Consider the following 123,747-nt stretch of genomic DNA (forward strand, 5'->3'; position numbering starts at 1 on the left):
TTTCTTCACTGGTATTTGGTGTTTAGTTGATATCATTGAACACGTTGTATTCATTGTTATCAGTGCACAGCGAATGGTCCACTAAACACAGACATAAAATAGCAATGGTTAGATTTTATTTCTTTATTGGTCGTAATTTAACAAAATGCTTTAGTGTTTCATTCCAGCAGATCGTGAATAGATGATAGTGATTAGATGTTCTGTTTTGTAATACTTGTTAATGATAAACTGCAATGAAAGGGTTTCCAAATAAAACTTGTACAAAATTGTTATGTTCTTGTAATGTTTTATTTCTTTGATTTATAAATGATATTGTTTAGTTGTGTTTTTCTCTTGCTCCCTCGGACCTTCAGAATTATGTTTATAGGTATTTTATTTGCATTTATTTCACAAAGACTTAAAAGTATTAAAATAAAAAGATAAAAAATATGTATACATATATAAAAATTAATACGTTTTATCCAAAGTTGTTTAATTTGGGGTGCGGATTGTGAAGTTGCGCATGCTAAAATAAACAGCAACGTTTTGCAACATTTAGTAACAAATCACGTTAACAAAAAATTTGTGATTTTTTTTCATGTTACTTTTGACTAAATTTACAGCACTAGTTGTAAATATTTGTATGTATTTATAAATCTAAATGTTACATTTTTAATCTAAATGCTAAATGTTAAATTTAAATCTAAATGTTAAATTTAAATCTAAATGTTAAATGCTAAATCTAAACTGTGAATTTGCATATCAGCTCAATATTTAATTTCTATTTTTAGATTTAACATTTAGATTAAACATTTAACATTTAGCAATTACATTTTAGATTTAGATTTAACATTTTGCATTTACTGCAGATTTAGATTAAACATTTGGATTTACCATTTAACATTAAGATTTAACATTTAGATTCAACATTGACAATATATTTTTACAAAAAACAACTTTTTAAAATGTGGTTTGTTGCTAAATGTTGCAAAAAAATTGCTGTTTATTTTTAGCATGCGCAGCTTTGCAATCGGCGTGCCATAGTTTAAAGATTCTATTGACACATTTTTGAGTTTTATTACACTATTTTGACTATTTTCTGTTGTTGTTATGTGTATGTTTCTCTTAATTTTTTTGTTTCAGTAACTGGTTTCAACCAGTCCTTGATGTTTAGATGTTCCTTACATTTTTCTTTTGTTCCCTTTATGTATTGTGCTGTGGTCAGGCTGTTGGGAAAAGTGAGAGGAAAGCATATTGTCAGACAGAGGATGTGATAACAAGAGGAAAAGGAAGAGCAGCAGCTGCAGAATTCATTCCTGGATGCATCATTAGACATATTTATGCTCAGGAAGTTTGTGCAGTTCTCCTAAAGATGAGATCGCAAATTTGACCTCAATCCTTAACATAGGAAAATGGAAAAAAAAAAGCTTAACACATTTGGACAGGAGAGTCACACAGTTAATACAGATGTATAAGAATTACTCATTAATCTATACAGTAAATCAATTTCCATAACAGATCAGATGGAAATCCTTAACATTTGAAGATAAGAGAATCGTCTATATTTGTCACTTGCGAGGCAGTGACAGATTCCACAGCACTCAGTGTGTCCGAGTCCTCAGTAGGTTTGAAGGCAACCATCATCATCACCTCATGGTGGAGAAAGCAGTGAACATCAACACACGGGTGACACAAAGCTTCAGCAGCAGATACAACAGTCAGTGAACGTGGATGAGGAATGACTCCTGCTTGTATGGAGCCCATATTAGGTTGTCACATAGACACTGAACTCTTTCTTCAAGCTAATCATTGGATTTGACTTTCAAAATCCTTGACTGCAGAATTTGTGTATTTAGGACGCTGGCTTGAATTTTTTAAAGTAGATTTCACCTTTTTTTTTTTACGTTTGTTTCTAAACCTTATTTGATTATATTTTGTGTTTTAGAATGAGCTTTTATGTTCAACCCAGTGTAAAAAAATAATACTTAACAAATAAACTTTTCATTAGAAAATGATGTCCAACATAAATATTTTGCCTACTAAAGGACTCATCGCCCAGAATATAGTTCAACTGTTTTGTCATGGTTTATGTATGTTAATGGTTGACATCAGGGATGGACTGGGATAAAAATTCAGCCCTTGTATATTCTGTCCAGACCCACCCTCTACATTATCAGCAGACACCAGGTAGAAGCCATTATTAAGTCAGTGTTGCTCAACATGTGGCTTTTTATGTCTTGATTTTAATTATTATTCCCCCAGAAAACTTTAAAACCCTGTTGGGTTTTATCTTACATGTGCTTCAGTCCGGTCCCTGGAGGATCTACACTGTCGACCGGAGCTGAAAACCCTCCTGGTTCTTTAATGCATGAGGAAGACTTACACTTATACTCTTACACTATAATGAAGCTGGAGTCAAGGAATAGAGTTGACACTATTTATTACAGACACATTTTACGAGTGAGAAAGAAACTATCCCAGGGTTCCTTCACATGTGTGTTTCAGAAGCTGAAAGAGGCCATCGTTCTGGCATCCCCTGGCTTTATCTTCTTCGCTCCTCCTCTTCCGCGGGCCCTCCGCCCCTCTGACCTGTATCAGTAATCTATGTGTGTGACTAATGTGACTTTATGCGCCGCTAAGTGTAATATGCAAATAATGTCCCTAAATATCTCTCATCCTCTTTTTTTGCTTGTATTCTTTAGCCATTATGCAACTTCCTTTGTCCCATTTTTGCCCCTTTTCGTGGTCGTGTATGGAGAGACTGTTCAGGGGGACTCAACAGATGTCTTCACCGACATCTTCAACAGCTCACTGAGTCAAGCTGTTGTTCCCATGTGCCTCAAAGCCAACACCATCATTTCCATCTCGACAAAGTCATCTCCCTTGTGCTTCACTTACACCCATCCTCTTGAAGTGCTTTGAGTGACTCGTCAAACAACACATCAGATCTGAAACCCCCCCCCCATAGACCCCTATCAGTTTGCATATCGTTCCAAACTCTCGACAGATGATGCCATCTCAACCGCCCTCCACTCAGCCCTCACATATCTGGACACTAAGGACTCTTATGTTAGAATGCTGCTCATAGACTTCAGCTCAGCATTCAACACAATCATCCCCCAACAGCTCATCACCAAACTGGGCCAACTGGGACTCAACACCTCTCTGTGTAACTGGCTTCTGGACTTCCTGACGGGGAGACCACAGGCAGTACAGGTCGGCAGCAACACATCTGGCACCATCATCCTGAACACAGGGGCCCCAAAGCACAACTCTAACCTCCACATTAATGACACAAGGGTCTCATCAACAATGGCGACGAGACCAACCATAGTAGCGAAGTGAGGCACCTGGCTGGGTGGTGTAGTGGCAACAATCTCCTTCTGAATGTGGAGAAGACCAAGGAGATTGTTGTGGACTTCAGGAGAGCACACACTCAGCATCAACAGTGCTGCTGTGGAGAGGGTGAGCAGCACCAAGTTCCTGGGTGTGCACATCACACAGGACCTCTCCTGGACCACCAACACCACCTCACTAGCCAAGAAGGCTCAACAGAGTCTTTACTTCCTCCACAAACTGAGAAGAGCCAGAGGCCCCGCCCCCATCATGTGCACCTTCTACGGAGGAACAATGGAGAGCATCCTTTCCAGCTGCATCACTGTGTGGTACGGTGCCAGTATCACGTCCTGCCGCAGGTCCTTCCAGCACCAGTGACGTGTCGTCAGGGTAGGCAAGGTAGGCAGTGCCTACCCAAGGGTGAATTGATATTTTGATTATTTGTTTTAATTATAATATAATTATAAATTCTTTATTTTTCCATTTCTAATAGCGTACAGTACCTATAAGTTTGTGCATTTTGTGCGTTTCATAGCCCAAATTACTAAACAGCGCTATTTCCTGGAACAGAGTCTCACTCTGCTGTACGGCAGAGGGAGGCCACGCCCCCTCCCAAAGGCACGTTGCTCCTCTGCCTCTGTTCCCATTGCGTGGTTTTACGTGTTTGCGCATGCGCAGTCAGGTCCCCAAGATGACAACCATTTACATCCAAAGGCAGCATAGAGAGCTGCCTTTAGACGTAACCTTGCTATGCTAAATGCTATACGTAAATTCACAGTACATTAGTGAATTGATACAATGTGACCGCAGCTGCTACGTTGTCTAGCGAGTGGGCGGGATAACACTACAGTCAGGCTAGAGATGAAAAATAAACTTTCTTTTGAGGAAAAACGACAGCTTTTAAAAGATGGGAGACCAACACCTGAGCTACCAGAGTTTCAGCAAAGGTAAGGTCAGAAAACTGTTGGTATTGTCTACAGTGAATGGTACAAAAGGAAGGATTGACTTTGTGGATGCTCTTCACTGAGGCTGTTCGGAGTTGTTGTTGTTGTCTTTTTCTCCATGTTTCTGTGTTTCCAACACAAACAACAGATGTGCCGCCGTGTCATGAGATACATCTTGTTGGGAGAGTATGGAGGCTATATTAATAATTATTTATGTTTCTTTAATGGTGTTTTACAGTGTTGATTTTGTTAGATGGCTAAATACTTGTTCATGTGGATCTTGTTGAGGTTTTTTCTTTCTTATTATGAATTTTATATTTTGATAAGCGCATTGAGATGACTTTGTTGGAGATTGTTTTATACAAATAAAATTGATTTGAATTGAATTAACACTTGCCAGCAGAAACATGAAATTGTCATTGGTGGTCTCGATTTGCAACGTGCCTACCCAACCCTAGTGGTCACGGCACGTCACTGTCCAGCACATAGTGAGAGCAGCTGAGAAGGTAGTTGGTTCCTCTCTCCCTTCCCTCCAGGACATTTACAGCACCCATCTCAGCCTTGTGGGTGACCCCACCCACCCACTACACAACCTTTTCAGTCTACTGCCATCTGGGAGGAGGTTGCAGAGTCTCCAGGCCAGGACCAGCAGACTGAGGGACAGCTTCATCCCCCAGGACACAATAACCCTGGAATAACCCTCTCCATATGAACTCACGTTTACATCAGCCACTTTATGCAACGTCAGACTGCTCTGCACTACTATAATATATCATAGTTGTTTTTATATTATATATTTATTTTCATATTTATATCTACATTCTCACTGTAAATGTTGTAAATACTTGTAGTGTTGTTGTTGTCCTGTCTTTATATTTTATATATTCTACATTGACGTGTTTTTGTGTTTATAAATGTGTGGGGCGGATAGAATAGTATTTTAGAATCTCTACATGTCTTGTACATGAAGTGGAATCATCAATAAAGATGACTTTGACTTCTGACACTTTTTTTCAGACTTTAGATACCTTTTACCAATAAATATCTCTTTTTTCCTATTTTTTTTGTCCATTTTTGCAAGTTCATTTTGACACTTTTATCCAATTTTTGTCATTTCTTGATTTTTCTTTTGCCACTTTTCATCCAAATAAGTTAACTTTTGCCCATTAAATACCACTTGTTTCATTTTTTCCCTACATTTGCCGCTTTTTGTTCCACGTTTGCCCTTTTTCACTTTCCCTTTGCATTACATACCTCCTGGTTCATCTTTATTTGTCCATTTTTTGGCCACTCTTGGCTGCTTTTGGCCCATTTTAGTCATTTTACACTCTTTTCATGCCACTTTTGGGCCATTTTTAGCCACCTGTTTCCATGTCTGCTTCCAGAAACCGATAGATAGCCTCTTTACTCTAAAGGCTAACCAGTTAAATATCCTTTTGGGCAATATTATGGATTAACGTGACATTTTTCCTTCTAGTTTTTTGAACAATAATTGTGTAATAAATGTGTACTACTTGTGCTACTTTTACTGTGTCTTTCTTGGTGTTTATGTTATGGAAAATATTCAAAAACTCTTCTTTTAATTAGAAAACCATTTGTAAAATCAAACAATTGCTATTAAATGGCAAATTTTCAACAATATGAAAGACTATTTAGGTGACAAGTACACCTTCTACAATGATACGCACATTTTACGACATGAACCTTTGTGCTTTAGAGTCTCTGTTCTTGTTGGACCGGTTGTCACAGGAGTGGCAGTTATTTACCACAACAGTAAAAATTGGAATGACGAGCAAGAACAAAGCTTCTGAAAGACACATGCGTAGTTGTAGCTCAACCTGGACACATGTTTAAAAGGATACTCAACCAAAAATACAAAAGCTCAAGCCCATCTGATAGATTATTATACTGTATGTACCCTTTACGAGTAGGAATGAGAGGTGATTTAGATCAGTGGTTCTCGATCTTTTGAGCCCGCAACCCCCAAAATAAAGGTGTACCTAAAGATGGCTGGACACAGACATGAACATTCAAAAACAGTCATGTGGAGATAGGGCCATCTATAAGGGGGAATAAAGGGGAGAGCTTTTTGTGTGTAATTTAAAAAGTAAGAACAATTAGTTTAAACTGGCAAATAATGGCCATGACGAATCGTAAATGTGGTTAAATTGGCAAAAATAAGTATGAATTATGGTGAAAAGAGGTTGAAAGTGACAATAATGGGTCAACATATGGGACATTAGGTGGGGAAAGTGGTGGAAAGGGTTTAAAATTGCCGAAAATGTCTTGAAAGTGGAAAGAATTTGCAGAAAAGGCATTTAAATTTGATGGAGAAGTGGCAAAAATGTATTTAAAGGAGCAAAAATATGGCAAGAAAAAGTGACGAAAATAGGCTAAAAATTGCAAGTTTGTTTAATGTAGTTGTAGAAAAGGGTTAAAAATAAGCAAAAGTAGGCTAAAATTGTTCAAAAAATATTCTTAGTTTCATGAAGGCATCTGGTGACCTCTCTCCTAGTGTCTTGTAACCACAAATGGGGTCCTGACCCCTAGGTTGAGAACCCCTGATTTAGATAACGGTCCATAAAAAGCACTTTAAACACACGCTTGTGGAGGTCGACATGTTTGACAAACTGTGATGTAGTGATTACTCAAGGAAGTGCTCTATTCACGTAAGTGTAACTGGTTTCATATGGTTAAAGGCATCTAATTGTTCTAGTATGTCTGATATTGGCCTTCAAATGCTGCACCTGCTGACATTTTCAAAGGCTGATCTAATATTTCCTGGTCAGATCCATCCACCGTAATATTCCTGATCTTTTTTTGAATAATGATCCAATAAACTGGATGACACATAGCTAAGCACTAAATTGTTGGATTCAAATGCTCTTTCACCATAGCCTTTCTATTGGAGTGGAAATAAAGAGTTATTCTGCAGTGAAAGCAACATGATACGTGATCGCTGATTGGCTGAAATCTCCAAAGTGGAGATTCCCACATTCAGAATAATTTTATGTGTATTTGAAGGCTAAAAGCTGAAATAAATAACTCTAAAGACATTAATAACACAGATTAGTAGCAATCTTTAGTATTCAGCTTTAGACTGATTATATAAAGTTTATTCATGTGATGGGGTGCGTATCACTTTAAATCATTTAATTGTTTATTGTTCAGTGTTTCATCCTTTGGAAGTTAACATAGAGAAAATGGAGCGTGGCTATTATTACCTGTACTCCCCTAAGAAAGACAAACACAAGTCTTTGCTTTACATGCTGTCTGACTTCACTGTCTGTTTTTAGAAAAGTTTCCAGCTCTATTGTATTGCATCCTATGGCACATCCTGCTGTGAAGGCCACAAACTGACCTGAAGTCAGTCTGGGAAACACATTTCACTGACATCATATCCTTATACTGCACTATGGATGTAAACACACACACACACACACACACACACACACACACACACACACACACACACACACACACACACACACACACACACACACACACACACACACACACACACACACACACACACACACACACAGGTAAAAGTAAGAAGTTGCAAGTACTCACGTTACTGTTATCGATTTGCATTTACTTTTTTGACTATAGTTATAAGTCAATAATTTAATTTAATTTACTTAAAGAAACGTTACTGAGTATTATTAATTATTATTTTTTGTTTTGAAACGATCATCCGACATTGTGACACTACAAAAAATGAAATGACCAGACAACAATCAAATGCATCACATCATAGCTGACCCACCAGATAATTAAATATAATGCACGACGCCAAAACAGCATTTAATGAACAGTTATTTCCCCAGTTTTAGAGTTAATAAATTTAGCTAAACTTAGAGTCTGATGTTTTTTTTTTTTTTTTAATTGAATTAATTGGTGTTTTTTTTTTTTTTTTTTTAAATCAAAAATAATTATAATTATTTGTATTTTACACAGATGCATTTGTGGGAAACAAATTGAGCTCCAATTGTGCAAGATTTCATCTCTTACGTTTTAAGTTTATACTGTATGCAAGGGACCTGTGGCACACGTAACTAGTAACTTTTACTTTGAGTACTATCTAATTGAGCTACTTTTTACTTGTAAGGGGGGTTTGGTGGTGCTGGTGGTGGTGGGGGTGAGATGAAGACAGATGCTCCCTGGTGTGTTACAATATAGCAAACATCTGGAGTCAATGGTAGTCCTGGTGATGTACGATTCTGAAGATAATGTCTGACGTCACACATCGGCTTCAGCTGCAAAAGAACAAGAACAAACACATCCCTGAGTAACGTGTGTGTCATAACCAAGCTGACTTCCATTCATACTTTTGGTGACCTTTCAGGTTGTGTTCCTTTGTGACATGTGTTTATATGTGTTGTCTCTCACTTAGTTGGTGGCTCTCTGCAGTGTATCGTTTAAAGAGTCAAGAAAAGCAGCACAAAAAGCTGCTAAACCTCTTACTGGGATATGCCAGCACTCTAAGCTTGTATGAAGCAAATATATGAGTTACACAGAAACATAAACTCACTGTTTGACAATGAAGGACAATGTGTCAAAAGCACAACATTAAACAGAGTTGACTTGGAACTCTGTTCTCACGTGGACTCAAAGCAACATTGTAACAAAGTTCAAATAAAAATGATTATGGTAATTTCAATTAATTTTTTAACTTTTTTTTAATTATTATTATTTTAGCTCATCTTACACGATATTTATCATCTAAATTCTAATTGCCCTATTGGGCAACCATAAAAGAGCTACATCTTAGAAAATAGCTGTAATGTGGAGATCTATCAAACAGCCTCCTAGAGTAATGGTCCTCAACCTTGGGTTTGGGACCCCATTTCTGGTCACGAAACACTAGTCTACAAAAACACTAGTGCCTTCAAGAAACTAAGATTTTTTTTTTTTAACACTTTGAGCCCATTTTTGCTTATGTTTTACTCTTTTTCTGTAACTACATCAAACTACACTATTTTCATCCCTTTTCTTGCCATACTTTTGCTCCTTTTAATGCATTTGTGCTACATTACTCCCATTTCTGCCACTTCTCCATCACATTTCAATGTCTTTTTTTCCACTTTTGAGACAATTTTGGTACTTATAAACCGTTTCCATCACTTTTCTACCTAATGTCACACATTTTGACCCATTATTGTAATTTTTAACCTATTTTCACTATATTTCATGCTTATTTTTTTGCCAATTTAACCACATTCACAATTTGCCATGCCCATTATTTGCGAGTTTAAACTAATTCTTCCTACTTTGTCTGCCAATATTGACACTTTGAACACTTTTTTTCTTAACACTTTTTTTTTTACCACTATTTCCGTCTGTTTTAATTTGCAACTTTTAAACAATTTCTGTGGTTTTTTAAATTTCATTTTACCACCTTTTCCACCATTTTTGGTCACATTTAACTCATTTTATTTCTGATTAAAACAATGATTTACATCTTTAAGATGACTATATACTATGGCCCAAATAACAATAAACGTCCTGGATAACAGTGGATATTATTCAGATAAATAAATAAATAAATGTGGTCACTACACAGGCTGAAAATGTTGAGAACCACTGTCCTAGAGGTACAGTAGATCTGTTTTTTTTATAGAGGACTTACTGTAGCTTCCTTTCTGGCACTGGTTTACTGGCGTTTGTAGATTTTGTTCAATGGTTGGTAATATTCCCAGTTTGGAATGCGTTAAAATGCTGTGCCTGAGCATTATGCAGCACCACTCCTACAAATGCCTGCTCCCAAACATGTTTATTCTGAGGTCATCCTCCCCGAGGCCAAAATTCTGCTGCCTAGCAATAACATAATTTTGGAGTTGAGCGCAAAAGCCACATGTTGTTGTGTCAGCACAGTTTTACAACAAAGTAAAACACAAAACAAAAATATTTTTTGTGGGGAGTCTTTGTTCAGATTTGTTCATAGACATCACTTACGCATTGAAACTGTAATTTTATTGAAGTACTTTGTTCACTAATGGTTCATTAATTTTAATCTAGTCGACTCCCTCCCTGTTTTTAAATGAAATTAACCAGTGTTGAAGGTGACTTTTACTGTTCCAATTGTATTTTGTGATGCCATTTTACTGTTGTTTTTTAATTGTATTTTTATATTGCCTTGTTGTACAGCACTTTAGTCAACTGAGTTCTTTTTAATAGTGATATAAAAATAAATTGGATTGGATTGGATCTTAATCACCCCCATTTTCAATGACCGATCACATGCTTGTTATTATGGGCTTCATCTTCTCCTTATTTGCTGTTGGTAGAGGCTGCTTACAAGCTTTTGACTTTATTTTCTCACTCTAGATTTTGTGAGCAGTATTGTCTATCAGACAAACAAACATGTTTTTTTTTTTTTTTGCACAGAATAGCCATTCCAGGGACAACAAAAACCACTTCAATCATTGTATTTACAGGACAAAAAGTGCAAGACAAATTGAACTTCTTGTAAGTGATTAAAATTATTCACCTGGCTTAAAGTGATTGACATTATTTGAAATTTTAAACCGTTTAACTCTTGTTTGCATTTAAGAAGAACATATTGTAAATTACATTCCACTGGCTGTTTGTTAAATTGTTTTACAAAAATGTCATGTTTTAGCCGTCGCGTGGCTCTGTGCTGCAAGGCTACTACATTTTTATTCAGCGAAGAAGAATTCAGCCAATGACGTTTGTCCCGCGCTGACACAAACAAAGATATTTAAACACGAAGAGCCATCACTTGGTGGGAAAAGTAGATACAAAAGCTTTTCCTTTAATCCACAGCTTCACATACACTCTATGTGAAATTATTATTTTTTAACCAAGTATAGAATTCATCCTTGATATTTCTTGACCATTAACAACTTAACATGTAGAAAATATATGCACTTTGACGATTCCTTGAATTTAAAAGTGAGAGTGAGAGGTCTGTTTGTATTTTACAGCTCTGCACGCTGTAGCACAGTTTAGCCTGCATACTTAAGGTCTTAAATATTCCTCGTTAATGTTGCTCTGTGTGATTTTATCCATGATAAACTGAGTCATTTGAACTGTAAACATGGCGGGAATCATTCGGAGGCTCGATGAAACCGTGGTTAACCGCATCGCTGCAGGAGAAATTATTCAACGACCTGCTAACGCTGTCAAAGAGTTGATGGAAAACTGGTATCAGAGCAGCTGCACCACACACTTTAATTAATGACACGGTCAGTTCATTTAAAGTTAAATGTTTTATATGGAGACCTATATTTGTTTTGTTTCAGCCTGGATGCAAAGTCCACCACCATTCAGGTGACGGTAAAAGACGGAGGACTGAAGCTGCTCCAGATCCAAGACAACGGCTCTGGAATCAGGGTGAGTTACAGGGGCGTTTGCAAAGGGTGGGGGTGGATGGGTGGGCCGCCCCCGGGTCCATCAGCACCTCTGAATGTACATTATATATATTTATATTTACTTTAATCTCTCAGAATATTATCATGGTAACAACAACAAAGCAGGAAATAAAAGACAATGGGTTTTTATTCCTGTGTTCAGATGCATTCTTGTGTTTGCATGTTCTCCTTTTGCTTCAGTAGGCTATCAAATAATGTAGAAAGTATCTAGCGATACGTTAAACGTAGCCATAGCCCCCAGGACTATGGGTACGTTTTCCTTCCTCTGCCGTGGGTTCGAATCTCACTTTTGACATATGTATTTTATTAATTTTAAAGTGTTTAACGTGGCAAGTTTCACCATTAAAAATACATATATTACAAAAATAAGCATTTTAGGGTATTTTGTGGGTTCGAGTTAGGGATAAAATAAAAGAGTTAGCAAGGTAGCTAAAAATGAATATGAGCTAAAATACAACTGACCGAACTTTAGGTCACGTGATAGATGCACCTATCACGTGACCTAAACTGGCCAATGAGGGGTGCTCCGTTTGCATGGAGTTGCAGTCAATGGATACGTTTAACGTATCCATAGCCACGGCCAATAATGTAAGGTTCGGAGTTTGACGTTAGATCAAATATCAGGCATTTATTTATTATTTATTAAGTGTCTATTTGTACGGTTACCAAAGTACAGGTACGTAGCGTTTTAGGGTTAGGATTAGGTTATAACGCAATTCCACAACAATTTTTAGGTTTAGGATGAGGTTTAATCTTAGTCACGTTACCTAAACTGGCCAAATAGGGGCACTGCGTACGGATAGAATGTTGATATATTGATAGTGGTTAAGGAAGCGGGCTTGTAATCAGAAAGTCACCGGTTCAAATCTCACCCAGGCTATCACTGTGGGATGTTGAGTCCCAATCCAACTGCTCCCCGGGCGCCTGCAATTGGCAGTCCACTGCTACCTCTCTGGGAAAATGGGTAAAATGCAGAGAAGAATTTCACTACGGTGATGAATAAAGGTTCCATTACATTTAGGGATGTCCCGATACAACTTTTTCATTTCCCATATGATACCGATTATGCAGCCTTGCATATCGGCTGATACCGATAATGATCTGATATCAGCATGAATCATACATACTTATACTGTATATTTTATTTTATTTTTCTTGTGATTTTTTTTTTTTTGCACTTTTCTTTAGAAAAAAAGTAATGACTTATTTTGTAGTGTGGAATGTTAGAAAAGACTTGATCTAGTGATGTCACTCAAACAGAGAACAATAGTCAGCAACAGTAGGTATGAGAAAAACTGACCCATTTATTATTAACCAATCGGTTACATACATTTTAACCTTCAACATAATATCTACAGTATTCTACAGTTGAATAAAAATAAAAAAAAAAATCTGGAAATTTGAATCCAATATTGGATCGGGACACCCCTAATTACATTACATTACGTCAAACAGATTTTGACAATATTTTAACCAAAGAAAGACCTTAGGTCATGGAAGATTCCATTGAATTTTGGAGGGGATTCGATCTACATACTGCGGATCAGTCCAAATAACTGAAAAATCTCAATTACTAACTTAATTTCATAATTCGTATATTAGTTTGTAATGACCGATCTTTTTGATGGGGATGCTCATACATCTGGACCTACTGCATCGTCATTAAATGGAGACAGAAAGTGTGAATGATTATGGTACCATGATCACTATCACTGATCCAGCCATAAAACATCTGGCAAACAGAAAATTTGGCGCTTGGTGGAGGTCTGTGCTCTCTGAGTGTTCTTTTTTGTTGTTGTTTTTATTAATGCTGCATATATAACAAACTGTGATGCAGTTTCCATAACTTACCAAGTTAAACTTAAGTGCTTAAGCTATTCTCTGTAATGCCAACACATTCTTCACATCTTCCAGAGTAGACACACTCATCTTTGACCCTCTGTTGGTGAACTTCTTGTCCTTTTCTTGGACAACCTTTAGATACTGACAACTGCAGACGTCTCTGCAGGTTTAGATGTTCACACTCAGTTGCACAGCTACGATAGTGTGAACCTTTGTTTTTGTTTTACCTTCTACTAATAGCACACATTTTTATTTCAAACAAAAATGTTACCTAACCCAGCGTCTGACGTGTTTCCCAGCATTTTGACTCAAACCACCTGCCTGTTGATTTCCAAACATTTCCTCATTATTTTCTCAATGTGTGCAGCACAGAGATGTAACACATTTGCCACATATCAAAGCCAGGACAATAATGCTTTTGCATGAGTTTCCTCGAGGATCAGCCTTAATAATATGAATAAAAAGAAATATGAATATTAATGATAGTCGTTTTCCATACTCTTCCTCTATTGCAGAAAGAAGACATGGAAATTGTGTGTGAGAGATTCACCACCAGCAAACTGCAGACTTTTGAGGACCTCTCGTCTATTTCCACATACGGTTTCAGAGGAGAGGTGAGCAAAGCTGCTCATCAGGACTTAAATTTGAACAATAACACTAAATAATGCATGGATCGGTGCTACAACTATTTAAATACATTCTGACTTTGATGATACCTACCTACCTTTATACTAGGGCTGAACAAAATTGCGATTTAATATGCAATTATTTTTCAAAGGCCTCTTGTCATGTCTTTTTCAATGAACACAAGCAATAAATCAGTCTGTTTCATAATAAACCATTTCAGATTTATTTAAACTTTGAATAAATATAAACTATACATTTTAAAGCACAGATTACAACAATAAAGCAAACAAATCTGTGGCTTTACCTCTTCAACATATCTAACTAACTTCACGTTTCATGAAACATGTAAACATGTGGGCTGCATTTCTTAAACACTCTCTGAACTAAACAGGACAGTACAAGACAGGACAAGAAAAAAATAAATAAAAATTGCAGCCTTTACAATTAGAAAATTGCATTTTATGATATTGCGATAATATCGCAAATGCAATTAATCGTTCCACCCTACTTTCTACCTCTCACTTCTCAGTTCAATCTTTAATCAATGATTGTCTTTTTGGTAAAGTGAGTATAAACTAAGTATTTCCATGTTTCTAATAGTGTTTTTTGTCATCAGGCTCTTGCCAGTATAAGCCACGTTGCCCATGTGACCATAACCACTAAGACAGCAGATGCTAAGTGTGCTTACAGGTATGATTAGTTATCAATAGTTCACATACATGCATTGAGCCCCCTGTGCTGCTGATGCTATTATTTTGTCACTAAACAGAGCCAACTACAGCGATGGCAAACTAAAAGGCCCCCCCAAACCATGTGCTGGCAACCAGGGAACACAGATTCTAGTGAGTAGATTGGAGTCGTGCTGTAGTTAGTGATGTTGATGAATGCTGAGAAGCTGCTCCTGCCTCCTCCCCCTCAGGTCGAGGATCTTTTCTACAATGTTTCCACGAGGAGAAAAGCGTTAAAAAGCCCCAGTGACGAGTACTCAAGGATCGTAGAAGTGGTCAGCAGGTCCGACATTGACCTTTTTTAGCGACTCACTTCTCATGTTGATGGTTTCTCATCCTGTTTTTGTTTTTTTCCTGTTCCTATTAAAGGTACGCCATTCATAATTCAGGAAGAAGTTTCTCGGTCAAAAAGGTATGATTTGCATCAGGGTTAGGGTTAATTACATTTTTAAATTACAATTATATCTTTAATGATCCATTAATTAGGATTACTATGACCGACATTATTCCAATTGCAATTGAAATTATAATTTTTCACTGATGGTCAATTACAATTACACTCTCAATTACTACAGTTCAATTACTGAGCCTTAAGCACATAAAATGTAACCTTCCTCTTGTGTTAGCTTTCTGTTAGCATCGCTTATGTTATCGGGTCGTTTGACCCATGTATTAAATCAGCTTTAAATTACACTAAAATCATTATCATCTAATTCACATGTCAAACTCATGGTTCAGGGGCCAAATCCGGCCTTTTAGAGCATCCAATTCGGCCTGCGGGAGAAAGCAAAACTTAAAAAGAAAACATGAATCATTGTGTAAATGAAACTTAACACTCCTGGTGCTTATATTGCAGTATTGCAATAGTCATTTTTAATGTTAAACAGTTGAAAAAACTCAAAATTTTTACGAAATCCTTAAATTTTCCTTAAAGGGGACATATCATGGTTTTAAATCCTTCCTTTTTAGATATAAATCATACAGTTGTGGTCTATATAAAGCGGAACTGCACTGCTTGGGTCTGAATTCTGAATTATAGCTCCCCAGACTCCTTTTCTACCCCTTTTCTGATGTGCTTCTAAGAGCAACTCGTTTTGGTGCGGTCTCTTTAAATGCAAATGAGACACTTCATATCCCGCCCCCTCTCCAGGTTCAACTCCACCCTGCTCGGCCATTTTTGTAGTTTGATAGAAGAGATATGGCTATGTAGCTGCGCAGAAAAATTTATTCACACGTTATTTACAAAATGTCAACAACAGAAGACTTGTCCATCCAGCCTTACATGTTCGAGCCAGAGTCTGACCCGGCGGAGCGAGATGAAAATGAAGATGATGAACCTGCAGAACCCTAACAAGTGAGCTAACACAAGCACCAAGCTAACGCTAGCGCCAAGCTAACGTCACAAAATGCATTTTAATACAGTCTTTTTGGAGACAAAAACGGCAAAATGAAATGACTAATGAAAACTTTAGACTTAAATTAAAGGCCATATCATCAAGGATCTAAAACGAGCACAAAGCGCTAACATATGAAGACGGTGCAACTGCTAATGCTAACAAAACAATGACAGGGACGTCTTATCATCACACTTTTTAGCGTTATTTACAGCTCATCGTCTCCAAAGATAGAAGGAATTGAACCCTCAATCAGACAAAGTCTTTCGGCAAATCCTTCTTTATACTGGCGGAGGTTGCTGAAGCAGTCATCCTTGAAGTGCTGCGCGCACACAAAAATGACCTTACCCACAGATGTGGGTACATTTCCGTGAAAAATAAAACTCAACCAGGCACTTTGAAAAGGTTCTGATGCTGGGAGACGTTGTAATGAAGCGTGTGGGTTACTACATCCAACAACCCAACATTTTGACTTATCCTCTCGTAACTTCTGCATCCTGGAGCTTGGACTACAAAATAAAAGCGAGAAATAAAAATGGCGAATTGCTCGAAGTGTTGGGCCTGGAGTCAATGTCCTAATTTGGCAGTTCCGCTGACGTAATTGTTCAAAAAACGTAATAGAGAATCGAAAAATTGAAACAGATTGAAAAATATGACCAAAACAGAATATAAAGATATCAACGGAGCACCTGAAGAGATTAATTTGAACTTTTCTGTGCTTCTAAATATACATCAAAATGCATTTAAGGGCTAAAAAGTGGATTTAGCATGATATGTCCCCTTTAAATTATTACAGAATATTTTCCTTAATAAAATAGAAATTAGTCTCAAAATCTACGAAATTTAAAGTGAAGATCCTGTTGGGGCTGATTTTTATCACTTATTGCTTGGATATTGTCGGTTTCTTGCATATTTTGTATTTATGGATATGTAGAAGTGCAAATTAGGGCACAATATTGTAACTCTTATACCTGTGGCCCACTTGAGATCAAACTACTCCATATTTGTGCCCCTGATCTGATTAGTTTCTCATCTTTTGGTTGCCTTATAGGCTTCCTTATCCATGAAAATATCCATGTATGAGAACTTTTTCCATCAGTATAGCCTCAATTTCAGTTTTTTTAAATGCTGTGTTGATCCTTAAGAGAACTGACAGGTAAACTTGATATGAAGCATATTTTAATAATTAACTACATATGTGTAAACCATAGAACTTTAACATAATTCCCCAGTTTTGTGTTTAATTAAATAGTAAATAACAGTTTTTATATCATTTCCATGCCAATTACAATTACAAAGTCAATTATCTGAACTCAATTATAATTAAATAAACAGATTTTTCCTGTTATACTTAGTTCATAATTGTAATCAATTATCAACTACGCAATTACAATTATAATTGACCCCAAATATGATTTGCATTACTTCTGTGGAAGGAAGTGGAGCGCTTAAGGTTAATTTGTACATATTTGAGGTTTTACAGCAGAACGACTCATTAGTGATCATCTGTGTTCTGTTGTAGCAAGGAGAGACTGTGGCAGATGTGAGGACGCTACCTAATGCGTCTGTGGTGGATAACATCAGAGGAGTTTTTGGCAACGCAGTCAGCAGGTATTCACCTAAACGTGCTTTGATTCTATGAGCTGCTATCAGCTTCAGCTTCAGCAGTGCCTGAATGAGCGACTGTGAGTCATGTTCTCAGGGAGCTGATCGAGGTCGGCTGTGAAGATCAGAAGCTGGCTTTCAAGATAAAAGGCTACATTTCCAACGCCAACTACTCCGTGAAGAGATGCATCCTGATCCTGTTCATTAACCGTACGTGCCACACAAAGCTCAGTGAATAATTCAGGGCTCATTATGTGGAGCTGAGGGTGTGACCCATCTTTGTGTCAGATCGTCTGGTGGAGTCAAGTGCTTTGAAGAAGGCGATTGAGACGGTTTATGCTGCGTACCTTCCAAAGAACACACACCCTTTCCTTTATCTCAGGTAACACACTCAGTGTTTCACTTCTATTGCTCTTAATATCAGCCATAAAATCATACAATGTTTGCTTTCGCAGCTTGGAAATCGCTCCACAAAACGTGGACGTCAACGTCCATCCAACCAAACACGAGGTGCATTTCCTGCATGAGGACAGCGTCATCGAGAGCATCCAGAAACACATCGAGAGCAAACTTCTGGGCTCCAACTCCTCACGTACATACTTCACTCAGGTATGCAGCACAAATAAATAAGATCTGTGTTTTCTTACTAAACATCCACTCCTCTAGGTAGGGCCAACATAAGGCTTTATACTAGTGCTTGGTTATAATCATCACCGTTCATAGAAGAATTCACAGTCTTCACCAACAGGGAAACCAATTCTATTGTGTTTGCATCTCTGGTAGCCCTGATTCCTCCCTCCCCTAACTTTTTGCTGAAAGACCTGATGTCATTACTACACCTAGAAAAATGTAAATATGGTATCGGGGGGGGGGGCTCTGATACATTTAATAAAACTTGGAATCTCATGTAATCCATTCCAATCTCTCCTAAGATGATTAAATTAGATCAATGGTTCCCAATCTTTTTTCTCCCGTGTACCCCCTTCACATTTTTTGTCAAAACATTTGTACCCCCTCTTCATATCATAAGTACCATCTCCATAAATTAACATGCTTTTTTATCGTTTTGTAGAACAGTTGGCTCTCTTAACCCCCTAAATGTGTCTCAAACATTGGTTCCCTATAAGGCTTAATCTACAAATTCAAAACATTTTGTGGAATTTAGTTCAACTTCAACTTTTACGTGACGACTTTAATAGTAAGAAAATACAGTATCCTTTGTAAATTGCAGCTAATTATTGTCTCCTATTGTCAGAAGTGTAATAAAATGGCTTCTACAGCATGAAATAATCCTATTTCAATACATTACAAGAACATTTAATATTTTATTGAGCAATAGTACTGTCAGTTTGGGGTGAATTTGTCCTAAAATTAGCCTAAAAAGAACTAAGAACATTTCCTGATTAATTGTTAAATCTTTCTGAGTACCCCCTGCAATGTGCTTCTGTACACGTACCCCTGTTTGGGAACCACTGATGGATCTATATAACTTTTTATTTATTTTTTTATTTTTTTAAATCCAGTCAAGAACTAGGCAAGTAACTAAAGCGGCGAGCCAGACTTATACACTTTATTATAGTATATTTTTTGTGTTTGTTTTTAAACATTTTGAACTCATCCACTAGATGTTTCTGTTGTTTTGGTTACTGTTTGTTCACCCCCTCCTGTGTTTTTTCTTTAGGGGAACAGAGTTGTTATATTATTATTATTATTATTATATATAACTTATTCTTTTTTGTTGCTTATATTATTTAAATAATAATGGGGTGTTTGTGTTCTAAAGAATAGGGGGAAAATAGGGGAATTGTATCTTAATTGTTTGAACATGTTTGTTGTCTTGATAACCCAATAAAGAGATACAGATGCTGGTCATAAAATTAGAATATCATGAAAAAGTTGATTCAGTAATTCCATTCAAAAAGTGAAACTACATTCATTTCACACAGACTGATATATTTCAAGTGTTTATTTTTTTAATGTTGATGATTATAACTGACAACTAATGAAAACCCCAAATTGAGTATCTCAGAAAATTAGAATATTGTGGAGAGGTTCAATATTGAAGACACCTGGTGCACCTGTAAAGGCCTTTAAATGGTCTCAGTCTAGTTCTGTAGGCTACACAATCATGGTGAAAAGACGACCATTGACACCTTGCACAAGGAGGTCAAGACACAAAAGGTCATCGCTAAAGAGTCTGGCTGTTCACAGAGCTCTGTGTCCAAGCACATTAATAGAGAGGTGAAGGGAAGGAAAAGATGTGGTAGAAAAAAGTGTACAATAGGGATAACCACGCACTGGAGAGGATTGTGAAACAAAACCCATTCAAAAATGTGGGGGAGATTCACACAGTAAACTGCAGCTGGAGTCAGTGCTTCAAGAACTACCACACACAGACGTATGCAAGACATGGGTTTCAGCTGTCGTGTTCCTTGTGTCAAGCCATTCTTGAACAAGAGACAGCGTCAGAAGCGTCTCACCTGGGCGAAAGACAAAGAGGACTGGAATGCTGCTGAGTGGTCCATAGTTATGTTCTCTGATGAAAGTACATGTTGCATGTTTCCACAGTCAGTGATGGTTTGGGGTGCCATGTCATGTGCTGGTATTGGTCCACTGTGTTTTCTTATGTCTAAGGTCAATACAGCCGTCTACCAGGAAGTTTTAGAACACTTCATGCTTCTTGCTGCTGAACAACTTTATCGAGATGCAGGACTTGGCACCTGCACACAGTGCCAAAGCTACCAGTACCTGGTTTAAGGACCATGGTATCCCTATAAATTTAAATTTTTGAATGGAATTACTGAAATAAATCAACTTTTTCATGATGTTCTAATATTATGACCAACAGCTGAACAGCCTGAAAAATTGGGCCCAAGACTGAAGGAAAATGGTGAAAAAACCGCAGGGAGGCCCTTCAGAACCCAATTCGGGTTTGTAAGAGGTCAAGGAGATGATTCGCGAGGGTCTACGAAACCTATCTGCCGAGATAAAGTCGTTGGAAAAGATGCTGGAAAACTCACTGGAAAACCTACAAAGCGAAGCAAAGGTACTGAAAGAAAAGAATGAAAGAAATGCTGAAGAGATAAAATGGTTGAACAGCTGGAACAAAAGGAAAGAGAGAAAGATGTCATCATCACAGGCCTAAAGATAAAACCCAGGAGTTACGCGAGTGACGAAGAAACAAAATCGATTGAACAACAGGTCATTGACTACCTGGAGTCGAAGGACATTGTCCTGAACCCTGACAACATCAACTCCTGCCATCTCCTACCAAAGAAAAATGATAACAGAGCTGTAAAAATAACCTTCACGAAGATGAAATTCAAAGGAGAACTACTGAAGCAAGGAAGAAAGCTGAAGGAAACAATGGTTTTTATTAATGAAAGCCTGACAAAAAAAAATGCAAGCATCGCATGGAAGGCACACCAAATTAAAAAAGGAGGAAAGATTCTAAAGACGTGGACAAGGAACTGCAGGATTTACATCACACCACTGGGAGAAGAGAACGGAAAACCAATCCTCATCAAAACGATGGAAGACTTGGGAAAATACGAAGGATCCATCTAAACAACAACATTACTGATGGTAATCATGGATATGGACCTAGATCTATATAAACACTGGAAACAAAACTCAGACTGTGATTATTTTACGGAGACTGAATTAAATGTGGAAACCAAGAGTAAAAAAGGTCTGTCATTTATTCATTTCAATTGCTAGGTGGTGGGGTGATTAAGGATTACATTAAATTTAAATTCAAAGTGTTTATTGTCATATGTGCAGTTAGAAACACATTTTCCTGTACAATGAAATTACTACCTTGCTTATGAACTAAGATATAATAATGTGTTTATACAAGTTAAATCTAACAGTGGAAAATACAACACTGCCAATAGAACTAACAACAGCTGGATTAACCTTGATGTAGAGACAAAACAAGCTGCAAACTTGTGTGTCCAAAAGAGACATTCCCGAGTGGTGACATTATGGATGAAAAGGGAAAAAAACTTCCAAACACCTTCGAAAGAGGAACTATTCTTGAACTGGAGGAATGCTAACAACGTCTGGCAGGGAACAAGGCCAACACGAACAACGATAGAGAGGAGGAGGAATAAAAAAAAAAAAATTAAAAAAAAAAGACAACACTGACTACAGATGAGAATACACAAAAAAGGACTGTTCAGAACAACTCAAGAATGTTTGACCAGAGAGACATGTAAATCCATGTAAATTTGCGATGGTAAAACGGGACGGGACCCAGATAAGCAAACTGCTTCTCTCGTCTCCTTTTTCGGCATGTACAAAAAAAAAAAAAAAGGTGAATGTAACCATGTCGGAAATAAACTGAATAAATAAATAAATGAAAGAAAGACAAACATGATGTAATAGTGATGTTATGAGTTACAGCTCTCAGTAGAACATGTTAATGGTTGAAATGGTAGCATGCTGGATTGACTAAGTTGCTCTACTTGTTGCTGGTAATCTGTATCTTTTTGCATGATGTTTTTTTGTGAAAGTTTGCAGTGATTGAATGGATGATGTTCTTTTTGTAGACGTTGCTCCCAGGGCTCTCAGTCACAGGCAGCTCTGAGGCCACCTCCTCAAAGACCTCCACAGACCCCACAGAAAGAATCTACGCACACCAGATGGTGAGGACGGACTGCCGCGCTCAGAAGCTGGACGCCTTCCTCCAGCCAAAGGAGAAAACGCTGACGTCTGCTGACCCAGAGCAGCCAGGATCCAGCTGTGGCAGGACAACAACTACTAGCAAACCCGTTGCCATGGATGATGTGATTGACGCTGACATGCTGGAGGCGTTGGCCGAGGAGGAAGCAGTCGTTCCAAAAAGCAAAGATAAAATCAGCATTGATGCCCACAGGTGAGTCAGACTCAGCATTGTGAGGCGTCAGAGGAGGATGTATGAGTGTGAGCGAACTTTGACCTGCAGAGAAGAAGAATGTAAAAGCAAACATGACCCTCCCTAAGAATGACGTCTTCTTCTCTTTGCCCGCTGGTTCAACCGCCTTCAGTCATTTATTAAATGCACCTGTTGGAAGAGCTCAGTGGCACAGGCTTTATTATAGCAGGGATGAGCAACTCTATCACAGTGGGGGCCACAAAAAATGTGATTGTGTCTGATCTGAGGGCCACATTATCGACGTTCATGTCAGCATTTAGAATAATAACCAATCTGAGCATTAATACAGGGGAAATATAGGGCTTTTGTCTCTGTGTTGGTGTTGTTTGTCAGTTCATAGCCATTTTGTGTATTTTTTGGAGTCATTGTGTGTTTTTTAGGGGGCCAAGCCCACGGGGCCAGGGAACCGCGTATGTAAGCATACGCAGTTCCTAGGACCAGCGGTGCAAGGAACCCTATTGTATTCGTAAGAATTATTGTTACCTTTTATTTTTCCCCTGGTAAAAGTAGTGCTGCAGGCTAAACCGTGCAAGGTAGGGCGATGCCCCTTGGTGGTTGGGTCCAGACCACCCCGTGTACCTTGGACGCAAAAATTCACATATGTTCGCCAGCAGGTGGTGCTATAACAAAGGTCAACGTGTTTTGCCAATAACTCCCACACCATTTGTTGCAATTTTAAAACCTTCATATCCACAGATTCCTTGAATAGCACTGAATCACCTGGGCTAGGCCACGCCCATTTCCACCTAAACTTTTCTTGGAGCAAAATCGCAAAAACTGGAAAACCTACTTTTTCGAACTCCTCCTTGGGGTTTTGTCCAATCAGCGTGAAACTTGGCACGTAGAGTCTTCAGTTGGACGTTATCTCCAGTTAACCCTCTGAGTTTGTTCGGGTAAATTGTGCGCAAATTATTAGCGAGTAAAGTTTTCTAGCTAGCTATAAAAATGCAAACTGGCGCATATCTCGGTCAAAATAAATGCTAACAACACCAAATCTGAGATCCTTAGTTGGCATGTGACTGTGAGGGTATGCGCCAAATTTGAATGATGTAGACCACTAGGGGGCGCTGCAAATAATGAATATTTATATCTCTTAATTGGCATGACCAATTCTTACCAAATTTGGAGGGTATGATCTTGGGTCCCTCCTGAGGCGATATCTCAAAGTTATTCACGATTGGTCAAAGTGGGCGTGGCTAATGACAGTAACACAAACATTTATTTTTGTTGAATTATTATGTTGAGGGCAGTGAAATTTACAGGGTAACTATATAAGAGCACACAGACCACCTATACCAAAAATTGCCCCACTAGGTGGCGCTATAATTGCAAAAACATTTTGGCCTTTAACTTTCACAATTTAATTCACATCTTCATAAAATTCATATCCACTTGTTTCATACATAGAGTCGCATTATCTGACATAGGCCACGCCCACTCCCACAGCACATTGCTCTTTGTAAGTCACTACATATCAAAAACCTACTTTTTCAACTTACTCTTTGGGGTTTTGTCCAATCGGCATGAAACTTGGCACCTAGTCTTCACTTGGACCTGATCTAGAGTTTAGCAAAAAAATTTGTTTGTGCAAAATATGCGCAAAATATTAACGAGTAAAGTTTTCTAGCGAGCAATAAAAACACAAACTGTTGCATATCTTGGTCAAAATATTTGCTTACACCACCAATTATGAGATCCTTGGTTGCCATGAGACTGTGGTTGTATGAGCCAAATTTTAAAAAATTACGCCTCTAGGGGGCACTGCAATTATGAGAAATAATAACCCCTAAATGGCACAACCGATTTTTATCAAATTTGGTGGGTATGACCTTGGTTCGCTCCTGGGACCGTATCTCAAAATTAGTCGCGATTGGTCAAAGTGGGTGTGGCTTATTACTACATAACATATAAATAAACAAACCTTTATTTCAGCTGAAGTATTATGTTGAGGGCTGTGAAATTTACAGGTTAACTATAGAAGAGCACACAGATCACCCATACCAAAAATTGCACCACTAGGTGGTGCTATAATGGGTGCAAATGCATTTTGGCCTGTAACTTTCACACTTTAAATCACATTTTTCAAAACTTCATATCCACCTGTTCACAGCAAATGGCACATTGGCCTGTGTCCTGACACTCGCCCCGAGCCCGTCTTCCTTCGTGGCGTACTTTCAGGGGCTCTGCAGAACCTGGGGTCTGAGTCGCGCGAGAAGGCTTGGCCCCCTTTCATAACTGCTTGCAGTTCTAGTTTTTTTTTGTGTTCTCGTAATTTTTTTTTTTTTGTCGTTTTCTGCATTTTTGCGGTCACTGTCTGCAACTTGTATTTGTGTCTTTACAGATATTCTGTAATGTGTTGTTTTTTTGTTTGTGTAATCATTTTTGTTTTATGTAGTTGTGTTTGTCTTTGTTGTCATTTAGTGTTGTGTAAGCCAGTTTTTGTGTACTTTGTGCATTTTGCTGTTGATTTGTGTGTTTTGGGAGTTATTTTTTTGTATTATGTTGGGCTTTATATTCTTTCCAACTTCTTGAAATACAAATTTTGGGGATTTGATTTGGTGACCGCACAAAATTGCACAGAGGGCCACATGTGGACCCTGGACCACCAGTTGTCTGTGGTGCTTAATAGGGTTGTGTTGGGGTTACACCCTGTTGTGAATTAACGTGTTACATCTTTAATGTCCTTTAATTCAAACAGATACAGACTTTTATAGTGTGTCCCACTGATATAAACTCCCAAAGTGGATTTGAAGATTTTGAAAATGAAGGTTTAGATTACATAAATCCAGTCAAAGTTTTCGTGCTATTTTTCTGACCTATGACCTTGTCTTGCAGAGTGTTTGGTTTACACCTTCAAATACCTCCACCAAACCTGTGTATATTTAGTTTCACCATATGAGGGACTTTGAGCTCATTAGAAAATCCAAGTTGGGAGTTAGTTGTTATTTATCGCCCCCATGTGGCCAGCAGAATCATTTCTGACCTTGTCTAATCCAGTGGTTCTCAACCTATTCAGACCACGACCCCCGTACCTGAAGGTGGTTGAACACAGACATGAACATTGAAGAACAGTCATGTGGAGACAGGGCCATCTATAAGGAAGAATAAAGGGGGGATATTTTTGGGGCCCATTCATAAAGTCAGGAAAATGATGGTCCATTGTTCTATGAATCTGTGATAACCACATTTATTTATTTATTTATCTGAATAATATCCACTGTTATCCAGGAAGTTTATTATTATTCAGGCCATAGTATATACTATATAGTCATCTTAAAGATGTAAATCATTATTTTAATCAGAAATAAAATGGGTTAAAAGTGACCAAAAATGGTGAAATTAAATTTTAAAAAACACAAAAATTGGTTAAAAGTTGCAAATTAGAGGGGGAAAAAATGGACAGAAAAAGTGGTAAAAAGTGTCAAAATAAGCATGAACTTTGGTGAAAAGAGATTAAAAGTGACCATAATGGGTAAATATATGCAACATTAGTTGGGAAAAGTGGTGGAAAAGGTGGAAAAGTGGGAAAAAAATGCTGAAAAGCCATTGAAATTTCATGGAGGAGTGGCAGGAATGCAACAAAAAAGCATTAAAATGAGCAAAAAAATGGCAGAAAAAGTGATGAAAATGGATTAAAATATGGCAAGTTTGGTGTAGTTGCAGAAAAAGGGTAAAAATAAGCAAAAAAAAAAAATGGGCTCAAAAATGTCTCACGACCTCAAATGGGATCCAAACCCCAAGGTTGAGAATACCTAGTCTAATCCACACTTTATACCATCCATGTCAAACTCAAGGCCGGGGGCCAAATCCGGCCCTTTAGAGCGTCCTCACATCTGCCACAGTCTCTCCAATTTAGAGAATCCAAAACATTAATTATTGTTTAAATTACCAAAAAACCCAGTTATAGATATCTCAAATTCACCAATTGAATGAAACTCTACAATATTTTTATGGCCTTTTATTTTTCCTTTGTTTATATCACATGAATGCAGTCATTTTAATTGCAAATTGTGGAATGAACTCAACTTTTCTCCAAGTTTTTTTCACAAAAATTGGTAAAAATCAAGTGAATTGAACCGTAATTGAAAACTAGGGCAAACTGTTCCATATTTGGCCCCTTAACTAAAATTAGTTTGACACCCCTGATAGAAAATATGAAAGATTTCATCCAAAAGAGTAAGAAAGACCTTTTAATTGTAGCTTACACATTGTTTTAAATTATATTTTCATTTTTTGTTTAATTAAGGTTTTCTTTTGTTATTATTTTATTTCCTCACTGGAGTTAAAAACAAATATTTACTGAAAATATTTAATCTGGAAAACACGGAATTTGGGGAAAAAAAAAAAATTGATACATAGGGTTCTATATGTTCCATAGGAGCTTTTGTCATCATTCTAAAAAGATGGTGCTGCAGGGTTCTAAAATATCAAAGTCATTTTAATGACATAAAGTCTTCACTGTGGCTTTGATATTCAGTCTGACCTGTGATATTCGTTGAGGACAGAAGTGTTTTCAGAGACAAAGTAATTTACAACAAACAGGTTCGTGGAAATCCAAAGTGGAAGATGGAAGTTTATGTGGGAAGTAATGAGAACAAGATCGACTCTTTGATAGAGTCCATCTCTCAGTACAGAGATGACTGTGAGGCTGAGGAGGAGAACCAGTCTGTATTGTCTGAGAAGATAAAGAACCTGGAGGAGGAGAACCGGAGGCTGATGGAGGAGAACAAAGAACTCATTTCTTTAAAGGCAGCTTTACACCAGGTCAACGGTGAAGTGGAGCGCCTGAAGAGTGAATGCTGTGAATTCGACACCATGAAAATGGAGATGACCACTGAGCTGGAGAGTATAGACGAGAACTTGGTAGCCCTAAATAAGGTGTACCAGAAGATGGCCGATGACTGCCAGGACGAACTGTGTCTGAAGGAGAGCAACCATAAAGACACTGTGGCTCAGATGGAAGCAGAATGGGAGGCGGTGAAGAAGACTCTGACCACGTCCCATGAGAGCGCGCTGAGCCACGTCTGCTCACAGGTACAGGCTCTACAAAAAGATGTGGAGCTCCATGAGAGGAACTCTGCTGAGGCTACCAAACAGCTCCAGGAAAAGGATGCTATCATCCACGCCATGGAGACCAAGTATGGAGATCTGCAGAAGCGATTTCACACTCTGAACATGACCCAGGAGAACCAGCAATGGCAAATTGATCTGCTGGTGATGGGGAATGCTGAACTGAAGGAGATCGCCCTCATGACAGACAAACAGAAGGCCAAGAAAAAGAAGGAGCAGGACAAAGCAAAGAAGAAGAACAGGAAGGAGGATGGAAAACTAAGTTTCCTGAAAAAGTTCTTTAGCTTTTTTCCTTGCTGCAAAGTGTGAGAAAAAATGGATCCTTCAAAGTGTGGAAGGTTCCATCTCTCAGTTTAATTTCATTCTCCTGGAATTCAATGTGATATACATGATTTAAAAAAAATAAAAAAGATTCTAATAATAATGCATTGGATTTTATATTGTGCTTTTTTCACAGACAGTCAAAGTGCTTTACATTGATGTGCATTATTCTTTCACTCCACACACAGTGGTGGTAAGCTACTATTGTAGCCACAGCTACCCTGAGGCAGACTGACAGATGTGAGGCTGCCATAGTGAACCATCGGTCTCTGCGACCACCACCAACACTCAATCACACACTACATTCATACTAGGCAATGTGGGTAAAGTGCCTTGCCCAAGGACACGACGACAATGACTTGGCTAGAGCAGGATTCAAACCCCCAACCCTTCAGTTATTGGATGATTATAATAATTACATACATTTACTTTTTAATTGTAGCTTACACATTATTTGAAATTACATTTTTATTTTTGACATACATTTTTGTTTGATTATAGTTTTCGTTTTAATTCATATTTATTTTGTTTCCTCACAGGAGTTAAAAACTTATATTTTCAGAATTTTTTTTTTTTAAACTGAATTTTAAAAACTGAATGTTGAAAACAGAATTTGGACAAAAATAAAATGTATTTTATAGGGCCCTATATGGTCCTTCCTATCCTCTAACCTTATCCCCCTGTTCCACATGAGCTTTCATGGCTTTCATCTAAAACAGGTGTCAAACACAAGGCCCAGGGGCCAAATCCAGCCCTTTAGAGCATCCAATTTGGCCTGCAAGAGAAAATAAAAAAGACAGAGAAAACATTATTTGTTGAGTACTAAGTAGGGATGTAACGATTCACTCAACTCCCGATACGATTCGATTCATGATACTGGGTTCACGATACGATTCTCTCACGATTTTTTCATTTACAAAATGGGACTGTAGACAAATTTTTTTTTTGGGAAAAAATTTGAAAATACTGTATTATTTTCCTTTTATTTTTCATTGTCAAAAGAATTCCTTGATAAACTATTCAAAATAATGCAATTTAACTAAAAATAAATCTTGAATTAAATAAATAAAGGAATAATACAAATGAAAATGAAGCCTATTAATTTAAATTCTGGTTCTATAATAAACAATGCAAAACTGCATAATAGATCTTTTTTCTTTTAAAAGTGCAACTGAAAATGTATTTTGTGCCTTAACAATTGGACTTAAAAAAAAAAAAACGTCATTGCACTGATTTACGTCATATTTGTTTGGACCAGCAGAGGGCGCTGGTAACACAGTGGTCGGTTGGCATGCAGATATTCTAGCAGTGAAGAAGAGAAGCTATGCTAGCAGACAGAGCTAATAGAAAAACGTGACTTTTGCAGATATTCAAGTAATATTACAGATATTCTTTCGGTGCTAAAGGGGTAATGAATCATTTATTAACATGTTTAAGAGTAGAAGGCAGCCAGAAAGAAAGTATTAGCAGACTCCGCCCGCCGCCAACACTTCCGGATAGCGCCCTCTGCTGGTTAAAAAAAGTACTGCGATTCAATTGTCAGAAAATCGATATCAACCGTGATACCTATGAATCGATTTTTAACTGCCTTACGATTAATCGTTACATCCCTAGTACTAAGGGTGTGCGATCTGACGATATGAAATCGTTAAGGATTACAATATGACGACGATCTCCCAAATCACGAAGATCGCAGAACCGTCTGTAGTTCACATTTTAACCCTCAGTGCCGTGTCTTCATCATGTCTGTGGTCTATACACAGAACATCCAATGGTTTTTTTTTTCTTTCTGCCAAATCACACCATTTGCTAGTCAGCATGTCAGTGTTACAGACACCAAAGAATTATTAAGCGCTTAAACAGGGCAGAAGTACGCTCTGCTCCCCTCCCCCCAGTGCACGGACACACACAGTCAGCAGTGTTAGCGACTGTCTGTAAGAAGCTCAGTGCAGATGTCTGTCTGTCTGTAAAACTAACAGTACAGAGACGTTTGAGGAAACACTGCATGTGTTTCTCTTCTCTAACTAACTCTCTGTCACTCCTCAGCAGAGATCTGCTGCTGCTGCTGAAGCTAACGGGGCTGTTTCCACACTCTTAAAGAGACAGTGTCCTGAATGTGATTTACTTTAAAAACTATTTTAAAAAAACTCAGAGTTGCCCTGAAAAAAGCTGCACAACATAATTTAATCACATTTCAGCCTTAATGAAGGAAAAAGTCAAAAGTGACACAAAATGTTGATATTGTGCTGCTATTGATTAATAAAAGGGTCTTTGTGGATCCACTGACTTTGACCCATTATTGTTTTTCTTGTAAAACTATTAAATATAAATAAATAAATAATAAATAAATGGAGTTTATATCGCTTATAGCTATTTTGAGGAAAAATAAAGAGATATGAGTATTGGTTCATATCACCCAGACCTAATGTAACCAAAGCAGTAACTTTTTATCTTGTAAAGGATGTGATTGTCTAAACTGTGTGAAATGAGGCGTTCAAACACTGCTTAAAGTAGGATTTTATTAATATGAGTGTGTTACCTCAATAACAAATAGAAATCACTAGACTGATATGCTGCTTTCTTATGTAGCAAGTGATGCTAATGCTAATGCTACACCACTTTAGTTAAACAAAGAACATTTTGTTTGATGTTAATTGTACTTGGAACCAGTTTAATAAATTTCTTACATACGATTTTAAAAATTACATGAAATTACTTTGTCTTAAATTATCTTTTATTCCTTCTTTTCCATTTAGGGTGATGATTTTTAGGAGGTGAATTGGTTTGTTTTATTAGTAAATAACTTTAACATAGTCTAAATTATTTGAATGAAAAAAATTGTGATAAAATCGTGATCGTGATTTGACAAAGAAAAACTCTTGATATGATATTTTTCCCATATCGCCCACCCCATCATGTACATTACCAAATAATCCAGTTATAGGATTCTCAAATTCACCAATTTGATGAAACTCTACAATATTTTTAGGGGCTTTTATTTTTCCTTTGTTTATATCACATGAATGTAGTCATTTTTAATTGCAAATAAATTGTGGAAAGAACTCAACTTTTCCACAAGTCTTGTAAATTCTCACAAACAATTTCACAAAATTCCTCTAAATTACACAAAAATTGGTAAAATTATGAATTTCCTGAAGTGAACTCAACCGATATTGAAAACTAGGGCACAATGATGTTAAAATTGTTCTTTTTTCCTGCCTAAAATCTGTGGCTCTGTATTTGGCCCCTGAACTAAAATGAGTTTGACACCCCTGACTTTTACGTTCAGAGCTAGAGAAGAATCATGTGTTACACATTATGTAACATAATGTGTAACACATTTGGAAAAACTGTGTTTCTGTTGTGAGCTGTTGTCCTACAGCAGGGGAATAATGTGGCGTTGTGTGACAGGAAGCGGCCGAGGGCGGAGCAAAGCGAGCAGCAGAAGACGGAGGAAGACGAGGAGGCGACGGCTGCGGCGACGCCAAAAAGACGAGTCATCAAACTGAGCAGCATCAAAGAGCTGAGAGCAGAGGTCACAGAGAACGCACACAAAGGTCACGACAACTAAACACTCCGCTGATCACATGACCACACAGTGTTGGAATCAATTACAATTGTAATGGATAAATAATTACAATTATGGCATGACCGTCAGAAATGTTATTGTAATTTTAAGAATCTGTCGCTGTTTAAACAAGGAAAAATAATTGACTTTGTGATTGTTATTACCATGGAAACTGTCAATGTCTTTTCACACTCATACGCGTGGTTAGTTATCATATAATAGATGTTTTTTTTTTTTTTATTATAGGTACGATACAATTTACCATACTGTGAATGCAACTAATGTTTTGTACGAATAGTTTTTAGTTATTGTTAAATTCCAACTCTTGTCCTTCGTTGGGCTTTTACATTAGATTTTATAATAAAGGCACTAAAATTTAAAGGTAAAGATGCTAAAACGACATTGTACACACACACACGCACACACACACACACACACACACACACACACACACACACATAAAAAACGCATATAATAATCACAACGCTACATGAATAAAAGTGAGTAAAATTGTAATTGAACATTGGTAGTTGAGAAAGTAATTGTAATTGACTTTCAGGGTAAAATTAATAATTGTCATTTATCTGTGATGTGATTGGAAAAAATGCCGATGTCACAGTCTGAGTTTACCTCCGTACTGAGATTATTTTACAATCTCAGTACGTGACTGCTACGTGCTGGATTAGCCATGCACACAGATTATTGCACTGATTTAAAAAAAATGCTTAAAACATCACATCAGTCGACCAATGATAAAAAAAAAATAAAATAATTGTCATGATCAGATTTATATGAATACAACAGCTTATTATTGTAATGTTACATTAGGTTCACTGTTATTTATTGCAATGTATATTATAATCATGTTTTTTTCTTCACCATGAAGAAGATGAACCTGTCTATAGTTTATTTGTGGCGTTGGAACCTCTCCTGCCTCGTATATTGAGCAGTTGTACATTTTTCCCCAAGAAAAGCAGCCATTCAGCAATCGTTAAATAACATTAGCTTTGAAAATGAATTTTCTATCTCAGCGTGGCGGACATTTTCTGATAGTGCGCATGCTCATAATCGATCTCAGTATGAGGTCAACTTAAACCGTGACACTGGCTATTGTAATCGTAATTGAATTTTAATTGAATATGGATAATTGAAGATGTAATTGACACTAACCCTGACTAACAGTCTGAGTGTCCACACTGTGGTTTTATTTAACTTCTCACATTAGCTTCCATTGCTCATAAGAATCCTTTCTGCTGCTAAAGTCAATATTTCCCTCCATTCTCCTCCTGAGAACAAAAACAAACGTTCCTCTAAGTTCTAACCCTCACCATGACTCCAGGCCTTCAGGAAATGCTCCACAGTCACTCATTCGTGGGCTGCGTCAACCCCCAGTGGACTCTGGTCCAACATCACACCAAGCTCTATCTGCTCAACACCAGCAAACTCAGGTCAGACACACACACACACACACACACACTCACACTCACACTCACACTCACACTCACACACACTCTCTCACTCACTCACTCACTCACTCTTTCTAACCTTCTCTCTGTTCCAGCCAGGAGCTTTTCTACCAAATCCTCATTTACGACTTTGGAAACTTTGGTGTGCTCAGACTTTCTGTAAGTTGATTTTATTTTGTGATCGTGGTGAACACGAAGATATTATTAGATACTATTTAGAAATTAGTTTGTGGTTTTTTTATTTAAGTAGAATTTGATCATTTAAAGCCGATAATAACTGAGTTCAGCTGCATTGTAATAAAAACAACTCAAATACAGAGAATTTCAATTGATTGATTAGGTTTTATAAAAATACTATATTGATCTATGTTGCACTTTATTGTCAGCAGAGGTGAAAGTAATGGATTGTAAGTACTCACGTTACTGTAATTGTAATTTTTTTAGCAGTATAATTCTAAATCAGTACTTTTACTTGTACTTAAATATGTTTTTTTAAAAGAAGTGAAGTAATGTATCACATTTCTAAACCCAACTGTTACTGATTAAGTTATAATTTTTTGTTCTGAAATGATCAACAAACATTGTGAAACTACAAAAAATGACATGAACAGACAACAATCAAAAGCATCACATCATAACCGACCGATCAGATTAAACGTAATGCGCGGCATCAAAACAGCAATGAAATAAATAGTCAGTCACATGACATTGTTTTAGAGCCTGAGGATTTTTTTTTAATTTTATTTTAAATTGAATTCATTGCTGTTATTTTTTTTTAAAAAAGAATTGTACATTTTGACAAACCTTTCATTTTATACAGAAGTCTTTGTGGGAAAGTTATTAAGTTCCAATTGTGCAAGATTTAGTCTTTTTCTTTTTAAGTTTCTACATGAGATGTCAGTATATATATATATATATATATATATATATATATATATATATATATATATATATATATATATAAATATACTGTATATATATCTCACTACTCTTTACACCTCTGATTGTCAGGAAGTCAGAAATCATTTCTCTTTTTTTTTTTTTTTTTTTTACCTTGTCTGCACATGCTTTCGAAGGTTAACACTACAAGAAGTGCAATCTTTTGACAGCAATGCATATTTTATTATTGCAATTAAATAAATTTATTTATTTCATTGCATAATTGTGACCGTCACCAGCCCTCCCTAGGGAAGGGTAAGAAATACTTTATTAAAGGGAGGATGTAAAAAAGAGAGGGCAGTGTTACACCAAGGTGAGGGGTTGGAGGGGGGTGGGGAAGTTAGCAGGGAAGAGGGATACAAGATAGGATATGGAATGGGTGAGGAATAGTTTTAAGTGATGCGATGTGAAATTGTGGTTGTGTATATTGTGTTTATTGTTGTGTTGTCAAGCCAGTTTGGTGACCAGTGTGTGGTTTAGGAATAATGGTGGTGGCTGTGAACAGAGGAAGAGGTGAGTGGAAATTCCATAAAACAGGTATTTGGGAACAACGTGTCTAAGGTTGAGCCCAGTATGAGTGTTATCCCACAGCCCAAGGCCAGTGCATCCATGACAAATGTATTTCCAAGTACCGCCACTGCAAAACCCAAGAGCCGCCCCCGGGCCCGAAGAAGCAGTCAGGCCAGCAGCAAGAGCAGGCAGCCTAAGGGCCCCCGGCGACCACCCCACGGCCAAGCAGTCCCCCGAACGCCCCCAAGATCCCAAGCCGAGAGGCAGCCATCGCCCCCCCATACACACCCAAGAAAGCCCCAAGGAGCCAAGGACCCAGCGCACCACGCCACCGATCCCACCCCCAACCCCCAGACCCCCCACCCCATCGACCCCCCCACCCCCCCACCCCACCACCGCGCCTAACCCCCCGAGGGGAGGGCCCAGAGAACTCCCTGCCCGAGGCCCCAGCGGAGGAGCCGAAGCCCACACCCAGCAGACGACCAGAACCGCGCCGAACAGGCAGCCAGTGGGCACCCGCCGGCGAGCCCAGAGCCAGCAGGGGCCCGACCCCAGGCCAGAAGGACCCGGAACGGATGCAGCACCAGGAGCAGCCCGCCCAGGGAGGACGACCACACCCCAAGCCGCATAAGGCACCAGGGGGCCGCTGGGAGTCTCCCCGCCGGCCCCCAGGCACCCCAACCTAGCCCCCCACGGCGCCCCAGATCACCCTTCACTGATGCCGCCCGCGCCAGGAGCTTCAGTTCTTTTTTTTTTTTTTAAAGCCAGGGCCCCCTCCAAGGGCCAAGCCAGACCGCCCCGCCGGGATGTGGCCCCCTATTCCGGCCCCCGACACCCTACCTCACGGGGCACTGCCCAAGCAGGGGCCGCACCAGTAGGTACGCAAGGGCGCGGCACGCGCCACCCGCCCCGAAAGACCCCCGCCAGGACCGGCCCGGCCAGCAGGCCAAGCACCCCGGGCCCCAGGAGCACCCCCCGGGACCAGGACCCCCCAAGGGCAAGCCCCCGGGCCAAGCCCCCCGGGACGCATCCCCCACCCCCGCCCGGGACCCGGCCACGGCCCAGCAGGACCGCACAGCCCCGGACAGCCCACGGCCAGCAGCCCAGGGCCCGCCGCCCCCCGGACAGCGCCAGCCACGGAGCAGCGCCCCCCGCCGGCCCGCGAGCAACCGGCGATCCCCACCGCGGGGACGGAGGCACCCCAACGGCACACATCAAGTGCGGGACAGCAGCCCCCAGCCAAAGATGCCCCGGACCCACCCACCAGTCCGCAAACGGCAGGATAGACCCACCAGGCGGCCGACAGCAACCTCCACCACCGGAACAGCTAGCGCTGCCCCCCAGTAAACAGCATCACCCCGAGGCGCCAAGCAACCCCGCCCCAACCCCGGCGAGGACACCAGCACCCCCCCAGCACACCCACCCCCCAAACCGGCGAGGCAGGCCGCCCCGGGCCCGCACACCGCGGGGCCCGCCCCCAAGGCCACCAGGAGACAAAGCAAGCACCAAGCCACACCCAAGGGGGAGAGGCACCCCCGCGCCCCACCCGGCCGACACAGCCCGGAAAGACCCCGCAAGGAGAGACCCCGGCAAAGCCCCCCCGAGACCCACCGCCACGCCCGACCGCACCATCTTGATGTGCTTTTGCTCTATGCAGTGGCCCAGCCACCAACAGAGGGGCCAGGCCCCCACCGGAGAGGCCCAAATATGTGTACCAACCCACCACCCTCTTATGGTGCCTCTCCATTCCCCAATGGAGAGGCACTTCCCGATCCCCTGTGTGAATGTGTGTGTTTGGTGAATGTATGGGGTGTAATTAAAAGAAGGGGGATGGAGGGGAGCGGTGCTCCCCCTCCAGCCTCTGTGGATTTATGTGTATGTGGTGTAATAGGCCGGAGGGTGTAAAAGATGATACACCCTCCGGGGGGTGACATGTTGAGATGCGATTAAAATTGGAGGGATTAGTAGGGCAACTAGAGGTGGGAGGGCCGCCCCCACGCCACTACATAGTAACACAGGTGGCGGCCCCCTCCACCCCCAGCCCCACCATCCAGCCCCCCAAGGGTTGGGTATTGGTGTGTGGTGCATTTTGTGAGTGAGCCAGACCAGCTGGGAGTGGGGTGAAGTGAACATGTAGGAGGCCTGTCCAGTGTGAGCCGGGCCCGTCCGCGTGGCGGGCCACGCGAGAGGGTAGATGGCGCAGACGGGCCAGAAATCATTTCTCAATCAGCAGGTAAATAGCGTGAAATCAAACACTGACCTTGTGTTAATGTGTTTCCAGACTCCAGCGTCGCTCTATGAACTGGCCATGTTGGCTTTGGACTCAGACGAGAGCGGCTGGACAGAAGAAGATGGTCCTAAAGAAGGTCTGGCTCAGTACATTGTGGACTTCCTGAAGAAAAAGGCAGAGTTGCTGGAGGACTACTTCTCCATGGAGATAGATCAGGTCAGTCCAGGTGGTTCCCAACCTCTGGTCACGTTATGATGAATCATTTATAAACACTGAGCCCGTCACAGGATGGGAATCTAACCGGACTACCAATACTACTGGAGAAATACACTCCCATTCTGGAGGGGCTGCCCATGTTTATCCTGCGTCTGGCTACTGAGGTGAGATCTGCTTCACTTCACTCTTCATTTATGGAACAAACTGTGTTTGATGAGGCTGGTTGATGCTGGTTCTGTGCAGGTAAACTGGGACAATGAAAAGGACTGTTTCAGAGACTTCAGCAGAGAGTGCAGCATGTTCTACTCCATCAGGAAGCAGTACATCCTGGAGGCGGAGCCAGCAGAGGAACAGGTGTCACTTTTACTTGTTAAAAAACAACACCACTGAGTGTGTAAGGGTGCTTTCACACATTCCTCTTTGCTCCGCACCATGCTTCACTTCCTCGGATACTCCGGTGTTTTTGTGATATGTGAAAGGTCAGTGGAACTCTGGTCCTCTGAAAAATGTAGGTGCCACTGCTACTGTGTGCCTGCCGTCACGGTAACAGGCACGAGCACACACTCAACCCAGTGCTCCATTAGCAACACACACAAATATCCATTTATCCATCCATCCATCCATTTTCGCTTTGTCAGCACACAAACAAACACGTCACGTTTCCTCACTCCTTTCCGTATTTCTCCCACATCGTTCATTTATTTCACTCATCTCTGTTTCCCAAACTGTTCACATGATCAGCAATGGCTGCACATTTGACTGCTCTGTTTGATATTCTCATATCTTCACACTTTACACATCCGTACTGGTGACATGACGGCTCTGAGCGCTGACAGATGGAGACGGAGTAGAGTCATCTCAGTGTTTATGTAGAGCATTAGCACAGGTTGTCATCATGTGGTTATGGGTTATTTTGAATTATTATTAATAACATTTCTGCAGGGATTGTTTTAGGATTTCTTTTGGAAAACAAAGGAAGAGAAACCAAATATACGACGTGATGGCACGACTGTCAGTAGTGACAGGGCAGCGTCACATCGTCATGGCATTGAGCGCATACACGACTCACACACACACACACACACACACGTCACAAAAATGTCCACAGTCATTGTGTTTATGGGTCATTTTTAATCATTATTAATTACATTTCTGGGTGTTTGTTTGAGATTTTTATGACAGAAGTCTATGGAGGCTGAAGTATTCTGTCCAATCGGAGACCGACCGTTTCTCCTGCTTGAGACGTAGTTCAGAAAGTTTGGTGCGCTTGGCAAATAGAATGTGTGAAAGTGGAGCAAATTAAAATGCAACAATGTTGCAGATTCACCGCCTGAATCGCACCAAGTCCAGCAGACTATCTGTGTGAAAGCACCCTAAGTGTGTTATGTGTGATGTTTCAGGATGCTGAGGGGAACTCATGGCGATGGAAAGTAGAGCACATCATCTTCAAAGCTCTGAGAACTCTCTTCAGTCCTCCATGGAGCTTCAGTGAGGACGGCTCAGTGCTGCAGATCGCTAACCTGCCCGACCTCTACAAAGTGTTTGAGAGATGCTGAAAATAACTGCAAATCAGTGCCAAACGGTCTAGTTTAGTGTCTGTAAAACATTATTATACATAGCCACTTTGTATTAAAGATATTGTTGATTTGTAGGGTTTTCTTCATCCACTCCTTTAGTTTTGAGGGCATTAGGAAAACAAAGACTTGATGAAATGCTGCAAAAAAATGTATCGCTGTTGATTTAAGGTTCAAATGGTCTTTAAAAAAAAAAATGTATATTCACGTCTCACCACTGGTGTCAAAGCAAAGACAATAATCCTCTTACCCACATGTCAAACTCGAAGCCTGCGGGCAAAGTTTTGCCCACCAGATCATCTAGTCCAGCCCATTTTGTTCAAGCTGAATTTACTGCAAAAACAAGACTTTTTGTAAATTACCATAGAAGTTGTAGATAAATTACGATGAGGATTGCAACACTACATTATTTAAAGTAAAATTAAATCGCAATTATTTTTAAAAAGCTGGAAAATTATCCCACAGAATTCTGGCAAATTCTGAGAAATTGAGTCGCAAAGTCAAGGAATTTTCCCCAATTGCTTAACATTGTGGGTTTGATTGAATTTGTGCTTTTTTCCTTCACAAAAACATGGATGTTTCTGGTCCCCATGAGGTGGAACTGGGTCATATGTTTGAAACCCCTGTTCTTACCAATTCAATTGCAACAAGATTGTCTTGGACTGTTCCAAGTTTACGTCAGATATGACACGGTGTGCTGTGCACCTGGAGCAGGTGTTCAGTTCATCCCAGGTCAATGTTAGGATATATTTAGAAACTATTTAATAACTAAACCAACTGCATTTCTCAAAGAAAATGCAAGTGAGGCTTATACATCTGAACCACTCGGCGTCAGTATAACCCCTCATAATTGGAATAAGGTGGACTGTGACTGACAGCAGGAGGTGATGTGTTCACTGTTCTAATATGTATGAACAGGAACATTAGAATTAAAAATTTACATAAACACCAGGAAATAGCAGGTGTGACCTGAGTGTTCTACTCTGGTTGGTAAAATTGGACAAAAATCTATTCAATAATCAAAGTACACAAAAAACATTACATGTGCATCAGTTGCTCATGTGTTCACGGTGAATTCAGGGCTGTTTCTAGCCATCTGGGTGCCCTAGGCAAAATTAGATTTTAGAGCCAAATAACTTTGTAGCTATTTGTTTATCACTAAAATAGAACACCTAAAAAATAAAAGGGTTATTTACAAAATTATGTATAAAGGGTATAGTGCTCATTGACCACAAATATCTAAAATATTCATAGGTCAGACATATAAATACATATATTTGTACATTGCAAAAGGGTTGGTTAAACAACAAAAATACTAGTAAATAACGACCACTGGATTGATACTGTTTTAGTTAAAACTATGCATTTTAATGATATATATATATATATTTAAACTATTATTACTTGGTCGGGGAATCATTGAAAATACATTTATTATTTAGATTAAATTATTTGGGGGCAAGACTGATACTCTATATTCTAAATCCAATTTCTTTCTTTAAAATCCAAAAATATATGTAAAATTTTATTTAATTTTTAGATTTTAGTAGAAAGTGAAACATTTCAGTTCCAAAAAACAAAAACATTTTCTGGCTATACTTTGTGTTTTCAGGCTTTAGGGTTCAAACCATTCTGTAATTAATACATACAGCAGCTTTTTTTTTTAGAACAACTGTTATTCTTTCATGTTATTTTCTGTGACTGACTGACAGCTGCTGCTCTAGTCTGATTGAATATGAGCAGAGCTTCACCCTAGGCGACTGCCTATGCCCAGATACCAATAGTAATGTGCACGTCCATGGCTGGACTACGGAAAGCTGCAGTGCATGAAAACTCATTTGAGAGCTTTTGTGACTCAGGCAGTAAGTGAACACAAGATGGAGCTCTATTATTACAATCCCAGCTTTCAATGATTCATGCACAGCTTTAAAGTGGATGAAATAAACTTATACAGATTTATAAACTGTATAAGAAACACTACAATCTGTGGCTGAAAGACAATGAAAAAAACAATGGATGCTTTTTGTTTACACAGATCTGTAAATTACACGTTTATTTTCAAGAAATATTTAAATATCTGAAAAAATGTCATGGAAACCGCAGCAGACACAGCTATTTAATATATTTTCCAATATTGACTGCACCTTATGTTTGTGTCATCATTATTAAATATATCATATGGTACCAGCTAAAACAATAGTTTGAATGAGCGGTGCAGGTTCCCGTCTCCTGGTGTGAAAAGGCACTTCACTGTGTGAGGGAAAGCTGGCGAGGTGCAGGGCCCGAGCAGCCACAGGCGTTTAAAAGCATCACCAGATTCATTCATGCATCTTATCAAAACAAAACTAAACAAAAAAAACAACCAAGATTCAGCCAAGCACCCAGCCAGAAGGAAAGAGATGTGGATGACAGGATGGTGCACGACACACTGAAAAAAGTGACATTAGTGATGTCATCAGATTGTTCTCCCAGCAGCTTTTACAGCTTTATTTCATTCAGTTATTCCTCCAACAATTCTGCTGACGCGACAGTAAAAACCAACTTTTTTTTGTTTAAAAAAAAACAAAAGAAAAACCAACCTAAATACCCGACGCGGTTGAATTTATGGCCTGTGCTACAAGTTTTAAAGTGTTTTTGGTTAGCTACGACTCTTTAAGTGTTACAGTTGATAATGGATATGTGCTCCAGATGCGTTGGGGGCGATCAGAGGTCGGTCGGTCTGTGGGTGGGTGGGCTTTAAGGGCTCCTGTGGTGATGCAGCTTTGCCTCACTGCTGTGACAGGAGGGCGTTCCTGTTGGCCTTCATCTTCTCCAGGCGCTTTACGAGGTGGTTGTTGGTCATTTCCATCTCCTCTATCTTATCTAGAGCTGTACGCAGCTGCAGGAGAACCAGACATCAGTGTGGGGACGTCACACTCACTTAAAATACCTCTTGGTCCACATTCTTACCTCTCTTTGTAGTTTACGCTTTTCTGCTTTCAGCTCGTCCTCTATTTTCTCAGAATTATCTGCTGATGCCTTGTACCTCAACACTTGCCCTTCAAGTCTGTTAATCTGGAAAAAAACACAATGTGATGACGTCTCTATAACGACTGAAGATGCATATATCTCTGTTTGTTAGGGAAGCGTACTGCATTCACTTGAAAAAAAAAAATCAATTTTTTCTGAATAAATCTTTATTGGTTTGTTTTGGGACTATTTTTTCTGTTTTTCCCATGTTTGTCTTTTTCTGCGCTTCGAGGGAATTTGAAACAACAGTTTATTTTATTTATTTCTTTATTGATAGCAAACATGATCAGCTTGTTTAATTTGATGAAAATGTACTTGGTTTAAGACACAGGGAAATAGTTGGACTTTATGCAGGCACCTGAGGACTTTGCGGTTGATCAGAAGGAACGCCCATTCAGATCTGTGGGACATAGCAACCGTTTCTCCAGGATCAGTTAAACAGATATGGCGTGTTACATTGAAGTGCATTCAGGCTGGCCACGTGGTCACTAAACATACAATCAGGAGAAAATACTGCCAAAAATACTGGTTCTGCACTGAGTTGAAGCATGTAGCAAGGTGTCGCTATAGGATCGACGTTCTCGTGGGATTAGCAAGTAGCTCGATAATTCAGAAAAATAATTGGCACGAAAAACAAAACAAAAAAACTCTGAAAAACAGAAAAAAATTACTCCAAAAAACTGAAAAAATGTGTCCGTAAAAAACAGAAAAAAATACTCTGAATAACAGAAGAAAAATATTAAAAATTAGAGATAACTTGCAAAAAATGAAAAGAATTTACTCTGAAATTAGACTAAAAACAATTACATAATTTCATCAAAAAATGTGTGTGACAAAAAGGCATTTACCCTTTTTATTTATCCCCATTTCCTTTCATTCATTTATTTTAAACTATTGCTTTTTCTGTTTTGTTTGACTTATTTCGTTAATATATAAAACAAATGCACAGATGTCTGTTACAATTTTTTTTTGTTAATTATTGATAGATAAAATAGCCCAAAAACAACCTATTTTTAAAAAAAATGTCTTTTTCTTTTCAAGTGAATGCACTACACTTGCGTAGTGTAGTGTCGCATGCTATTATGCTTACATTTTGTTCCATTGTACCCATTTCTTGCTCTGCCTTTGAAAGCTTGAATTTGTATTCACTAATCTGTCTGTTGGCATCTCCTACAAAGCAGTGATTCCCAGATTAAAAACACGATCAGGTGATAACGTGTACGTGACAACCTGATGTAAAGCAGTAAACTCACTCTGCATCTCGATAAGGTGCAGATCTGTACCGTTCTCCATTCTCTCTCCATCATCGTACGTCCCGTCCACCTGGGAGTGTTTCTGCCGCTCTTCATCCAGCTGGTTCTTCAGCTTCCTGATCTGAGCCAACAGCTCGTCCTTCTCCTCTGCTAACTTCCGTAGCCTGACGTCTGCAAGACAATGACTTCAAACTCTAATAACACTAACAACATGTCATGGAGATGAACAGATTTACTACAAAGAATACTTTGTCATGGGTGTTTGTTTGATGCTGAGCCAATAGCTGGTTTTTAAAGACCATAAGCTGATGTAATCGTTTCCATTTTTAACCTGACCTCATTCTAAAAACATTTGTGCTCGTTTCAGTCCTTTCTTCTCTGCTTTACTCTGACTTTTCACCAACATGTGAATATCTTTCTTGTTTTTTCTAATACAATCCACTATTTCACTCTGATGAAACAACTGCTGCATCATTGCCCCTGAGCTCTGAGCCCAAAGCTTTGTGTTGATGTACGACAGATCAGCTCTGCTGCCAGATGTTTGGTTGAATGAAGTCCAAGCAGTTAAAAACAGTTCCACGAGCTAATAACAACAGTGTGCTTCTAGTTGGACTAGGATGGTGGATGTGAAATGTGTATCTAAAAGCATCTCTATTGATTTTATTATAAATATAAGTATGCTGTGTGTTGACTTTTTATTATGTGTATTTTATTTATTTAATACATTTTGTACTTTGGGCTCTATTCTCCCATGTGCGCAAGTCCAAAAAGCCACGCAGGGGGCGCTGTTTTTGGCTGTGTGCTATTCTCCTCCTGTTCTTAATTCAGTCGCTGCTCGACTCCATCTCAGTTACGCACTGTGGGTGGAGCAGCCCTGAAATGTGGGCGTTCCCATTCAAATCTGGCCTTACGTAGACTTCTGCCCACGTTGGTTACAATGATGTCCAACTATTTTCATACTATGTCCAACGTAAAGTCACAGTTTAATCAACTAAATGCACATGAGAGGATGGATACCAGAAACTGTTCTCACATATTTAAATGAGGATCATCTTTAGTTCGGACTCACATCAGCTCCATAAGGCATTAAACTATTTATATTTAAAACTGTGTTTCATGTAGGAAGCCACTGGTTCTGTTTCACTGCAAACATCTGTCCTCTGGATAATCTGCGGGATTATTTCCTCATATCTTCATCACACTCGGTCACACTTTAGAGCAGGTACCGTATTGATGACAGATGTGCTGATCATTTATGCAGGAATGGAAAAATAAAATCAGGCTTTCCACACAAACGTTAATCTGTTGTTCATATAAGAGGAAAAAGGAGAGATTTTAACTGTGACTAGGACAGAAGAATGCGGCCGATCCTCAGTCACACTGCAACAATCTGATCAATAATCTGACCAAAGCAACCTGTTAAACTGTTTATCAACGAAGGCGTTTCAAATTAAAAAGGGCGCTTTATCATTCTCATGGATTTCAATTTACAAACTTTGGGAAAACTCCAGGTTCTGTGATTTCTAGACAGCCCCAAAAAATGACATCACTGCCTCCTTTCCTTAAGCCCGCCTTCATTCAGACTACGCGCTTCTAGTCTCCTTACGCGCGGGGGCGTGTCAGCAAACTGGACCAGAGAATACACACAGGAGAAAGGTGGGTAACTGCAGGCGAGCAAAAAAAGCACAAGTCCGGACGACAGAATAGACCCCTTTATTTATATGTGTTGACATGCATAGATCTATGAGTATATGTGTCTATATATATATGCGTACATTTTAATTTTGTGTGACCCCCCCCTTTATTTTCATCTTTTTAATCGCATGTGTATCTATTTGTTGACAGGGTATATGCAGGAATCTTGAGGTTAATTTCAATACCTTTTTAAGACTTTTTTTTTTAAAAAGACCTCGTCGCCACTTTAAGCTGTTGTTAGCAACACATCTTTAACAGTTGTAGTTTGCAGTTTAACAGAAATGATGTAAGGTGAGAAGGAAAAAACTTGAAAGAATAAAATAAACTAAAGGCAGGTTTATAGACATTACCTACAGTTATTCTAGGCCAACTGGCAGAAAACAAGAACTTATTACAACATGATAAAAAAATGTAGGACATGTGCCTGAGATTGTGTGATTTGCTTTCCATCAGCTTCTCTCTGTCCATCAGTTCTTTGGCAAATTAACATTGGGACCATCCATACAGACAGACAAGCTGCCATATTCAGTTTTGCAACACACTCCTGTGAATTGACATGGCAGTCTGTTCATTTATGACATTATTCCTTGAATTTATTTTGTTTGTTCTTGAAATACACAGGCATTTAAATCAAATGTATCTATGTAGCACGCCGTGTTGCGACACCAGATAACCTCTGCACGCAGCGTTGGTGTGCCGCCCATAGCCACCCTTATGTCAGCAGACAATGAAGCAGAGGTCGCGGTTATAGCTGTGTTGGCTAGCTCACCTGTCACGTTACCAGGTGGTCGTGTTGCTGGTGGACCACAGAAAGATGCTATCGCCAGCTGCTGCTGTCTGTGGCCAACAGCAGTCTTCCTCCCATTTTCGTTTTCTTCTCGTCTGTTTTAGAGGCAGAACATTCGCTGTCCCGTAACATTGCACCCATACGCGCGGTCCCGAAGCGATCTAGCTAGTACGCAACCGAGTTGAAGTTTGAATACCAATAAAATGCAATATCTCATGAAATCGTGATCTTTTTAAGGACCTTAATTTTCCCACAATTGATTTATAAACTTTTAATACCCTGGTTTAACACTATTGTTGCTATTATTCCTACTATCACAATCATTGCTACTGTTAATAACATTTTTGGTTTATCCCTGATCATGGTTTTTATTTATTATTAATTATTTTTAATGCACATAATTACTGTACCAAATGTGGAAATCTTTGTTAATTGATCGCCAAAAACGTGTAACAAAAATAGTTTTGAAAAAAAAAAAAATACAAGTATCTCACCTAGTGGGCCCTCTCCTGCAGACTCCAGCACCTGTGCGGCCTCCTGGGAAACCAAAGCGATCCCTGGGGACAGAGGCTTGTGGTTGATCTCTCCGTTTGGCGTCCCGTCTGGGATGATGACCAGCCCGTGTATCTGTGGTGTGAAAAAACACGTGACTGAGAACTGATTTTCATCCCCCGTTTGCTTAACATCACTCACAGTATGCAGATTTTGTAAGTGATTTTGACAGTAAGTGATAAATAATAAAAAAAAAAAACAGCAGACACTGACCTAGAGATTTGTTTCTTCGGAATTAAATTTAGCTTAAGATAAACTCAGAGCTTACTTGGGATTTTTTTTTGCTAAACTGATGGTAAAATTAAACTGGAGACAATTTTTTGAACAGTGTCATCCTCATAGATCACTGAACTGAACATCATTTGCTCAAAAAAAGATCTAAAAAGGTTGAAATAACATTTATTGATATTGTCAAAACATTTCACGCATTGCATTGTGGGATGTGGAGTCCCGTAAACAGATGCGTAGAGGTGGGTTTTTTTACCGTGGTTTCTTGCGTTTGCCCCCAAAAACTCTGCCAAAGTGAATTTCAAGCACATTTCTGGTGTTTTCACGACTATTTATTTAGGCGCTGACATGAAAAGATCAGAATCCAGCTCAAACCGAATGTCTCGTAAAGTGATGTGATATCCAGGAGAAAACCAGGAACAAACTAAAACACAAATGGTGTCTAGCCAATCTCACTGACCTTGTTGTCTGACTAAGAAACACAAGAAATTACAATAAAAATAATGCAAAAACACTTGAAAGCATCCGTCTACGGGACTCTATGTCCCACAATGCAATGCATGAAACTTTTCCGAATGTCGATTAGAGTGTGCTTATAGTGGAGATGAAAAGAAAACTTGAGCGACAATTACAATATTCAACTTTTTTTTTTTTTTTTTTTCAAGCAAATGATCTTTGATTTGTTGATCTATGAGGCCTACACTGTCTTTATCAGATTACATTGTTTCAAACTCTTAATCAAATTCCTGAACAATTGCACATAATGTCCTTCCAACTTTTCAGTAACCTGAGTGTCGTGAGTATCATTATGGGAAGCTGTGTTCATGACCTCGTTGAGCAGTTCAACAAAATGTGAATATCTTCCATTAACTGTAAATCCAACAATAATCTGATATAATATTTTAACAAAACTAGCAGGTCTGAAAAGAACTGACAACAAAAAAAAGCAAATGAAAAGAAAAGCAAACGGAAGAAAAGTGCAGCACAGTCACACGGTGAGTGTCCGTCTTCCAGCCAAAAGGAAAGTAAAGTGTGATTAAAGGCAGCAGCAGCTCTCTGAAGGCCAGCAGCAGACCTACCTCTCCTGCTTTGGCTTTCCCCTTGATGTCGGCAAGCTCATCTCTGAGCTCGTCCCTCTCATTCCTAATGCAATCAAAGTATTCTTTCTGCCTCTCTAGGGCCTGGCCACACAGATGAGAGAAGACAAGAGAAGTTGGAGAGACCAAGGACAGACGTGCAGACACCACATGCTGCAGCATTGACACACTGCATGCACCAACATGTGTGTCAAGCTAACAGAGGGATGAGGAAAGAACACAGAAGACAAGAATGGACCCTCATTTATCAACCTTGCATGAAAACGAGTGCAAATCTGAGTGCACATCACATTTGGTCGTACGACAGGACCAACGTGTATTTATGAAACATTCCTATCTGACCAATCCCAGCGTACAAATGATCGGTGTTGATAAATGAAGTGGTTGAATTTGATCGTCATTAACGTGGCCCCGCCCACTGAGGTCAAACAAGAAAATAAGCTTTTCCAAGATGAAAACTGGCATCTTCACACCTGAGGTGGAGCAAAACAAAGATGTGCGTTGTGACAGTGTGAAACTACCAAGCTACTGAGCAGGTGACGTCTGCCCCTCTGTGTGCGCTGCGAACAACTTCACAACAGAGATCCTGGAGACACACACGTATATGAAGTTTGTATCGACCTCAGTCTGCAGGCTTTAGGCAATAAATATCACATTAAAAGAAATTAATGATTGAAATGCTTTAAAAAAAATTGTGTTTTTTTGTTTAGATCTGTTCTGAATGTGTGTCTGCTTATGCTTAAATGATAGCTGAGGTTTGTTTAATACTTTTTCAGTCTCTGTCAAATTTGTATGTGCTGATCCACAAATCCACACACTCAGACTTGTGTACATGAGGTCAGAACTGACGTGAGATCTGATCGTTGCGTACGCTCACGTCAGCATTGATAAATACCGAAGCATGCATGAATATGGTCAAACATACTGTACACTCAGATCTGAACGTACGAACAGTTAATGAATGAGGGCCAAGGTGACATGCCTCTACCTAATGTTAGAAAGCAATGCGAGGGGGGGGGCACTAAATACAAAAATCAGTGGCAGGATTTTCTTTGATTCTGCCAAAAATAACCCTTACATGTCAAATAATTGTAAATACTAGGGGTAGTACATGCATGTCATGCTAAAATAAACAGAAGTAATTTCCCCAATTCTTAATTTTAGAGGTTAAATTGCTGCAGTTTTACTAATAACAGGAGGGCAGAATCCAAATAAGTTAATTTGACATGCAAAGACCTCAACTTGGTGTGAGTGGGTTGAATAAATGCCTAAAGGTCCATCATTCAGAGACAGTATGAGAGGCAAAGGAAGTAGATGGACAGTCTACAAACTGAATGATCCACCAATTGCTTCTCATTAACTGTCAGAGCGTCTGCAGGGGACCTCCTACCCCAATCTTTTTGTCCTTCCAGTTTATTGTTTCCTGCAGGTCAAACACCTCTCGGGTGAGGGCATCTAACTTAGTCTGCATTCGTTGGCTTTCCTGGGGTTGCAATGAACAGTGACAGACACAATAGAGGACAGAAGCAGGAAAGTTTGAATGGAACAGTAAAAAGAGAGATGAATATGACCAAAAATCTGCACACATAAGAAACAGAAAAGATAAATCTGAGTAGGTTCAGCGGTGAAAGAAGTCAGAGTCAGATCGAACAATAGGGCAGAGCAACACAGAGAGCGTCTAGTGCCAAACCAGTGCCCAACCAGTTCTTTGAGATTCTTTTTCTTTTTTGAATCTTACTTCATTGTGATCATAGACACATGGCAGATGGCAGTCATACCTCTATGAGCTCATCTCTCTGTCGGATTCCCTCTTTCAGTTCCTCTTGTTTATGCTGCAGAACTGTGCACGTGTGCTTCTGTCTCTCCAGCTCCTGAAACCACACAGAACATTAAAAAAGTTTTTCAAGCCTCATTTTTCCTGGAATCTTCACAACTTTTCCATGAGTATGATTTCACCTTCGACTTCTCATCCAGCTCCCTCCTCATCTCTGACATTTGCTCCTCCATCTCCTCGATGACGTCTTTCAGTGTGTCCACTTGATAGATGAGGTTGGCTTTGTCGTTGTCCAGCTGTGCGTTTGACACCATGGCTTTCTTATACTTCTCCTCCACCTCTGTGAGGGACTCCTGATAATGTTGGAACCATGTTAATAGAGGCAGAATATGTCCTTTACAGCACTGCTTCACCTACATGCATGAGGTGGAATCTCTGAGGTACACACGGTACGATCAACACACACTGGACAAACGGAACACACGTGTGCAAAGTGTAGGTTCATTTCTGTGCATATTTCCATTGAAACACGTGATGCACTACAGGCGAAATTAAAAACATGGCTGCTAAAAGTATATTTATCAAATTCAGAAATGAAACAAGACAATTGTCAGTCTGTAGGATCTGAAAGAGAGAAATGCAGTTGAAGGAAACACGACACTCTGTTAAAGCGTGCCAGTTGTTTCAAACTCTACCATTAAATCAGTCAGAAATGGTTTGTTAGTAAGTTACACTAATCAGTGGCCACGGTTACATGATGTTTTTTTTTTTAAATTTGGAATCAAATGGGAATTAAAGTGTTTTGCTTCCAGTTTACATAGAAATAGTAATTCGGAATTGAGGTTTACATGGAAACATGTTCATTGGTCTTTATTGAATTCCGCTTTAGGTCTGGGGGTTGGGAAGGGCTCTGATCACTTATCCATCTTTCTTTTTATTTTCTCTGTATCTTTCACCACAAGAATTGTCTCCTAATTTTATTGTACCTTGTGTATAATGACAATAAAAGAATTCTATCTTCTGATTGGACAGGGGGCGATTCCCGTCTATTGAAAAAAAAACACAGCAAACTTTTTCATTTCAGCTACAACAAAGAAAACCACATAATAAGAACCGTTTTCACTTTCATTTTGACTATAGTTTTGAAGTAGCAGCTTAACAATAACAATATTTTCTTTCCAAGTTAGGGAGAGGGAGCTAGAAGACCGAAGGAGAACTTTGATGATCCGCACGTCATTTGTGAAGCTCTGTGTTTTGGTGCAAGGCTTTATGTCACCGATGAAGCCTGTTTCGTTTGCCGATGTCCGTGTGTGTGCATTAAGTCCGTGTGAATGTCTGCATTTATGTTAATGCTTCTGTCCATCCACTCTTTTCATTATATCCCTGTCTTCTAAGGCTCTTAATAAATAAATAGTACTTGCTCAAGTCCCGCTTGCTTCGGGCGGCCATCTATGATTATGCTGTCACCAGCGTGTCATCACGACAGGATGAGCATACGCAGAACGACCTAATTTATTTTAAAGCGGAATTAAATGTCCAGTATTATGCTATTTTTCACCAATCTCCATTTGTTTTAAGAACCCCAACAACATAATATTTGAGGTTTATTTTCCCAAACTCGCCTGTTTTCTGGAGTTTTAGCCCTCTGAAAAGCAATTTTTGAAACAGACTGATTTGCGGCCTACTTATGCATATCCATGAGTGTCTGTAGACACCATCCACATGCTCTTGTTATTGTTTTCAGCCAAAAAACTGCATGTTACAGTAAAACACATGGCTATTCAAGCGGCTATTGTGATTGTGAGTCAGAAAAACACTGTTTCATGAAGTGTGCGGGCCGCACGCCAGCAGTATATGTCTGCAGAGTCAGAGCAAAAACAGCAGCAGCAGAGGAATTCCAACACTTCAGATGCTTACTGGAGCTGCTAAGTCACTTTCTTGTCATCATCTCGTCTAGTGATTAAAGGAATAATCCATTTAAGGTGATAGTCAACTGTTTTATCCAACCACTGCGTCGCATATTGTCACAAACACGGCAGATCTTAAAGGCGAAACAATGCAGAGTTTCGGGTATGTGACGTCGCACTCCTGGGAAAATCCAACTCACCTGTTTTGAGGTGACTTTTTACAACCCTAACCCTAACAAGGGAGGTAGGAAACAGAACTTTTTCAACTTTGGCCCTCTAAATGAAGCTAAAGGGATGTATATCACTGTAACACAACCACTATAAAGAGATTTTTTCATAATACCGCCCCTTTAAATGTTGTGAATGTGAATTATTCCATTTGAAATTAAAATTCAGAACTAAGTTTAATTCGGAATGGCCATTTCCATTCGGAATCAAGTGTTTACAAGGTCAGTTTAAAGAGGATTTAACTTTTATTCTGAATTAAAGCTCTCATGTAAACGTGGCCAATGACACAAATCCTTGTGAATAGATCAGGAAGTTACTGAAGGTGACTTTAGAAGTTGTTCAGAGTTATCCAACCCTGTGCCAGTGAAAGTCTAATAGAGGAAGTCCAAACTAACAAAGTGTCAGCTACTCCAGTTTTGTCCTCCACTTTCCACTTGGTACCCAGCAGCATGGTGGGAGTGTCTCCAGTGCTTATCAAAAATAAAAAATAAAACCATGCAGGAGAAAAAGGGTCATTACACAATTTAGACAAAGACCCGACTGGTGTGTTAGGAGCTAGAGCAGAGAGAGGTGGGGGGAGAGAGGGGAGGCAGAGTGTGTTAGTGATGCTGTGCAGCTCCCAGACGACATGAGAAGGCATGCTGTGAGCTTAAGCCCCTCTACCTTCAGCTCTTTAAGCCCTTGCATGTACCGCCCTTCTACATCCTGAATCTGGTCCTTTAGCTCATAGATATCCTGTAGAGCAGATGGGAGGAATGGGGTGAACTGGTGCATCATTGGGGGTGGGGTGGGGGGGTTGTAAGGGAGATATAACAAAGCGTCCAAATGCTGCCATCTAAAAGACAGATCAGCTGACATACACATGATGACCAGGAAACAGAAAAAGCATCATAGCGCATATTCACTCCTCTCATGCACAGACAGACACTGCACAACAATAAAACCAAAGCACGATGAAGGAAATTATTCTTGGGGTTTATTGACTCATGTGAAATACTAAGGAAACATATTTTATAAATAAAGAATGGATTAGCAACTCTACAGTGAGATTTAAATGCCAACAAAGAATAAAAACTTCTGAGCGTTTGTGAGAAGGTGACTTACCCTGAGTTCACTAAGACTAGTGTCGGGGTCGTACGCACTCCCAGTATCGGTGCTGCCTCGCCGTGATGAGGTGCCTCCCAGTGATGCTAGTGTGGCTGCGGAGAGGCCTGGGGTGGCACAGCGAGAGGACGGCTGGGAACACAAATAACCACAGCACTCCAGTAAACACAAGCAAACCCAATGCAAGACGTGTGGTTTTGGATCAAACTTTACAATGCCTCACTTTAACTTTGATACTTGGATATATCTGTATTATATTTCTACATTTGGATTATTATTTTTCTACTGTAATGTGTGCACTTGTATTTAATCCTTATTTAATTAACAGTCTTTTATCTTAATTATGTAAAAAAAAATGTTTAGTGTTCATTCTTTTTATATGTAATATTTGTCGAGCTTCTGTAACAAAGTCATTCCCCCCTGGGATAAATAAAGTATCTCTGTCATATCATAAAACAGTACAGGCTCCATTCTATTATATAGATAGAAGGCTGTGTGTGTTTCTACTACAAAGAGCTCATGAACTGGTCCAACTAGCTTCTTTATCTCTACAGGCCACAGGTAGACAGGAATGCTGATACTTTTGAAACATGTGTCGTGCTTTCATTGACGTCATCACACTGTAGAGCAGTGGTTCCCAAACTTTTTTTGGATCGTGACCCCATTTTGATATCACAAAGTTCTAATGACCCCAAAGAGATGTTTTATAGAATTAGTTTTTGATTATGTTTGTTATGCTGTGTTACAAACACAGAGTATCCAGAATTATACTGTATTTTATTTGAATTACATTTATATTTGAGAAAGTGAAAGTATAGAATACAGTCAAGTGTGTTGAATAATATCTTTTTGATCAATAATTACTTTTTATCAATAACGAGTCAATTAAGGTGACCCCATTTAAATTCCAGGCGATCCCACATGGGGTTACAAACCCAAGGTTGTAAAACACTGCCATAAAGAAAGTAATTCACAACTCTGTTTTAACTTTAATTTCCAATTATTACATAGCTGTATGATATATTATGATATATGTACTGCAATGCAACAAAATGTTACTGTTAAGGAGTGTTACAGCTTCATTAATATACCATTATCATACGAAACTAAGGGAAAAGCTCAATGAGCAAAAAAAGCACCATAAAGCTAATTATTTTCTTTGCCAGCTTAATCTTGTAATGGGTCTTTTTCTGTTTAGAATAAACAAAACAATAAATCAAAAAGTAGGAAGTTGGTGAAGTTTTGATGATTTGGTGTAGCCTAACAATGATTATGTTATTAAGATTGTATATAAAGCTTCATATATCATTTGTATTATTATTATTATTAATAATAATAATAATAATAATAATAATAATAGAAATATCATCACATTAAACACATTTAGGCAGTTTCTGAAACTACCTCAAACATTTATCGTCATAATTTTATCAATAACAGTTCAAACAGCACAAGCACATGGGCATTTACTTTGTGACAAAAAACAATAAATAAATAATAATGTTATTTGTGGCTTAATTAAACTTTATATACATATAAAGTATGGAGTAAGCTTACCCGACTGAAATCTGAATACTGCTTGTCACATTTTTCATCAAGCTGCAATAAAAAACAAGACAGAAAAAAAGAAAGGCATTGTTAAATCAAGTCCATAGTCCATTGATTTTGGTGCATTGACCCAGTATAACCATTGACCACTGTGGTGTTTCTTTACCTGTGAATCAAATTAATCAGTTAGTTTGAGTTATTGAGTGTGGGACGATCGTAAAACATGTTTAAAATGGCATAAATTGTGCAAAGTTACTTCAAAACGAGCTTCTTTAAATCCATGCTGCCACACACTTCAGCGCCTAAGTACGATTATCTGTGAGCACTCATTCTGTAAGTTATTGAAAATGGGATGAGTTTTTAACATCAAAAAGGTTATTTTTCCAATCGTTCATGTCTGCATCTTTTCAACTGCATCTCCAAGCACAGAGTTTAACGCTCGCTTTGCTCACTTACAGTGTCCAGGTCTGGGATGCTTAAATCATCGAGGTCAGACACAATGCTGCCCCTTCGATTGGAGCGGCTGAAATAATCAGCTGCTGACTCGCTCAAGTCTGAGAAGTCAGACGACTACTTACAAAGACACACGGAACAAAGAACACAGAATTGGAAACAGAAAGAAAAAAATAACAAGGCACTTTCACATTGATGGGAGACATTTTCTCTGAATATTGCAACAAATGTACAAGCTGAAACGTGTCTGATTAAACAATCTAAACCAGTTAATCCCAACCTTTTTCATATTGTTACTATACTGAGCTTCTTCCTTAAACCATGGCCTTATATATGTGTGTGCTAGTGAGTTAACGGTACCATTACTGTTTTTCTGTGTTTTCCAGGTGTTTTGCCCATTTCAACTTAACATTTAGTGTAAACTTCATTTAATGGGAGGCCAGCCAGAAAGAATTGTGGTGTACACAGAAAATTAATCTTGTTGTCTTGTAAATTACAGTTTGAAATATTAGGATGTTGTCCACGAGTGGTGATTATGCATCGCTGATCTAAACTGTGTCTTGCTCTAATACTCCCGCTCACCGCACTGTCTCTTCGGCCTCGGCTGAAGCGTTCTTGGGACACACTGCTGACGGTGTCGTCATCTGAGGAAGACTGAGATGAATATATACACACAATGAAGCCTGAGTAATGTAGGGAGCCTTCATGCCTACGGCTTTCTCTTCACACTCATGTTGCATATTCAAACAGCAAGACAATTGCTATGCCATTGTACTCAAAAAGTGTTACTATATCATAGCCTATCAAAGACCTTTATGGAATACCATGCCGTGCAAACATGATTTCTCTAATAACATCATGTGTTGCCCAGTCCAGCGCTCTAAATTTAATTCAACAGTAAATCCAACACAAAACTGCAGGGAAAGCTCTTAATTCTTGCACTTGATAATTAATGTAAAAAACAAACATTAAAAACACACGCACACTTCCTGCAACAAGCCAGTCTGATATATGAGATCAACATCGCCTCTCCTTCAATAGAGGACTGAGGCCCCGTTTACACAAGAACATTATCTAGTGAAAGCGCAAAAGTTTTATTGTGTTTTGGTGGTCCATTTACACGGTAACGGCGTGTTGGTGCTTGAAAACGGAACTTTTTAAAAACAGGCTACAGAATGAAAATTTTTGAAAACTCTTCTCCCTCCGTCTCCTGTAAACAGGGAACCGACACTTTCTGCGTCATGGGCATGCGCACTGCCGCTGCGGAGACGCACTCTTTGAGTGCTTCACTATTTGGAATTTAACTGAACTTCTCCAACAAAGAGTTAATTTACTTCACTGTCACTTGGATCAGTAGAGACGTATTTCATGTCTGCACCAAATTTTGACGACAATCACAGAGCTGCACTCCTTGTTAAAGTTATTTGCCTGAACCGGGGGTCGGGCTTGCTTTCTATCTTTTTAACACAGACTCTGGTTGGACTCGGCTCGGACGCTGCGCGGTGAATGAACAGTAAGGAGATGTGTTTTAATAAGTGCAATAAATATGCACACATGGATGCCCGAGGAGGTGAATGGATAGCTGTCCTCTGGTACATGAATCAAATGCATCAACAACTCATTGCGGTGCTGTGTGTCACATATGTAGAAGCAGGTTACTGAGTTGTGTGTGTTGCAGCAGTAAATCAGTATGTAGCATGTAGTGACGCATGAAGCTGCTTGTCATGTTTACAGTTGTATGCAGAACAATTAACTATTAAATAAAGCTAAGTTATTAAAGAAACTCTCCTACATGATGTGAATAGTGTCGGGCAGCAATGGGTTCAGGATTAAAGAGAGATCAGCTTTATTCGGGTTCAGGCTGTATTAGTCCGACTAGGGACTGGGTCGGGTCTAACTTTGCAGGTCGGATTAAATCTTTACTCTTACTTGTGATCAGCGGAAGTGTATCTGCACATGCGTATTTTGGGTCATATCTATTGGCTTGGCATATATACTACATGGTTTTTTATGTTTCCCGCGGTCCCATGTAAACAGAGATCATTTTGAAAACGTTGCCGTGTGAATGCGGAACCTTTTGGAAACAAAAATGAAAATATAACCAAAACATCGTGTAAACAAGGCCTGGGGGTCAAAGGATGCGTGTAGTCGTGTGTTAGCTGTGCCTGTTTGTGTGTGCTCATGCAGGGAACCAATGGGAATCCATGTGCTTACCACTGGGCTGCTACGAATGGAGCTGGCACCAGAGGAGTACCAGCTGTATTCAGAAGGCTGTGAATGCACAAGGAGGTGAAGGGGTAGGGGGGATAACCAAAAAGACAATCAACTAAAACCAGGATCCTGGACTATGAGGCGTAAAAGTTCAAGAGGAAAAAAGCAATTTGGCAAGCACACACAGAACTTACAGCTCTGGAACTGCAGCCTGAGCCATACAGACCAGTTTCGTCATAAATAGAGGCCTGGGGGGCACACGTGCGAGACAATACAGGACTCAGCGAAACACTAGAGCAAACAAATCTCTGGTTCCCTGGCTGCAGAACTTAAATAGAATATTCTGTGATTTACAATTCATTTATCAGAAGACATTTTGCTTTATTCTACACATAAACTACTGCTTGACCTAACGGAGCACAAATCTCCCCCTCTTAGTCAAGTACTGCAGAGTTTCCAGGGGCTAAATATAATCGGACCTAGTCACCCTTAGCATCCTATCATGTGTGTGAGCACAAGCTTGGGAGGAGGTCTACTCTTGAAGGTAACTACAAACATGCAGGGGAACTGACCATGCTGTAGCTGCGAGACAGCGCTGTGCCGGTTGTGGAGGGTAAGGAAGTGTGGGCCTGTCAGAGAGGAACGGGGTTAGCAAGTGTCCGTTTAAAAGACAGCGTGGAGCGGTGACAATCCAACGTGACAAGATACTAAAATGTTATAAAAGCAGGATTAAGGCTTTCCTGGCTTGGTAACAATTATCCGTGAGAGACACTCCTAATAAAAATCTTGTATCGTGCAAAGTGTTTTACATTGCCTTTCCACGACAAACTTCAATATGGAGACAAAACTTAAAGTTCTGACAATTCATGCTTCATAAAGCAACACGGTACTTTGATTTGCAGTTTTAATTACTTAAAAATATTATGAGACAAGCTGTATAACACTTTAACTGGCTCAAGCATGACTGGGTGTCTGGCTAAAGAACCAACCCGTGGCTGATAGGTAGAAGTGGTGGGCGTGGGGGCAGGTTTGATCTTCTTTAGGCTGCTGTAGTTCCTTTGATCATGGTACAGTCCTGTCTGGAAGGGTAGTAATATTATACAACCTCCAACAAGCAAAAACGTCATGGTTTTATCATCATGTTTAAACTAGCATCTGTTTCGCATATCTCAGACCCAACCAAACATGCAACAAGCACTTCTATTAAGAGCTAGGTAGAGCCAATCAGTCATAAATCAGGAATCAAAGCTTTATCAGAATGTTTTACTGCCCTCCTGTGTGAGTCTACAGCAGATGCTAAAGAAGTGCACTAACCAGCAGGTCCTTCTTTGAGGAGCTGGATGAAGAAGTCTTTTTACGGCCATGAAGATCATTGTAAACAGAACTCTGCTCATTGTAAAATAAATAATTAAACACAAAAATAACTATGACGTCAAAGAGAAACAGGAGTATTAAATCATGAACATGCAGGATGGCATGATCAACATAAAGTTACATACAGTGGAGCGGGAACTCTTGAGGTTGGAGCTTGAAGAAAAGCCATCAGACTAAAGAGAGACCAGGAAGAATTATGTTCAGAACCATCAAAGACACTACAAAGCTAACTTAACATAAACATGCATCAAGTTGCACAAACCCAAATATACATTATCTCTTCTCCCGGTCTCTGTGATGCTTTGTTCAAAAAAGCGTGGAAAAAAAAAAGGTTGGTTGTTTTTTTGGAAGACCACTACTGCTAGTTATTACCACATACTAACACCTATTTTTTTCATTATGGTGCAATATTGAAGGAATCGCACCAGAACTTACACCTGAGATCAGAAAGTATAAAAGGGCACGAAGGCCGGACCATAGCAGTGCTGAACTCCATTACTGTTTTAAGTACAGGTGCCATAACAAAGGTCAGACACTATCAGGTTAAAGCTACAGCTCATAGAGTGAGCTTTTAAATTCAAACTGATAGACAGTAATTTAATGGCAATCATCTATGTGATGCCATCCTTTCATTCACTACATACATTACCAGACAAATGACTGTGCGGTTTTAAACATTCACAGATCGACTAACATTGTTTAAATAACAATAACAAAGTTATGGATTACGAAAGTGTCCAATATAGGAAATGATGACTCCTTTGCTGCAGTTAACAGTTAAATGTAATACTAATAAGAAAGTGCAATGTTTCAGAGAAAAACCTTTAAAACTATTAAAAGGGTTTGTAAATTCAGGGTTCCCACACTTTCTTCACAATGATTTTTCAAAACTTTTCCAAAACATTTGACCAAACTTCCATGACTTCTGAACCGCAAAGACCTATTCAAGACCATTAGACCATAAATGAGCGGGCCTTTCCAGTGTACTAGTTTGCACCCAGCACGGCCAGGGCTCTCTTCTCCCTTCAGCCATTGTTGGTATTTCATATTTACCAGCCACGTTACATTGAATGCACATTTTCTGTGCATTTCTAAAAGCTTGATATACCATTCCCACCACTGATGCTCCCAGGCTCGCCTGAGCAGTGTGCCAACTTACCTACCTGGAGAGTGAATATGCGTGAAATTGGGAGATCATGCGATTCCCACTCAATGATGCTGCCGGTATGCAGCACTCTCACTTTGAGATAACGCTAACATCTTTGGGGTTTAACATATTTTAAACAATAATATAAAATACGCTTTATTTCCAAAACTGTTAAATAATTCCAGGACTTTTTCAAATTCCATAACTTTTCCAAGAATTTCATGACCATGGGGACCCTGTAAATTATTCCTGCTGAACTTCAATTTAACAAAATTAAAGATGTTTATGTAGAACAGTCCAGAATTTGGGCTCAAATATGACTGACACACATCTGCAAACACACACACATACACACACACACACACAAAACACACCAGAGCATTTTTTCTGTAGGAACTGGAATAACTCTTGCTAGATCCCAAGTCCCGTACTGCTGATGATGATGACTTGAAATAAGGAAAAAAAAAAGAAGAGAAAAACATGAAAAAATCAGAGGAAATGTGTTGCAACAGCAAACTCTGCAAACAATGATGATAAAGTCTCTTCTTGTTCTGAACTTGGCTGAATAACCTTAGATAACCCACATTTTTTTAATTATTCAGCATTTTCCTGACAGGAACAATGGCTTTTACACAAACTTGGCCCCATGAGAGCATGATCTCAATAAAACTGGAGGGGGTCTATTATATACGCACCCTGTAGCTGCGGACTGACATGACATCATCATCCTGTCCCTGTTAATGTGCAAACAGAGTCTCAGTGGAAAGACAGAGCAGAGACAGACAGGAACAGATGAATGATTGACTGGAGGATTAAAAGGGAAAGTAAAAAGGAAAGACAGAGACAAAGAGGAAGCATGTGGGCGAGATACAGACCCGATGCTGACGGCTGCTGGATCTACTACTACTAGAAGTTCTGGCTTTTTCTGCGTCAGCCTAAAGCCAGGAAGGAAAGTTGATAAGAGTTAATATACTAACCTCCAGCTGCAATGCAAAGTCTCAGCCATGCAAACTTCATCTACATGTTTATCCTCGAACAAAGTCATAAACATTTAGAAATGTTATGTACTTCAACCCCAACAGCAAGATTAATGATACACAAAAGCAGCTAATACACTCAACTTTTTAGTTTCCATCTCACAGCACACACAAGACACCCTCTCTTTTTTATACAATTACACCAACAGTCCAATGCACATGCATAAAGACACTTGTGGAAAAGACGAAGGTTGAAGGAGTAAACCACCTCCTAACCACTAAAGTCAAAGGCCAAAGCCACTCTCTCTAAACACACAGCCACAGATTACGGTGTCTCCAAAGCAAATACACAGCATACTTCAACAGTGAGGCACAGCATCGTCTGTGTAGCTAAACGGTCAGGGTTGACTAGGGCTCCATCCCACAAATCAAGCTTTGCTAGTGGAAAAAACACGCATTTTGCTGGCCTACCATCCACTGGTGGATCTGGCCCCATTTTCTGTTGCTACTGCTGGAAGAGTGGTAAGAAAGCTGGACAGAGGAAAAAATGCCAGGAAAAACATACCATCATACTTTATTTAAATACTGCTGAGATGTCAAAACTAAGTGAAGAATATGACAGGAATAGACCAACTGGTTTAACATCTTAGTGTGTATTCACACTGGATAGAAGTAGAAACTGCTTTCAAAGCAAGCATTCAAGTACAGGGAATCAATGTGGACACATTGAAGAAGTTTAAAGTGAAAAAGAAAAGTTAGCCTTCTATTAAAACTCAATTCTCCTTGTGTTCCTGTGGTAGACCAAGGTGTTTGAAGCAGTAATTAATTGTGTGGCCCTACACCAGCAACTCAAAATAGAGTGAGGATAGGATCAGGTCATGGAAACTTTTTAAGCAGTCAGCGTTATTTACCTCTTTCTGCTGTCGTTCCAGCTCCCTCATTCGGATGTCCCTGGCCTCGGCTCGGGCTGCCCTCTTAGCTGCTAGCCTGGCCTCTGCCTGGAAGGAAGCATGAACACACACACACCTGTCAGCTATGAACAAAAACTTGTCATGGTGCATTGCTCTTAAAGTCATTCCAAATGTAGGTAAGGAGTGACTGGAAGAATGAAACTGCTTTGTTCAACAAATAAACCCAAGCATGCCACACATCTGGGTCCATCTATTACTTTAGAGAATCTGACAAACTCCATTCAATGATATTTTCAACAGTGATGGGAAGCCTCGTCATCATCCCCACCATGTGCAAACCATCAGCTTCAAGGGGGGGGGGCAGATTTAGAGCCCCCATGGGAGTGAGGCCAGCAGCAGACAAACAAACAGAGAGGTATGCATTAGGAAAACAAGATGAACAAAATACTCATCTGAAACTGCTTTAGTTGCGAGTGTAAAAAAAATAATTGACAACAACTATGAGAGATGACACTGCACAATATAACGAAGCAGTGTCAGGGTATGAACAATTTATATCATCAATTGCAGACAATACATGTTTTGAAGCCCTATAAAGCATCACCCACTCAAGCATCGAGCCCAACTATCTCAAAGTGAAAGACAGACAGAACAACCTGGGCGTAGCTTGTTCAGTATCTAACTGCAGCAACAAACACATTCTGCATTCCATCAATTTATTATCTATGCTGGCAGAATAGCAGCAAACCCTTGTGCATTTCAATAATAGCCTCGACTAGGACAACATAGGGCTGGGCTGTATACCGGTTCATACCGAATACCGGTATATATTTTTGTTATGAATTTTTAATATACAGTCGTACCGGTGTATTTGATTACACAACTTTCGGAACGCTGCGCTGGGTTTCAGACCGGACCCTTTTAAATGTTGCACTTCTAAATAGGAAGGTAAACAGTAGCGCTCTGGTGTTAGTTAGTTAATCATACATGTAAATGGATAAAAAAAAGACACAATTCAAAGCTCTGAAGCTGCATGTGAGCATGCGCTTGCGTCCGCATGCCTCTGCTACAGGAGAACAACACTCACGGACACGGAGGCACGGTTAGCTTAGCATGTCGGCAGTAATACACAGAAAAAGAGAGCAAAGGATCGCAATTTGTAATTCCAATAACAAGTTAAGTTAAAATTTAACAGTGTCAATGTGAAAAATTACCTCCTGATTTTACACCTGTGCTGCCAAAAACAGGTTATCTCCAACAGTAAGACGGGTAAAAACCTTGCAAAAACCTCTGATTCCTCATTAAGGGTGTAAAAAAAAAATAAATCGATTTGGTGATATATCGCGATATTTCACCATGCGATTATTGTATCTATCCAAAAATGTCCAAATTAATTTATTTAAACGTTCTTTTTAACGAAAAAAAAAACCCAACAACATTTAATTACGCTAACAAATGCATAACACGTAAACGCCCAGTCACTAGGTGTCAGTGAACCACATCAGATGTTGTTAAAGTACCTCAATCCTCATTGCATTTAAGCTTGGAAGTTGATTGTACTTTATTTTCATAAAACATACTGGGCACTTCTTTAGAATTTAAAAACTTGACAGAATCAGAATCTGTTGTAGAAGTAAAAGTTAAACTTTTTTGAAAAATGTAATTTGACAGTTTGATAAACACCACTTGTTTTTGATATTGGTACTTGAATTACAGTTAGTTACCATTTACTTGTTCTTGTAAGTTTGAAAAAATAATTATATGTCATACCATTTTGTACTTGTAAAGGTAAAATTTGTAATCATCAATATCGCGATGTATATCGTATCGTGACACGCAAATCGTATCGTCAAATTGATGACTATGCACACCCCTATGCTTCATAAGCAAATATCAGCAGATAATGACTGGTCTGCTACATTTTGCTGTTTTTGTGCTTTCATAAATTAATGGTGAGATAATATAGATTTAGTGGTTGTTGCCAAATTACACAATTGCCAGTAAATACTAGTGATAACACTAGAGAAATTTAGATGTTTTTCAATGTGAATAACTTAAACACAATGACAATGACAAAAACTGTTTTTGCTCAGCATGTCTCTCTGGAAGACTTTCGCCCAACATGCTGCTGATATATATATATGTTTTAAATAAAGTGCATATTTTAAAATGTATTAAGGTGGAATCAATGCTTTTTTGCATCGTCAGTAATGAGTCATTGTGCTGAGAGACAAATCTAGCTGCATTTAACCCCTGAATTAAATATTTTCAGCAAACCCGGTGTCATGGACTGAGTTTACCTCCGTACTGAGATTATTTTACAATCTCAGTATGTGACTGCTACGTACTGAGATGTACCCGTGCTGGATTAGCCATGCGCAATGTCATACAGAGATTGCTGAAAGGATTTTAAAAAATGCTTAAAACATCACATCAGTCAACCATCAAAAAAAAATCGACCAATGATAAAAAATAAATATGATCAGATTGCTAATTTATATGAATAAAACAGCTTATTATTGTAAAGTTACATTAAGTTAACTGTTATTTATTGCAATTTATAATATAATCATATTTTTTTGGAGAATAAACTATTCCTATTTGTATTGAGATTGCTGCATGAGACACTTTTACTTCACTCAAGTTGTTGACTGAGAAAGTCACTCACTCAGCACAACGGAAGTAGCAAAAATCACAGCCGAACCAGCACAAATGCGTGTGCATGCTCATAATTGCCTCAGTATGAGGTAAACCCAGTCCGTGACAACATCACCACATACAAATGCTTGCATTGCTCCTCCCTAATATCAATGCACAGTGTTTTGCATGGGATTAAAAAGGAAGTAAAGCTAAATGTGCACGTGAAGAAAGACAAGATGGGAATGGGAAAGCACGGGAGATGGCTAGCAGTGTGCTTTGCACCTGTTGAGCTGTCTGACAGAGTCTCTGTCCTATCTATAGACGGGCCCATCTGGGCCCAGCGCTCCGTCAGCCTCACTGTGAGCCTGGAGGAAACCTGAGCACCAGAGGTTCATTATCAAATGCACCTCTGACACCATGGCACTAGATTACCTGAGAGAATGACAGGGCTCCCATCACAGTGGGTCTAACAACATAACTAACGTAATTTTCAGGTAAAAAAAAATTAACAAGCAAACATTGGCCTTAAAAATAAATAATCAATTATATCAGGGACTATTTGGCTTTATTCTAGGGTTATTTAGGTCTTCTTAATTTGGCGATATAGTTTGCAGTTGTACATCCTGAAAAAGTTCCTAACCTCAGAGGAAAGGTGACAAAATATAAATATTCTAAAATTACAGCTTACACACACAAACACTCAATCTATACACAAATTTAAAAGGTGCCAGCCATTACACTACTCGTCTCTCAATCTGAAACATGGCAGCTATGAGATAATCATCTAAATCTAAATCCTGATCTGTGTTGTATTAGAGAGCAAGCAAAGTTAGAGGCCTTAAAAATGTGCTGGAGATGCTTTAGTGTCATATTCAGTGTCATTTGTAGCAGTGATTCATGCCAAGAACTGGCCAGGCAGCCTGTCCCGTCTTTAAAGCATGATGTAGAAGCTGCTTTGTTTTGATCATTTGCTTTGGAGGTGGCCATGTTCACACCCTGCACTGTGGACGTGATTTCTGGTTTGCTCAACAAAGAGACTCAGATTTAGGACCTGACTTGAAGGGTCAAATGACTCATGTTTCTATGATCAGCCTCACATAACTATAAAGAGAGCTAATGGAGCCTTGTGCTTAGTGCTTAAAAAAGGAAACCCTGCACAGCTTTCAAACAGTGCAAATTCAACTTCTGAAAAAAATAAAGTATTAATCAGTTTAGCAATTAAATCGGTCTAAGGAATTATGTTTGGCCACTTCTCCAAATGTTTTATTGAAATTGTGTAATGTATTTTTAGCAAAGTGATAAAAACAAAACAAAACAATAACAAATCTTCAAAAACAAACTTATTTCATGATTTCAACATCAACATCAGGGGGGAACAGGCAAAGGAATGGAGAGTGTGCTGAGGAAGAAAATGGAATAATCCCAGGGCATGTCATTACAGGCCAGGCCGCTCCTCCATTCTGCCTGTGTTTTTTCCTCCAAACAAAAACACTACAAGTGAAGTCAAATTCTCCGTCTAAACCAGCTGTCTCCACTCATAGGGCTGAAAGGTGGGCTGACTATCCACATATAAATATATGCTTCACAGACCCTCATCTACTGTCTAAACGTTGACCAATACCTTAAAAGCAACATTATAGGTGAAGCAGAATTATGTGTAACTTTCAGTTACTTATGCAGAATTCCAACACTTATAGACAGACTTTTGTAAGCAAAGAGCAAATCTGCTATATTTGCACAAAATCTGGTCTTTAGCATCATTACTCTTGTCAACGAATGACTAAATGCAAACAAAGGAAGGGCGACAAATGATGGTGGACACTGGACAGGAGTTTTTTTTGTCAAAAAGTAAAATATAGAAGGGAAATCTCCAAAGATTCAAATGGTTAAGAGCTAGTGTTGTCCAATCGGTGGCTAATTTAGAGCAGTGCTTCCCAACGAGGCAAGTCTAGATGTGCCGTGGGATTTTGTGACAACCATACATTTATTGCAATATACAACTACACAAAAAATAATTATTCTTTACTTTACTACTTTGTATGCACTCATTTCATTGAACAGGAATGTTAAGATTTCATTGTCAAAAATTTCAGAATTAGTTTTCACTTTCAAAGTTTGCTTTTAACACACTTTAGGACAAAGTGTTCAAAAATACAGAGGCAAACTCTATACCTCAATTATTTTTGAAATATTTCATTAATAAATATTTCAAGAGTAATATAGTTGTCTGTCACATTTTTTTGGCATTAGTAAATACTTATGCACATTTACAGATATTCTACATGATATGAGTGATTACACGTATTATAAAGGCTATTTTGCACAAATGGTGTTCCTTCATATTTTTACTTGTCTTTTGGTGCGCCTTGGGCACAAAAAGTTTTGGAACCACTGATTTAGAGTAATGAGGAAGTTAGTGTGGTGTGTGTGTGTAGCATTGAAACTCATCAGAAGTCATCTCTTTAGAAATACCAAGACCAGAAACTATTACAAATAAAAGTGATTTTATCTGAAACATCATCCAAAACAACTTTAAATGTAGTTGCTGAAACTGGACGAATGTTAAATACACTCTAATGATTAAAAGAAGGACTTCATTGTCAAATCTATTGGTTTATTTTTAAATATTATGATGCTACTTCCCGCTAAAGTAAACAAATCAATCCTCTGTAATAACACTAAGGGTCCAACAGAAAACACTCACACAAGATAGCTGACTTGGAAGGAAAAAAAGCTCCTAATATTTATCGATCAATGCATAACAAAAATGTCTTTGATTGGAAACAGTGGAGATCAATATGTCTGTGGTTAGGAATAAACCTACCTCCCGTGCGATGCTACTTAAAGCCTCATCCTCTGCTGAAAACCGGTCTTTTACAGGCGCACGTTTTCTCCCAGATCCTTGTGTCCCCATGTTGCACCAACAGCTCTGCCTATGTTGTAAGCAGCTGGGAAACAGTCGGGACTGTATGTAAACACCTGGAGGAATAAAAAAAAAACAACATACAAAACAATGATTTCAACATCCACGCTGCACGTTAGTCGACTATACACATCTTCTGCACACATACAGTTATAGCAAAGCTTTGATACTTTTGAAAAGTTATTCAATTTCCTTCTTTCACTTGCACGTGTTGTATGTTTAAGTCAAAAATAGTCTATTCAAATATCCGGCAGATGAAAACTTACCTGGCAGGCGTTTTAGCTTTTAGTAACACCCTACAACACTGTATCTCTCACTTTCATGCCTGCAAAAACAGACAGTGACTCATGTATGGCACTCACATGGGCTTGGGATAAACAGTTGTTATTGATATGAACCAGCTTTACTGTGACATGTTCTACCACTGACGTCCTAAATAACAATCAGCTATCATAGCAATAAATACTAATTAGATTACACAATTAAAGAAGATTGATTTAACAGGTTTTCATACATATTTTCAGATGAAGTTACTTTGTACAACTAACACGACAGTAATGTGTTGGGGCAGGATATTATTAAGTTCAAACTAAAGATTACCAAGTTGTTCAGAGGAACCAAGCAAGACAAACATTTTTCCAAATCCACTGAACCAGGAGTCTAAACACGACATAAGTGAACCGTCAATGAACAATGGCGATGAGTCTTTATGAGTCATTTGTTGGCATTCAACTAGTTACCAGAGTTAGTGAAATATGAAGTTAAATATAACCTAAAATCTTATCGTCCCCACAGTATGAGGAACAAAAAAAGCAGTTAAAACACATACGAATAATGCTGTGTTTATTGGGCGAACAACCCTGTTAGCCTTAGCTGGCTAAGTATAATGAAAGCGGCGATTAATAGTGTTAGCTTAGCTGCTTGGTAAGCTAACCGAGAAAGCTAACGAGCGTTTAATAAACCTTCTATCGGTGTTACTGTAGGACTCCTTCCTACATGACGTGCCAAAAAATGTTGAAATACCCTTGGGAAACAAATGACCTTTAAACCGAAACCAGCGCCCGATAGCCAGGTGTGTTAGACTGGCATAGCTGGTGGTTAGCACGGGTAGCCAGTGAGGCTAACCTGGTCTCAGCGCACACACACACAGGGCAAACTGGATCTTTTAATATCCTTCAGCTCTGGAACACAGCCTCACCTCCACGACACCTTCAACGACCCCGCGGTGCTGGTGAAATGTTGTCCCTTTTTCCCGGAGACGCAGGGTGAGCCCACCGGCCTCTCCTCAGAGATCGGTAGTGTTTTTGTCCGCACTGACAGCTGTCATAGGTCCGCCTTTCCACCGCTCGGCACTGCCCTCCTCAGTTTCCACACGGCTGAACTGCACCGAGGCCCCGGATGTCAGGAAAAAACAGGGCGTGATGGTGCGTTCAAGGACCAAGTAGATCCTCCACTAACGCGATGAAATTCAGCGTTAATAAACTTTTCGGCGCCATGGACTCGTTACAGGAAAGAGTCCCCTTTTTTATTCCTCACGCCACTTATAAATATGTTGCTTAATAACCACTTTGTAAATAACCAGAGTAACAGGGTCATGTTCAACTACATTTGGTAAAATAGTTAAAATAACACTACTTAATGTCAAATGTAAATGTCATTTCCTGTGGCATATTTGAGATTTTGCAAAGCTTAATAAAGTAAATTTAAATATGTATCTACCACCCGCCTATACACTTCTGTGCTCTTTTACATCTCTCCACAACTTCATTTAAACAAACAAAAAGTTGGTTAGTTTACACATTAATTTACACCACCTTTGAGATAGTTTTGCATCATAAATTAATAATCTTAAAAAAAAAATGCTTGTATTTTCTGTTACATTTGAACTTTTTTTTAGATTTTAGGGATGTTCCGATACAACTTTTTCACTTCCGATATGATACTGATATTGCAGCCTTGTGTATCGGCCGATACCGATATTGATCCGATATCATCATGAATCATACATACTTTTATTACTTTTTAAAAAAAATTCTTCTTTAATAAATACATAAATAATAATTACTTATTTTGTAGTGTGGAATGTTAGTAAAGGGTTGATCAAGTGATGTTACTCAAACAGAGAACATAGCGAGCAACAGTAGATATGAGAAAAACTGACCCATTTATTATTAACCAATTGGTTACATTAATTTTAACTTTAAACATAATATCTACAGTATTCTACGACTGAATGAAATAAATTAAAAATGAATTCGTAAAAAAAAAAAAAAAAATTTGGAAATTTAAATTTGATATCCGATATTTTTTTTCTGGATGATATCGGACGATATCCGATATCATTCTGAAACTGCAGGTCCTTCTAAACAAGAACAAAAGCTTTGAAGCATTAAATAATTAAAATATAAAAAATAATACAAGTTAAAGACATGGAATGCACAAATGTATGGCAATTGTTTGCTTTAGAATATATTAAATAGAACAATTCAGAGACCTTTTTAGTATTTTTTGTTTTTAAATACATTTAAAAAAAAAAAAACAATTCAGTGTTTAATTCAATTTATGAGCAAGTAACCTGTGGCTTTTTCCAAATGAAAGCAAGTACTGTTCTAACTCTTATGCCTTAAAATAAATAAATAAATAAAAATTGACCACTAGTTTAGTTTGTGACATACCAGGAACCCTAACCCAAACCCTTTTTGGTATACAATACAATAAAGTAGAATATTAAACCCCTAACATAAGGTCCTATGATTAGAAGTGACTTTACAAACTCATCTCTGAACACCAGGAATCCATTTTTACCAGATAATCTGATGGTATTCACCAGAGGGCAGTCATGTATTTTCATTATTGCTGACTCTGCTGTAAAGACGTGTATGCTGTGAGGACACCAGGGGGCGCTACAGGCCAATAATTCAGTCTGGTCCGGGCGATGGTTTTTCTGACACCTTAATTGTTTTGTTTTGGAGCAATAAGTTATATAAACCCTTGTAGTTGCAAGTATTTTTCAGTCAATAAAAAGATTAATTATTGTGATATTAATATTAACAACATTATTGGCAAAGTCAAGTTTGATGATATATTTGGGCCTTTCTTGTTAAGAAGTGGCACGATTAAGTACAGCGTTCACTGTAAAAAAAAAAAAAAAATCTGGGGAACTATAGAGGGTTTACACAGTGCTTCATCTCATTTGCCACTTTTTTTCACTGCATTTTCACCCAAGTTTAGATGTGTACATCATATTTGCACTAGTTTTTAGGGACTTGTGATAGCCTTATCTCAGGGGAAAAAAATCTAAAGTATTTTAATGCCTTACTTCTGATTTTGGGTGTTTATCACTTTCTTTTTTTCAATTTTAAGGCCTTACTGCATTTTTAGTCATGCTCATCATTCATCTTGTCTATATTCTGCCCTTGTTCTCCTTTTGTTTTACTATGTGCCTGGAACTTGGAGGAATCAAACCCTTGCTCGTGTGTGGACGGTGACCTGATGCCACATGTTTCCACAGACTTATCCACTACACCAGTTGTACTTGACTTAATAAAGCAGTGCTTCTGGCGTATTTGACTTTTAAACTATTTCAGTTGAAACACGTTATTGATCTTAGGTGCACACAGATGGTGCTTCTAATGGAGGACTGAGATTTGAACCCCTGCCCTCACAATTTGACGCACTACACTAAAGCTCCTCTTACTGCTCACACTTCTCGTGGCTTATTTGACTTTTACTTTTAGGATATGTGAGTTGAAAAATATTACTGATTCAAAGTTTTGACACATGCAGTTTCCAATGGGCAACGAGATTTGAACCACTGCTCTGCTGTGCCAGAGTCACAGCTTGAGGGACTACACTAAAGCTCCTCTTACTGCTGACTCTTCTCGTGGCTTATTTGACTTTTACTTTTAGGATATTTGAGTTGAAAAATCAACCAGGAAGTCACCATTTTGCCAATATTGCAGTAGCAAAACAAAGTGCACTCACACCAGCAAATCCCGAATAATTGAGAGGAAATGGTGAATTATTGCCGTGTTTTTGGCTGTACCAGTTGGTCAGACTGTGAAAAACATTAGGATTTTTATAGACTGCCAAAAGTTATAACAAATCAGGGAGACCAATGTCAAAAGCTATCAGAGGAAAAGAGGCGCTTGTGGTTAGCAAAGTTAAACCAAGATCTACGAGGCAAAAATCTAGACAACATCCAAATTTGTTCGGCCCATTTCTTGTCAGGTAAGTGAATTGTTGATAGCAGTGGCTCTTGACTCATTTTCTAGTGTGATTATGATACTGTAATTCATATCAAGCGACTGCATGTGACAGTATTGACTTAATATAATCACATGTAATAGCCTGCTACAGTAGCGACACAGTTGTTAAAATGTAGAGCTAAAATGTGCTCAATTTCTCATTGTATTCCAGGTGAAAAGTCTGAACTTTTACCGTTATTGCTTTGCTTACATTGGCCTTCACGACACACATCTGTCATTGATGACTTGAGCCACACACTATCTGGTTATAGGCTCACAAACTTTTATAAGATTTAAGGTCTTCCGCTGTGTATGGGCTTGGTGAGAAAAGCAGGTAGTTAACTATATCTGGATACATAATAGACAGAAGACTTTACCGGTCGTCCCCAGGAAAACGCAACTTTTCCAAATATCGGACCAAGTCCTTCCCTGTATGTCTTTGCATCTATAATACATTTTGAGGAGCTTTTCTGTGGTTTACCCATCGCAATAATTTCCCCATTTCCTCTAGAAATTTGGGATTTGCTTGTGTGCGTGCAGTTTATTTTGCTGCTGCTTATCGTCAAAAAAAGGGGGGACTTCTGGGTTGATGACACGCCATGAAAACCCTCTATTCAGGCTTTTCCGAATTGTAAATTGATCCTGAATGTGACCCGACAACATCCCAATGGACAAAATCCCATCGAACATAATGGGGTATTTAGGGGACTATATTTATGTAAGATTAAGGCTGGGGTTATGGTTGGACATTCGATAAATAGAAAAAAAAATGTAAATTAGGTTTTTGTCTGTAGGAGTTTTCGATTCAGTGTGGACACATATTAGGAGACAGGACTCTAATTACATTTTTTAACTTCCTCTGAACAGATCCATTAAATTAGATTTCTTTTAAAACCCTCTTATTGTAATTTGCTTGACCTGTTATGTATTGCCAACACCCAACTTCAGTTTTTCCTTCATTACAGTAAAGCAGTGGTAATGACTGTTTTGACTCAGGCTGTTTGCTCCAGCTTAGCCGGAGTCTTAACCTAAAGACACCTTCAGCCTACCTGTCTCCATGCAACCACTCCTTATTGACTTTCTATGATGATGTCAGTGCTAATGGCTGCGATTCACGATCCCATTAAGAAACCTGATGCACCTCTAAACCATAATAGGAATAATTATAACTTTTGCTCGGCTCACAATACAGTGACTCCTCCATTTAAAAAGATGCCTTCAACATACATATCATTAGTTTTTTGTTTGGAAAACTGCTAGCTTAAACCTGTAACTTTGTGAATAACTATGTTGTCATAATGGAAAAACATACCATAAATATTTGACAGTCAAGTCATGTAGGCCCTAAATTATACAATATGGTACTCTGTTTATTAACTGGTCTTCAGTGGAGGTAGAGAAGACATGGACAGGCCTACAGGCAGCCGTGTATTTGTCTACTTTTATGGCCCTTTTAACTCATAAACACCCAAACTCCTGTCTTATTTTCCTGGGATAGGCAGGCGTGTACTCAGCTGCACCTAATCTGAACGTTACCCACACTGTCTACTATCTTTTGTCTTCCCCTGTGTTTGCTTCTCATTTGTTACCATCACGTTGTAAACACTGGTCTACAGCACATGTTTTTGTTCGTCAACAGAGGAGGTTTGGTGTAATTTTGGTTTGCGTGGTCCACCACTTGGTGATCGGTGGTTGGGAGAGCCTCCCACTGCGCTAACAAGTCCGGCTGAATGGTTAACTGGTCTGTCCTAAAGCTTGACTGTCCATAGAAAATGAGACAAAAACATTAGAGCCTCAACTTGTAATTACCCCACAGAGGGCAATGATTCTCCCTCTCGCAATCTCCTTTGAATGTCTTTGAAGATGCTCCATAGGGAACTGGTTTTAATCAGGACACATGAGTCATTGATTACTCCTGTGCTGCCTTCCAAGAACACACCAGGGGTGGACTAGTTGAGGGGGGAGGGAATTTCATCAGAATGTCCACAAATACAGGGTGGACAGTGCAATCTGGGCTTGGACTCAAATTGGATCCCAGAAGATGTAGGATGTGCACTGTTTTTGTGTTGGTGAAATCATCCTCTCAGGGAAAACATGGGAAAAGGGGGGCATTGAGTGTGCAGGTTTGCACTAATTAAAACAATGTGAGGTAGGAAGAAGACAAACCTAATCACCCAAATGTCAGACATGATTAAACGTCACTGTAATGGCTCATTATTATGGTTTAACTCTTTAAGAAATCTCAGCAAACAATGAGTAGCAGCTATTTTCAAGCCAGTTTTTCACGTCTAAGGGGGAAAATCAAATGAAATCAGTATTTATGTGTTTTTATTGGTTTTTAGGCACTGGTGACCTCTCCACAGGGTGTACTGTGCTTTGTGCCCTTTGTAAGATGAAGCATATTTAAACAAACCATGATGTTTGACAGAACAAGTGGACATTTACTTACAGTACAGTTCGTACTGTATAAAAAATAAAAAAATAAATATACTGTATGTATATATATATATATATATATATATATATATATATATATATATATATATAATGTAATTACTGGTTCATTCTAATGGTTCATTCAAAATCAGAAAAAAAAGTCAAAGTCACCTTCATTATTATTTATTCTATGTACAGGACACGTGTAATGAAATTACTGTTCTCTCTGCTCGAAACATTCACAAACACAAATACACAACAATGTAGAACATATAAATTATAAGGACAGAACAACAACAGCACAACAACCAGCATTTACCATATGTACAGTGAGTGTTCAGATATGAATATGAAAATAAAGATGAACATATAACTATGGTATATGGTATATAAAACAGATGTAAACAAAATTAACTGGAATACATCATTTGATATTTACAAAGACTTCCTTGCAGAAAACCTAAATGAGGAAAATAAGTGGATATCATAATCTTAAGTGATGTTTTTGAGCAAAATTGTCAATATCTGTTTCCAGTTGTTTTAAATGTACGATGTGGTGTCTGTAGTTGCTTGAGTGGTTTTCTGGCAGAGAAACATTTTGGTCATCTTGTTTCTCTCTACCAGTGACTGATCCACTCTCCTGTGTTTTCTGAGATAACGCACATGACTTGGAGTGCGTCGTTGGGGCTTGTTCAATGAGCAAACCAAGAAGCAGGTGAGCACAGACCTGTGGACATGCTGCGTACACACCCGGGTCATTGTTGATGACCACACCACAACAACACTTACCTTTAAAGTAGCAACAAATGCCTGTGGCCAAGAAAGTTAAAAAGCCAGAAAAAGGATTCCACTTGAGCCTTTCAATGGCTGAACTACATCTTTATCTTGTCAAAGATTAGATCTTTTGACCTTCAGATGACATGCTAGCATACTTCCTTGTTTGGCTCCATTCACGATGTGATCGCTGGATGATAACCTTTCAGGCCTAAGACATTTGGTCATGTGCTAGCTTTGTGTATTTGAGTGCTGTCTGGGTATGTGTGTCTATGGGATTTAAAATGATTAGAATTGTGTAAGGTGGCAACCACTTAAAGGTCTATAATTCTTTATTTGCCTGTGTTTAGCATCTTCTTGCCTCCCAGCCTTTATAAAGAGAATAAGACTAATCAAGCTCTTCTGTGGGGGGTTGGTCTCGGCTTATTTGCCAGTTGACATTTGGTGAAAGGGTGTTAGATGAAAAAAAGCACCTCACACCATGAGGTACAACCTTCACACCAAAGCTCATTCAGACATGTTGTGTTTGTGTGTAAAGAGGAGCCCGTTTCACCACTTACTGCTTGAGTCAGAGCAGTGGTGCGTGTGGCAGTGGCTACACACTTCACAGAGGAGATGCTGTTTTGTAAATGAATGTCAGGTAAATGACCTAGCCTGTTTGCTTATTTTTAGACAGCATAATTGATGTAATCAAACTGTGATTACTTTGAATTCCAACCCTGCGATTAAGGTTTTGCATTAGAATAGCACTGGTTACTTTTAGGCACACAAAAACCAGGTTGCTTTAATTAAATTCAATTAAACTTTATTTATATAGCGCCAATTACAACAAAAGTCATCTCAAAGCGCTTTCAAAATATTACATTCGTAATACAAAAGGAAAAATTCCAACAAATCCACATGAACAAGCATAAGCGACAGTGAGAAGAAAAAAACTCCCTTCTAACAGTTTTTCTTTCAACAGGAAGAAATCTCCAGCAGAACCAGGTTCAAAGGTGGCAGCCATCTGCCTCGACTGGCTGGGGTTAAGGCTGGGATACACTGTTCAATCATTCTACTCAGCTCCAGCTCAAACTGCGCGACTCGTGCAGAGTCTGAATGTGTGCAGCTGCACGATGCATGTTCTCACACCATACGGACCGACCCTCTGATACGATCTGACTGCTCACACTATACGTTCATACACGACACGTCGGGGTCTTGTTTCCGGAAGTGCAACGTACAAATTAGAAGAAGAACTCTGAAGCGTCGCCATTAAATTAGGAGAAGAAGAAGAACCCGGAAATGGAGAGACACTCGCAAATCTCAGCAAAAAGCGCTTTAAAAAAAGAAAAGACGGCATTGTGATGGACCAGGAGCTGGCCAATGTGGGCACTACAGTCCGTCAGTTTTACAACAGTCCTACGGTGTTTGTGCATGCGCAGAGTGAGAGTTTAAGGTGAGCCAGTCTGTGGCACTGCTGTGGTGAGATACCCTCACGAGGAGCGACTGGATTTCAAACATGTTTCTTACGACCACACGATTGCTGATCGGGAGCTGGTCGTGAGGTGTTAATCGTTTCTCGTGACTCCGTGTATACTACACGATGCACGACACACGATCTAGCAGAGACTCACACGATCCCAAAAAATAGACGCACAAGTCGAAAATCGGCTCAAAATGGGCCAAAAATCTCACAGTATATGCCTGCCTAGACAGATAGAGAGATAGACCACACACAATATATACACAATTCTAGTAAGAGATACGGATCTTTCGATTAAGTGCTTTTTACGTAATCCTGCTCATAGAGAAAGAAACAAATAGACTCTGCTGATAATATGACCTCTTTAACTGAGGTAATAACTCTTGTTAATCATTTTGTGGATTTACGTACAGCAGGAAAACAGTAATTTAGTTATCATCCTGTAGGCTTCACACAACCCTAACTTTTTATGGGAGATTTTAAACCCGAATGCAGATGAAAACTTGTTGAGAATAACAGCAATGGACAGCAGTGAAGTAATGGCCCCTCATTAGACCCGAGACTCATCCAGGGATGAAGGATGGGACACTGCAGGGGGCCACAATCTCAGAATTGCTATGAAGAAACATCCCACATTGGTAGTCAGATGACTGTTCTTTATTTCTCTTGACTTAGCACACCTTTTTATTTTTCATCTTTGTCTCATCTTAAGTGTAACTAACACACGAGCTGAAAGAACTGCTAATTCTTTAGCACAAATATTTTACCTTTCACCTCTTCAAAACAACAGCCATTGCTCTAATATTTATCGAAGATAATTATATATTAACACCATGTGTTTGTATACTGTTTTGGCAAAGAATTTAGATGAAGTTGGAAAAATCCCCAACATTTTACATTACAATAATTTTGAGAAATTATTTCTGAATTGGTCTAAAATTGAATTGCTATGACTCTGACGAGTAATTGCAATTAGCTGATGACACATGCTTTGGAAATGCTTTCATGACCTCATTATACTTAAACCTGTTGGTACTAGATACTTATGTAGGTAACAAGTGAACAGTTCCTCATCTAGTTTCATGTTTTAGAAACTGACACATGGGCAGGAGTAAGGATAAAGTTTGACAAGGAACACACAATTTTAAATCAATTTTAGTCTACATATACAGGGCCAAATATAACATAGCGACAACATGATTGTCATCTTATCAAATTTATAGATGAGTTGATATTAGTAAAAATGGTGAGGATAAGCTCCCATTTAAAAAGAAGAAACCAGCGGTAGAAATTCAAGGGTGGTGCCTATCTGCCTTGACCAATTAAGGCTATGGTGCAACGGAAGAAAAATATGGCATTGGTCCAGCTGTCCCATGCTGCCTGCACTGGGAACCACAGGTCTGGAATCATCAAAGCCAGGACACCTACTGGAAGTAAAAACAGCAAGAGAGGGAAAGGGATTACAAAGGAGAGGGACATGGTAAGAGATATAAAAAATTCTCAATTTAATGAATTCAGGCAAAATACAGTTGGCAACTTGCAACAATGAAAAAATCCCCCAGCAAGATGAACTTATAGCAGCTTAACTAAAAACATGCCAAGCATCACCTGAGCCAATAGAAATGTATTCAAGTAGACATAAGCCTTGCCCCCATATTGAGAGTTGTTTTCCACGATAAATGAACCTGACAGATGAACCCTCTGCCTTGCATATTACCTTTAGTATTAAGCCTTGTTTCCTTCACATTAACTGTGCCAGCGTTCATTTACTTGGATTGTGGGCTTTGTTTGGCCAGGTCTGAAGGTAGACACCTTGTTTGGCTTGGTCTCAAAGCATCTCTTGCCAGGAACACTTACAGTAGTTACAGTAGTTGCTCATTGTCTGTGCAGTTACTCAAATTGAGCGCTTGTCAGGAGAGAAAAATGCATAGAAGAGGAAAAAACGGCTCATTGTTTTGCCAGGACCTTGTTTATTACCCAACTCGTTGTAATTTTCGGGGGTTTCTGGTAAAACTTCACTAAGTGTCTGGTTTCTCTATTCAGCAAAGAGAGGTCAGATGATTTGTTAAGACACGTTTGTAATTAAGAACTATGTGGCAGTGATAATTATCTATTTACATTGGAACACGATCATCACTTCTTGGTCAAACAGCTTTATTCTTTTAGTGACAGTGGCAGTTATTTTATTCATTATTTCACCCTGCTGTAGTTTTATATCTTTGTGCAGCACTGTTCCATTATTCAGCAATAATATGCAGTATAGTCAACTGTATCAAACGCAGCACTGAGGTCAATAGACTAATTCATCCAAATTCTTAGTCTGAGGCTGTAATAAGCTAATTGGTTACTTTTAATAAGACTGTCATTTACTGTCATTTACGCATGATCTACTGGTATTATTATCTCTCAAAACAATGATCAAAGAAAAATGCAGTTAACTACTGGTGGCAAGGTCAATGATGATGACGAAAGCCCGTTGACGCATGTGGGGTGTGACGGTTGGTTCCAGTAGCTCAAACTGTTGACAGGAAGATGTCTGAATATACAGTACATCACAGTTTGGTATGTACTGGGGTGCAACTGGAGAAGCTTAATGGTTTATGGTTACACCAGTGGTAAAAGTTTAGGGGAAAGTCAAAGTCAGTGAACAATATCGTAGACCTGGAAAGAATACAACAGCATCTGTCTGTATAGATGTTTGATGATAGAGTCAAATGTTGTTTTAGCTGGTTAAGTAGATCTATTAAATGCTGGGTAACTAAAATATACTTGAGGAATAATGTACCTCAATATTCAAAACTTTGTATGACAAAATATTGAAAATTAGAAGATTATTATTAATTCATTTGGGTACTACTTAGTGTTTAAATGTGCAACTTTCTTCATGAAAAGGAATTGAAATAAATGAGTAAAGGGATATCTTCATTGGCTCCTTGAGGTATAAAGATAGACCCAGTCCGATAAAGACAATGAATTACGTAGTAGGAATGATGTCATCCAATAAATCTTACAGCTCCATCCAATTGACCCCTACCAATGTTAGGTCTCACTAGTATAGATGTTTTCATCAACGGGCCAGCAGAGCTGCCCTTTCATTATCCTACATGTTGGTTTACATCACCTCTTAAATGATTTGAGTTTTACGATGGATGATTTATGACCCAATCCCTTGGCAACTCATCACCGAGACTCAGGAATAGGTATAGCATTTACAGTAGTTAATTTTAGATGCATATGCGTGCTTGGAGATAACGTTTAGGTAAATTGATGTCACACTTGAAAAAGCCACTTAGACTTTCACCCAGATTGCAGTTGACTACATTGGTTCGTGTCAGTCTAAAACAGGTCACTGTCCTCTAACACTTACTTAGGTCGTTCCATAAATACAGCCGGGTTAGCAAATCCACTTACGCCACAGACGTATCCTTTCCTCTGCGTAGGAAGGTTCCAAATGCTGAGTCAGGCTTACTGATGTGCTAGGTGAAGTTAGAGGTGATGAGATGGTGTTTAATAAAAGAGAGGATGTCCACCCAATGTGTTGGGATGGTGACATAACAGCCTGGCGCTTGTTCACTGTTGTCATCTCAGATTAGCTTCTCTCCTCTAACTGTGTGCTAGCTTTCTTCATGCAGGAGCTTTACAAGTCACTAAAGGCTCTTGCAGAGACCAGCATCTTTTGCCTCACTGCAGGGTATTCCAAGACGTTTGGTAAACACAGGAGCTAAAAAGCTCTTAAACACATCCCTAATGTGTTTGGAGGACTGCCATGACAACACACAGAGGATCTCCCGGAGAGTCAGGGTGTTTGTTAGGTGGATACACACTGAGATATGCCCAAGCTTTGCCCTTTTGTGCAAGGGCATGTAGCTTTCGCTTAAGTGCTGTCCATCACACAAACAAAAAAAGATGCATCTCATCTTAGGGACACAAGAATTGCACTTGGCTCTTATAAAAACCTAACTTCACTTTAAGTTTTGGGATAAAAACCCTAAATGATTGTAGAAAATCTACATATTTTCCATTTGTTAGCATCCAAAAACAACTATGAGGATGTACTTTCTTTGATGCAACTTTGACTTGTTTAACTCTATGTTGCATGGTAGAGAGTATCCAGACTGCTTTAGACAACCCTACCCCCATTTCCACCCCCTCTCTTTTCAGAAACAACTGTCAAAGCTAATCTGATTTGTAAGCACTGGTCAGCTGGACACCAGATCCAGGCACACAGCCAGCATCAAAGCTAGACTTTCTCTCCCTAACTGTCTCTGGCTCATGCTCTTTCTTCTTTTCCCTTTTTTATTCCCATTCGGGCTTTAAAAGATTTCCTGTCTGGAAGGGAGGAAGTCCAAACCTGTACAGCCCCTCCTGCACAGGATGTCTTTGGTGTCATCGATTTCACTGACGGAGGATATGCTTGAGGTGCAGATGTTAAGAAAAAAGAATGGCCATTGATCTAACTAAGGCACACCCACGTCTGATCAATAGCATGGATATACTATGGAGCCTTGAGAGCGATGGCGTGGATTTGTACTAACTGAGGTCAGATGACTGCTGCAAAGCATCTGATAGGAGCCTCAGAGGCAGTGTGTCGCCCTTTCACTCATCGTTTGCCTTATTTATTTAATGATTAAGGCATTTGTGAAGTGGCGCCATGAGGTAGCGTGACTGCATAAACCCAATTGAGGCCAAAGAGTACAGACTTCCCACAGATGAAATACTGTAATTGCTGTTTTGAACTGAAGCATCTCTATACCAAAGCTGAACATAATCCCAAACTCCTGTATGTTGTTTAAAATATCACTTTATCTGGGACAATAAAACATTTCATTTACAGCTACCTTGATGTGTTTTACAGATTAAGCTGCTTGCTGTTCCTCACTTTACTGTAGTTAGACATTAAACGACTGATACCAAACACAAACTAAGCATTCCTTGTGAACACTGGTTTAGTGGCTTCAGAACATATATCAACAAACCCATGTCTAGATAAAAAAAAAAAAGTTCATCAAAGGCAATTCAATTCTCATTTCACCTCATAGATGCTTTTTCTCAAAGTTTGGCCTGGTTCTCATACTCTACATCAGAGTTGAGCAACAAAACAGCGGGGCCACAAAAATGTGGTTTTCTGATCTGAGGGCCACATTATCAACATTCATGTCAGCATTTAAAAAATTGTTCGTTCTGAGCATGAATACAGGAAAGAACAAAGAGCTTGTGTGTTTGTGATGTCATTACATGTGTTTTTGGTGAAATTTATTCATTTGTTTAGTTTTTTGTGGTCGTTTTTTGTATTTTTCTCTCATTTTGCGCTTTCTGTTGTTGTCTTGTGTGTTTTGACTGTCGCTTTGTGTGCTTTATGGATACATTTTTTGTGTTTTTGTTGTCCGTCTGTAATTCTGTTTGTGTTGCTGTTTTTTTGTTTTGTTGCCAATTTGTGGTGTTTTTGGAGTCATTTTGTGTAATTATGTTGTCTAGTGTATATTTCTGTAATTTTATATGTTTTTTGAAGTCATTTTTTGCATTTAATTTAGGGTCCTCTCAGAATTAGAGTGAGGGCCGCATGTGGCCCCTGGGCCGCCAGTTGCCTATGCCTGCTGTACATAGTGATTCTTATTTAAGCAGATGTTTTGATCGGACACTATATGATTATTTTACAAAAAATAAAACAAATTAAAAAAAACAAATGGTGAAGATCTCAGTTGTACTTTTTTCCTTGAAGATGATTTGAATTCTCTGTCCTTCTTGTGCAAATTGACCAAGAAATGGGCTCAGACTGTCACCCTGGGTTGTCCTGTTCAAAGGAACGCCGGGGTCAACCCTGCCGGGTCAACCTCTCTCTGACTGACAGAGCTTTGCCCCTCTGAAGTCACCCCCAACTCTCTAAAAACACATGGGGCCCCAGATTGGCTGTCATCCCTCCTTACACTGCAGGCCTGTGGTGATTTACTGCCTCGGTACACACACACCCGTATAAACATATCCTCCACATGTCATCATCCAGGTCTGTGGGGAAACTTTTGTGCAGTTGTGGTTTAGAGTTAGAAGATTTATCCATCTCTCTGCTCTTTAGATCATGAAACATTAGGCCTCACCAGCTTTTGATATAAGCTTTCACCAGAAGTCCCTTCATCTTTGCCAACAGGACATAAATCAAAATGCTAATCTCGGTTTATCTGGAAGCACATTCACTGTCGGGTGTTAATGTTTATCTTAAGAGCAATAAAAGGAAGTTCAGTTCCCACCCTTTTAACATATTTATGCCAGGAAGCAGTGGTGCTAACAGCCAGGAGTGATAAAGGAAGGCTTACCATATGTTGTATTGGTGAACCAGTGTAAAAACCTTCTGTTTATACATTCAAAGTCAACATAATATAATTACAGCATTTTCTCTGATAAACCCCAAATCCCTATCAGTAAATCCTTCCCTTTAACTTTCCCGACACAAAGGGTTGAGGTCATCCCTCCCCCAGCGGTTGCTTTTGTGTCAACTTTCAAAGAACCATTCATCAGCATAAGATACACAACTGACAATAATACGCATCATTATAAATCTTTGCCCTCCTGACCTTAGAAAGTGACCTGTCATCTATAACTGGGTTCACATCAGCACTTTTACATGTTCAAACCATTCTAATAATCCTGTTCAAAGATCTGTGTTGACTCTTACTTTTACACATCATGTATGTCCTAAAAACTCTGCATGAGTGGCGCTGAAAACTTCAGGGAACTGTCTGTCATCAATGTGTTTCCCATAGGTGCAGTGACTCGATACCACATGGAGGATCAGCCTGTTCTCTGCATGACCCCTGACCCCTGTGCTGAGAGAGGGGCTGACATGTCCAAATCAGCTCCGAGACAAGACCTCAGGGTGTCTTGCAACGTGTTAGTGGAGCCAGCTGAAATTACATTTGTCTGCTCTAAAGTTCCGTGTTTATTTGCTTTCTGCCCAGGGACTCATGATGTAGGAGTAAGAAAAAAAAAAAAAAACTGATTCACCAAACGATAGGAAAAGCAGTTCTTGGTTGAAGTGTGTTAATAAGGAAACTGTCCTATTAGCTTCCTCAATATCCAATAGCTTTGGATCCTTTCCATCACACCTGCGAGCTGGGACCTGTCTCATTCAGGGCTAAGCAAGCTAACCACTAACTATACCTTTGAGACAAAGGCAGACAAACCAAACAGCAAGCTGCTGACCCCAAGGAAATGTGGTACATTCTACATTAACAAGCGTCTGCCCCAGCTGATTTGAATTTAATTGGATAGTTTCCCTTTGTTTCGGAAAATAAAGATTGTCTCTACTTTCACGCAACTTGATCATCTTTCCCAAAGATCAAAAATCATCAATTTAAAACCAGAATTCAAGCACCGTTTGGACGTATCCGAAGAGCACCAGGGGCTGTAAAATAAAAGCTGCCATAAAATGGAGGCAATATTGACTCTTTAAAACGTGCCAGCTGGGCCCATCTTTAACTGGATCACTGAGGCTGGAAAGAGACAAGAGGGACTCTTTGGCTAAAGTCAAAACGAGTTTCATTGGTTTTACACCACAGTCCATTAGATTTGGAGCTGTAGGATGCCACAGCTCTGAAGTGATCATTGGGAACACTAAAAGCCGGTTTATGGTGTCTTGAAGAGAGGGAGTGCAGTCGCACGTGAAGGGCAGACAAACAGTGTGGAGGTGAGAACTCAGACTGGCAAACAACCAAAAAAATTAAATGATCAAATTGAGGGAAAAACGTTTTTCTTCGAATGTTATCAAAGGGCCATGCTTTTTACGAACCAAATGCAAACAGAGAGATAAGAAAAGAGTAGTTAGGGAAGGCTTTGATAATAACCATATGGGAGTAAGTGGTGTGGTGGGTGGGTACCTGTTGGCTCCATGTTCTCCTGTCACTCTGATCCTATCAGGGGGTCTGACCAAGAGGAGGACCAGCTGTCACTCTCGTCCCTCTTTTGATGTCCTGCTCCAGAGCCCTCACACACTTCACAGGCTTGTTTTGGTTCATACTGGGAGTTATAGTGGCTTTGTTTGGTAAAGGTAGTTTACAAAACATTGTGGCAGGAAAACCACAAGATGTATATTTGGTAACAGCCTTCTGGGGATGTGTGTAGGGCAGGTTAACTCAGCAGTTTAGAGCCTGAAATCTGACAAAAGAGAAGCAGGTCTGAGCTGACACAGGACATCCTGCTCATAAAACCGCCAGGACGTCCTCCCAGAGACACTGGGACTGATAAAACAGGAAACAACATTGTTTACCCTAAACCCCATCCACAAATGCAATGCTACATGGCCATTTTCTTTCAGACCTGAGGACTTTGAACCATATTGGGGTTTTTTCTCTTCAAACACAAGCACAAAAACGAATTTTAGGTACAATTTTGTGTAATTATAGAAAGTGGTAGATTTGGTTTTTTGGGTGGTTGTTTTAGTTGAGCAAAATGTTTAACCATGGCTATCTATATCATCTCTTCTTAGGGACGGATTTGCTAAGATCTGAAAAAAAGGGTGGTAAACTAGTTGCGCCCCTAAATCCTTTGGTGACGCAGTTTCCTCACCTGCTAGGAATTCACTAAGATTGCAGCAATGATTAGCGCTCGTGCAGAAGTGGTGGAGACCGCCCTATTTAAATGACCGTTTTGCTCGTTCAATGTGGAGAAATCGAAATAAATAAAAATGTTATAAAAATAAAAAAAAAAGAAAAAAAAACTTTAAAAGCTAATGTTATTTTTTCCCCTTAATGTGGCTGCTCCGTCAGGTCCTGTAACTTGGCTCTGATCAGTTCATGAGAAATTGTCCTATTGATCTACCATCGATCTGAGTTGATACAGCAACACAGTCTTTCAATCAGTCTGAACCATTTGAAGATGATCTACTGACCGTCATCCAGCAGGTCTGACCTCCTGAGTAGCGCTGTGTCACCACACTCTCATTTGCAAAAATTGTGCCACTGCTGTGTAAATTATGCATCTGATCAGCTGATTCTGGCCTGATGCTCCTGTCATTAACGCAACACGAGAGTTTGAAGGTCAAAACATCACTGGAGCGGTGCATCCATAGCGACATGCATGGAGCTCTGCGCACAGCATCCTCTCTCCATCGCAGCCTCACCAGACTCCACATACGCACCACCGCGTGTGTGCAGGTTTTTCTCTCCCTCAAACCCACTTTACTCTGCATTTTCTTATTCAGCGGCTGTTTAATATTGACTGTTTTATTTAAATTATTTTCTTATACAAGAAAGGTTAACTGGAGCATTTTTTTTCCATCTTCGCTGTGTTTTGTGTCCACATTCAGCTCCTAAGATTCTAAGAATACCCAGTCAGTACATTTACATGCACACAGCTATCAAGCTATGTTCATAAGTCCATTAGGGTCCTCTCTTCTTATCTGAGTGCTCATGAAGGAGAGAAAACCAAACTCCTGACAAACTTCTCCTTGATGAGTGGTGCTGTATCCTTTACCGAACAGTTTGTAATGGGGTACTTTCAGTTGGCCTAAAGTGTAAGATGTTTTTTTTTTGGGTAAAAATCTTAAGAAAATCTTTTTCCTCTTGTCCATGTATTTTAAGATGTCCAGATCTTTAGCTGTAGCAGCAGTAAATTGATTTTGTTGTCCATCCAAAAGTGTGTTCTGCTTCTTATCCGCCATCAATCCCCTTTATCCTCCAGGGGGCGTTTGCGTGAGAAAAAGTAGTGCATGCTCAGAACGTCTGATTCATATCAAGCGAACACGATTAGCCCAGCTAGCCTGTTTGCACTTAAGAATCCAGTTGCTTTCGGACTGATTAGCTCTATCTCTTTGATGCCAAAAAGTAACTGATGTTTGCATCAAAAGCGAGAGCGCCAAGACGTCTTAGCTTGCCCTGTATAGTCTCTTCACTCTATGTCAGACAATTGCCTGGCTGGGGGCAAAAGCACTCACAATGCCCTCTGTAACTGTGAGTGCATGCTCTCCACACACTGCGAACTTTTGAACCACCTCTTGACCACAGCTTGAAGGGACTGGAGACAATGGCTAGTAAACACACCGGAGTGAATGAAGGGATTAGGTATTAAATGACAGGATGTGCTTAAAGAGGAGCAGGTGGTGGTTTGGGGAGGTTTTAGCTTTAGCCTTGCAGGAGTCCAACATCATGTTTCTCCCTGTGGCTTGTTCTTCATTTTCTCCCCCTCTTCATGCTCTGACTCTACCACTCTCAATGCTTTTTATTCGTAGTTGCTTATCCTTTCCGATGTATCCTCCCAGCATCCTATTGGCTTATCTTTTTGTTCTCTATCTCTGCTGTCCATTGCTGCACACTAAGATAAGCTTGCTCCTTTATTCTGGTGCTCAGACCATTGACATTCATGAGGTTGGACATTCCAGTCCAGCCTCATTCATATGTACAGTAAGCAAAGGGACAAAAGCCACTTCAACAACTACAGAGCCCTTCCCCCAAGGAAAAAGGTTTGAGAAAAGAAGAAAGAGTCTCTGTGTTTTCACTGAAAACTAAGAGGCCACAGTGTAAACTTAATTATCTCGCAACATAGTCAGTCAGTGCCAAAGATATCAACACCAGTAAAGCACCATATTATTGGCCTGAGTTATCATTCTCTTTACAAGGAACAGCACTAATGATACATCCTTCATCAGGAACTACAAACTGAATAATTCTTTCATACCTGCTTATCCTTTCGAGCAGGGGTGTCCAACTCATTTTAGTTCAGGGGCCAAATACAGACTAGTTTGATCTCAAGTGGGGGGCAGATTATCAAGAAAGTTCAACAATATTACTCCATACTTTGAACTTCCACCTTTAAATTATAAGTACGTACCCTGCAGGATCTTCACCTAAATGTACTTGATTTTGTGAATACTTTTTCTTTCATTTGAGGAAATCTTGAGGAATAATAATTTGAATTAAATTACAGGATTTTTTTGGAAAAATTGAGAATTGTTGTAACAATTTTCCCATGTTTATATCACATGATTGCCATCATGTGATATAAACATGGGAAAACTGTGAGCACTAACAAATATTTTAAAGTTTCATTGAATGTGTGTATTTTGAGGGACTGCCATATCTACCACTGAAGTTTTTTTTCCATAATTTTAGCTTTCTCCTGTGGGCTACATTGGATGCCCTAAAGGGTTGGAATTGGCCCCCGGGCCTTTGGTTTAACATATTGTGCTTTAGAGCATTGAAAGTCAATTGGATGCACCCAGGCCACATCTGGTTCAAAAGCTTTCTGTCTCTTCTCAAGAATCCTGTAGGGGGAGGGAAAAATATTATCCTCAATAGGTGCTGTGGAGCAACAATAAAATATTAAAATGTGGTCATATACAAAAAAAAAGAAAGAAGGCACTCATGATGCTTTTTTGCATGTTGTGAAGCGGGGACGCTGACCATCGTTCCACTGATTGGTTACAATCCACATTCCAGTCTCGTGTGAAAATAATCGCACTTAAACACCCAGTTATTAAAATAATAAAGGTTTATTATCCAAAACATTACAAAAATATGCTAAATGACGAAAAACAATTCCGTAAGAGGAAGAACAACTAAACAATAACATGGTTTTGAGGTGACAAAGCAGGTTAATCGTTTTGAGTGGAATACATGTAACTTTGATCATTTAATATTCTACATCTAGCTTTGTTTGGTGTGAATTTATAGACTTAGGATGGCATTTAAAATCTGGCACCTACAAAATTCATCTGACCTGTTGCTCATGCTATGACTGCGCTTTCCTCCATTGCTTCAAACAACTGGGACTGGAACTGCCCTTTCCTTCAGACTCTAGGACAGTGTTTTTCAACTTTGGGGTCACCTGGAATTTAAATGGGGTCACCTGAAATGTCTAGTAATTGATCAAAGTAATTGCTGATTGAAAATATGTTTTCCCATTTTTTAAATTTTTATTGTTTTTCGAATTAAAATAACACACAATCCTAAACAATTGTATTCTATACTTTCACTTTGTCGAATACAAATCTAGTTTTAAAAATGCAGTACAAAGAAAATGAAGAAAATGCAGTATGAAAATATCTGAGCTGGCGTATCTCGTCGCTTTGTACACTAATCCTGGCTACTCTGTATTTGTTACACAGTATAACAAACATTATACAGATTTACTTCTAGAAAGAAAAAAAAAATCGTATCACATGACGTTTTAATTCCAGCAAAACTGGCAACTCTGATTTCACTTTTCTGTCCAGACAACGTAAGACTAAGACAACCACTGGATGTGCTGACGACTACATCCTGTTGTAACCTTATATGTTTTCATAAGTGTTCCTGGTTGGGAGGGATATTTGAAAATATCATTTAAGAATCCCTCTTAATTTGCACTACAAAAAAAAAGAAAAAGAAAAGAAAAGAAAGAATAAAAGATAAAGAAAAATAATAATAAGGAAGAACATAACGGGCCCTCTGCCTGACATTTGAAAAATCCTCAAAATATTAACTGTCACGAAAAATAATTCACATTGATTTATTGTGACCAAGCTAAGCACGTCAGTGAATTTATAGTTGAAAATGCTTCATCCATTACATTTATAATACGGGTAGGGGAATAAAACATTATTAAATATGATTACTCACCTGTTTATGCATTAATGTTTATGCCACTTACAGCAAGGTATCAATGGTCCGCCTCCTTTCCTTCTTTAAAATCAGTCCACGACAAAGTTTTTTTCAAAATCCTCAAAAACGCTGTTTTTTCACCAAAGATTGTCCGACTGGAAACATTTCTTCACTACCTAGAATCCCCATATTAGTACCAATGTTTTGATGCATGAATTGTTGCTGGGTTATGAAAACAAAAATAGAAACTTTTTTTTTTTTAAATGTAATTTTTATTTTTTTTTTTTTTGCCAAAAATGATCAGATCTGAAAACTTTTAGCAGTAATCTAAAGCCCTGAGTGAATGTCACCTTACAGCAAGATATCAATGGTCCGCCTCCTTTCCTTCTTTAAAATCAGTCCACGACAAGGTTTTTTTCAAAATCCTCAAAAATGCTGTTTTTTCACCAGAAATCGACCAACCAGAAATTTTTTTTTCATTACCTGGTATCCCCCCATTAGTACCAATGTTTTGGTGTGAGAATGGTTAGTGGGTATTGCATTAAAAGACATACAACACTCTACACACACAGACGGACGACAAACTGATGACAATATCCTTCGGCCGAGGCCGTGGATAAAAATAAAAACTGACATGATGCCAAATATACTTGGGTCACATTTTGTATTGGAATGGAGAGCCCCACTCACCAGTAAGGTAATGAGTTTTGAGCTCAGCCACATCAATTCAGCAGATCCACATTTTACATATGAAACCCAGGACTCATTTCCATCTGGAAAACCACATCTGCAAAACATATAAGCTAAATTATTTAGAACTACACTTGCTTTTTTTTATTTAATAAATGTACCATATGCTCAAAAAGGCTACAGTGTTTTAGGATGCATTCAGACACAGAAAAAGCAGAGATGACCTGATTTTAGTGAGCAGACTGGGAAGGGCTGGTGTGCATTGAGTTTTTGGGATTACCTCATGCTAGCGTAAGAAGAGAACCCCTCCTCCATCTGTGACCCAACATGAACCAAGTCAAAGTTTAATTAGTGCCTCTCTGTGATGCACCCTTTGCTGTTGTTACTTCTTGTTCTGCTCACACTTGCAATGTTTTTCTTGTTTCACACACGTCGCATTGTCACAAAACTGCTACATCTACAAAAGTGTAGATGTAGCACTTTCAGCTGTGCTTTGAAAGTTTTCTAACGGACAGTTTTTTTTATAAAATGACGAGGCAATGTGTTGGTTTAAGTTGGATTTTGAGTTGACCAACACCAAAGTGTGTAAGCAGAAGTAGAGAGATGACACAATGTGTAATACGATCACTGTCCAAAGCAGCTCAGTGTCAGTGTGCATTCTCAGCATTAGCTCAGTTAACCTGTTAACACCTATTTATACCTCACTGGACACTGACAGGATTGTTCTGCAAAGCATAGGTCAAGATATTATATGCAAAAATATCATGTCATTTTTTCTGGTTCCTTAAAAAAAAAAAAAAAGAAAGAAAGAAATTAACTTGAAGAGAGATTTAACATAACCCAGCTGAGGCTTTTTAGAAGAAGGTGTGGTTCAAGTCTATGAGGCAGATGACGATCAGATATGATTGTTTGTGTATGTGTGATGTGGGTGTCAGTGTTATATGATCCACTGTGACATCTGTGGCCCTTCTGTGTACACGCTGGCAAACATCCACTGGGACTTTTTAATTAAAGCTGTGCCAAGAATGCCTTACCTGCAAACTCAGTGAAATACATGTGAATCTTATTTGCAGGTGTGCACCTGTTGTTGACCGCTTTCAACTCAAAACTCTTTAGGTTTTTGCAAGTCATTATCAGTAAATGATGTGCTGGCTGACTCAGCAAAGTAGGCCTGTAAAAAAATAAATAAATGCTGATTTACAACGAATGCAAACCACAGACGTGTTTGGAACAGAGAAACATGCAGACGAGAGAAAAAACAAGGCCTATGACCTCTCTATTATGAGGCGATGTTCTCTCAGAGATGAGCCTGTTCTACAACTGGAAAGGTCAGCAGGCACGCAAGGTCAAGCCGACACGGTTCTGCTATCCTCAACATCAAAGGCAAGTCCAGCGCTTGTCATGCTCCCTCTGAGCTGGCTCTACAACAGCAGTACTAATCCCAGCCAACACTCGCTGTCACTGTGGTGAGGAGGACAGAGGTCAGTTGGAAGTACAAGTCCTAATAAGCTCTTTCATTTGTTGGAACTTGCAAATCTTAAAATAGTGTCTTTTGATGTGCTCATGGGGTGTTGCCCCTTGAACCTGTATTGTGTGGGTTGACAAAAGGAACTAATATGGCTGAATTATGCTCTCATTGTGAGTACTTTTATTTGGAGTAAAGGTCTTTGCCTTGGTGAGAAACGCTGAAAGGGAAAGACCCTCACAAAATAAGATTCATGAGCCTAAGACCACACCCAATAAGAACGGGATAACGGCATGGGACACACTTCAAAGTAAACGCTGAAATACTGAAAATGTTTGACTGACTTTTAAGCTTCTTACTTGAGAATTAGGTTGGTGTTCTGAGGAGACCACATATTTTGTAGAATTACAGTAGATCAGCGTGTTGTTCGGCCCACTTACTTTCACGAGTGTCCTTTTCTTCACCCCACCTCTGAGAGAATTTTGATGGAAAGATACCAAGCAGATTTTACAAATAAGATTATTTGGCAACTCCTTGCAGCTGCCCAGTGTCTGAGCTTCTCACGAGAGGCCAGAAACGAGAAGCCTCTTATCATCTGTCATTCCTTCTAAATCCCAGCCAACCCCTCCCCATTATACACAGCTGCTGCTTTAAAACCTCATCTCTGCTAACCAAGTCGAACCTCCAAATGCATACAGTAGACTATTTAAGCACTTGTGTTCACGAGGGTTTAAATAGGGCTGATTATGCGTCACCTTTTAATTAAGCATGACAGTGTGACAGGATTGTTGAAGCTGCAGCTTATTAAACCAACAGCTGGACAGAATCAGAAAAGGAGATAAGAAGCTGTGAGCGCTATCTATGTTAACACTCATTGGAATGTTTGTGCAGATTAGGAAGGAATAGTTTTTAGTCAAACATATCGGATAAGGATGCACCAACAGGAAAAACTCATTTGAGAATGCCAAATAGCAATGCCTTAAGAAATCCATAAAAAAAAAAAAAAAAATACATTTTTTTTGCAGAATTGAACAAGCAGGAGGTACAAATATTTCACACACACACGGTCCAAGATTTATTAAATACGAGTTTATTTTTTAATGTGAAACATGGTAAATCATTATTAACATTGAGCTGAATAGAAACAGAAGAGATAATTATGGGTAGAAATAAGAAATAATTGTCATATGCAAGAACATGCAATGAGAAGCAACAGGCGATTAATTACACAATAACATTTGTAGATGTATTTTTTTTTTTAAAATACAAGATTTATTACACTGCAATTTTGCGCATTTTTTTTAGGCTTCACTAAGTTAGTGCACATTTTCAGTCCACATTTGGATTAGAGCCCTTGAGGAAACTTTTAAAGTTTTTTCCCACAGCTCTCCGTGTTTTTCTCCTTCAGCCTTGGGGAACTGTTTACACCAGGGTCATGACCTTCAGGGAAGCCGGCTGGAACCGCCGAATTTTCTTCTTCAGGGCTCGCGAAGCTTTGATGCGGCAGGCGGCGGGCTCAGGGTGGGGTGGGAGCTGCCTCAGGGGCCGATCAGTAGTGGTGGGCCCCAGTGCAGAGTCTGCCCACACCAGACCCCCTTCCACTCTGTGAATATCCACCTGGTCCTCGTCCTCTTCAACGGACAGGCTGCTGTCAGAGTCTGAGTATGACTGGTAGCTCTGGCTAAACTCGCCATCACCAAAGCGGTTGGTGGTGTTGTCGCTCATCTCTCCCTCACTGCTCTCCGCAATGGTTGAATGAAACAGTGAGGCGCATTCAGCTGAATACTCAGACTCACATCTGGGGGGGTAGCGGCTGCTTATGTTAAATGGTGCTGGAGGGTATCTGGCATTAAGGTCGTGGAGGAATGAATGGGAAAAAGTGGAGGAGCGGAAGTGGCGGGAAGGTCCGGTCCATTGGCAGTGTCTGGCACTCATGCTGCGGATCACTCGGGAACTTCCAGACCCTCGAGTTTTAGACTCTTTTGAAAGCTGATGTTGATCAAGGGGGCCTGGTAACACGTCCACATCCAACTGCCATTTGGTGCTTGTTTGTTTTCTTTTCCTCTGCTCCAAAGGCTGCTCGGCATTTGGACATTGATGCCCACAGTTTTTGCTGGACCTCTGAATTATGGGAATGGACAAAGGCTTAGGGTTAACCTTTTGGATCCACCTAAGTCTGGGACTATGGAGGCTCGAATCTGAGCCTGAACCATACCTGTGGTCCTCTGTGTTGGATTTGGAGAACTTCTGGGTCACCTTTCCCTTGCCTAACTTTTTATGTTCTCCCTTAATTGTGGCACTAGTGTCTTTGGTTCGTTCACCAGATAAATATCCGTGTGCTTGCTTTACTGCTCGAACCTTATCGCTGCTTTTTCGCTTTAGTTTCAATGCTTTGGTTTTACGTTCTGCCTGTTGAACTTTGACCCTCTCAGATTCAGCAGGAACAAATTTGGCATGGACAAACTCAGGTGAAGCACTGTGAACTATATGCGCATCAAAGGTCTGTCTCTCCTCATTACTGGAGCTGTGGCCAATAGCTGCTCTTTGCCGATGACTATTCTTTTCATGGAGTCTTAAGTCTGGATCTTCTACACACCTCTTCTCAGAATTGCTCCGTTTAACAGAACCTGATTCCCCTTGGAGTTTCTTATTTGACTTCAAAGAGGAAAAGTTGACCTCATCTGAGCTGTACTCCTTCATGACAACAGGACAGGAGTAAAGGTATGCAACCTCAGGCGCTCTAACTGGCTGTTTGTGGTCTGTGTTATCAGTTAGCTCCTGGCTGGAATATGTCATGCAGTGTCTCCTCGGGTCATTATCTAGTAGGATGATGCCTGGGGTCTTAGCTTGATGGGGCGACGGCATAGAATCTTTCTGAGGCACTTCAGGGCACATGGTTCTGACTTCAGTTGATCTCCTGTTGCAGTCGCTGTGGGCGTTTGGACTTTCTATGAATGTTTCATTCTGGACCCTGTCCAAGCTGCGCTGAAGGATCTTGTCAATGTATCCTATTGTTTTTGCATCATAACCACTCTGTGTCTTGTCAAAGCTGTTTGATTCATGTCCCTTCAGAATTCCAGGTGTGCCAGTTTCTCCCCCACAGTAAAAAATTGGGCTTTGGAGAGCCACAGCATGCAGTGGACTAGGGTATCGGTAGACTTCAGTGCCGCTTCGGGACTCCAAATTACGCTGAAACTTTGGGTCCACCACACAAGTCTTTAAGTTCGGACCCATTGGAGGTTTGTTTGGATCCATGTATTTGGAATATCCTGGCCCGTGAGTCATAATTCTGTCAAGGTCACCTGATGAACACAAAAACAGCAATTATAATTTGAGTCATACATCCATGAAAGATTCTATAGTATTATGAAGTAAAATACATGTTAAGTTGCTCGGTAACAACAGTGGTTGTTGCTGTTTATACAGAGGAGACAATTTAAAGAAATGAAAGGTGTGATTACCTGTTGACACAGGCCTCGGTCGTGCCACCTGATCGGTGCTCGTAGCGCTGGCTCTGATCCTGCTGCTGCCCAGATGAAGGCCTGTCCCTCGAGGCTGGGCCGGCTGTGCTGTGCTCTCATCAGCAGAACGCCGGCGGCATACATCTGCTCGAGGTTGGGGGCTAATGTGGTAGTTAGCAGGGCTCATCGGATTAGGGAGAAGGCTCGTCTGTGAGGACGACAGGCACTCGCTGTATACAGAGGTGCACGAGTTGGACAATGAGCAAGAGCCACCATCACTGAGCTCATAGAACCCTAAAGAGAGGAAGAACAATTCAAATTAGCGTTCTTATTAATATTTGTACAACAAAAAATATTCTTATTACGACAAATAGCATACAGCAGAATTCTAATTATTACATTATACACACCTGAACTTGGCCTGCTGTCACTCTCCAACTGCTCTGTGGAGGCCTTGTTCACATCAAGCTTCAGCTCACTGATCTGCTGGTCCAGCTGATGTAAGTGAGTCTTCAAACCGACATCTTGTTTCCGAAGACGGGACTGTAAAAAAGATAAAATGCAAAACATTAACTACAACATTGAATGCTATACAGTGAAGCTTGTTCAATTACTTTTGGAAATTCAGCAAGAAAAAAAAAAAAAACTTTCCGTATGGCAACAACAAGTGAAGAAATCTTGAATACACAGTCTGTTGTTTCGATAAATGAGCTTTAATGTACATCCGAAAAAACAAAAGCCACTCAGCTGTGGCTGATGATTAACCTCAGCAGGACATAGGGGAGCCAAGAAGAATCAGTGGTGGGTAACTCATTTCTCCCCCACAGCGTAAGCCTGGCCATTGTGTAAACTGCTACAGGAGGAAAGCTTGGGGGTTGGGACGTGGAACGCTTCTCAGCACAAGCTAGAAATTACTGTTACAGTGGATCCTGAAATAAAATCTGGTAGCGATTAAATGCATCAGGTAATTACTGTAGTTTGAGATAGTTACGGATGTTGTGCCTCTGCAGGGAACAAAACCTCAATCTCATCTCTGCAGAGTATTTTCTTTCTTTCTTGCGTTTGCACACTTGCACTAAATCCCTACACTTCCTCTGAATGACTTTAACAGCAGACTGTGGAAAAAGGCCGTCATGGAAAACTTTGGCCCAGACAGCTGTCTCTGACACTCAGGGGCCTCTCAGGACTGGGATCCCAGCCCCTGCAAAACTCACCTCCTTTATTTATTTCCTGGCATTAGTGGTTAATGATTCAGGTTGTTCTCCTGCAGTCTCCATGCACACTCTCACACACACAGTTAAACATCCCCCTGGGTCCAGCAGTGAAGCTAGATTTATGACACCTATCCTACTTCCTACCCCCAGCTGAGAGCAGGAAAAAACAGACAATCTGGTAATATTTGAAGGCTGAAAGCTCATGAGCAGCAATGGTCAAACTCAACATTTACTGCCAAAGACACAGACGTACATCACCACCAATGTGTTATCATGTTGAAAAAATGTTGTTCAGCTGACTGACATGAAAACCCTCTGGAAAAAGCAAGTGGTTTGTGAAGTTAAACGGGTCATTAGACAGCTAGACCACATTCTGAGTCAGGAACTTTGTTTAAAGCTAAGTGGACAGAGCTACTTTATTTATTTATTTACAAGAAAAACAAGCCAGTTCACATATCTGTTTTGTTCCAAGGGCTGGGTGATATGGACCAAAACTCATATCTGTATATATATTTTTTTTCTCAAAATAGCGATATACTTTTAATTCAAATGAAGTCTGAGCAGAAAGACAATTCAGGTACACAGGCAAACAGTGGCACATAATGTGCCACTTTTGGCTTTTTCACCTATAAGGACAGCATGTGTGAGTGACTTCTGTAGTGTGGCTTGTTTAGTGGAAGGTCTGAATTAGGACGCACTCAGAAATCCATCTAACTGTGCTTATAATGTTGTTATGAAAAGTAGGGAAACAAGTGTTTTAAAACTAAATAAGCTACAATACATAGATAGATAAATATAGGCAATATTGTAATTTTCTCTATCGCCAAAATAGAAAACTAAATATATCTTGAATCTCGATGTGATATGATATAAATGGTTTTAGTTAGTGGAGTATCTTAATATTATTTATTTATATGTTTATACCAGTTGTAAGGAACCTGTGTGGGTTTAGTAACTGTACATTATTAAATGCTGGTCCCTGCTTGGACAATGCATTTGTGCTTATATGGATCAGTTGTATTGGAAAATAATTGAAATAGATTAAAAAAAATGTAATTTATGGTGCTGCAATAGAAGTGTAGCACAGGATGTTGTGATTATAAGGATGTGATCGATCTTTGCATGTTTAATGTTCATCTCTTCTCACCAGTTGCTGTTTCAGGGCTGTCAGAGTGGCCTCCAGCCTCAGCTCCTCGGACCCCAGCCCGTGAGGCCCCGCTGGCCCCCATGAGCGCACAGAGGTGACGGGCTCCTCCCGGTCGGCCCTCAGAGCCCAGCTCACCATGTCTCCCTGTCTGTCCCGGAGCAGATGTAGCTCCTGCAGCCCGGCCAGGGCGGCCTGGAGCCGCTCACCCACCCTGCCTCGGTCCACCATCACCATCCCCGCACCGGAGCCTTTTTTACCCAACATATCCACGGAGACACAGGAAGGGAAAGATCCTGCTCCTCCTCCTCCTCCTCTGCTGCTCATGTGTTTGCTTTTTAAACTACCTGCTAAGAATAAATGTGAGGCAGCACACTGGGTATAAAGCAGGCTCCGCCCCTCAGACCAAAGGGCCATCCTCCTTTAGGAGCCAACATCTGGTCCTAATCCTCCTCATTCAAGTCCTCTACTGAGAAAAGTGCCCAGGCATGTACTGACTTCATCTACATAATACCTCACAGTATAATAAGAATTAGGTTATTTCCCTTCTCTTTTGTTAGCATGATCCTCTCTGGAAGCAGCAGGTATAAGAAGATATGAGCAACTTTAAACCAATGAAAGGTTAGAAAAGTCTGAGAGCAATCAGTAGGAAGCTGTTCCAATAAAATATTAAAAAAAACATTTGATTTATTTCATGCACACCATTAGATACAGTAAAAAACAGTTGGCATATAATTTGTGCAATTACTTGTTGCATTAGACCGGGAATGGGCAACTGGTGGCCCGTGAACCACATCTGGCCGTCAGCCTAATTTTATGCGGCCCCTAAAGTAAAGGCACTAAATGACATCTGGAACACGCGACAGTAAAAGAACAACAAAACAAAACACTAAATGCCAACAAAACATACAAAATAAGCAGTGGCTACCCGTACTGTTGCCGTATCAATATACCAACATTCTATCCATACGCAGCGCTGCTATTTGGCCAGTTTAGGTCACGTGACTAAGACTAAACCTTACGCTAAACCTACCCCTAACCCTAAAAATTGTTGCGATATTGGGTTATAACCTAACCCTAACCCTAAACCTAACCCTAAGACGCTACGTACTTGTATTTTGGTAACCGTACCAACACTTTCAAAATCGCGGTCAAATATACAAAATTACTCCAAAAAACAAAACAAAAACACCAAAACATTAACCAAAGACACAAAAAACATCAACAAAATAGACAAAATTACTGCAAAAACACAAAGCGACAACAACGGTGCTCCACAGAACCCAAAGGAAATCATTCCTGCCTGTGGCGATCAAACTGTATAATTCATCTCTGTAACCTGACAGCTTGATTGTTGTATATATCTAAATCACATTTGTATATTTGTATTATTTTTATTATTTTTTGTAAATATCTGAATCACATTGGTATATATTGTATATTATTATTATTATTATTATTATTATTATTATTATTATTATTATTATTATTATTATCTATCCTACTTTTTTCTACTTTTTTTCTCTTTCTTTATTGTTTATTCTCTCTTTTGTCTTTGTTAAAGTTTTTATTCTTTTATTTGTGATGTGTTCTGTGGCTGTAACAAAAGCATTTTCCCCCTGGGATTAATAAAGGAATTCTGATTCTGAAATTACAGAAAATAAATCACACAACAGCAAAAAAAAAAAAAGAAACACAAAAGCACAAAAACATCCCATTCATCCATTTTCTGATCTTCTTGCTCCTTTTCAGGTGTCTGCTGGTGCCCATCCCAGTCCATCACAGGGCAACACACACACAGACAAACACAACCACTCACATTCACATTCACGACTCCACTCAACCTAACAGCCATTTTTTTTGTGGGTGGTGCGGAGGAAGCCGGAGTACCTGGACGGGGAGAACATGCAAACTCTACACAAAAAGGACCCAAGTGAGAACAAAAATACAAAAACATAAAAATACAGAAAATATCAACAAAATACAGAATTGACTCCAAATACCCAAAACGGTCGACAACAAAAAACACAAAAATGACAGAAAACAACAGCAAAAATACAGAAAACTTTGTTCTTTCCCATATGATCTGTTAATATACTGACATTAGTGATGATAATGTGGCCAATAGGTCAATCACAGACTACCATCTACTGAATAAGGGAGACATTTGAGGAGAAAATGATTGTCAACACACTGTGAAAATGCTTCAAAGATTATTAACGAAGGAATATCGCTCCCTGGTGGATGTATGGAGCAGTACACTACTTTTTTAAGCACCTATTTTGGCTCCTGTTGTACCCTGGACCCTAACCCTTCAGACATTTAACCTGAAGCCATGTACCCCCTTCTCCTGCACACTTAAAAAACATCATAATGTAATGTCATATACAATGTAGCTCTACAGTGATTTTAACATATAATATATAATATATATAATTATATTATTATATATAATAATAAATACTAGAATCATTTCCTGAAGAAAATGTGAATGAGGATGCAGGTCCTGGTCCGCGTCGCAATGCATTAGCTTATCATTGGCATTAGCATTATCTAGCATTCGCCTAGCAATGATCTAGCAATAGCATTAACCTAGCATCAACATTAACATCAGCACAGCAATAGCATTAATATTGACCAAGTATTAGCTTTAACATCGTATTATCATTAGCCTAGCAATATCATTAGCCTAGCATTTGCATTAACCTAGCATTAACTGAGCAATAGCAATAACATTAACCTAGCATTAACATTGCAACAGAATTAGCCTAGCATTAACATTGACATAGCGTGAAATAATAATTACTAGAATAATTTGCTGAAGAAAATGCGAATGAGGATGCAGGTGCTGGCCAGCGTCGCACTGCATTAGCTTATCATTGGCATTAGCATTATCTAGCATTAGCCTAGCAATAGCAATAATCTAGCAATAGCATTAACCTAGCGTCAACATTAACATCAGCACAGCAATAATATTAGCCTTGCATTAATATTGACCTAGTATTAGCTTTAACATAGCATTATTATTAGCCTAGCAATAGCATTAGCCTAGCATTCGCATAAACCTTGCATTAACCGAGCAATAGCAATAACCTAGCAATAACATCAACCTAGCATTTACATTGCAATAGAATTAGTATTAGCATAGCATTAACAGTGACCTATCATTAGCATTAACCTAGCATTTGCCTAGAAATAACAATAACTTGGCATTAGCATTAACTTAGCAATCACATTAGCCTAGCATTAGTATTAAGTTAGCATTAAAATTAACTGCTCTAAATATTCTAGTTTCCAATGTTATCATTGTTTTTCATTTTGATTCACGTACCCCATGACAATTTGCGTACCTTTTGGGGTACCCGTACCTCACTTTGGGAACCTAGGCCATAGACAAAATCATGATTGTATTAAAGAATATAGATAATTATTAATTAAAGCAAACAAAATTTTAACAAGTCCATGAACTTAAAAAAGTTAGAATACATGAACAGTACATCAGTATGGTCCAAATAGTTTTTTTTTTTTTTTTATTAGTCTAATTTTTTCTCATTCTTCTCTTTTTTGTGGGTTAGTGTCCTACACAATTATTATAATATGGAAATAAAAACAAATAATCGAGGATTTGGAGTGAATCGTGATCAAGAAAGATTATTGACTTTTTGTAAAACTGCTGTTCTAAATTAACAAACAACTTCAAGGAATTTTTTTCATACTCACGTTCAATGTTTGCATCATCAATCTTGAGTTTGATAATATCCGACTCAGAGTCTCTGGAGTTGCTGAAGTTGGTTTGATTTTGGTAAGAATGACAACACAAATTATTATTATTCAACCGGTGCTTTACTTTTGGAAAATTCCAAAGTAAAGCACCGGTTGAATAATAATAATTTGTGTCATTCTTCACTAGTGACTTGAAGTTGAGTTTGAAAAACATAACTTCTGGATTATTTTCACTCTATGAAATAATCAAATGAAACAAGATTTACAGTTGTTTTTCATAGATTACTTTGGGTCAAAAGTAACAAGGCCATTTGTTTTAAAAATCATTAAAAATAGGCAATGGCACAGTTGTCGTATCAATATACCGACATGCTATCTGTCCCCCGCCAGTTTTTGGTCATGTGATAGGTCAGTCATTGGCCAGTTTAGGTCACATGACTAAGACTAAACCTTACCCTAAACCTAACCCTAACCCTAACCCTAACCCTAAAAAATGTTGCAATATTTGGTTATAACCTAACCCTAACCTTAAATCTAACGTGCTGCAAAATGTGGAAAAATTCTTGAATATACCTAACGCAAACATTAATCATCATTCATTTGAAAGTTTTCAAAATCTTAAATCTTTTTATTTAAAAGGTGAGTTTGAAGGTTGTGAAGGTTCTGAAAATATTCTTAAAAACTATGTCTACAGTAGGGGTGTCCCAAGCACCACTATTGATGTTTGATATCGGTCCAATATCAGAAAATAAAATGAGTATTGGATTATATCGGCCTGCATCTATAATTAAGCAAAATCACACAAGCACTCCAACACAAACAATCCATTCCAGACTCTAATAAATGAGTCAGTTTTTCTAATACCTACAGATGCTGCATATTGTTTTCTCTGTGAGAAACATCACTCTTTTTTAAACATTCCACATTCAACAATAAGTAATAAAAGCAAGTCGTGCTGTTATCGTATCTGATCAATATTGGTCAATGCGCAAGATCGCAATATCGGTAGTGTATCGGAATTGAATGAGTTGTATCAGGACACCCCTAGTAGTCTAGATGTTTATTTATCCATGAGCGCGGAGGGACATTTCCAACATACTGTATGTCCAAACCATCTCCAACCATCCATTTAGTCACGTAATACATCATCATTGGAAGGCAACATGAAGCCGTCAGCTTACACTGCTGCTGCTGCTGCTGCTTACACTGCTGCTGCTGCTGCTGCGGCCCACAAAGGACTCGTGTGGTGGGAGATCCTTTCAGTCAGATATCTGCCACTATCTGAAGTTCAAAAGAAATACCAAAATACCAGGAAAGACACACACATGTGGGGACGCCACACACACACACACACACACACACACACACACACACACACACACACGTCTGAAGATAACATGATTGAAGTGGTTCACATTAGGGTTTAATCCTCCTGCTGTTCACTGATGTCTGAAGTGGTTGAACAGATTTTAAGCATTTAATTCACTTTGGAGAAAAAAACCCCAATAATAATTGAAATGACCAGTGGACACTAGAGGGCAGTGTCACACTGGTTTTTAATCCTATATAGCAGGGGTTTCATTTTAGTTCAGGGGCCACAGATTTTATGTGGGAAAACAAGTAATTTTAACATTATGTTGCCCTAGTGCAATTCTACGTACACATAAAATACAAATAATGTTAGAAACCGACCATATCCAAGCACTACGTGATAGAAATCAGTCCCAACAGGGTCTTCACTTCATGTTTCTTAGATTTTTTTGAGCATTTTTTGTTTATTTAAGGGAAATATGATGTCATAGTTTGAGGAAAATTGAAGAATTTTGAGCTTTTTTAACTGTTTATAGCATTAAAAAATGACTGTCATCAGCACTGGGATAACTGTGAGGCCCTGCAAATATTGTTGAGTTTCCATTACACATTGATTCATGTTTTCTCTGTCAATTTTATTTTCTCCTGCGGGCCGAATTGGATGTTCCAAAAAGCCGGATTTGGCCCCCAGGCCTTGACACATCTGCTATATCAGACACAGGCATCTGGTGGCCCAGGGGCCCCTCTGTCTAAATGTGTTCTGCTCCTGAAGTGAAATGACAAAATGACTCCAAACACAAAACAACAGCAAAAAACACACAAGATCACTATGAAAATAGACAGGAATGACAGAAAAAAAAAAAAAAAAAAAAAAAAAAAAAAAAAAAATATATATATATATATATATATATATATATATATATATATATATATATATACACAATGAAAACAAAAACACAACCACTAAAAAAAATTTGTCAAAAAAACAAAAAAAAGACCTTGACTAAAATATAAGAAAAATAACAACTGAAATTCACAAAATTACTTAGAAAACACACAAGACCATGACAAAATAAGAGAACAATGACAACAAAAATACACAAAAACAATAACTAAAATATATATATATATATATATATATATTTTTCCAAATGAATGCTCAGATTGGTCATTATTCGAAATAATGGCATGAATGTTGATAATGTGCATGGTCCTGGGAGCAGAAAATTGCATTTTTGCTGTGATCAAAGTTGTCCATCTCTGTGCTATATGTACATCCCTTTCACACATTTTGTAAAGCATATGTCTTGTGCCTGAAAACATCTAGCCAGTCACTTTCCAGGCTAGGTGATGATAAAATATAGAAATGTGTTTTAATCAGTCAAAATCACATGTTTATTCTTTCCTGATTATCTTGCACAAACATGTGACGGTGCACCAACGCGGGGCCCCTCATCAAGGTGCTCACATTATAGGACATACACAGAGTACTGTGAGTTGCACTCGTCACAGTGAAAGCGTCATGTGCTTACATACAAGGATGCATTGTAACACTGGGATGTCCTTCTGCCCTCATCAGCTTCAAAGCTTTCCCCCAGTGTGACTTCAGCTGCTGAAAAAAGAGGTTCAGTTCTTGGACTTTGAGGTTTTAGTTTATCTAATCTTTTTTTTATGAATCTCAGGAGAGGAACTGTGATCGACTGAACAAGGGTGGAGAATAAAAAAAACATTTAAATGATCTTATATCTTGTATAAAATTGGTGTGTCTTCTTTGTATTTTGCACGTTTATCATCATAAACCTTTGGTTGTTTTTCTCTCTCGTTGTACTATGGAAATGAAAACACAGACGAATGTTTTGCCAAAAGAAAACCAAACAAACAAAATGCAACGACAACTTTCCAAAACAGAAAGCATTCATGAATATGAGCTCTGGTAGATACAGATTGCAAACAATGGAAGATGCTCCCACCAAACAGGATGTGTGCAGGGAAGAAGGCAGAGGTGGTAAACACTGGAACTCTGAGTGATGTCATATGTGGGACATGAATAAAGTGAATCATTTGTTGGTTCAAAGGACTTAAGAAACAAGATTAAACTGAACAAAATCAGATTTTATACAGAAGTCGCTTTTATTGTGATCTTACTATCAAATTTGCATGTCCATCTACATCTTTACATACATCTCGATATAATATGTGTGGATGTAAATCCATTAATTCGTGTAAAAATGGAGACTTTCTGACTTCAAAGTAACATCCTGAGTATTAGACAAGTGTCTACTTCTGTTAAACTAAAAGAACAAGTCATGTAAACCATCTTAACCTCACACACACACACACACACACGCATGCACGCAGACACACACATTGACTTTTTTTTTTTTTTTATCGTAACATGAAGCTCCTCAGCTCTCATCTGAGGAAGATTATGGAATTAGATTTTATTTTCTTGAAGGTTTTATTGGCAATAATGTGTGTCTGTTCTTTATCTACAACTTCTTTCTGTGTTTTATTCTTTTCTTTAAAAAAAAAAAAAAAAAAAGGAGTTAAAGTGCGTTTATCTCTCTGGTTTAATTGCTTTAACTGTTGACATGTTTGTAATGCCCTAATTTGGCTCTATCCTCCCCTTGAGGCATGCCAGGGATTCCATAATGTCCTAAAGTCCTAAAGTCCTGAAATAGAGAGCACAATAAACATTAATCGTTCCATTTTTTTACTGTATCAATACAACAAAAGTCACAAGTCAAAGAAACCCAAACTTTCCTGTTTGTTTGACATTTGCCCATGTATCTCTTTTGTTGCTGCTTCCAGAGGTTTACATGGTATCTGTTCTGCTCTGTAACGATAGTGACTACATTTACTCTATATCAGCAAAATTGTATACTCTATACCAAGATAGGCAACTTCTCTCACAGCGGGGGCCACAAACATGTGATTCTCTGTTTGGAGGGCCTCATTATCAACATTTATGTCAGGATTTAGAAGAATGACCAATCTGAGCATTAATACAAGCTTGATGTTCATTTTTAAATTCATTTTCTAGATTTTCTCATCAATATGACAAATTTTGGTTCTCTTTTTTTGTGATTTTCAATTTATTGTGTGTGTTTTTGTGATATTTTTTTCTGTTCTTGTTGTCATTTTGTGTGTCTTTGAAGTCCTTTTGTATATGTTGTTGTTTTTGTAGTCATTTTGTGTGTTTAAGTGGTTGTTAAGTGTGTCTTTGTTGTCATTTTGTGTGTTTTATGAATAATTTTTCCCATTTTTCTTTTGTTGTTATACTTTTTGTACTTTCCTTGACATTTTGTGCATTTGGCTCTCATTGTCTGTGTTCCTTGAGTTTTGTGTATTTTGGTGTTCTTCGTACGACTTCCAACTTCATGAATTCCAAATTTGTTTTGGGGGCCACACAAAATTAGACCGAGGGCCGCATGTGGACCCCCGGGCCGCCAGTTGCCTGTGTCTGCTCTATACATTCATCTCAAGGTTTTCAATATGCAGTTGGTGAATATGAAGTATATATTTCCAAAGTAAAGCAGACACACTAAAATGTAGTTTATTTTTTTAATCTTTTATTATTTATTGCCGTTTACTCTGATGTTTTTCTACAGCTCATTTTAGAAATATTGGATTAGATATTTAAGATGGATCGCTAGACGGTTTCGTAACGTCGTCTCATTAATCAACTCCTGTCTTTCACAATGTTGAAAAGCTGTTGAGTGTGTCCATGTAAACAGGAAACTGTGTAATATTATTTTGGAGTGTTTTTGACGGCACTGTTTTGTAGCGCTGGGCCCTCATTGCAGACCATATCAGTCCTATCGCTCTCCATCATCTGGCCCACTGTGTGTTTAAACTAACTTCTCAGACCTTCATTTGCTTTGCCCTCCGAGCACAGCAGCCCTCCTCATGAGAGGGACCTTTATGCTGCACGCTCGCAAAATTATCTCCTCATCAAATTTTATTTGAGCTGAACAAATTTCTGTTTTTTCAGCAAGCAAGCGAGACCGGCTCCAGCGCTGTACTCCTGCAAATCATAAAGACATAAGTCTAAATAAACTGATTTAGCATTGCTATGAATGGAGGATGCTGCTTTCAGCCAAGTCCAGAGGATGGTGTATACCTCTGTGACAGGCAGGCAAAGTGGTTTGGAAAAAAGTCTTTTTTTCCATGTTTGTCAAGGGGCACAGTGTGTGCCATGCACAATCCCTGTAAATGTACGTAAAAAAAAAAGAAGTCATATTTATATGTTTATACCTGCTTCATCCACCAGTATTTTATGGATGTCTCTCAAGCGAGGAGAGTCTGTGTGTGTATGCGTGTGTTTGGATTTAGAATTAACAAGATCTGGGACCAAAAGTCAACATTAACCTGGGGACGGCTACGTTTTGTGATGGAATATAAAAATGTCAAAATCCATACAAGGGAGACTTATCATGGCGAGTCTCAAGTGGCTCGTATCTTTTTTATGGGAAGGGGAGAACAATGTGTGAGCATTGGATGTCTTGGACTTAGCCGACCCTGTCTGCAGAGCCACCAGAGACTCATGGAACTTCACAAACTCTGCAGGAACTTGATCACCCACAGATATTTGAAAGGATAGTTGTTTAACTAAACAAATGGGATTCACAGAATGTCTGTGTTTTGGACTGACCTCTTATATTTACTATTCCCTATGACAACTAGTCTTACGAAGTTTGTGACACCCTAACAAATCGACACATTTTTCATGTGTGGCAACACGATTTCCTCCTATTTCATGTGCTGCAGGGCATGATACTTATTCGCGATGAGTGTGCTACGTGCTACGTCATGAAATGTTGTAGCGCTTCCTGGTGGGGATTTCAATGCGATGCATTTTAATGGGAGTTATCACGTTAACCTAGCCTGGCAATAAGCCACACCCACTTCCTTATTTTTTGTAAGAAAGTGGGTATGGTAATACCGTCGCTTCTGCTAACTTCCTTGTCTCGAAATAAACATAGCCAATCAGAGCCGTACAGAAAGAACTAGGGATGTCCCAATACAACATTTTCATTTCCGATATGATACCGTTATTGCAGCCTTGCGTATCGGCTGATACTGATATTGATCTGATACGATAACAGCATTAATCATACATGCTTTTATTACTTTTTTTTTTTTTTTTTTTTATAAAAATAAAAAAAAACTTATTTTGTAGTGTGGAATGTTAGAAAAGACTTGATCAAGTCATGTTACTGAAACAGAGAACAATAGTCAGCAACAGTAGGTATGAGAAAAACTGATTTATTTATTATTAACCAATTTGTTATATACATTTTGACCTTAAACATCTTCGTACATACATCTACTGATGCCTCTGGACACATCATCAGTTATGTGCCTGGTCTCATCGGGCGTTTCGGGTCTTTCAACATAATACGCCCTCCTCCAGGTGACCCAGCCGTGGCTGATCAGGCCCCGGCTCGTGTCCAGATGGCTAGCTAGCTACCATGACTCCATGGCTCTCCTCTTTTGAGCCACAGCCATCTTGAGGCCCTCTCTGCCGCGTCGGTGTTACTGCGGATGGCTCTCCTCCTTCTCTCTCCCTCGATGCCCAGACAGCTGAGTGCTCTGTTTAGGGAACGGGCTGCAAAACCCCTACATCCAACCTCCACTGGGAAACACCTTGCTCTCCAACCAGCCAGCTGGCAGTCACTGACCAGTCCCGCATACTTGGCGAGCTTCCTCTCAAAGGCTTCTTCCAGGCGATCTTCCCACGGGATGGTCAGCTCCAGCAGCACTATTTGCTTACTGGCCTCAGACACAAGGACAATGTCTGGTCGCAGGGTGGTAACTGCAATGTGGCCGGGAAACTTTAGCTGATGTTCAAGGTCCACCAACAGCTGCCAGTCTTTTGCAGAGGCTAGGATTCCTGCAGAGGTTCTTCTGGTCGGGGTTGGCTGCTCCCCAGCTCTGACAAAGGCGATGGTTTCCTTGGAGGGTCGGGCATGCTTCGCGCCCACAAGTCCTTCGCTGATAACTTCAGCGATGGTCTTAAGAACCTGGTCATGCCTCCAGCGGTACCGCCCATCTCCAAGTGCCCTGGTGCAACAGCTGAGATTGTGTTCCAGAGTTCCTCGTTTGGAACACAGTGGGCATGCTGATGTCTCTGCTATGCCCCATGTGTGCAGGTTTGATGGACTTGGGAGTACGTCATATACTGCCTGGATGAGGAATTTGATGCGGTGAGGCTCGGCTTTCCACAGCTCAGCCCAAGTCACTTTCCTCTCGACCGCGTTCCCCCATCTTGTCCAAGCTCCCTGTTGCTTCATTCCCACTGCTTTGATGGTTCTTGAATGTTCCACTGCAGCTCTCACCTCCTCCTGGACAAGGCGGCGCCCTTCCTTCCCACTGGTGTTTGTTCGGGGAGTTGGAAAGGAGCCTAGCCCAGCTCTGCCTCATGTGACCACTCCCACCAGGCTCCTCTGACGCAGCCTTGCCTATGCCTCTTGAACTGCGTTCTCTGCCCTCCATTCAGTCCTCACTTTGATCCCTGTTTTAGCCACCTTCGGATCACGTGAGTAGCTGTACTGAACCACATCTCTGGCTCTTGTAACCTTAAACTCCTCCTCCAAGGATTTGAAGGGCAGCTGCAGTTTGTTTGTGTTCCCATAAAGTGCGAGGCTGCTCAGGCTCTTCGGTAATCCAAGCTATCTCCTGAGGTGGCTGCTTACCCTTCTCTCTAAGCTCTTCACTGTTGAGATGGGGACTGCATAGACAAGGTGGGGCCACAGGATCCTGGGTAGAATGCCGTGTTGGTATACCCAGGCTTTGAACTTTCCCGGGAGGCCTGACTTGTCCACGGATTTCAGCCAGCCATCCAATACAGTGCAGGTCAACTGGATAGAAGTTGTGTCTCTCAGGAAGCTGTCAAAAACCTTGCCCAAGCTCTTGACTGGCTTCTCTATGATGGTTGGGATGGCTGAGCCTGTGATGTTAAAACGAAACTTGTCCTCTACCTTCCCTTTTCTCAGCACCATGGACCTTGACTTGGCTGGTTTGAATCGCATCTGGGCCCAATCCATCACCTTTTCGAGTCCCTTCAGAATCCACCGGCAGCCTGAGACTGATTAGTCATGACTGTGAGGTCATCCACAAACGCCCTGATGGGGGGGTTGCCGCTGTCTGGATTTCGATAGGGGTCCTCTGCACTCTGGCTCAACAGACTTGGTGAGCATGTTCATGGCTAGGGAAAATAGTGTCACAGAGATAGTGCAACCTGTGATAATACCAATCCCTACCTTGTGCCAATGTGATGTTATTGCTCTCCAAGAGACCCTCATCCTGAAATTGGTGTAATAATCAGCAATGAGGTCTCTACACTTGCTCGGGACATGATGTTTTGTCAAAGTGAGCTGAACCAGCTTGTGTGGAATGGAGCCAAATGCATTGGCCAGGTCAAGCCACAGCACTGACAGGTTGCCTTTGTTCTCTCTTGCCTCCCTAATCAGCTGTGTCACTACACCAGTATTCTGCAATTGAATAAAATAAATAAAAAATGAATTGCAAAAAAATAAAAAATAAATTGAATCTGATATTCGATATTTGTTTTCAGGTTGATATCGGACCGATATCCGATATCGATATCGGATTGGGACACCCCTAGAAGGAACATCATATATCTCCTGCACCAATCAGTGTCAAAACAAACACGGCGCCCGCCACAGAGAAGACGTTCAGAGCTGCGCTCTGCACTGTTTTAAAAGACTTAGAAAGATCGTTGAAACCACATCAAGAAGAGGCTTTAAAACCATTCATGTTTGTGCCGTGCTTCCAACTCTCTGTTCAGGAAAAAAGATCTACACTTGTCGCGCTGAGTTTAAAAGTCATTTTGCACAGCACCAAAAAGTCGTGGTGGAACGCACATAAAGTGAAACTACTACTGTCGTGTTGCCTATGATGTTAGCGGTCTATGTACCGGTCGTTGGGTCCCATAAAACATCAAAGCTCTAGTTATGAAGAGCTTTGACTCCATAACTCCCCATTTCACTACAATGGGGAGATATATTTAATACAGAGGGGGCTGCTTTATGAGGAGACGAAAACGGAAACTATTCTCTTGAATGACAGACCTGTATCATAATAAATTAATATCTAAAATAACAGGATGAAAAGAGCATGACTGATAATAAAACAAAACTTTTAGCAGCTTCTGATGCTACTGAAGATAAACCGTTCTTAACCATTTAAATCCAAAATACATTATCATTAAATATACAAAACAAACTTTTCTTCTGATGAACTTATTATCTATTCTATCTTACTAAAAAGCAAGGGACGTCTGTGTGCGTGCGTGCATGTGTGTGAGGAGCAAATATCTCCCCGATGCGATGCGAGTTTGACCTGAAACTCGGTCAACGGGTTCCAAATACCCCGAGTGTGTGTTATTTTGGAGTAATTTGGTCCTGTCAAAATGTTTATTTTAATTTTATTTCACTTCTGGACGGCCCCGAAATGAAACCTATTCAACTTTTGACCTCAGGGTGTGAGGGGGCGCTAGCGCACCATCTATATCTATTTCACTGCACAGCTCACTTCCGGTGCGTGCGTGAGCTCCCGTGGACTTCTCTTTTCTCTTTTGAGGAAAAATACTTTTTTACTGTTCTTTATTTGGTGATGACATTTCGAAACGTTTATTTTCATGTTAGTTTGACCGTACGCTATTTAGACCGGACAGACCTCACCCGGAAGTTATTGACGTGCTACATAGTGAAGCCCGCCTGATGATTACTGCAGCTTCACTCACGACACACCTGCCACTACACCTAACTACTGAAAATAGACAAGTTTAGTGAAAGTTAGGCAGGCGCACACACACTAAACGACAACAAAAAATATGAAAATGATTCAAAATACACAAAAATAAATATTTATACAAAAATTACACAAAAGACAACACAGAATAATACACCAAACGGCAACAAAAACATGAAAATGACTCAAATTACACTAAACTAAATACTTATAATCCCACATGAATGCATACTTCCGACGGGCACTGTACATTAGAGAAAAATACACCAAACAAAACAAATATAAAAATGACATAAAAAAAACAAACAACACATTTATCATGCGCATGACTCATAGAATTAAACCAGGGAAATTGCACACGCTATTTTACTTTGCACCTGCAAATATACCCCTTTATAATGTTACAGAGTATGTTGTTATTATTATGCCCATAATTGACAACTCTTCTTAAGCTCCCACTATATGAATATACACTTCTGACAGGCACTGTACTCGACTTAAAAAAACATACATTTACAGAAAAATACAACAAAAATATGAAAATGGCTCAAAATACACAAAACTAAATATTTATACAAAAAATACACAAAATTACTCCTGCATCACACTACATTAGCAACAAAAACAATAATTATACAAAAATACACGACTCCAAAAAAACATACATTACAAAAAGAATTAAAATAAAAAAACACCAATCATTTATGCACAAAAAGACAACAGAAAGATACACAAATACACATGACTCCAAAAAACATATGTTACAGAAAAATACACCATACAAAAAAATATAAAAGTGATGATGAAGTCATGCACATGTCCCATAGAATTAAACCAGGAAAATTGCACCCACATTTTGCACCCTCAAATATACCCCTTATGCTCCCACATGAATACATACTTCCGAGGGGCACTGTACTAGTTAGGTAAAAACAGAAAAAAACATTTGTTGTGAAAATGTGAGTTAAAAAAAAGGTTGAAATGACTAAATCTTTGCTTTGCATAAACAAGTTCCCAAATGCTCCAAGTTAGCTATAGCACACATACGACTAGAGTGTGTGTCATGTTACGTCACACCAGATGATGGAGCAGCAGACAGTCTAGGTACTGGATCCAAATGACCCTAACACTCCGAAACTACTGCTGAAAAAAGCTCACTCCTATTGGACAAAAGTGCTGCAACAGTCACACAGACAGGACAAACTCTACTGTTAACAAGCAAACAAGCAGTATCCATTTATCAGGTCAACAATGTGCACTTACAAAGTCATTTGTATGTAACACTCGTGCTTGTTGTTTGCTTATCGGTCCAGGTCAGAGGGCAGCAGAAATGGATAAAAAGTCCTCACCTCAGGCACTCCCATGACCCGAGGGAGGCACAGAGGATGCATCTTTAACAAAAAAACATACATTACAGCATAACGTGGATGGCTGTTCATCATAGGAATGGGATCCACACAAGGTTCCTGCTGCTTAACAGAAGGTTTTCCTTGCCGCCATGATGAATTCATGTTGGGTGTGGGATACATATGTATGTGTATATACGTATATATGCATATGTGTGTATCCATAAAATGAAGAGTCCGTCCTTAAGACTGCTCTACTGTAAAGTGCCTTGAGATACCATTGGTTATGATTTGGCGCTATACAAATAAAGATTGATTGATTGATTGATTGATTGATGATTGATCTTTAAACCATTTATAAAACCTCCAAACTAACTGAACTCTTGGACATCCACACTCCTCATCTTGACCTCACGTTGGCTGCTTTCATCCAATCCAATGTACTTTTTATTTTCATGATTCAGAGCCTTTGAGGGTTGAAACGCTCTTTGATACAGTTGAACAGTTGAGCATGTGTATTACTGTCCCTGATATGTTGATAAGAGTTAAATCGTCTGCACAGGAAGCTCTAGGTTATAATATTTTAATGTTGTCCAGTTCATTTTTTCAATATCAGATTTTTTAATGGCTGAAAATTCTACTCAGCATTTGTATTATCTGTCCAAAAACGTGAACTTTGCAACTTGGACTGAAGACTATCTGAGTCTTTAGAAATAACAGTCCAAAGGAAAGAATAAAAGATAAACAGTTTCTGGTCGATCCTTTCTCTTATGCACAAACATGCACTTATGTGTGTAAATGTGTGGTGGCCGACCTAGTATCTGTGTCAACCCCTTAGTGAGGGGAAGCACTGTTTCCATAGACAACCACAACACAATGGTAGTTGTTGTGTGCTTTGTTGTGTGTCACACTGTTTATGTATGTTTATCAGTATGGTGGCATGGACAAAGAAACTTGGTTTGGCTGAACTGAACGTCCTTTTTTTTCTTAGTGGGCCAGCATTTTTGACAAAGCAAGTTTCTTCTTGCACGGAAGAACTTCAGGAGATGCTATTCTTTAGACGTTTTGTTAAGCTATCGCAATGACGCTGCAAAAACATGGGGAATCAAACCTTCCTTGTCTAAGCCTCCCTCATGTCAGATCAGCATCTGATCCTGGCTCTCAGTCTTCAGCAGAAGAGGTTGTGCTTCGATCTACTGTTGGTTTGCAGGACTCTAACCGCAGGCTAACACAGCCTGACTTCTGAAATGCTGCAGTCTATTTGCAGGTGTGCAATTTTAAAAGGTTTGTGTACTTTGCACAATCCCCTGAAGCTTTTCCACCAATGAAAACCAGAAGAATCGCGTATGCCCTTAGGGTGACATTATAATTCATCTGTCCTCACAAAATTCATCAAACATGTAGAAAAACGCCCCACTTATTAAAACTTACTCATAAAAGGAAAAAGGTTTGACTGTCTGCTAGGTAGGACGTAACAGCCTCGCTGCCGAACATGATGACAACTTAGTATTGTGTGGTTAGTAACCAACCCCCTCAAACCTGTCAATTCAAAGCAAACATTCCACTTCTTTTTCTCCTCTGAAGACCAAAACACCAAAATCAGGTGATCAAGTGCTCCTCAGACAGACTGAATCCCCAGTGGGAGCCAGGTTGTGAGTAAATTACACTTGATAGCTTGACGAAGCTAAGTCTCATATCAGTGTAAGCCGGTTCAATCATAATAATACACGAGAGCACATTAATTGAGGAGATCAAATGTGAAACCCCTGGATGACCCTTGAGCACTTGCTCCTGAACCCTTCATACCTTCCTCTGGTGTGCTAATCCTCCAGGAGCCCACTGTGGGAGGCTTATGTAGGCCAGAGGAGATGGACCAGAGGCCAATGAGGTTGACAGCACCAACACAGCTGGCCCATTGAGTCAGGCTCTGTGATTGGGACTCTTTCATACATTTAATGATCCCGGCTGAGGTCAAAGTCCCACTTGTTCCCGCCCCATGCCAACCATGTGCTTGTCCCTTAGGAAACCACACAATATGTGCTGGCCAGTGATCTGATGGCAACAAGAAGTGTACATGAGTGTCTTTTATTAGACGCAGGACCACACAGGACTGTTGTTCAGGATTTCTGTAAACATTTGAAATAAAAGGCAACATCTATCAAGAACACCAGATTACAGTTGGATTTTGCACAAACAAAGGCTGACTGCTCTTTTCCCAGCGTCATTATAAAGCTAAAGGCCACTGAAGTATGCACCTTTTGTCTTTCAGGTGATACCACAAAACTGCAGCTGGCGTGTCAATAACAATATGAGCAAAACTTTACAAGGAGGCTCCCAGAGAGAGGATTAAGTTACTGCTGAGCATTTTGGTTTCCCCAGGATTTTAGTTGGATTGCATTTTCATTACCAAAGCCAACTCACAAACATTAAATCAACAAGGTTGTTGATCATTTCAGAAACAATGATGCTGGAAAACAGACCACAGCAGTGCACAGTACTAGAAACTATGGACCTCTCCCTGAGGGGGAGTAATGATCTCTCTCTCTCCTATCGACACAGTAAGGATTAGGACTGTTAGCAACAAGATACTGGCCACGTTTTCATGGGAGCTTTAATTCCTCTTTAATTCAGAATGAAAGTTAAATCCTCTTTAAACTGACCATGTAAACATTTGCAAATTGCAAATGTTTTGTGGCTGGTTTATTTCAAATTTAATTCAGAATTAAATAATTGTATACACTTGATTCCTCTTTAAGTTAATTCCGGTCGTTCTACGAATGCGCGACTTGCCGTGATGAAGCGCTGATGACGACATAGTCCAGGATGGCCGCTCGGACCCCAACCGAGACTATTTAATAAGAGCCTTAAAAGACATGGATATAATGAAAAGAGTGGATGGACGGAAGAATAAACGTCATTCAAACAGACTATTACACGCACGGACTTCGGCAAACGAAACATGCTTCATGGAGTCATGAAGCACCCGAGCTTCACTAATGGCGTGTGGATGATTATAAAGTAATTTCTTCACTCAACGTCCTGTATAGTAGAGGTAGAACAGCTGTTGCATTAACTGCTGGCTTTGATTGACCAAAGTACAAACTTCTATCTCCCTTCTCCGCAGAGCAAAGTGAAACCGTGTGTTGTAGAGCTGCTGCTTCAAAACTACAATAAAAATAAAAGAGAAAACAGTTCTCATGTGGTCTTTTATGTTGTAGCCGAAAAGAAAAGGTTTGTCGTGTGTTTTATCCCGATAGACGTGATGAACGTGATACAACCAGAAGCCTTAAAGACCTAAAGCGGAATTAAATAAAGCCGAATAAACCGGTTTTCCATGTAAACCTCAATTTGCATATTACTATTTCCATGTAAATACAAAGCAGAACACTTTAATTCGGAATAATTTATTTCGGAAAAACTCATTCCGAATTAAAAAACATAATTTAACCGTGGCCAATGTGCAGCAAATGTTTGCAGACTACTGAACAACTCCTCACATATCTAAAGAAGGAAAGATTAGATCTTTACCAGGAGATTGTCAAAGTCTTCTTTTTATATTGATGAATATCCTCCTTTGGTGAAGACTTGACACCTTATGTAGATCCAGTCAAAGAGCAGACAAGGAGCAAATAGAGTCATTTGTAAACCTTTACTGACTGCTGGAGGCTGACATGTTTTATCTGTTTGGATGGCCTTAATCAGGGTGTCTTAACTTGAATTACAAGACTATCATAAAGGTATCCTTCCTTTTAGGGAGGTTTAAACATTAGAGTAACTTAATAGAGATTTAGTTTTACACTTAACTATCACTTCATTTTGTTATCAGCATCTTATTGAAAAACAGTCTGTTCTATAAACACATGTTTTTTGGCTTCGAGCATGACACGCTTCTTATTCTCAAACACTGAGAAAAGGTGAAATATTACACCAAGTCCTTGTAAATTACAGAAGGCTACAATGACATTTGCAAACATTTTTGACTCAAAAGTCACAAAATACTACAGGTAAAATTTGCATTTAATGTGCATATTATAACATCTCTGTAAACATTCTGGAAGCATTTAAAGCTGCTTGACCCAATAACAAGCATGTACCATTATTTCATCCAAAAGTTGTTTTGATCCATTACTGTTGTCAGTGTAACCCCAAAATGTCACCGAAGTGATGCTATTGGTGTGTTCACGCATTTGAAGTTGTCGACAAAAAAATGGTGGATGTTGATAATGTGGCTGAATACGGCCAGAATCAGAGTGATGTCATATCACGGGGAATGCGATAAATACACCAGAACAAAAATAGAATCAAAGAAAATTCAAGAAATCACAGTAAGAATGTAATAAAAACACTTATTTAAGAACATTTTGTTGACATCTTTCCATTCTTCTACTGGATTCCTAATCCCACAAGTTCTCCAAATTTTTCGAAGGTTCAAGTCACATGACCATTTGTCAACAAACCCATTGTGTGTGATAGAGTCATAAACAATCTTGCAAGCGGCAATTATAACTAACATTTGTTTGTGCTTAAATCCATATCAGAGTATTACTGAGAACAACTTTTGGATGACATAGAGGTTCATTTAAAAAAAAGAAAAGTGAATTGTCAAGTTTAGTATCTTTAAAGGAGGAGCATAGAGCAGGATGAAGAAATGAGACTCCATAGTGACATAACGGCCTTTAACGCAACTGCAGTCATCTGTGTGTGAAGTCTTCATACTAGAACAAGTGGAGGATGGATACCCAGGGGTCAGGTTGGATTTGGACAGATATAGAACTGATGGTCTAGGTTTGGTCACATAGTGTTCTTGCGCGCAGCAATCTTTTCATTCCTGCTGCAGCTGTAGCAGTGAGCGTTGCAAGCAGGACCATTGGCAGCCTTGAGTCCATTCACCATTGAAACAATCTTTTTTCTGCACAAGAATATGGATTACCCTTAGTTTTGATAGATGGATTATGTAAAGAGATCAACTGGGTCTCTTGCGCGCACTGTGCCCTTGTTTGTGTTTGACGTTTGCTTGTTACACGTGCGCTGATTCGTTCTGTTGACATTAACAGTTGTTTGTTAATAAAAGCGGGCTAACCACTAAAACAAACATTAATATGCAATTTGTATGAGGGAAAAAAACTGTCAGTTTCCGGCTCGCATATAAATATCTGAATGACTCTCGGGTTCGGTTTTGCTCTGTTGTGTTCGGGCCGGACTTGGATAAAAAGTGCGGTCCAATCCGCAGACTAACTGCAAGACCTCTGTGCATGCCTCAGCGAAAATAAACAGCGGTTTGGTCCACCGGGCTTGTCTTCTTCCAGTCTATAAGACATCTTCTTCTTCTTCTTCTTTATTTCAGGCAGAGTGGACAAGTTGTCGAGAATGCCCATCAACGTCATTTGACTTGATGGTCACCGAAGTCCATGGCTCACAATATTGTGGGAGGACATTGGATAAAAAAAGTTAATGTTTTGCATGCAATGTAATTCAACTATGACACGTCTCTTAAATGTGATGAATCTGCTGCTGCACATAGAAACTTAGAGTAGCACCATCAGTGTGTGTGAAGTTAGCTATTCTAGGACACAATTTGCGACCTGCTGTTCTCACTTCTTCAATTTGTGTCAGAAAGATGGAAAAACAAGACCCAAAAAAATTAACAAATGTTTAGTAGTATCATATAGCTTTTTAAGTAAGTACATATGCTCCAAAAAATGCATGTTTCTGTCCTGTTGGCCAATAGTTTGATAGAGTAGCTAATAGCACAGGCATGTTCCTGGACCTATAAAGGTGCTGAGTGTCGAGGCTGCATGAGCCAACAGCTGAAACACTGGATTAGTTTGGGAATAAGTTTTGGAGAATTAAAAAAAAAGGAAAAAAAAAGACATTTTCTTGTGGTGAAAAATCTGTGAACTACAGGTAAGAGGCTGAGGCCAAAGGTCCATAATATAAGCCTTCTCTCTAAGGCTGAGTCTGACGCATGGAGTCCGACACTCTGTATGTTGGGACAGAGCGAGTTTGTGTGTCGAGCCAACCACAGAAACTCTGTTAGCTCTCAGCACGGAGCACGAAACCTGCGTGTGCTGACAACCTTCTACAACAGCCACATGTTGACTTTGTCAATTTGTCAAGCATCGCTCCCATTTTATTATGAATATAAAGACATTTACTCACCATAACTGCTCTTGATTTAAGAAACTGGTTATGGGAGCACACATGGAATAATTACTGATCATCTGAACAGATAAAGGTTTAAAATGTGGTTCTTATTGCAAACATGTTTCTCATCAATTCATAAAAAAAAACATTTGATCGTTTTCTTTTTATGGGATGTATTCCTTTAAAATCTTGGGATTAAAATTAATGAACATGTGGCTTGTCTGTTTTTAAATTGAAAACAGATATAATAGATAGATTAGAATGAAACAAGATACACATGTTGGCATCTCAAATATTACAGTATGTACAGAGGTGGATCTATAAAAAAACTATGGGGTGGCAAGCGGGGGGCAGGAATTTTTCAGGGGTGGCAACAACAAATAGCAAACACATTTACCTCTATTTAATCATGGTTAGAGGGGAAATATCAAACAATTGTATACACTCAAGTATATATATATATATATATATATATATATATATATATATATATATATATATATATATAACAATTCCTAATGTACAAATATTTTAGAAAAGGACAAGCCTGGAGAAGTAACTCGATGCACTAACAGAGAACATGCAAACACTACACTAAGATCAGCAGGTCTTAAACCAGCTATCTCCCTATAATGTTAGAGACACTTAATCCAACACCAGGAACTATCAAACTTTTTTCTCATGTAATTTTAAAAGTACATTTTATCAAAAGGTAGTTGTTGAGGAACCAACTGTTCTTTTTAAAAATGCAGACTAATGGAATTGTTTGCACTAAGGTGGCCTCAACACAGCGGAAATAAGCAGTTTTTGTTAAGATAGAATCATCCTGTCTTTGAGACAACATGGTGGAGACTTTGTGAGGTCCAGCTCAGATCACATCTCTCCATCAGTTAAAACCTGTACCCAGTAAAAGATCAGGATATCTTTTTGGGTATCTGAGCTATGTAAACTCACTGCTGTGGGCCATGTTGACACATACTTATTCTGAATGAACTTCACACAAAGACAATAAAAAAAAGCAAAGCATGGCTCTACTGCAGGGTTTCCCATACACTGCACTAACACACATTGAGCATAGCGTTAGTTCAGGCAGGCCGCGGACGTCAAGCTAGCCACATCTCCAATCAACCAACGGCCCAGATTGGCTCCCTATTGGTCAAAGCATACAGGAAGCACTACTTAAAACACAACAGCTGCCCCTTACCTCCTCAGCAAGCATCTCGCAACCCACCTCCGCCCCAACTCCTCCAGGTTAGTATGTATCCAACTAACTGGGTGTCATCTTTTTGTCATTAACATATGTTCTGATCTGTTCCAGGGGATTTTTGCTAACCGCTCTCCTTGCTTCAGCCTTTAGCCTGGGCTCAGGGAAGGTAAGGGAGGAGTGCTCTCCCTATCTCCGGCTTTCCATGTAAGCTCATGGAAAGGGCAAGGATGTCTCAGAACAGACCCATACCGCCAAATATACAATTGCATGCATATTCGTGTAAAGCTCTGAAAGACGCTATATAAATCCTAATGCACAGTTATTGTAAATCATTTATTTTGACTAAAGCGGTCCTGACTGAACTGAATCCGATCTTCTCTCTACAATCAACTGTGTTAAAACAGGGTGGCATCAAACAAAAGCAGGGATGTAGCTTTACAGTGACAGATATTGAAAGATATTACAGTGCCTTGACATAACTATGCATTCAGGTACCTAGTGAAGGGGGAATGGGGTAGACAGTCTCCCAATCTATAATAACAGGCTTTGTAACAGTTTGTTTTATTAAGATCCCCATTATATAAACAAACCTTTATTCTATATTTGCGGCCCGATTGGAAACCATTGGGCTAAAGCATCTCATGACCTTCAACAAATGAGTGTAAAATATATATCTTCTTGTTTTTTTTTATTATAACTCAACACAGGATGAGATGTGGTACTAAATTTGAATGAGTTTGAATGAGAGAGAAACTTTTTTTTTTTAACAGAAAACCACAGTTATGTGTGAAATGTCATACTACCCATTGGCTCCAAAGCAATTTATAGTTTCTCTGCACTCAAGAGATTTGAAAACCAATTTAAACTATAGTAATGAGTCTGTGTCTGAGGTTTTTAACAATGCAAATGTGACATGTTTATCTTCTGTTTCTGGTTCGTCTTTCAATTCGTTCACTAACCACACGTTGTATTTATGTGCCTTGATGACATATCAACCGCTACAGTAAATAGTGTGCCACTGGGATTTTTCATGAAGGAAAATAAGTTCTGTAGTCTGCTGGAAGAGCAGACCCTCCCAAACCAAAGTCTCAGGGGGTTCAATAAAGAGTTGGATTAAAAGCCTAATGAGTGCTTCTTAATAATATGCATAGAAAAACATCAGGGTTGGAAGTGGCAGGAGACGCCACACATATAACCAAACCACATTATGAAAAGCCAATAAAAACTTTGCAAAATGAGCAATGAATGCTGTCTTGTACTACTAAATATTAAATTATAATATTACATTTATGCTCTTAGTCAAAAATGACATGAACTTCCAGTGTGGATCCTAATCCAAACTTGTGTCACACCACTGACTCTATTTGCCAGCATGTCACTGCCCAGTTGGCTGTGTTTGTGATTGATGACTGTGGCTTTTGTGTGACCTAACTTCAGCTCTGACCATCACACTTTACTTTGATTGCATCATTGCAAGAAGGACCACAATATGAGCTCAAACACTGTGAATGCAGAAATTAAAAAAAAATATGTGTGTCTAAAAATTCTAATAGATAAATGGCAAGAATGGGATTTTTGCTGTAAAATGATTGTACTGTTGCAGCTAATGTGACGGTCCCATATTGGGATTCACAGCCAGCTGTACTCCTCTTTACATCTCATCCTCCAAGGAACAGGCAGATGTTGTGATTGGATAGGCTTTTAATGCAAAAAAATCAGTATTAAAGACATATCACATTAGGTAAGTACTACATGCTGGTTAAGTAAATAAATGAAGGTTACTGGGATGAATTAAATGACAATAATTAAACATTGCTGTACGTGACAAATGCAAGTCTCCATGCGCCATCTAGCGTGCTAACCACAGCAATGCCCACAGTGCTGCAGAGGCCTTGAAGAACAAAGAAAAGGTTCCAACACACTCCCCACCTGACATTATTTTAAAATTCCACAATAACACATTCACATACACTAATGTTCTGGAGACAAAAAGAGGATACACTATTTATGGGTCTGTTTAAAGTCTTTGTGGTCTTGTCACGAGTAACTTCAACCTCCATTTTTCTGACAAGTCTGTGGGCAGAGTCTTGATGATGATCCTTGTTGGCCACTCATTCCTCTTCAGGTGTTCATCTTTTAAAATAACAATGTCCCCTTCCATAGATTTGGCTTGTTGTACCACCACTTCTGGCAACTCTGTAGCATGTTGAGATATTCATACTGCCATCTAGTCCAGAAGATGTCAGCAAGAACCTGAACCCCTTTAATTGGTGTTTAAACATGTCAACCTTGGTGAAGTCTCTGGCTTGAAGTGAAGCTGTGCCAAACAAAAGGAGAGATGCAGGGGTCAGGATCAGAAGTGCCTCTTGGTCAAGACACAAAAGGTCTAGCATTAATAATAGCCGTAACTTCAGCCATTAAGGTTACCAAAATTTCAAGAGTGAGATTAAACTGTCCTGCTTGTAACAGCATTGAGTCGAGGATGCATCTTGCCACATCTATCATACACTCCTATGCACCACCCATGTGAGATAAGTGGGAGGGTTAAACACTCAATAACACTTCTGCTCAAGAAGGTAGTCCTCTACACTTCTCTCACCAGGCTTCAGTGGATCCAACTGCAGCTCTTTGGAGGCATCAACAAAGTCAGTTCCATAGTCAGATCTAACTGTCTGGTAGGGCCCCTGATTGCAAAAAAATCAATGGAGTACATTGATTAAGCTAGAAGAGCTCAGACTCTCAATCACTCCAATGTTAACATCTCTAGTGGACGTGCATGTAAACAAAACTGCCCATCCTTTACAGTTGGTTTGTACTTCTTTGGTTCGGCATGCCATGATTTACCATCTTTCAGCTATATTGAGGCCAACATAAGACAATAAGGGAATTTGTCTGCAAGCATTCAACTGTCTGCCATGATTTACTGTTTCTTTTTGCCTCGCAGCTTACAACAAGTAAAAACTAGGTATGATCCGGTTGACAGATCTCTTGGATCTGACAAACCAAAACCACTTGCCCTCATGGACACTTCACGCTGAACACATCTGATGACTGTGTTCTGCCTGCATCAAAGCTTAATGTGTAAAACTTGTCTTGCAGAGATGCTAACCTGCACACCTGTGTCATCTTTTGATCTGATATAGCGCCCAGATATTTTGACAAAAGTGGACTAATACTTTAATGAGTAATGTCCACTTTGAGAAGCATTCAAGATGTGCTGAACCCAAACGTTTTGTATATAATGCGGTAGAAAGCACTGTCACACTGGAGGGGATTTGAGCATCATTTGACAAGTTCAAATGGGCTATTCTCAGGGGAGATGCTCTTGGACTGCAGAAGAAATATTGGACCATGCAGTACTAGCAAGGTTTTCTGTTGATTAGAAGAAGATGTCTGGGGGTGCGGAATGGTAACGGGGCCACTCTTAGTCTTATGAGATGAGGCAAACTGGTTGTCAGTAACCCAACTGCTGACTCTGATGTATAACAACAAGCTATTCTGCCTGTTGTTTCTGTTATGCCAGTATTCCAGAGTATAAGGTTCTGTTGTACCTTTGTTAAACATGTAAAAAAAATCACTTTGATAAACAATGACGGCGTACATTTTTTTGATGTGTTGCTGACCTTCAGAACTGGCTTGCACCAAGCAGACCTTCAAATGGATTTTTCCCAAAATCCCATCTCGATATACCTTTGTGCAAGTGGCTGTGACATCTGGGTTAGGTGAGCTTACTTCCTCCACGCAATGATCTTTTGGGGAAGAGAAGAGCTTGTGAGACTGTGAAGCTCACCCAGGGTGGAGAGCCAACAGGTGCCTCCAACTGTCACATTCCTCACACTTAAAGGTGACCTTACAGTCTTTGGCTTGGTGGCTGGTGGAGGCGAGGCATTGGTAGCAGATGTTATGATCCTTGAGGAACTTTTTTCTATTCTCAAGAAGCATGGTTCTGAAGCCCTTACATCTTTTCAGTGGGTGTGGCTTGTGATGTATGGGACACTACCTCTTCAACAGCAGTTTTCACTGTTGTAGTTACATCTGCTGACATATCTGTCTTGTGCACTGGAACAGACAGTCTTGTCTTGTAATTACCTGAAGGTTTTTCTTTTTTGGAGCTCACAGAAGAGAGATGAAGTATGGTGAAGCCCGAGTCATTCTGTGCTCTGGCCTAATTTCTCCCAAACTCAAAAAAGACGTGGGAACTTCAAGCCAACTATCATCCATTTTTCTTCAAGATGAATGGACAGCTTCTCCACTATTAGACTCACTCCACAAGCTGTATCAACTTAGCCGAGGTAAATAACCATCTCATTTACAGCTCCGAGCTTACACAGTAAGTCTGACAGTTCACAGAGCTTGTGGGGTTGTTATTTTTTCTTTAATTGGGGAGGTGCAAATGCTGTTGAAGGTTGCACTTTGTTCTGCTGACAAGTAGTGTCATCATACTGGGTACGCATGTCTTCCTGGCCTTGAGTAGGTTCAGTGTAATTGTGTTGTACCCACTCTTCTACTGAGCCATGATCGCCTATATGATGTGGATGACCTTATCGTAGATCATGCTGATTACCTAGCAATCAGCTTTCCTGAAGATTTTGAGGGCTCAAAAGAGTGAGCAGAAAGTGACCTGATCTCCTCATTGTCTTGACCTTGAGCCCCTGGTTTCTTGATCATGTTGACTAAGCAGTCCTGATGGTGGTGAGCGTGTGTCTGATATCAGCGGCCTCGTCAGTGTCGAATGGCTTGCTGATGTTCCTCTTAGCTCGCTATGATTTCACTGATTTCAGTTCCCTAACTCTCTATTGGATTAGACTATTCTAACTGAGAGACTATGCCCCTAGAGGCCTGGAAGAACATCAGCAAAAAATTGTTACAACGCAATTACCTTTTTGTTTGGTTTTCTTGTGCTTTAAATGCTATATGTCAAGTAAAAGTTGCATCATGCAAAAATGAACTGACTGTAATTATTTGCTGGATTAAATTACAGAATGACACAACTCTTGCATAGGACAAAAAGGGAGTTGATGGGATAGTTGAGTTACAGAGATAGTCTGTCTGTGTGTGGGGAGAATAAAGTAAGCCCATCTGAGTGCACGTCAGCTTTTTTTTGCTGCGGGGGAAGTATCAGCGGAGAGTTATCTACATTGTTTAAAATCCTCATCCTTCTTGTGTCTTAGCAGACGAGGCACAGGCCAAGGTGTCCATGTGGGTGACTGTAAATGAAACATTCCGCTCTGGGTTCAGGTCGGGGTTTCTCTTGACTCGTCGTTCGTCATTGCCTCCACTCGACTCTCTGCAGC

General features: G+C 39.4%; 3 protein-coding genes and 1 pseudogene across 13 annotated transcripts; 1 reads left to right on the plus strand and 3 right to left on the minus strand.

Annotated features, from left to right (window-relative positions):
- Window positions 1-11,212: 11,212 nt before the first annotated feature.
- Window positions 11,213-38,739, plus strand: mlh1 (mutL homolog 1, colon cancer, nonpolyposis type 2 (E. coli)). The gene is made up of 19 exons (XM_028467925.1): window positions 11,213-11,429; window positions 11,528-11,618; window positions 14,014-14,112; window positions 14,742-14,815; window positions 14,895-14,967; window positions 15,045-15,136; window positions 15,223-15,265; window positions 17,770-17,858; window positions 17,950-18,062; window positions 18,141-18,234; window positions 18,308-18,461; window positions 22,406-22,731; window positions 31,573-31,718; window positions 33,069-33,177; window positions 33,291-33,354; window positions 36,926-37,090; window positions 37,162-37,254; window positions 37,334-37,444; window positions 38,491-38,739. Exons 1-19 carry the CDS (start codon window positions 11,323-11,325, stop codon window positions 38,644-38,646), a joined length of 2,199 nt encoding a protein of 732 aa, XP_028323726.1. The 5' UTR covers window positions 11,213-11,322; the 3' UTR covers window positions 38,647-38,739.
- A 1,944-nt stretch (window positions 38,740-40,683) lies between these two features.
- On the minus strand, window positions 40,684-67,872 carry lrrfip2 (leucine rich repeat (in FLII) interacting protein 2). 11 transcript variants are annotated; one of them, XM_028467761.1, is made up of 27 exons: window positions 67,681-67,872; window positions 66,384-66,538; window positions 60,920-61,006; window positions 60,480-60,539; window positions 59,907-59,966; window positions 59,727-59,765; window positions 59,406-59,477; window positions 58,010-58,057; window positions 57,825-57,896; window positions 57,500-57,589; window positions 57,083-57,139; window positions 56,705-56,758; window positions 56,514-56,570; window positions 54,882-54,953; window positions 54,303-54,416; window positions 53,856-53,897; window positions 52,299-52,430; window positions 51,858-51,929; window positions 49,242-49,412; window positions 49,064-49,156; window positions 48,676-48,768; window positions 47,268-47,369; window positions 45,903-46,035; window positions 42,927-43,097; window positions 42,764-42,843; window positions 41,614-41,718; window positions 40,684-41,542 (listed from the first exon to the last, which is right to left on the minus strand). In XM_028467761.1, exons 2-27 carry the CDS (start codon window positions 66,471-66,473, stop codon window positions 41,432-41,434), a joined length of 2,277 nt encoding a protein of 758 aa, XP_028323562.1. In that variant the 5' UTR covers window positions 66,474-66,538; window positions 67,681-67,872; the 3' UTR covers window positions 40,684-41,431. The 11 variants fall into 11 exon arrangements, with proteins under 11 accessions (XP_028323562.1, XP_028323564.1, XP_028323565.1 ...); XM_028467763.1 differs by lacking the exon at window positions 57,083-57,139; XM_028467764.1 differs by lacking the exon at window positions 51,858-51,929.
- A 23,323-nt stretch (window positions 67,873-91,195) lies between these two features.
- Window positions 91,196-96,316, minus strand: dact2 (dishevelled-binding antagonist of beta-catenin 2). Its single transcript, XM_028469586.1, has 4 exons — window positions 95,948-96,316; window positions 93,997-94,129; window positions 93,587-93,880; window positions 91,196-93,427 (listed from the first exon to the last, which is right to left on the minus strand). The coding sequence occupies exons 1-4, from the start codon at window positions 96,269-96,271 to the stop codon at window positions 91,548-91,550; spliced, it is 2,631 nt and encodes an 876-aa protein (XP_028325387.1). The 5' UTR covers window positions 96,272-96,316; the 3' UTR covers window positions 91,196-91,547.
- A 10,127-nt stretch (window positions 96,317-106,443) lies between these two features.
- LOC114476967 (uncharacterized) lies at window positions 106,444-111,147 on the minus strand (annotated as a pseudogene).
- Window positions 111,148-123,747: the final 12,600 nt, after the last annotated feature.

Source organism: Gouania willdenowi, chromosome 15, assembly GCF_900634775.1.
Source record: "Gouania willdenowi chromosome 15, fGouWil2.1, whole genome shotgun sequence".
NCBI lineage: Eukaryota > Metazoa > Chordata > Actinopteri > Blenniiformes > Gobiesocidae > Gouania > Gouania willdenowi.

Coding starts and splice junctions, on each gene's coding strand:
- mlh1 (XM_028467925.1), top strand. CDS start 11,323: ATGGCGGGAATCATTCGGAGGCTCGATGAAACCGTGGTTAACCGCATC. Junction 11,430..11,527: donor AAAGAGTTGATGGAAAACTG/GTATCAGAGCAG, acceptor GTTTTGTTTCAG/CCTGGATGCAAAGTCCACCA. Junction 22,732..31,572: donor ATCAGCATTGATGCCCACAG/GTGAGTCAGACT, acceptor GTTGTGTGACAG/GAAGCGGCCGAGGGCGGAGC.
- dact2 (XM_028469586.1), bottom strand. CDS start 96,271: ATGAGCAGCAGAGGAGGAGGAGGAGGAGCAGGATCTTTCCCTTCCTGT. Junction 93,881..93,996: donor TGACAGCAGGCCAAGTTCAG/GTGTGTATAATG, acceptor TCCTCTCTTTAG/GGTTCTATGAGCTCAGTGAT. Junction 93,428..93,586: donor ACCGAGGCCTGTGTCAACAG/GTAATCACACCT, acceptor TGTGTTCATCAG/GTGACCTTGACAGAATTATG.
- lrrfip2 (XM_028467761.1), bottom strand. CDS start 66,473: ATGGGGACACAAGGATCTGGGAGAAAACGTGCGCCTGTAAAAGACCGG. Junction 60,540..60,919: donor TGGAACGACAGCAGAAAGAG/GTAAATAACGCT, acceptor TCCTCTGTCCAG/CTTTCTTACCACTCTTCCAG. Junction 49,157..49,241: donor AGCTGGATGAGAAGTCGAAG/GTGAAATCATAC, acceptor GTGTGGTTTCAG/GAGCTGGAGAGACAGAAGCA.